We start from the raw sequence: 144,179 nt of genomic DNA on the forward strand, positions 1-144,179 counted from the left end.
CTGTAAGCACCGCAGACCATTTTGTTCTTGCTTCTAAAGCAGCTCCCTTAGCTTCAGGTGTTTCTCACCACAAAGCGGATACAACCGTTTTCTTTCTGAAAATTAGCGGCTCTGCCTGCAAACTGTGTTTTCTGGCTTCTGTTTTTGAGAAGCAGTCATACAAGGAAATGTACTGCGATGTGTTGATAGTTGATAAGCTGCAGTATCTCTTCTGTCTTTCAAGTCATTCAGATAAGTGGTAAGTGTGAGCCAGTGGCTTAAGCTCAGGCCTGGGTATTAGTAACTCCTATATTCTGAACTTGACTTCTATTCTCTCTCTGACTTCAGGCACGGGAGTCAAGATCAGAATGTAGGCATTATGAATGCCCAGTTAATGGGAGTTTTGCCACTGATGTCCAGGGGGTCAACGTTCCACCTGTTAAGTCTCTTGACATCTCTGCAAAGAAGTTACTTATCTCCATTTTAATCACTGTACCTCTATTTAAGGCTATGTCTACGCTACAGTTTGTGTTGGAATAACTTATGTCATTCTGGAGGGGTGAATAAATCTCACACACGCACACACCAAGTGACATAAAATACATTGACAAGCACCGGTGTGCACAGTGCTATATTGGCAGGAGAGCTTCTCTGCTGACAGAGCTGCTTCTGCTAGCGGGCTGGAGCAGTTAAGTCAACGGGAGAAGCTCTCTCCCACCAGCTTAGAGCAGCTACATTCGAGAGCTTACAATGGCGCAGCTGCATTGGTGTAAACTCTCTAGTGTAGCCAGGCCCTTAACGGGTAAAATCTTGACCCCTGTGACATCCATGGCAAAACTCCCATTAACTTCAATGGGGCCAGGGTTTCATCTTATGCTTGGAAAGTGCTTTAGCATCCTCTGCTGAAAGGTGCTATGTAAAAATGTATTATTAGAGCAGCAGAGGAGGGTAAGTATGGTTGAAGGGCAAATGGATCTCTGTTGTCTAGAAGGAGGAGGAGTGTGAACCAGCAGCTGAAGCTACTGTCAGAAACCAGTACTGAGGACTAGGATGAGATCATAAAAAGGAAGTGGCATGAGGAGTAATGTGGCAGCTGGAGAGCATGGAGATGCTAGGAAGAATAGACCAAGAACGAAGAGAAACCTGAATGCATTATGATTATTTAGGGATCTGAAGTCAAACGATGAGGAGGCCTAGCACCTTGTGATCACACCCAAAATCTGCATATATTGTTAGAAGTGGTGTGAACACCCATGCAAATAGGGAACTAATCCAATGAGAGCTAGAGTATCTGCCTAGACAAATGCAAGCTGGGCCACTTAAGGGAAGAAATATGCAGGCTAGCAAAGGGGGAGCAAATGGGTGAAAAGCAGAACTTGGAAAGCGGTGAAGGGCTGACGGTAGACCCCAAATGGGTTGGGTGTCACATTTTGGGGTTCAACTCAGACCAGTGAGAGACTGTACCACCACCTGCCCTGTAACCCTGGGTGCCTTAAATGCTCTGCTGCTGTGGCTCATTAGTCCGGGAACAGCGAGCAGGCAAGCAAGCAGTTCCCTGAGTGGCTGTGTGCTGCACAGCCCTGGTTCAGCACTTGGACCCCAGCAGCCTGCCCACAACACCACAGCCCCACTCTGGTCTCCCCCAGCCTTGGTTACTACTTGCAGGGTGACCCCAATGCTCCCTCAGTCCCTAATTTCCCCAAAACCAATTGCCCTGAAACATCTAGCCCTCTCCTGTAAGATTCGGAGGAGTAATAAGGTCCATTGTTCCTTAAAGAGACAAAAGCACAGCAGCTTGTTGCTTTAACTGGAGTTAACAATCCCTTCAATTCAAATACAGCACTGGGTTGGTTTGGATTAAAGGTAAAACAAGTTTATTAACAAAAAGAGAGAGGTTTTAAGTGAGTTTGAGCACAAGGGGAAAAGACAAAATGGTTACAAGCAAACAAAAGTAAATTCTGCTTTCTAGTGTCTAAGCCTTAATCAGCTGCAGCCTTGGTTCAAGGTAGATTTCTTACCAACCTTTCTTTGCCATGTCTGACTTTCTCTGAGTCAAGACCTTCCACATAAGTAGAAAGTGCTGGTTCTCTTTGTCATCTTAGGTGAGAGATCTTTGCAGGTTTGTCACCTATATTCATTTCCCAGAGACTTCAACCCCCCAGGCTGAAAGACCCATCTTTCTCAGTTTGCAAGAGCTGTTGTCCCTTGTGTCTGACCAGTGATCAGGACCGGCTCCAGGGTTTTTTGCCGCCCCAAGCAACAAAAAGAAAAAAAGCCGCGAGCGCGATCTGCGGCAGCTCTACCGCCCGCCACTTCAGTCTTCGGTGGCAGTTCGGCGGCTGGTCCTTCGCTCCGAGAGCAAGTGAAGGACCCGCCGCCGAATTACCACCGAAGAGCTGGACGTGCCGCCCCTCTCCGTTGGCCGCCCCAAGTAGCTGCTTGCTGGGCTGGTGCCTGGAGCCAGCCCTGCCAGTGATGGAGCCAAGATGGCTGCTTCTGTCTCTTTAATCTTCCCAAACTCAGTCTTTCGTCCCCAGACTCAGACTGACCTCATGCTGTTCTTCCCTTCCCAGAACATTTTGAAGAGTCGCGTGGCAGCTCCTGGCTCGCGGGGCTGGCTGGGCTCGCCTCCCTGCTGCAGGGCACTGCAACCTCGGGGGTCCCGGCGCCACTCAGGTTTGGCCCAGCCGTCATGATAACAAGAGTCAAGGTAGGCCAAATTTGAGTGAGTGACACTGCGACCCCATGAGGCAGGTCATAACTCCACTCGCACAAATCTGATCCAGTCGGGGGGCAGGGCCAAACCTGAGCAGCGCTGCAACCCCAGAGGTTGCAACGCCCAGAGCGGAGAACCAAGCCTAGCCAGCCCCAAAGGGAAGGAGTTGCCACTGTGGGGTGAGTGAGTGCCAAGCAGGACCCAACTCCCCTGAGGAGCAGGACCCACTGAAACCACCCCAGGACCCCACCCCAAGACTTATTTACTGGGTTTTGATAGGCCATAAATATTTACAAATGGGTCCTGAGCCCAAAAAGATTGAGAACCACTGCTATTGGTTGGACTGTCTCCTCAGGGAAATGGTGGAATCCCCATTGGTCCTGATCCTTTAACATGCATGTTAAGTAGTATTACTCATGCAAATAGTCCCACTGAATGCAATGGGGCCACTCCTGTGAGTAACGCTACTCATTTGTGTGTTTGAAAGATCTGGCTCATAGCTAGTCATTTAACAGCAGACTGGAAAAAGCAGGGGAGAACATCCTGTAGGAAGCTATCCTGTCCTGGTAGGAGTGGATGGACAAACTAATCTTTCATGGTGATTCTATCATTCAGTGCAATCTTCTGGCCAGATGTGATGAAGTGGGAATGTTCTTAATGTTTTGTCAGAACACTGTGTGTATGCCTCAGTTTCCCCTATGTGTTACTCAAGTATCTAGGTGGGGGGACAAGGGTGTGTGATCATTGCAGAGACCCCAAGAGGGCAGGTGTGATTGCTGTCTGGCTGCCTGGGCACAGACAATGGCCGACACTGTATCCTGGCAGCTGATGTCTCGGGCCCATCCCCTGCAAGAATCAGCTGGAGGTGTTGAAGGTGCAGGCCAGGTGACCTATTTGCCTGGGAAAGAGACAAAGGATGGAGGCGGGGCAGGGGGTCGTGACTGAGGCTGGGCTGCTGGAAGCTGGGCAGTCTCCTGGTTTGGGACTCAGGGGCAGAGCTCTGGGCTCTGGATTCTCCCCTTCCCCCCCAAGATGGACTTAGCACAGAAAGCAGGAAGTTACAGCAAACACGATCTGTTCTGCATTGTGTTCCTGATGACCAATAAACCAGCTGGCTGAGAGTCACTGCTGACTGTGAAGTGGGGTGCATTGCCCTTTGGGGGGCGTGTAATGCTTCCCCAGGTGTCCCATTCAGGTGGACTTCCTGCGGGAAGCTCATGTTGTGACCAGGGGTGCTGAACACTCCAAGGTCAGACCCAGGAGGCACTGAAGCTGAGGAGGCTTCTTGCCCTCATGAGAGTGTGCCCTGAGGGGAGACATACTACACTAGAGTCCTGTCTGACTTCATTCTGAGCGGTTCCAGAGCACCGAGACTGTGATTCCGTGACACCAGTAGATGGTTATTACGGTTTAATTAAATGATCAGCTCTCTGGACTAGTTAAATGATTCTCTTCTGTCGATAAAAGAGTGTTAGAAATTAGCACTGAATGAGGTAGAAAGCATTGTTGCCCATTTAACTCCCTTTTCATGAGCTCCTGGATTTGGCCTTATTCTTCCTGTAATTCCTGTCACCTTTTGCACAGAAACATAGGGCATTTCTGAATTCCCTTCAGCCTGAAATAATGTCTCTTCATTTATAGCTCTAGTTCGTCCCCTTGTGAGTGGGTGCGAAGCTCTTATTTCAGCATCCTTTAAATAACCAGAGTAAATGCGAACTCCAACACACACACACACACACACCCTTTCTAAACAAGCAAATATTTTCCCTAAGAATAATTCCTAGGTAACCTTTTGTCAGGAAAACATGAAGGTTGCATCGTGATTGAAAACACTTCTCTCATGTTGACAAAAAGCAAAAGGCTGCGCTTTAGAATGGCTTGGGAAATGTCAAGTGGGCGACTCCACAGCATGAATTAGAAAAGCCAGTGAAAGGCAGAGAAACAACGTGTGAACAATTATGACACTGAAAGAGCTGGTAATTCATTGTGTACATAACAAATCCTTCTGTCAAGCTGCGAAATGATCTTTAGCTTAATTTAATTGCGCAGGCAATAGTTTTCTATGCAATGGGTCGAAATCTGATGGGTTAACCCCATTTGGTCAGCGGGAGAGTCCAGCTGTGAACGTGGCTTGCAGCCATAGTTCCTCAGATTTTCAGCTCCTGTCAGTGATTTGCACTAGCTCTACCTTGAGTAGATTTTGCCATGTTCTGGGGAATTTAGGCTTCTCTTATGCAAAGAATTGGATTGTTAGGGAAACCAGTATTTGTGGTCCCATGACCTGGGGAACAGTTCCCAAGGTGAGGATCTCTATCTATTGGCTTCCTTTAACAGTGAAATCCAGTGCCGGTCTAAGGTTAGTAGCAAGGTGGTAGCATTTGTCTGAAACTCCCCACCCTGTGAGCAGGGATTAATCCTTCTTGGAAAGAGTTAAGTAGGATCTGCTCACTGAGCGAGGTAGGTGGTGTGGGTTGAACAATCCTGTGGTAGGAACCCTAGGAGCAGCCAACTTTGAGCAGAAGGCATGAGCTGAGCTTTATCCTACTGTTGTGGTCAAAGCCCAGACAGGCAGTGAGTTTGCACTTTACATGGGTGTGATACAGTGGACCCAGACACCTGCAGGCCAACTGCTACCCAAACAAATAGTGCCAGTACCAAGACAAAGAATTTTCTACAGGCTGAGAAACAGCTTTCCTTTGAGACTCCAGATTCAGAATCAAAGTGAGACAGCCCCTAGGTAAATGGGCAGCACAACCTGTGAACCAGGGCGTGGGGGATTCCGCACTAGAAGGTTGCATGGGGAACACGAACTATCTTTCCGCATGTGGTCCTCCCCTTCTCCCATTGGCATCCATTGGTGCAGGATTGGGCTCTTTGTGAGCCTTATCTGGGGAACCCTAGTCCTAATCTGCTCGAATTCCAGCCCTTCAGCACCATTGAGCTATGACCCAATACACATTTCCAAATGGTGTTGTGATAAGCCCCCTGTTCCGTAGGTGATGGTGCCTGACAACGGCACCAGGAAGGAAATTAGCTACCACTCCAGAATGAAAGAAGCTCCTTTTTGTGGGAATTGGAGCCAGCTGTTTGCTGACAAAGCAATTCCTCACCAATCAGCAACACACGCCAGCCTTCTCCTAGCCTCCGCTAGGAGACTCAGGGCCAGCAAGGACAAACCTGTCGAGAGCCTGGCTTTTGAGCATGAATTTCCAGATGGAGGAAGAGGGATTTATTCTCTAGCCAAAAGCTTGGTATTAAGGGAGCACCTGTAGTTGTGGGCCTTTTAGCCCCGGAGTTCTCCCTCCTTGGAAGGGAATAGGAGAGTCAGAGTCCTCACCTTCTTAAACCAGTTCAATATGCTGTTGCCATTCCATTGTGTGAATCAGAGCAGCGGCATTTGTACCATGCCATGTTGGAACTCGCCGTGACTTTTACATTATGTGCGATCCCCTCCTTTTCTTTTTCTATTTACCACCTCCCACCCACCCCCCAGCGGTGCGTGCAAGGGTGCTGTGATATGTGCACAATGCAACATTCATTGCCCAGGCTGTGGCACATAACATTAATGGGATGAAGTTTGTCCTGGGTTTTGCACCAGAGACTGACTGCTCCATTAGTGCCCACCATTATCCGAGAGGGAGTTTCATAGCTGAGTGATTGCTTGCTGCATGGGTAACACACCAGTGGTCCTGTGTGACCTCATCTTCCCAATTCCCCCCATTTGTCTGCCTGCCTTTATTTGCCTTTTATACACAACCCATTAAACTGCGTCCTTTGAATTCACAAAGCTGAATTGGATGCACCTGGGAAACATCACATACCCTCCCATTGTGCATCTTGTTTGCCTTTAACAACCAATGAGTGGCAAGGGGACATTTTTGAAGACACATATTTGGATGGAGTTAGTCCTTCTCTCCCATGGTAACAAATCTCCTTGGCTTACGCTTGTTAACTTTTACTGACACGGGATTGAAGAAGCAAAGAGGAAGGGAATGTAGTGGAGAGTCTGAGAAGAAGAGGGAGGGTCCAAATTCATCCTTGGTGTAACGCTCTTGAGTCAAGTGGAATATTTTTGTTCTAGATAAGCCTACATACACAGTCATCAGATGTGTGTTGAACCTTAATCAAACAGAAAATCTCTGGGTGAAGGGATTGAATCATGTGCATGGGTATAGAACATTGCTATAATGGGTGACAATGTAATAGACGCATAATTCCAGGAGCGTGAGAGATGTGTCATGGGCTGTTCGTAGTGTTACAGAGCAACTTGTGATGACCTTTGAGCATATAAAATAATATAGGGAGTCACTGTATAGTCATGCACCTGCCTCAATCTGATCCCCTGTGGAACTTGCTAGTCAAATGCAAATATTCTCAAGGCAATTGCAATACACAATAGGGAGCATCAGAACATGGGAAATCGGAACAGTACCTCTAATCCATGGGAGGCACCTTTTAAACATATTGCTCTCCATGCTTGGCCAAAGGCCTTGCAAATCCCACTTAGGGGATTTTGCCTCTTGCTATAGTATGAGTGTGATATCAGTGCCTTGCAGTGTGTCCAGTCAGTGGGGAGCAAGCTTGGAGCCCACACTCCAGGATTCCAGAGATCCCTATGTGACGAGGGCTTGCCCCAGAGTTACTGTGTGTGCGCCGTAATTCACTGTTAACGTTATTTCTAGCTGCTTTTCCCGCCATAATAAATGGGGAGTGTTTTTAAAGGAATTAATGAAAGACTTAAATAGTAAATCAAAATTTTCAATGCATTTCACCTTCTCTGCTTCAATATTTTCAAGACTATTAGGAAAGCAAATGCAGACACAGGAAATAAGGAACAGATGAACAAGTGCATCATGGGATATATAAATTAACATGCAAGTGAGTGGACGTGTGTGTAGCAATAAGGAGTAATAAGACCACACATGTGCCATTGACGCGGGGCTGTAATTTCACATGCTGCTAACACCCTAGAGTACCATAGCAAAGCAAACACTGTTCTGTCATTGGCCCTGGTAAGCCTGAAGCCAGGTGCATTGGCTAAAAGTACTTAGCCCTTTGCAGACATTAGCTAATCAGTTATCACACTGGCCTCCCACAACTGAGCAAACTTTACAGGGGGGCTCACAGACAGACAAGTTCAGTGTGATTTGCCCAAAGCAGCTCACGGAGTGGGTGTCAGAGCTGTAGGCATTCCAGGCTCCCAGCCCTGTTCTCGGGACACTAGACTGTTCCTCTCCTCAGGACCAAATCCTGTTTCTCCTTTGCAAACACTAAGTACATGAGACATCCCCAATGGCAGGGAATGGAACACCAGTGCAGTCATTCTGTTGCTGCTATTCCAGCCCATGGGCCATAGTGTGGCCTGCACTTCCTTCACCCCCATCCCCATGTACATAAAAAAGTGGTTTGGGCCACTGGATGCACATAGTTGCACCCCTGCTGCCTATCTCCCCAACACTCCAGCAACCCCTTCACCTGCAAAAACACATGGGTGCCACTCTGGGATGTGCTGCCAGAACACTGCTGTGCAGCACGCATGGATAAGGAGTGCCTCCTGCAGGGCTTTTCTCTGGCCTGACCTCCCTCACTGCAGAACCATGGCAGAGCCCATGCTTTGCAGGCATTGTGCGCCCATTTAAGAGGGCACAAGGTTTGGTCCTTGGTGAATAGCTAGAACCACCTCAGTGATGTCTGCTCAGCTTAATTTCTTCCCCCCCTCAAGAGGGCGGAGTGGCTTCTGCAGTCCACCGTGAGCTCCATACTATGCACAGGAGGAAGGGCAGTGGCTGACCTGCCAGCGAGGCATCTGAGGCACTGCCCCATTCAGAAAAAGCAGAGACTAAAGTGCCATCAAAATGAATGCACCTCCATCACAGTGCTATGCTCCATTCACAGCTGTTAACAGCCTAGCCTAGCCATCTAGGACATCTGTACATTCACCATTGCCCTGGGCCGTGTGGAATTAGACCAGCTCAAGTATTTGGGCCAGATCACTGCTTCCCCCAGGGAAAGTGTGTGGAAGGAGAGACAGGGGAGTGGAGAGGAGGAGAAGTCAAATTCCATGTGGTTCCCCTATCAGAGGATTGCCCCAGTTGTTCCATCAAGGGGTTAAGGTTTACCACTCCCCTGAGACAAGCAGCGCTTCACCCCTAAACTGTGCTGATCCCCCAAGATCCAGGAAGCTGTAGCCTGTTCTATAGCTAAGTATTCCACACTGGGGGGTTATGCTAAGTAACATTGTGAATCATGAGTGAGTAAAGTGAGGGGAGTGATAGAGACCAAGAGCTAGGGCCAGAAATAGGGGGCCTCTGAGTTACTGACAGGAATGGGTCACCCTCCCTTGCTCCATGTAGCAGATTTCCCCAGCATGTACTGTGATGAAGGTGACGCGTGACACACGTATGCATGTGGAGTGGGGTGGCGAGGAGCTGTGAGAGGCGGATATTCCACTGGGGCCTAAACATGCAGTAGAAATCCCAGAATGAAAAGGGGGGAGGATGGTGAGGCGGGTTCTTCTGGTGAAGGAGCCATAACAGTTTCTAATGATCTCCAGCTGAAGGAATGAAAATCCTGCTCTGGGATTCATTAATCTGAGTAAAGGCCTCCAGTCCTTTTGTAGGGAGTCTGGGTTATTGGAGGGATCAATTAAAAACCCAGAGAGGGGAGGGGGGGATTATTTTAACATCTGGTCTGTGAAATACTAGTACCTTGTTTGGAACAGTGGCTGGCCGGTCTGACTGTGCAGAGTGCCCCTCCAGGCACTGTATTCAGCAGGCATTTCTTGGTCTTCAGGGGGTGGCATGTGGGGGAATAACATTGGTGGCAACAACAGGATTATAGTGGGCATGAAGCAAACACCCAAAGCAGTCAGCGCTTCTATCAGGGAATGTGAAACTAAAGAAAAGCCTCCTATCCTAACTCACTGTTGGTGCAACTCCATGTGCTCTAGGGTAGGAACGTGACCCCTGCAGGGTAAATCTTGTCCAGTTTTCCTCCATATAGCCATACCCCTCCACGCACACCGTCCATCACTTTTAGAACTGAAACCTGACGCTTCGGGCCAGTCAGTCATTAGTCAGACAGATGCTGTCTGGCCTGTGAAGAGGAATGGGGGAGGCAGGAACTTAATGGGAAGTGAGCCTCAGTGATTTGCTCAGAGGCAGCCTTTGGGCGATACACAGAGCCCATTTCAGGAAGCCACTGAACTGCAGGTCTTTATTCTGTGGGAATAGATTGGAGAGTGAGGGCAGTGGGGTCAGTCCATTCTTTTGCCAGGCCTCACACTGGAGCTCCTCAAGGGAACTATGGGAGGCTTATGTTCAAAAGCCCCCATCCACTCTGCTGGTTTCAGGTCTGGGCCTCTCTCACCCAGTTCCAAGTGAATCCCTGGCTTCCAGGGAAGATTTATGGTTCCCTTTGAAACCATGCAGCAGCTAGCAGTTTCCAATGAGTATCATTTTAAGCCAAACCCCAGACTGAGGGTATGAACCCACACACCCTGAAAAACAAGGGCGGGGGTGGGCAGGGCCAGCGGTTTGCACGAAGCCCTGCAGACTGACACGTGTCACAGAATCATAGAATCATAGAATATCAGGGTTGGAAGGGACCTCAGGAGGTCATCTAGTCCAACCCCCTGCTCAAAGCAGGACCAATCCCCAACTAAATCATCCCAGCCAGGACTTTGTCAAGCCTGACCTTAAAAACCTCTAAGGAAGAAGATTCCACCACCTCCCTAGGTAACCCATTCCAGTGCTTCACCACCCTTCTAGTGAAAAAGTTTTTCTTAATATTCAACCTAAACCTTTGGGGTTTGGGGAAGGGGTTGGAATGGGGGCGGGGCAGGGGTGAGTCAGGGTGGGGCCGGGGACAGAAAGGGGTCGAGCACCCACTGGCGCCAGCAGAAGTTGGCGCCTATGCTCTCTACTCTTCTCCCCCGAGCCCTGGTTGGATAGTGTAAGGTGATGAGTCATTCCTGTGCTAGGCTCCAGCCAATCCACAAGCTAAGAACTGGTCTGGTGACTCTCGGGCAGGTATATAAGCCTCACAAGAGGCCTAGCAGCTCAGTCTGCTCAATGTCACTCCAGGGGTTGGAGCTCTTCCCTGCCTGACAGTGGCAACAGACTCCCCAAACATTAGCCTACTCCAGACCTGTGCCTAGTCCTGCTCCAGGCTTGCTCTCACTCTGGCCTTGCTCCAACCCTGCTCTGGACTCTTGATTCTGGCTCTGGCCCCACAGCTCTGACCATGACGCCTGACCATCCCCATCATGGCTTCTGGTAGGAAACATTAACCCTGTCCTGTTGCTAGCTGTACTCTCATTGGAAGGTGGGAAGGCCATTCTATAAAAGAACGGGGGAAAGGGGATGTGTGCCTGAGTATGTAGTCACTAGGTTTGCACTGCACTTCACTCAAGAATCAGCCTCTGCTCTGAGAGCTGGTGGGTTGAAGCTGGAGGAGCCATTGGACTGTATGGTCACTGATGGAATTAGAGCTCCGTTGTTAAGCACCTTGGCTTTATTCATTCTACTTGCATTAACTGTGCCAGTTAATGACAGTGTTGTTCTGGCCAAGCAGATGAAGTTGTTGGACTAGCTCTGTGACTCTGGGTAAGTTCCCAGCTCCCCAAAGGCTGTAGAGGGTTTTCCACCCCAAAGCAAGGAGTGAGAGTTTGGAACAACCTATCTTTGTGGGGGGAGCCCCCTCACACAATTCCAGTGACATTCAAACATAGGAGCCCATCTACAAGTGCACACACACAAACTCGCTCTCTTTCATGGATCCTCCTCCTTTCTGTCTCGCATCGAGCTCCTCTTCACCTTGCTGTCAGGTCCTGGATGTATTGGCTTTTCTTCTCCTCGGACCTCTTTCCCCACGCAGCTGCACATTCTTTGTATGTTTCACAACTCACTCTCTCCATGCCCTTGACATCAGTTGGGTTTGATAGATTCTCTGCCCCCAAAGGCATGCTGGGAAGTCAGTTGATGGCTGTCCCTCCCTGGCCAAGCGCTTTGCCAGGTAGAGTTAAAAAAGGGGGATGTTGCTACGAGGCCTTTCGCGTGCCAGCTGTCAACAAACACAAACCGTATGGAAAGTAAATAGCAACTTTTGCTCCCACCCTTCGTAAGCACAGACCAATACTTAGCCTGAAGAGAGGTCACTGTTTCCATTCTGAGAAGGCCATTTTGTGTCACGCCCTAAAGCATCTTGGAAGGAGAAAAAAAACTCCATTTACTCCCTTTTTCTGTCTCCCCTCTCCACCCTTCCCACACACTTTTTGTGGCCTCTAGAATATCGTGACCAACACCCACAAGGCTTAGGGTGGCCAGCTGTCCTGATTTTATAGGGACAGTCCTGATATTTGGGGCTTTTTCTTATATGGGCGCCTATTACCCCCACCCCCTGTACTGATTTTTCACACTTGCTATCTGATCACCCTTACAAGGCTAAAATATCTAACCCGGGGCTCTAGAACAATCTGTATAGCGGGGGTGCTGAGAGTCATTGAACTAATCTGTAAACCCTGTCTATGATGGAAACCACTTCAAAATGGGGTGCGGCAGCACCCATAGTTCCAGCAACTCTGATCTAACCTTTTCCTCTTTGGAAGCTGAGCCCCTGAGGTTAGTCTCATGTCAGATTCCATATTTTCCCTGAGCTAGTCATGGGACTATTTAGCGAAGGAGAGCAATCTTTATATTAAAGATAGGCCAGAACCATCTCTGGATCTGGATCCAGGTGAGCCAAGTCCAAACGCCAATTTCCATCATCCTGAAATCGGTGACAATTCAGATTTGCAATCCCAATGTTTAGGATTGCACAGGTCCAGGCAGGGTTTGGCTTGTTCCCTTTGCAAGATGAGAAGTTTGTATCTAGGATCTGCAGTTGGGGTCAAGGGTTCTTGTCTTCTACTACGTTATATAGACCCTTTCATCCAAATGGATCCCAAAGTTCTTTATAAACCTATGTAACGGTTTATAACTATCACTCTGTCCATTGCTGCAATGAAGCTACTAGTGGGGAGCATTGCAGATCCAGAAGAACACCCCCCAATGATGCTAAAGAGTTTCATTCATGAGATGAAGAAGGCAATTGCATCCAGTTGTAATTTTAGGGGGAATTTAAGGTAGGCAGAATGTAACTATCCCAACTGGAATTTTCCAAGAACAGAGTAGCACCCCCCTCTTGTCATGGGATTTTCATTGCCCTGGCATGGTCAGGACCTTGATCTCACCTGTCCTCCAAAAGACTGCACCCCCAGCAGCACAGTGCCTCCCACCAGCATGCTGGGACATGGTTCTAATAGGGAGTCAGAGAGAAGAGTGCCACCTACTGTGAAGCATCAACAAGCTTCTTGTCAGTCTCATGACATACAGAACCATGGTCTCAGTGCCTAGGGCACCAGCCTAGGGCTTGGATGAGCTGGGCTCATGTCCCTGTTCTGCCCCAAACCTCCTCTGTGACCGTGGGCAAGTCACATAGGCTCAGATCCACAAAGGTATTTAGATTCCTAATTTCAATGGAAGTTAGGAACCTAAATACCTTTGTGGATCTGGGCCTTTGCCTCTCTGTTCCTCAGTTCCCATCTGTAAAATGGAAATTATAGTACTGCCCTGCCTCCCAGGGGTGGCGGGAGGATAAATGAATTAAAGATTGTGAGGCACTCATAAATGTCACAGTTCAGGACAACAGCACCTGTATTCCCCCTCCATGGTCCAGCAAGAGCACCCAAACTCAGACTCCCAGCTCCCCTGTCATCATCTTTCTTGGGCGGAGACACACGTCTTGCTCCCTCCTGACTGGGGTATGTTCAGGCTAAATGGTTCCCTGACTACACTGTGAGTTCCCCAGCAAGTCAGACTGCCTCAGGAGGCCTGCTTTGCTTTCTCCTCAGAGGCTATAAACAGTGTAACTGCCCCTAGGTATAAGGCACCACGCAGCCCTTTCTGAGCAAGCACATTTATGCTTAAGGAAAAAGCATTACAGAGAAAACAGCTAAACAATAAAAGAACCTACACAAGTGCTAACAAGCTTACCAGAGATCACCCCCAACTCCAACAAGGATTCTGGCCAGTGAACAGTCCTTCAGACCCCACCCACGGGTTTTTTCCAAGCTCACAAGTTCATAACAACTGTTAGCTCAGAACAAGCACCCCTATAAAATCAGGACATCTGGTCACCCTAAGCCTTATGGGTGTTGGTCACGATATTCTAGAGGCCACAAAAAGTGTGGGGGAAGGGTGGAGAGGGGAGACAGAAAAAGGGAGTAAATGGCATTTGATATGTATGTTACTATGTAAACACATTGTGATGCAATCAGAGTTTGAAGAAACTATGAGTTTAGAACCTGAATGAGACCCATATTTCTTTGGATGTATTCACCCTATAAAATACCATTTCCCCCAATCCCTATCCTCCCTACTCAAATGGATCGAGCTAGAACCTCTTCGCTCTTCAGTGTCCAAGGCATCACTTAGCACAGATCTCTGAGATGCTTAGGGCCTGAAAGGTGCTAGAAAGATCCAAATCTTGTGTTTTTCACAGATATTTTTGCCCCAAAACCCATTGCCAGAGCTAGACAACACAGTTACAGCATTAAATAGCAGGAGAGGGAGGGAAGGGGGTGGGGAGTGTGTTAAGAAGCACTGGTATGGAAGTAAAGATACAGCATGCTTGCAAAAGAGAGTTAGAGAATAAGTGAAAAGATGGAGAATCAGAGAAGCCAAGCGATACAGGAAGGCTGCTCTAGACTTTAAGAGCTGCAAAGGAGAAGACTCTTGCACCAATAATGCCAAGACGGTGAGGAGGGAGTGAAGGGCTACCAAGGGCATATCTGAGTAGAGAGGGTGGGAGGGCTGTAAAAAGATGTCAGGACCCTAATTCTCCTTTCTCCGGGATATTACACCCCTGTAACGCCATTGACTTCTGTGGGGTTGCTCTGGATTTTCACTATGTCAGTGAGAGGGGAATCAGGCTCCGGGATCTTGAGAGAGGTGGAATTAGCTCTGTCATGAAAGATTTTTAAAAACAAGGAGGGCAGTTTTGATCTGGACCTTGACACGAGCAGGGAGGGGAGCCAGTGGAGTTGTTTGAGGCCAGGTTTGATGGCCAGAGATGGCGAGCACTGACACACAGCATGCCCCTCGCTGACCAACTTCGGAAAACTGGTTCGCAATAATCTGTTGTCCAGTGCAGCATTCGAAACCCGATCTTAGTAAACTCCAGTATCAGCTCTAGATTTCAGTAGTTGTTATTATCCGTATGCTAAACAATACCAGTGCCTTATTGAAAGCATATTTGCAGAGGTTTAACGGCAATTAAATGCACATGCATCTCTCACATGGGAGTTTAGTCTCCGGGAATATGGTTTTAATAATCGAGTGGTATTTAGTTTACATGCCGTGAGTGTGATATTAAATCTAAATGAAAACCTCATTGGAGATGCCTATTTTTAAAGTGTGGTGGCCTTTGCAGCTGGAAGCAGGATCCCTGGGTAAGATGTGGGAACTGCTTTGGAGGTGCTCAGACTGGTAAAAGTGTGAGGATCACCCAAGTGTAACTAACCTGCATAAATATAAGGGCACAATGGTCATGAGTGGGGATTGAACCCAGAATGTTCCTTACCCAAAGTACAGGACTTGAGTCTGAACTAAAGTAGTGTAGGCTAGTAAAAGGCTGTTGAAATCACTGTGACCTGCCACTAGAGGGAGACATGATCACATGCACTATGGTAGATGCTAGACCATGTCTCTCACTAGTCGCTGCTGGCCTCAGTGACTTAAACAGCCTGGTAAAAATTCCATCAATTTTGCCTCGCTCCCTCTTGTAATTTTTCATTTGGGGGATGTCTCTGCACATCCTGGCTCTGAGCTAGAGAGGAAGCAGAAGGCGCATTCTGGCTGGAAGCAGGCAATCCTGGAAAGCTCACCAGACAGCCCTTCTCAGGAGATGTCCAGCCCCATTTTTGCAGACCAAAGAAGTTCCAAACTGGTTCTGGGTTAGGGTGACCAGATGTCCCGATTTTATAGGGACAGTCCCGCTATTTGGGGCTTTTTCTTATATAGGCTCCTATTACCCCCCACCCCCTGTCCCGATTTTTCACGCTTGCTGTCTGGTCGCCCTATTCTGGGTGCAATCTCCATTCTAGTTCACAGGAGCTGCTGGTGCTCAGCACCTTTCAGGACCGGGCCCACAGTTGGGGTGCAGGCATCTGTTCTTTGGGTGCTCATCTAAAACAAGTCTCTGAAAGCCTTGAGCTTCGTCTGTTATGAAAACACACTTCCCTGATCCCTGGGGTTACAGAGTGTGGAATCATAAGTCCGAGCCCTTTAAAATTCCTCCAGTCCTGGAGGAAGGAGAATTCACCCTGCAGGTAGCAAATCCTCTGTAGGACAGGAGGAATTTTAAAGGGCTCCCAGAAGTAGTGTGAGCTAGTGATTAAGGCACTGAACTAGGAGTCAGGAGGCTTGGGTTCTCCTTCTGACTCTTCCAGTGAGAGCAACCTTCAGGAAATCACTTTGTCTCTCTGTGCCTCAGGTTCCCCGCCCACCCTGTATCTGTCTTGTGTATTTAGAGGGTAGGCTTTTGGGGGCAGAGACTGTCTCTTACTATGTGTTTGTAGAGTGCCTGGCACCATAGGCGCCAACTCCGTGGGTGCTCTGGGGCTGGAGCACACACGGAAAAAAATAGTGGGTGTTCAGTACCCACCAGAAGCCCCGCAGATCAGTGCCTCCCCATCTCCTCCCCCCCCCCCCAAGAGTCTCCTGCCCGCTGGTGATCAGCTGTTCAGCGGTGTTCAGGAGGCACGGGGGAGAGGGAAGAGCAGGGGCAGGAAGGGGGAGGGGCGGGAAGAAGTGGGGTGGGGGCTTGGAAGAATGGGTGGAGTGGGGGGTCAAGCATCCCCCAGGATCTGAGTAAGTCAGTGCCTATGCCTTGGCACAGTGGGGGTCTCAATCTCAGCTGGGGGCTTGTGAGTGCTAAAGTAATACAAATAATAAAAAACACCAGGACTTGTTGTCTCCATGTGTAGGCGAGTGAGATTTCGGAAGATAATGCCTATTAATGCTCCGTTCCTTGGAAGCCTTAAATCAAGGCTGGGTATCTTTCTAAAAACGATGCTTTAGGTCAGCCAGAAGTGATGAGCTTGATGCAGAAATTATTGGGTGAGCTTCTCTGGGCCTGTGCTATGAGATGACCATAATGGTTCCTTCTGGTCTTAAAATTCATGACCACTGCTTAGAGTTAATTTCTTCGCCGTATATTGCATTGAGGACTTTCCTGCAAGGAAAGTTGCTGTGGGAATAAAGGGGCTGAGATTAAATGGTACCTTCTCTTCTCAATAATAAAAACCGAGCCGATTGGCCTGTGCTGAGTTTTTCTGCCTAAGAGCCATGCCTGGCTAATGTCAATGTTTACTTAGGAGATAGCAGAGCAGTCAGGATACACGCCATGTGGCCACACATGGAAACGCAGACAGGATTCCTTGGCTCAGACGGGTGACTGAAGGAGGGGCGGGGGTTACAATCACAGCACACACACACACACAAAAACCCAACAAATCACAAAGTCACACAGCCAGCTAATGCAACCGCTCCTATTTTTACTTAGCAATTTACATCACTGGCTCCCTTCCTTAATTCATCCATTATTAATCTTCTACAAATATCTCCCAGTTCTGCTAAGATAGTAAATCAGAGGCTCTTTGAAGATGTTGGGCTGCAGAACAGCAACAGATACACTTTTTGAAATAAACATTTTAGGGATGAATTCTCCCTTTGATGTGTGGCATGCAACCCCCATCCTACACACCACTGAGATTAACACATTACTTTCTGCTAACACACTGACACTGTGTTAATGGACATAGTAGAGTTCCAAGCATGACATAAATGTATAACACACACACACACAAAATACTATGTTAAAAGAACATTATTAAGGTTGTAAAGTCAAGCACTCAAAAAAAATGGCAGTAGCGGTAGCACAGCACCTCCTAGTTCTATGCAGAGCTAATGGTCAGTCGTGACTCAGAGGGAAGAGTACCGCTTGCTGATCTGACATCACATCATGCAATATCCAGGCTTTCCCTTTAAGAATTCACATCCATGTACTGACCTGGACTGACCCTGATTAATTGATATGAACTGACAGGCTCTCGGTAGGAGAACTGTGAGCTTATTGTCTGAGCTGCAAGCTGATGCCCACTCTGTCTGCAGGGCGGCCTGAAGCTGGGAGCATGAAGTTAAGGGAGGCGAGGTTCCATAAAGCATGGTGTAAGGGAAAGTCACTGCTTCTCATTAATATTCTTAATGGTCAAGCCCCCGTGTATTCTGCAGTATGTTGGCCACAGAATTGGGCTTCTAGAATCCAAGATTTCAATTTAAAAAATGTTTCTAGCCCTTATGGTCATGAAAAAAACACCTTGAAGATATGACTTGAGTGTAATTGATACAATATTGTCTTCCTGAGTCTGCAGAGCACCTGAAACAATAGCTCTGAGAGTGATGAACTTTTTCCATCTCAAAAAGCTTGTTAACTCTGAAACCTAAAGATGATGACTCAGGTGTCAGTTTTGTTTAACTGTTTCACTGTTGGGCATTTTGTCAGAAACATGCAGCTGAGGTTTCAGTGCCACAATCCTAACCAGTCTCTCACACCTGCCCTGGTACCGAAAGCCCCACATGCCCCTTGCTCAACTGCCGAAACCTCCAGCTTCTCCCCTGACAGCATTTTCAATACAGATGCTTGTTGTCAACACAGAAATCTTTGGCATATCAAAAAATGAAAATGTGGCAACAGCTGGGGGTTGGGTGGGGAGCCCCTGGACACCATTCCAGACTGACTGGGGAGGCCCCCTGCACTGGGGACATTCCATAGGACCATCTCTGCCAGTTACCTACCCAAGGCATAAAGGGGTGGATCATAACAAGTATCAGGCCCAAGTCTTCCAGTTCCATAACCTCCCACTCCCATTTGCCCCAGGTTGTAAGAGGCCTGGCCATCCCCCAAAGTGGATAGGAGTTAGGGGGTTCACGTCGTGCTTTGAGGAAACCACCCTGGCTTTTAGCAGTCGATCTGGTGGAGATATGTTCCCAGAATCAGCATGCACTGCAGCGAGGACAGGGTAAGTTAGAATATCAGTGGCTTATTGAATCAATTTCTTCTTCATATTCCCTTCCTCTGCTCCCCCAAAAACAGCAAAGCAAAGGAAGGACCGAAGAAATCATCTGACACAAATTAATTTCCTGTAAATACTGCTGAGTGAGTTTAACAAACCCCTGACATCCGACACAGTTCAAGTCCTGGTGAGACAACTTGACAAGGCGGATCTGGTGAACTCTATAGGCCTCAGTGTGAGCTGGAAGCAAACCATGCCGAGCTGTTGTTGATTCATCTCAGGGAAGCAGAGGAAGGGGCTGGTGTTTAGACAGATGTAGGTTGTATATCACAGGCAGAAGGGCTGAGCAGAATGCAGAGTTCCCAATTGTCTGTTGTGCATTTTTTTTTCCATTACGATTTTAACTATCTCAAAAGAACTTTCACTCCAGCTGCTTCTCAGCCTAACACTCCAAGCCGTTGAAGGCTGCGTTGATTGAGGTTTGTGGATGAGATGCTCTCTGCTGAGAAGTGGACTATGCATTTTCTGTCAGGTAGAGATCAGTGAGGGATATTCAATTGTGAGTGATGGCTGTAGGAGAAATGGAGAGACAGAGACGTTGTGACTGGTCCCAAGTTGCAGAACTGTGAATAGAACTCACGAGTCCCAGGCTAATGCTCTAACCACTCTCTCCTTTCTCTTTTCAGATGCTTTATCATTTAGTTTTTTGCTTCTGTCTCAGGAATCTTGCCATTTCCTGCCTCAGGATTCACTGAAGCCTACAGCAAGGAGGGCTGACTTCAGTATGATTGACACTTGTTGTGGGAGAGAAGAGCCCATGCTGTCTTCTTCCATACAGCAGGTTAGGACACAGGAACTAACCTTCTGGTCCCATATCTGAAGAGAGACTGGAAGGAATTCATGGGCATTCTGTTAGAGGTAGACAAACATCACCAGGTCCTAGGGGTTCCATTCAGGTGAGTATCCAGAAGTCTGGGGGCCTGATTCTCCTCTGACTTATACTAGATTTACACTGGTCTGATGCCACTGACGTTGCTTGAGTTACTCCTGATTTACATCAGTGTCAGTGAGAGGAAAATCAAGCCCTGGATTCTCATCTGAACCTTAGCCAAGACTCTTAGCTCTGAAAACCCTGAAAAAACTGGGTTTCTCATGAGATTTCTCATAATACCTCTCTTAGGTCAAGTTAGAAATGCAATGATAACAGCCCTTCTCAGGACATTTGAATGAACACTAGCACTAGTGGTTACAGTGCAAGCCTGGGGATGGAGTTGGAGAGATAACATCAGGAGCGTTGGCACCAATGGGTATGTTTGTGTCTGGTAGCCCAGTTTAGAGACACGGGGCCAGATCCTCAAGTAGTGTGAATCAGTGTAGCTCAGCTGACGCCCAGGGAACTATGCCGATTTACACTAGCTGAGGATCTGGCCCTCAAAGTTACTGAATGTTTTAGAACTTCTGTAAAAGGTCCCAGTTTGGGTGGCTATTGGTGGTCGGTATTCTCCCCAAACTGATTCTTCCGTTCTCATGCTGTAGCCACTGAGATGAACAGAAATACTTCTGCATGGGAGTAAACACCAGCCTGGTGCCTATCTCCGCTGAGCAGCATGGACTCCAGAGAGAGGTAGCCACCCTCTGATCTTGACTTGCTTCAATGGACTATCCCAGGAGCTGTCAAAAGACATTTCCCTGCTTACATTTTGCTCCCCCAGTCTCAAGTGAATGCACAGAGACATTTGCACTTGGGTGGTTTGATGCCACATTGCAACATTACAATGCCAAAGATCACAAAGCAGATGTCAGATATTGTGTTGTCACTGAAGATGTTTCAGGAGCTTTTCAGTGCCTTGCCTGCAGTATGAAGAACTATCAAAAATAGTAGGGCTGGCCTGGGAATGCCTTAACAAATCTCAGGCAGATGTTGGACTGACAGATAAAGTCAGGACAAAGCCTTTACCTTTCACACAGGAGGGAGTGTGAAGACAGATTCCGGTCAAGAACAAAGACACAGAAAGATGGGGAAGCTGAGGGGAGAAAGGGGAGAGCTGTAGATGTTTTTCCTTGCTTCCTTCACATTTCCATGAGCTTCACATGGTTCCATCCTTCTCTCTTCACATTTGGAACCTCAAGAGTCTTCCAGATGGCCTACCAATGAAGGTCACAGCTCTGAGGTAATATCACCACTGGGAGTCTTAGGGAAGTAACACGTGCGAACGTGGCTATAAAACTCAAATCACCATCAGAAATCTGGGCTGATAACACTGAGTGTAAGGTCCTGATGGGAAAACAGGTCACTGACTGTGTGGCGTTGTTCCATCCTATGAAAACAGCCTAATCTTGCCTAGGTCCTCAGACAATGAGATGCTTTTATTTCTGTGAGGTTCATAAATGGGCCTGACTCTCCACTGCAGTGCTCTAGTTTTAACTTGGTGTAAATCCAGTGATTCCAATGGAGTTACATGTAAATCTGGAGTAAGGCAGTTGAATAAGGCATTCATTTTTAATGGGGAGAGTAATTAATAATTGGAATCATTTACCAAGGGTCGTGGTGGCTTCTCCATCACAAACCATTTTTAAATCAAGATGGGATGTTTGTCTAAAAGCTCTGCTCTAGGAATTACTTTGGGGAAGTTCTATGGCCTGTGTCATACAGGAGGTCAGACCAGATGAGCACAATGGTCCCTTCTGGCCTAAACATCTCGGAATATATTAATAAATTCTGACATTACAACTAATGTAGGTATTGGTTTATAATCTATCTTCCCAGACATAAACTTACTTCCTGGAGTCTCAAACTTTGTTTATAACTAAACCCTTTAGATTTAGATTGTAAAGTCCCAAGACAGGGACTTTGTCTTCTAGTCTTCTGTTAAGTATCTTGAATATTTATGATGCTTATATAAATACTATCATCCCAGATTACATTGTAACAAAGCTGTGATAACCTGGGATTTCACAACTGTTGCATTCCTGCACACCTGTTACTTGAAACTTCACTACAAACAACGGAGCTAAAACTCAGACCTATCTGCTCTAAAAAGCATTGGCTGCTCTCAGTCGAGCAGAAGGAGGATCCCACTTATCTGCTTGCAAACTAGGGCCTATGACACACAGTAGAGCCATTCTGATTTTCTCCTATAGAGGGCAGTAGTAGTGCACATTTGCAAGTTTATTCAAAATGTCATTAGCCAGGTTCTATTTTTCTTGCTGAATCCTGATTGAAGCTTGTAACCCCTGCCGATGGGTCTCCAGAGGTTCACGTATCTATTTGGATCTTGGTTAACAAGCTTATGAAGCTCAAGCAGGAATCTGAGGCCTTTTTATTTCCTCATAGAGCTCGTGACGGGGGCAAGGTTGTATTGATTACCTCAGGATGCTCTTTGACAGCTCAGCCAAAGCGCAGATGCTTTGTGTTCTGACCCCAACATTGAAGTCAATTCTTGCTACCAGCTTTATGGAGGAGAGGAGGAGCTCTGGAGCTCCGCTAGTTGCTTGCTGAGGGTCCCTTTTAATTTGGTTTAGTAAACTCTAGCAATGCTTTCAAACACAGCCTGCTTTAATTCACAGCAATCTTGAGTGCACCATGAAAGGAGAGCTCCATATGTGCTGGATTATAGGGTGGTGCAGTTGCTTTTATAGCTACAGATTCCTGCATGTGTTTCAGAGCTGGGCATACATATGCACAGAGTGCCTCCGGAGATAAGGGCCGACATCCCAGCTTGAGACACCTTAAAGGGCATGGAGTTTCACAAGGCAGGTGCTCTGCACTTTTGAAAATCAGGCCTAAGTTGTGTCAAATCAGGCCCCTTAAAAAAAAAGTTGAGGCACCCAAAATCACTCGAGTCACTTGAAAATATAGGCCAATGGGTGGGAGTCAGACACACCTGTGTGAAATGGGTGTGACAACACTATCATCCTGATTTGTGAGCATTTTACATCTACTCTACACTGACTTTACTTGAGTGTAAATGAGTGCCCCGGGTGAAAGGCAGTGGAGAATAAGACCCAGAGTAACACCATTGAAATCAATAGTTTTACACCCATTAGTAAGCCAAGGCTAAATTCTGCTTTCAGTTATACTATTAATTTCAACAGAGTTACTCTGGATTTACACCATTGTAACTGAGATCAGAATCCGGCCCCTAGCCTTTCACCAATACCTCTGTTTCTCACATGTCCAGAAAAAGCTTCTTGTACTTACTCTAGTATTTTAAGAAAGGAGACATTGATAATGTGTGGATAGGAAGGGGGGGGGAATTAAAAAGCAGTGAGGCTCCAAAGAATTTGCAGCTGTCCCTCCTCTCCACCCCCATCCATTGTCAGCTGTAAATATTTATCTGGCAGGCTTTAATGAAAGACATGGACCAAAATAATCATAATTTCAACATGGCTGCCCTCCAGGGCTCTGAATTCAGAGGACTGCATTTTTCACCGGGGTTGTGTTAGCCAGTGGTGCTGTGGGTTCGTATGTAGTCGAATGAATTCTTCTGAAAGAGTTGCATAACATCACAAACGTGTTTTGTTTAAAAAAACAATAAAAGCCCGAGTGTGGGCATGTAAGTGAGCCCTGCCACCTTGCAATTAACAAGCTGGCACTGGTTTGGAATAGAAATGGTGAAAGCCAGAGGAAATGTGAAGTCAGATGGGGTTAGTTAAGGGCTTTTGTAAATCATTCCCAGAAGCAGCAGACTCATTGTACTGATCTTACATCTCTATAGTTCATCCCAAAGTGCATTACAAACTCAGCAGAGAGAGGAATCACTTTGCTCACCATTGGCAGGCAGCCACTTCTGGGGTGGCACTTTGCTACCTGTTCTGTAGTGTACAGCAATGCTGTGCAGCAATTTAGGACAAGTGCAGAAGAATACCAGTGACCAGCAATTGTGTGCGCCTCAGTTTGGGGGTATCCCACTTGCAACTCTTGTTTTTCAGAAAGTTCTGCTTGCTTACCACCTGAAAAATCAGGCTGTGGTAATGTGTCTCCATTGGGCACCCAAAATCACTAGTCACTGGACAGTGTAAGTCACTGTCTCCAACTGAAAGTGCGAAGGGGATTTTAGGGAAATAGAATGTCGTAACTGACATTACAATTTGGCCAGGAGAAAGGTGTTAATAGCCTTGATCTTGTGTGGGAGTGTTAGCTCCAAAAGTGGGCAGGACCTCTTTTTTTCACATCTTATGTGTATAGTGAAGGCTGGTTCTGTGGTTAGGGCATTGGCCCGGAACATCAGAGACCTGGATTCACTTCCCTGTGCTTCAGTTCCCTGTCTGTCAAGTGGAGCTAAAAGCAAGGGGGTTGTGAGAGTGAGTGCATTGAAGATCATGAGGTGCTCAGATAGTATGATAATGACTAGGCAGGGGCTGTGTAAGTAGAGAAATAAATGAAAGTGAAGAATGACACAGAACCCCTGACTCAGGGATAAAAATACCTGATGGGGGTCAGTGGTGTATGTGAGAGGAGTGGGGTCCTTGGGGAGACCATTCTTAAAACTCTCCCACCATACTGAGAGGATGTCCTAGCTTTTGATGGAGTCACCTCCTCTGTGAATGAGGCAAAACCATCCCGAGGGCTCCAAAAATATTTCTGAAGTGCAATTATTTGTGCCTTTGGAATAGACCATCGCAGAGATTTTTTTGAAATGTCCCAAAGGAGGATCCCCACCCCCCACCCCATCACACACACACACACAAGTTCTTCACCCCCACCCACACCGCCAACAGCCCTCGCTGAGCACCGTGCTATATCTCAGCATGCTCAGGATCTTTTTCTGGAACAAAGTCTAAACATTTCCAGCAGCAAGTGCACTTAACAGAGCTTGGTTTGCCAAGTGGCTCTGCCTCCTTCTTTGGTTGTGGTTAGGAGAAAGCGTTTCTGTTTAAATGGGAAAACAAACAACGAGCTTCCCTTGTCCCTCACAGAACGCCTCTGCAAATTCAGCTCCACCCCCGACCACCCCCGTGGCGTGCAGGATTCATCACTGGTAATGGGGGTGCTATTTCTATGGGAGCCCCTTGTTAAAATTGTGGCAACACATCGCTGCACTGGGGTGTTTAGGCACCAGGGCATGGAGGGGCTGTTTTTATCTAGTGCTCTGCCCTGCACAGACTAGTCCCATTTTCTTCTGTCTTAACCACCCCTCCTTTTTACCTTTGCCTGTCCCTCTTGCCCCATTCACGTCCCCTCCCCCTTTGTCTCTCTTTTGCCATCATTAAAAGTGCTAATTAAAGCAGAGTGAGGGTGTCTCTATCCTGCTCTGGCCCCTCTATGTTGCTGTGGCAGCCTGCAGGGGGCATAGATAGCCAGCAAGGTGCAAATGAGGAATTTCCCCAGAGCAGAAACTATGTTGGACCACCATGGAGGATCCTGTGCAGGCCCCACCCTCAGCTTGGACACAGGGGCTGTGTTGGGGGCCGGAGGAGGCATGTCATACGGAGTGGGGGCAGGGTCACCGCATACCAGGTTTTGGCCATTGTGGCTTGTGCTGCAAGCCATAGGCCACCGTGGGAAGTTGGTGGTAAATTAGAGCAGCCCCCCCGTTCCCCTCCACGGTGGCATAAGTTACACCAAGGTTTGTTTCAGCCCCCACAGTAGCTTGATCCAAAGCCCATTCAATTCAATGGGAGCCTTTCCATGGGTTTGGATCTGGTCCTATATGTACAGAGATAACCAAGCCCTCGCTACTTGCCTGCTAGAGAGGCAGCAGGCTGCATTAACTTTGTTCCTTTACTTCCAGTGTCACAAACCAATCGGTTGTACAGCTTCCTTTCGTAAATGTATTGAGCGAGCCAGTAATTTGGTCTGTAATTAATCTGTCTGTAGTGTTGCCTACTCTTGCAATTTTATCACCAGTCTTGTGAAATTTGGTGTATTTCTTAAAGCCCCAGCCCCTGGAGCCAGGTAATTATATAAAAACATCAGCTTGCATTTTTCAAAAAGTAAGTTTCTAGCTCTTGAGATTGCAAGAAAAACCTTGAAAATAAGACCCAAATGCATCCTAAAGGTAAAAGAAGAACCCAACATTTTTTTTAAAAAATCTCATGACTTTTAAGCCAATTTCATGATTTTGGGGGCCCAACTCATGATTTTTGAAGACTTGAGGTTAACAATACTACATCTGTTACCTGTTCAAATGGACACAACTGTTCACTTTATTACCTGTGTCTGGAGCATGATGGTCAATGGTCAGTCGGTCCAATAAATTATATTACCTCATCTACCTTGTCTCTCTAATACCCTGGGATTAACACGGCTACAGCAGCACTGCATGCAATGGTCTCAACTGGTACTAGCATCTCGTAATGAGTGTGTCTTTCCAAACTGACATGCTGGCCTGGATCAATGGACTCTTGACATTTGTGGATGTACATTATGGGCTGTACTGCAGATTTCCAGCACCACTGGACCAACCACATGCAATGTGGAAGATTTCACTCTCTCTGATTTTTCTTCAGACCAACTTGCCCTCAGGAGCATTTGGAAGCATTGTAACTGTGACGTTGCACTCTGTATGATTTTATGAAAGTATGCTGATGAGTGTGAACATAATGCAAAAGGTCTCTTGTAAGGTATCATTACAAAGCTTATAATCTACTGAGCGTGGTCATCCTTTTTGTATAAATGTATCACTCTTGTATCTGAAACTAGAAATATGAAATATAACCCTGAGAGCCTATTGTAATATGCAAAGTGTCGGCCATTAATGGTGGTTTGGAATCTTGATGGCTCCCATCAACCAGGACAATTGACTGTAGATGGCTCTGTTTTACTTGTAAGTTTTCCTGTATATATGTGTGCTGGCAAGTGGGTAATGAAGTCTTACAGTGACATGTGATCATGTCACCTGAACTGGAATCCATCTTTAACCTGGTGTCTTTCCATTGAGAAGGAGGGGTGGGAACCCAGAGAAGGACAAAGGATTCCCGCCTTATGCAAAAGATATATAAGTGGGTGGAACAGAACAAAGGAGGCTGCAGTCATGAGAAATCCCCTAGCTCCCACCTGAGCTGGAACAAGGGCTGTACCAGGGGAAAGGATTGTGCCCAGACTAGGAAGGCGTCCAGTCTGTGATAGAAGCTTATTGAAACATCTGACGGTGAGGTTTTATCTGTATTCAGTTTTCTTACTGTATTAGGCATAGGCTTGCGTGTTTTATTTTATTTTGTTTAGTAATTTACTTTGTTCTGTCTGTTACTATTTGGAACCACGTAAATCCTACTTTCTGTATTTAATAACATCACTTTTTACTTATTCATTAACCCAGAGTATGTATTAATAGCTGGGGGAGGGGAGGCAAACAGCTGTGCATATCTCTCTTTCAGTGTTATAGAAGGCGAACAATTTATGAGTTTACCCCGTATAAGCTTTATACAGGATAAAATGGATTTATTTGGGGTTTGGATTCCATTGGGAGCTGGACATCTGAGTGTTAGAGACAGGAACACTTCTTAAACTGCTTTCAATTAAGCCTACAGCTGTTAGGGGATGTGGTTCAGACCTGGGTCTGGGTTTGCAACAGGCTAGCAGGTCTGGCTCAAACCAGGCAGGGCACTGAAGTCCCAAGCTGCCAGGGCAGGAAAGCAGGGGCAGAAGTAGTCTTGGCACATCAGTTGGCAGCCCCAAGGGGGTTTCTGTGATCCAACTCATCACAGTAACCATGTCCTCTGGATTAAGCTTACTCCTGCCACCCTAGAATAAAAGAGGATACACAAAGTAATGCTAGGATAAGACTGATGTTATTGCCTGCTGCCAGTCACATGACATGGGCCAGGGTTACAACAGGTTGTTCCGCTGTCACACGGTAAGGCTCAGCATGTACTGACTCCAGTAGCTACCATGACAGCAAACCTCCTTATCTGAGACAGGGGCAGGACTCTGACCAACTGGGTGTTCTGTCTGCCTACCAGGAATGGCTCCTGCTTGCACCCCCATCGGGCTAAAGCTGTGCCCAGCTCCTTCAGCTGTACTTCTAATCATCTGTTTTGTAACAGGCCCGGTGTCTTGCAGGCCAGAGCACGAGGTAGTTGGCTCCTCTATCATTCACACATCTTTCAGGGCTGACCGTTACCACAGTGATCGCCAAGCTGAGGCAGACTGCAGCAGGGCTGAGGGTTATTATTTCACTGCAATATTGAAAGTGCTGCCGCTCTGCGAGCCGCCAGCCTGAGTCTTGTTATCCCACGATCCCTTCACCTTTCTTTCAGCTCAGTGGGTGAGATGCCAGTTCAGACTATCGCTGCTGGCTGCCTGTCAGTTTGCGGGGAGGCTAAAGAGCTGCTTGGCCTCTGCTCTAACGTTTCTAGCCCAGACTCTGAGCAGGATGCCCTTTCGGTGATGCACTTTGTCCTCCTGCTTTACTGAGCCAACAGTTGTAACCTTAATAAAACCTCAGCATAGAAACAACTCCTTTTATCTCTACCTCTGTCGGGGGTTGGTATTAACTGAAGGAAACAAGTTCTCTCTAGGCAACATTTTTTAAACCGGTTCTTTGTTGTTCGGGGCCATCGCTATTTCAGATCAGGGGCACTTTTCATTTTGCATGACACTGTCAGTTGGTTTGTGAAACCAGAGCTAATTCAGTCCCAGATCTCACTCCTCCAAGTGTGCAGAGTCATCGAGAGAGGGCTGTTGGAGAAAACAATCCAGTTTTGCCCCATTGATTTTTTTTTCTGTTGCTGTCATGTATATCAAGCAGCTCAGCTAGGCCAAGTTCATAACATGAAAGGCTAATCTGAGCTACATCCTGTGTGTTTTCATCTCTGCTCTTTTGGCCCAATCCCAATCCAGATTGCTAACCAGACACTGAGGGAGGGGATGGGGAATGACTTTGTGATCAAGAAACCTTTGATTTTAAGGAGGAAGAAATATTGCCCACTCTGTTGCATTATATAGCTATCCAGCCTAGCCAGCAACAAAAGGAAATCTGTCACTCCCTTCTGCTAAATCTCATCAAGAAGCATCCAGGCCAAGGGGCTGGCTTTAAAAGCCACGGCACTTGGCCAGAGACTGTTCCACCTCAGGATAAAGTGGCCATGGCTGGAGAGAAAGGTTCGTTGTAACAATCTCTATAAAGCAAGATGCCACAGTGGAGCCATCCCTCATGGGCAGACTCAGTAGCGCCAAGCAACACACATGCAAATTAAAGCGTGAAATCCTGGGGCCGTCATCAATGGCAAAGCCATTGGCTTCAATAGGGCAAGGATCTCACCCAAAGGGCTGGTGTAAATCGGCATAACTCCATTGAAGTCCACATCAATTTGCACCAGCTAAGGATCTAACGCAAAGAGTCAAATCCGACAGGGCTTAGTGCAAGGGATCCATTCCTACCCTCCTTGACATAGGTGCAGCAGCCATGACCTCAGGCCAAGGACTGACTTCACCGGGAATTGCGCCCCCCGACAGTGAGGGCAGAATTGGGTACAATGGGCCAAATTTATCTCTTGTGTAACTCTGTTCAAGCCAGTGGGATTACACCAAGAATGAATTTCGCCCTGAATTTACTCTGAGTAAGGCCTGAAGCGCTACAGCGTTATTGCAAGGAAGGAGCTTAGTTTTGCCAGGCAAGTGCTAGAAATCTCCTCTAGTCTAACAGGCCCATGCAAGGAGACAGCGGTGACTAGGATAGCTGTGTGAGATGAGGTCCTATTTCCAACCCACCACTAGCTCACTGTGTGATCTTGGGCAATAGAGTCACCTTTTGCCACATGTTCTGAGCAGCCAGTATTCCCAGTGAGTAAGTGTGAAGTCTGACTATTATTATGTTAGTATTAATATACCTAGACAGGACTGCCCTGAGCCAAAATTTTATGGACAAAAGCCCAAGGAGGTAGGGTTCCCATGACCTGAGAACGGTAATACACATTTTTCGTTTAACATAACTCCAGCTGTGGATTCTGCCAGTTATCTGGAAGTAATTTGGATGGTTACTCATCTTGCAAGATCTATCGAAAGCTTCCTGGATAGAACAGACACTTTAACCACCCAATTCCATTTTTGCCACAGTCATAAATTCCAAGTCAGCCACTGGAGGAAATTCAGCATAACAAGACGCTTGGATCTTTCAGTTTTGGCCAGTCATGCCCAGCATGTGGCCAGTACTGAATTGCTTCCTGTACATTCCTTTTACATGTCAGGAAAAATTTGAGTTCTTCTTCAGCCGTCTGCGGGCTACTTGGGAGGCTCTGGGGGTTTGTCTAGCTGGAGAGGTTGTGTGCGACAAGTTGGGGGTGTCAAGCTGTAGAGCACGAGCTTGCAGCCCACAAACTGTCTGTGTGGACCCTACTGCCACACACTATCAGTTCCCTAGTGCACGCTGACCTAATCCCGTTTGAAATAGCAGTAGATCAAAGCTAAATAAACATTCTCCTGAAGTTTGATCAGCTGAAGGCCAGGTCTTGGTTCCAGATACCTTCCATAGCTGCTCCTCAAGAGGAAGAGTCATGAAAACAAGGAAGGCAGTGTGGTATAGCAGTTAGAACAGGGGTCTTGGCAGCAGACACTTGGGTTCTTTTTCTGACCCTGCCACTACCTTGTTGTGTGACCTTGAGCCAGTCATTTAAATGTTCTGATGCTCTTACTGGCCATATAGGCAAAATAATATTCCCCCACCTTTGCAAAGTACTTTGAGATCTTCAATGCAAGGTGCCAAGTTTTATTCTTAACATCATTAGTTAATGTCCCGTAGCTGGGGCTGTACATAAGGAAGCAGTGCTGCATATGGTGCGTGTACTGCTCTTGGAGTGTGCAGCCAGGTGCACAAACTGAGCACTCTTAGGCCCAGATCCTCAAAGGTATTTATTTAGGCTCCTAACTGCCACTGACATTCGATGCCTTTGAGGATCTGGGCTTTACTGGCTAAATTGTCACCCTCTGTCGTAGCTGGTATCCTACTGGCTCATTTTTCCAGTGTTAGTGGCGTTTTCAGTACAGATGGGCCTGAGCCAAAACCCTGGACTTTGGGAGGGGGATTGGCTGTATTTTGCAAATAGCCCCTTAACCCCCCTGGGCTGAGCTATAAACCCAGAGCACCCAAAATTCCAGCTCCAAACGTCCTGATTTGTGTCCCTCCCTGCTTTTAGAGGACGTGCCTGGCTTTGGGCTAGGTTATGATTATGAATCCAGGTTTGTGAACTTTTCATTGAGCCTTGGAAGGAGGAATGGTTGAGCCCTTATGGTATGGTTTTGCCTCAACATAAAGCTTTTTTTTTTTTTTTTTTTTTTGACTGAGCTTCGCTTTGAGTTTCTGGAGCATTTGAACTCAAGAGCTTCAAAGCCACGTGAACCAAAGGAAAAAAGGTTTACACAACTTTCTGCTGGCTAAACCACCAGGATTTGCACAGCTCCATAGGAGTATCTGTGGGGCAAAGGGATGGTGCAGGCTTTTGGGGGTGAAGGGGGAGGCTTTTTTTGGTCACATCACCATTAGGAGGAGCTAGAGAACCCATCACCGCTTTACCAGCCATCCACCACTGACTCAACCAGCAGGAAGCTGAAGGGGACAGTTCATCTTTTCCCAGTACAACTCAAGCTTTGGCATATTCACCCTCAGAGAGCAGCCCATGTGAAAATAGAAAACAGATCTTCGGCAGTACTATAGCACCTGGGGGTATGTGCATGCGGGGACTGGGGAGTTAAATTGCTAGTCTTGAATGGCCGCATGATCCAACCATTGCTCAGCTGTGTTAGGCACACTGCGCACTATAAAGGAAGGGTGGTGGTAAGGTTAATGTGTGTGTGAGGGGGTTAATATTTTGGGGGTTTAGTCTTGCCTCAGCTTCAGACTTTCTTTGTGATGACAGGCAGCTTTGGCTTCACATCTCTTTGGCTTCCCAGCCTGTGAAATGGAGCTCGAGCTATTTTGCTGCCTCCCTGAGTTGTTTGGAGGCTTTAAATAAATAAATGGAGATATCCCATCTCCTAGAACTGGAAGGGACCTTGAAAGGTCATTGAGTCCAGCCCCCTGCCTTTACTAGCAGGACCAAGTACTGATTTTGCCCCAGATCTGTAAGTGGCCCCCTCAAGGATTGAACTCACAACCCTAGGTTTAGCAGGCTAATGCTCAAATCACTGAGCTATCCCTCGCCCCTTTGTTTACTAATGCTTTGCAGTCCTTGGATGAAAAGCTCTGCAGCAGGGCAAAGTATGGTTATTAAAACACAGCGACTGGTGGATGGGATCTGTGAACATCCCACTTTGCAAATACTAAATAAGCCTCACAACATCCCTGTGGCAGCTGAATGCACTCAGCGCCTCGCAGGATCGGTCCTGTAAGGACCAATATCAACACCTTGAATTGCTCCCAGAAGTAGACAACCAGTGCAGCAGATGGCGCACCAGCATGATGTGCTCCCTGTGGCTATCCAATGTTAAGCAGAGATGTACGGATGGAGTATTAGGGCTGAACCACTGACTGAGCTGCCCCAGCGTACAGAAGCTTTTACTAACCAGGAAGGTCATCTTTCAGGGTGAGTGCTGAAGCCTTCTGATTTTTCTCCCTCCAAAGTGCTCTGTTCAATGCCATATCCTCTATGCCTTCCTCTATGACATGCCACCACTTCTTCTTGGGTTGGCCTCTGTCTGTTTCCTTCAATATTGATCTGTTGGACTCTCTTCCCCACATAGTTGTCTGGACTGAGCTTACCTAACCAAATAGTCTAAGCCTGCACTCCCTCATTCTTTCATTTATGGATGTTACTTTGAACGTGTCTCTAACATACGCATTTTTCACATGGGTCTTCTTGCCTACACACTCATCCATCTCAACCTTTGCATTTCTGTGGAACAGATTATTTGCTCATGTTTTTTCTTTGTTGCCCAGCACTCCGCACCATATATTAAAACCAGACAGACTACCGTTTTATAGCATGGTATTTTCCTGTCACATACTACACCACTTATGTCTCTCTCATTTGAGCCAGGCATTTATTATCCTAGCTCCAATTTCATCCTCCATTTCCCCCATTTTCCCAGCTTCTGGAACCCAGATCCTGAAAAAATTGTGTTATTGGTATTGTGTGCCCATCTAGTTTCAAGGATAATTCTTCAGCATTTAGATTATTGAAATTATATACCATACACGCTGTTTGTCCTTTGCTTATTTTAAGTCCATGTCTCTCCAACACATCAATTTATCAAGATCTTCTTCTAGACAGTCTTTCTCCTCACTACATAGAATGATATCATCTGCAAACTGCATGCACCAAGGCGCCTCCTTTTGTATGCTCCTTGTGAGGGTATCCAGGACAAGGATAAACAAGAAAGGACACAGATGCACTCCCATCTTTACTGACCATTCATCTGTTTCTCCACTAGAAGTTCTGACGATTGATGTTGCACTTAGCTACATGGCTGGACCAAATCGCACATAAAGTGCTGGTACCATTTTCTCACTTATTCCCCGCCAGATGACTTTTGGAACTCAGTCAAAGGCCTTTTCCAGATCAATGAGCACCATGTGGTTATCTATTGTCTACCTTCCTGGCACAAAGCCATATTGATTTGCGCTAATATCTACTTCCCTTCTTAGTCTCTTATCAATGACTCTCTCTCTCTCTCATTGTTTAATTGTATGACTCATCAGCTTTATACCTCTATAATTTGTGCAGTTGCCAGCAGCATTTTTTCTCATGTATATCAGCACCAAGATACTTTACCTCCATGTGTTAGGGATCTTTTACCATCTCATGATTGACTTGAACAGGAATGTCAGCAGATGGATGCCTTCTAGTCCAAGCTTTTCCCATGCTTCAGAATGAATTCTGTGTGGGTCTTCTAGGGTCTTATTATTTTTCATTTATTTTATCTGGTTTGATAGGCTGCACTACACCAAAGTTCATTATTTTGAAGTCACGTTGTGCTCTTGGGTTTTTTGCACCTAAAAGCTGTTCAAAATACCTTCTCCATCAATGCTTTATTTGACTATTATCAATCAGCACCATACCACCTTTGATGAACCTCACTTCCTTTAGAGCTTTGTTATTTTTGTCCCGTGTTTTCACTAGTCTGTGTGCTTCTTTTCCCACTTCCTTTGTTCCTAGTCCTACTTAAAGTTCCTCAAAGACCGATGCTTTCACTTTTGCAGCTACATTCCTGGCCAAGCTCTTTACATCTTTGTATTCCTCCAGATCTTGTTTGCTCCTACTCCCTTGCCAGAATTTAAACTTTTTTCTCTTATCTTTTATCACTGCTTGTACTTCTTCACTCCACCACCAAGTTTCTTTTTGAAGAAAGGTTTTTCCCTTTTGATTCACCCATAACTTCCTTAGCTCTCTCCAATATATTTGTCACCATCAAATCCCAAAATTTATCCACTCCTTCCATGTGGTACCAACCTCTTCTTCTCCATAACCAACTCCCTAAAGTCCTTCTCAGCCTTACCCTGCAGTTTTTGCCACCTTATCTTTGGTGTTACACTCTTTGATTTCTTCTGTATCTTCATTCTAAGAGACATATATAAGTTGAGTGGTCTATATTGACTGGTAAGACTCCCTTCTGCAATCTCCTTGTGGTCTTAGATCTTTTATTTTCCACCAGGAACCAAGGCAGTCATCACCAGAGCGCCGGGAGGAGGGCGGAGAGCCCGGCCGGGGCTCCGCTCTCCCCAGCGGCCGGAGCGCCGCAGGGAGGGCGGCAAGCCCAGTCACGGCCCCGCTCTCGGGCCGGAGCACCGCGCCGCGCTGCCCCCCTCCAGGTGCCGCCCCAAGCACATGCTTGGTGGGCTGGTGCCTGGAGCCGGCCCTGAGTCTGACTGTCATAATCACCTGTGGTTGAGCTCACTCGTGAAGAAAGGGACTCAGCAGTTCTGGGTTCTAGCCCTGTCTCTGCCACATATTTCCTATATGATCCGGGAGCAATCTTTAACCTTTCTGTGCCTCAGTGATCCCATCAGTAAAATGGGAATAACATTGCCTTGCCTTCCAAGATGCTGTAAGTCTCAATTCATTAAGATCTCTGAAGTCCTTCACTGTTCTTGGCTAGCAGGTGCTATATAGAAGTTCCAGGTATTATTAATACTGGAGCAATAAGCCAAAACTGGGTTTCTGACCTGGTTGGTTACAACTTGCCTCAAGCAAGTATCAGACCCAAAGACTGAGGGACTTTAACAACTCTCCAAGTGCAAGAACCCTGTACAGCCTGAGTATAGCTGTTCTGACATGCCATTGCCAAACAAAGTTAACAGGACTGGATATCTTGGGGGCTTATTCATCGGAATAGAGAGCTTTTCACCTGTATATCACTGGGGCCAAACCAGGTGTAGGTCAGGAGAGACTTAAAGCTATCACTGTCCGTTGTCCAACAGTCTGTTTGGTGACTGATGTTGAAATGACTTGGTGGTTCCTCGAAGCTGAACAGCACCAGCACTTGACACCCTCATCGGCAGGCGCAACCTCACAAAGCCAACAAGAAACAGGCCTGCTGTGTTCACCGTTACCATTCCTGGGTGCTGCATGGAGGAGCAGCACCCTTTGCAGTCAGTGCACCAAGGACCATTTCATAACTGAGGTAAAGTTGTCTCTGCTTTCTTCCCTGCCACAAGGACACTGCTCCTGCTCTGTATGCCCGGTGGATGTAGGGAGAGAACCATGTATAGCAGACAGATGGCCACACAGCCAGCTCAGTTATTACCTAAGTAAATTAGGTAAATCACAGGCCTAACAGGCACTCTCCCTGAGGTAGGAGTGGAGCTGAGGCCATGATTGAAAATTAACAGCCTCTCAGAGGAGGCAGAGGCGAACGCGGCTGGGAAGCTTGCAGTGCTGGGGAGTTACACTGAAAAGGGTGTTGCACGCAGACTGTGTTATTATTGCACTTTAAAGCACGAGAACAAAATGTTTGGGACATGCTAATGACACCAGGAGAACCAGCCGCACTTTGATTGGGTAGTAATTGTTCTAATTATTTTCCACCAGAGCTGACATGAATATAACATAATTGGCCTGATTATTTGTCAGCACTGAACACGAGGAAGAAAACAATGCCCGTAAATAGTGGTGGATTTATTTTTGGGATTAGTTTAAAGCTAGAAAAGGGCAAAGCATTTCTTCAGGAGAGGGACCAATAACCCGCTCGCAGGCTGGAGAATTTACAAAGGCACTTTGGATTCAAAGAGGATTTATACACTCAGGGTTCTGTTCTATTATAGGTGGATTGGTAGCACTGCCTAGTGCTAGGGTTGCCCAACACTTCTCATCATAAGAACCTGTTTTCATTTGCCAGACTTTAACCATTCACATTCAGGCTGAAATATTCCATGCCACGTGCCTGCCTGGGGTTGACTTGTTTTTGGAAAGTTTTAGCAAAATTGGCTCAGCCATTTCTAAGAATGGGGTTAAGGAAAACGACATTGTTTTGCCTATGTCAAAACTTTCTTACGGCTGAGACTGGGACAAGTGCCCAGGGAGGGAGACTGGAGTGAGAGTGTGTTGGAGAGACACTAAGATCAGATGAGGTGCTCTGTGTGAGAGACTGGGACTGGCTAGGCAAAGAGCCTGCGGAGGGAGACTGGGACTCGGACGAGGAGGTCTGAGGGGGACACTGGGACTGCCTGCGCAAGGAGACTGGGATAAGGAGCCAGGGGTGGGGGAAGACTGGAGCGAGGGGTAGAAGATATAGGGCTGCGACAGGTTGGAGGGCACAGAGCAGAAGAGGTTAGTCTGTGGGGAAGAGGGACAGAAGGGTGTATGACCATTAGAGAACATGCCCCCTCAGAGCCTGAAATGAAACCCAATATTCCTGAGTCTCACTATTCCTCTGCTGTTAGTAAATTCTCTGAAATCCATCCCCACATAGAGCACATAGGCGCGGGAACTAGGGGCGCGGGGGGTGCTGCAGCACCCCCAGGTTTTGCACAGGGTCTCGGCCGCCAGCCCCACACCCGGGTGCTCCGCTGCCGGCCCCAGCCTGGGGCTCCACATCTGCCCCCAGCCATGGCTCCAGCCTCGGCCGCCTTACCCCGTGCATGTCCCCCCCTCCCAGAGTCATGGCCCTGCTCCCGGCCCCAGCTCTAGGGGGCGGTGAGAGGTGCGGACAGGGGCAAGGGGGGGCACAGCTCAGCACCCCCACTCTGAAAACTGGTCCAGCACCACTGATAGAGGATGACAACCTAGTACTGCCATCAGTTACTCTGTTAGTTCAAGGTGGCTGTGGTGTGTAGCATAGTGATTACACTGAAATTCCCAGAGGGCCACTCTGTGGAAAGCAAATTTCCTTCTATTGAAGATGACGAATGTTTTGCCAGTAGAAGCGGTTACTCTTTGCATTTGACATAAGATGCTTTTTAAACACATCCCTCTATGCGTTTCTCAGCTCAGCACTCCGCCCCCACAGCAGTTTCAGTTCTTGCACTCGTTTGACCTCGGAGCTAGTAGGTTGTGAACATGTCGCATTGGGACAGGCAATCGATACCAAGCTGGCCAACCCGCTAACAGACAGAGCTATTATTATAGTGGGCCGTGATGTGCTGCAGCCACAAAAAGGAAAACAGATTGTTGGGCTCCTTGTATGTCCGGAGATATCCCCATATCCTGTCCCGGGCTAACTGAAAACATGTGGTCAAGCACTGTCAGCCTGGCTTACAGCTACACCATTTGCTAGCTCCTGAAAGCTCAACGTCTTTTCTTTCCTGACCTCATTGCTTGTCCCTTGAATAAATCAATTCAAATCTATTTGCCAAGATGCCTGTTGTTTAAATGCATTTGTTCTCTTCACAAATACTGACTCATTTTCCTTTTGAGGATGCCATTGGCCTTTGAAGATTTCCTCTCTCCCTTAGTGAGTCCACTTGCCCATTGCATCATGGGGCAGTGAGTTATCGAGGGAAGCCTGCCCTTGCTTGTCCCAAATCCCAGACAATAGATCCTTGCTCACCTCCACTATGCCCATGTGGAATTCACACATAAAGCACGGTGGCTTCTTGCCATTTCTCAGCAAACATTCAAAGGCAGAGTCAGTAGTGAGGTCTTGCTTTGCTAAGCCTTTTACAAAATAGAGGCCTGACTCTGCACCCATTTAAGTGAGCGGGAATTTGGCCCCTGGCATCCAGGAAAGTAGAATCAGAACATTTGGTAGCAGACTGTGACTTCTTATGAAACAGAATTAAAACTACTTTTGTCCAATGACGAAGTGCAGTTTGCGATGGAGCATCTTTGTTTTTAATTACAGTTGTCCAGTTAAGGCCCAGATCATGTGTCTGTTCATGTAAACAGCAAAAACACCCACTGACTTCAAAGGTGCAGAATGAGGCTCTCAAAATTCTTGACTTTTCAGTCAATACAATTTGAGGAGACTTTATCGGCGTGACAAGCTGTGCAAGGGGTGCCAAAAACTCTGCCAGGTCGTAGTGCAAATTACTGAAATTCTGCAGGATCCCATTCCAGAAATGTTGCTGTCTCCCCTGCTCCTACAAACGGACCCAATACATGTACACATATCCTACATGCATACACTTCCACCTACAACCCCCCGCCGCCAAACACACATGTCCTGCCCACCCCCCACACATACCCCCTCTGCACCTACAAACATACTGTGATGCAGCTGCAAAGCAGGGGAACCTCAAGGCCCATCAGCCCCCTCCCCACTGTATATCCCCTTCCTCCTGGCTAAGAAGGGATTATGATGGCGTGTTTGCTTTTCAATTAGTTATCTTGGGCCTGATTATGATTTCACTGACCCAGGTTCCACCCTGGAGTAAGTCCCCTTGCTTCAGTGGCATTACTTCTGTTTTACCCTCGAATTTGCCTAATGTTGGGTTATTAGCGAGAGCAATGTGCTGGAACACCAGCTAGTGTTTAGAGCAGGTTTTTAAATGCCTTACGTTTCCTAGTGTGTGGCTGATGAAAAAGACATGCCTACTGCGGGTGTGACTCAACCCAGTCATAGTAAAGCAGCGCATAGGATGGTCTGGGGATATGGCTCAGCGTATTTAGGGGGGACTTTGGATGATCAAGCGGATAGTAAGTAGCTTTCTATAGGGATGGATGAAACTCAAAAGAATTGGCAAGTTGGATAAGCAGCCAAAAGGTCAGATCTCATCTCAAGCTCTTTGCCCTGGAAATGGGGCCAGTTAAAGTTAATAGGCTTTCTGGTCATGTGATGCATACAGCAGCCCAGTTTGTAATGCCCTGGGCCTCATTCTCCTTTCATGTCACTGCAGTTCATGAGGAACGCCACCAAGATCGATGGAGAATCCGGCTCCCCTCTCCCCAGCCGCCTCCCCAGGGATGGTGAAGACAGCAGAATGGGAGCTTCTGGGCCACACCGAGGCACAACAACGTTGCTTCCCATACAGAGCCCAACAGTCTGTTTTCTGCTCTGAGGGGAAACACCTGCACGTCTCCAGCTAGAAACACTAGTAGCAGGGGTGAGGGCTGGGAAAAGAAGTTACAGGCGCTGCCCTGCTACTCAACCACAAGCAACCTCCCCCTTCCCCCGAGCTGTGTGCAATAGGGGAAGGGCTCACTCTGAAGCTGTGAGATCCCAGGAATCAGGAGGAGCCAAAAAGAAGCTATGCTGAGCTAGAACGTGCTTTGTTCACACATCAACCCCCATTTCTATAGTGGGTGACATGATCCCTGGGTATAGTTTGCACAAGGTACTTGGGAATCCACAGGGCTGAAAGGAGCTGTACACATGCAAGCTATTTATTCAATGCCTGTTATTGTAGGAGATTAAGAAATTCCCTTTTGCCAGCTCTTGTGACCTTAGCGCAAGAATTGTGATATTTGACGTTTAACTTAAAGCCCCAGCTCCTAGAGCCAAACGATTAGGGGAGACTCTCAGCATCCATTTTTTTTTAAAGTAACCTTGTAGCCCTCATGGCTGTGAGAAACGCTTGAAAACATGACCCAAATGCACCCTTAAGTCTCAGAAACCAAAAAGCAAATCCCCCCCCCCCCGACATATTTATTCAGGGTTTTTAAGCCAATAAACTCCTGATTTGGGGGGGGAGGGGGCGTGACTCATGATTTTTGAAGATTTGGAGATGGCCGTACTGCCTCAGTGTCTGTCTCATTCTCCGTTCCCTCTGTAAACACACCCAAGCCTTAAAAGCCAAAGAGACGAGCTCAACGGCAGGCGTGAATATAGCCGCTGTTAACGTTTAACTTTATTTTTTTTTCTGATTGAAAAAGAAAAGAGAGAGAAACGTTACAAAAGTACTAAAGAAAGGCAACGATATTGACAGGAACTCTCTGTTCTCCAGTTCCACCTCATGGAATATCGTAAGAGATGGCAGCACACGGCAGCTCCTCAGGCCAATAAAAACACCTCACCTTGCTGGGCGATCAGGGTCTGATTCCAGCAGCACCGACTGAAGCCTTAGAGTTGGGGGCACCCAAACCTTGCCCAACTGAGGGCCACACTTGCAGTTTGAGGCCCATACCTAATATGCAGAAAAGGGAGCCAGGATATGGCTGCCCTCGTCTTTAATATGGAGGGGTGCGGCCTCAGGAGATGACAGCTCTCACCATGCAATGCTCCAGCTTGATCCGGCAGCAGTTAAAGATCATGTGCTTCATCAAAAGAGGGTATAAACAGAAACCCCTCCTCCCCCCGCAGGGAGGAAGATCAACTAGGAGCGACATCTGTTTTGAAATGAGCACGCCCTGCCGGTAGCCACTAAAGCTTTCATTCCCAACAGACGCACCCAGAGAATAAATCAAGCCAATGCCCTTTATTTAATGCTGGTGAAAGGGGCTTTATCTGCAGCCCTGAAATCCTCTAGTCACAGCAAGGGCAGCATCAGGACACGAATGCCCCCCCCCCCGCCCTCTCCTGCCAATGTGCCCCAACTCGGACCTGCAAGGAAGGAAGGGGAGTTCAGTCTCCGTGGTCCAGCTGGCCTCTCTGCTGAGATTCCCAGCAAAGAGGCCAGTTAGTACTGGTTTGCCATGTGAGCTGTCCATGGAGAGTGGGACTGGGAGCCCGCCAGCTCATTTTATATGGGGCACCAAAGAAAGAGCGCGTGGAAATTTTTCAGAAACTCACAATTCCTCTACTGAGCCCCTCGTGCTCCAGAGAAGGAGAGGAAGTTCCTGCAGCCCTGCAAAGGATGCAGCTTACGCCCCCTTGCACCTGCCCAAGGCTCAGAACACTTGCTCAGAGCGGGGGAGCATCCAGGGAACAGGAGCTTCTGCACCAGACAGGGACACAGGATCTGAGTGCACCGAATACGGGGCCTCCCCAGCTCAGCCAAGTGAAACAAGGGCAGCCCAACGTTAACTGCATCTTTCATGGCACAAACCACCCAGCTGTCCAGCGAGATCTCAAAACTGGTTCAAGTCTCACTAGTGACAAGGCCTTGTGAGATGCCTGTGACATGCCTACCCTCTGGAAATTGCTGTGGTTTGACAACAAGAGCTCCCACCCGCCATACCTGTGTCAAAATCATTTACTCTGCTGGTGTGACCAGACTCAAGTGAGCTCAGCATCCACCACAGCACAGTTTACAAGGCACTGGCGGAATGAGGGCTCCGCAGGCTTCCCAGAGAGCATGTTGGACTTTGCTGAACGTGGTGTGGTGTCCCCAAACTCAACCCTGTCTTGGGCCAGTCACAGGGAGATACCCGATGCCAAACCGCACAACACCTCTAGGGTGCACACAGCCCCAGTGGAAAGGGGCCCCAAGGATGCCCCACCCCACTCAGTTTGTCACTCTAGCCCTGTAGCATGAGGACTGAAAGCGGAGGTCTGACTGTATCCATGGTCAGCTGAGTACAGACCTTCGATTTCCCACTGCAAAGCCCAGCAGAGGACACGGGCATTCCCTTAACGCCGGTGCTCTCTGCCTGCCCATTTTAACCATCTTTAGATTGGATCAATGCCCCAACAGCAGAATAATCAGGGTAGGCACCTGCAGGCTCTACATTCACACTCCCCACCCCCCAATTCCCAGGGTCCCTCAACTGTAGCAGGGCTTCAAATGAGCATCATTTCAACAACCTTGCAGAAGGGCCCCATTCTCTTTGCAGGGCGCCCTAGGCAACCTCTGTCTCCAGCCCTGAGAACTCTTCAGTTTGGGGGAAGCGGCTGGCCCTCCAGCAAAGCATCTGGGGAGAAATCTACTCAGTTCTGGTGGGCATGCGGTAGCAACCTGCCCGGTCTCCACCGCTGCCCTCTACGCAGTGACTGCCTGCTAGCCCTGGAGGGCTAAATACACCTGGCATGTCCATGTGGCTGACACCATCTTCATGGCTCCACAGTAGCTTATGAAGCAGACTTGCTCATTTCACTCCCAATGATGTAAAACTAGGCACTGGTGCAAATCCACCTGTTTCTCCACTGCCACGGAGATTGCTATTGCAAAGATGTCCCCGTCCCCCCGTCCCCCATCCCATCCCATCCCATCCCTGCCAGGGGGATGGGTGGTACGACAATTCCTGAGGTTTCGGAGAAACTCCTTCAGTAGGCACATGACGGTTCTTCAACTGGAGCTATTGGGCTCAGGGGCTTCAAGGTGCTGAGGGAACGGAAGGCAAAGGTTGATGGGTCGTACACCAAGTGGGATGGTGGGCGGCTCCCGTTCACACTCTGTATGGAAAAAAGAAAAGGCAAAAGGAATTTGTCAGTGCTCATGCACGCTGCAAGCAGCGAACTGGTTAGTAGATACGTACACTGCCCTCTCCTGGATGCAATCATATTTGCCCCAATGTGTGTCACAGGCCCTGCACCAACAGCTAATAGCAACAGCACAAATGGTAAAGTTATTTCCTCTTTTTTTTCTTCCCCAAACCATGTCACTAGACTGGAGGCACCTGGGTACCTGTGTGATTAGGACCCATGGCCTCCGCCAGTGATGCAGCAGTGAGAAATAGGGGAAAGGATGTACAGGGTGCAACCAGAGTCAGGGGGGCCAGAACAGTCAAGCAACCACAAAGCATCCCAGTTAGGGCCAAGTGAACTTGAATTTAGCTCAAGTGGGTGCTGGGTTAGGATGTGAACTTAAGAATCACTGCTCCCAGGCCTGTAAATTCCAAGCCACTCACAACACGCCAGATTATTATCACAAAATAAGCAGCTTCTGGTATTTCAGTCAATATCTGTTAGAGATGGCCCAGACCCAAAACCCTGGGCTCATATACCCTGAAACGCTGGGGATCTGGATCCAGGCTCTGCACCCTGGGCCCATCTCTATCATCTCCCTCTCAAGTCTGCCATCTCATCTCTCTCTATTCTGTCTTTAGCTTCTCTCTAGTACATCTCCTCTCTCTCTAATCTGTTTGATCTCTCTAATCTCTTTCTATTCTACCCCATTGATCTCCAATGTGTCTCTAAACTTTCCCTTCTCTAATCCACCCCACCTCTTGCTTTTGTTGTCTGCCTCTCCAATCTATCCCATCGCTTATCAAATCCATCTCTCTCTCTCTCTCTCTCACACACACACACACACACACACACGTTGCTTCTTACCTAGAACCATGTCACCCTTTCTCTGGGGAGATTTGACTCTAACTGGGATTACAGTTTGCCCGTGAACCTCTTGGATTTGCAGTCTCCTTCCCTCCCGAAGGAGTTACCCTATCTCAGTTCACTATAGGCAGGTTCCTCTGTATGCGTCTGATTTTCAGAAGCTCTGAGCATCAGCAGCTCCCAAGGAAAATCGGCTGGAGCAGCGTGTGCTCAGCATGTCTAAAAGTCATGCCCTCTCTGGATTTTACACCTGGCATGGAGACATCCAGCCTGCCATCCCTTCTGGGCCTAGGGTGACCAGATAGCAAGTGTAAAAAATCAGGACGGGGGGGGGGGGGGGGAAATAGGTGCCTATATAAGAAAAAGCCCCCAAAATCAGGACAGTCCCTATAAAATCAGGACATCTGGTCACCCTATCTGGGCCAAACTGAGCCCCCTGCCTCAGACCAGCGTCACTGTCCAGGCTTCCTCCGAGGGAACAATTCCACATGGATGAACCAGGTTTAATAAACAGGAAATAAAATAACAACCCACAAGGTTGCAAAGACAGCCCAGGATGGAAAGCGGGTGGGTGGTGACCAATGGAGCTGATCTTATCTGCAGAGCTAGGAGAGAGAGCCCGTTCCATGCAGCAGACAATGCAGTCCCAAAATAAACCACACTGCCTTCAAAGAATGTCCAGGAGTTGGCTGGAGCTCACTCAGGGCCCTACAGATCGCAGTCAGGGCCTCACAGCCTGGTTTGTACCATGGCCCCCACAGACTCCTCCCCCCAGCCCCCAGTATGGCAAGCGCAGACACAAAATAAAGGCCCTGCAGGTCCTGCTAGTGAAGGCAGGGGGCTGGACTCGATGACCTTTCAAGGTCCCTTCCAGTTCTAGGAGATGGGATATCTCCATTAATTAATTTATAAACCACAGGATGGAAACATTGCTCCCTGGGAGACTCTTTGGAATGCAGGGCTGGGACCTGTGGATCAACCAGCTCCACCGCTGGCCAGGGGTGGGACAAGGGATAGAGGCAGAGATTCACCCACCTTCGGGAGGCACAATCTCACTGTTGTTTTCTATTGGAGCTACATAAGCTATCCAGAAAGACCACGGATGCCACCCAACTCTGCTCCCCGTTCCACACTCCTGCAGCTCCGCTCCCACTTCCACACAGCTCCGGCTCTGCGCCCCAGCTCCCAGCTACACTCCCCAGCTCTGCTCTCCACTTCCATGCCTTCTTCAGCCTTCAACCGTCCCTCTGCCGCGCCGCTCTCTGCACTGCCCTCCACACTCCTCCTTCCTCCACTCTCCCAGCTAGCTAATCTGGCTGCCCCTCTCCACTCTTATAGAGCGCCCGGTACCAAATGTCCCATTCTCACTGCCCCACTCCCCTTTCAGCCAAGCATCTTCTGCAGTAATAAAAATGCCTAGAAATCCTGCCCTCACACTGCGGGCCCGCAAGTCACCCCCACCCCCAGAGGCACACCCACTGAGGACACTTTAATCCCCTTGAACCCAGGCTACAGCACAGCGCAGAGTGGTTTGCAAACCAGCCTTGCCTGTCTCCAGCCTATCTGGCATTCAGCCCTGTCCTTGCAAAGTGCAAAGGTCTTCTGCCCCTGAGGAGGTAACGACAAATCTACCCCTAGAGCATGACACCATCTCCCCCTTGGCCAGGAGTGGGTATCCATTAGCACCACCAGGGGGCAGCAGAGCATTCAGGTGAAAATCCTGTGTAGCCCCACAGAGAGTTTATGTACTGGAATTGGGACACTGTCAACTTATGGTTAGCATTCCCTGGTCCTCTCCCTTCAGTCCCATCCTGCTTCCACTGAAGTCATTGGGAGTTTGGCTATGGGCATCGAGAGCAGTGTGTGGCTGGGAGAGAGGGCAGCTGTGGGCTACACCTTAAGCCACCATGGGCTACATTTGTCCCTAAGACTGCCAGTTGGATGCACCAGGCTCCAGCCTCCCCGCAGTCTCTCCTCTGCGTCCCCTAACAAGGACTCGCTATTTTCCTGAATGCTAGTGTTACTCGCCCAGCCTGGGTGGACGGCCCTTTTGTGGAGGGAGCAGAGCTTTTAGAAACAATTAGCAGCTCTTTTGTCCCGTGGTACAGAGACATGACCTCTGACACCTCAAGGTCATGTCTAACATGTGGCTGTCACCAGACCCAGGGGCCTCAACCTTTGATCCCCTCTTCCCACTCCCTGATGGATTTTAATTTGTGATCAGCAGGGGGACACAGCCTGTCCCTGCAGGCTTTCCGGCCAGCTGAGGTAGTCAATAGGGTCGTTACACCTTAGAGATGGAAAAAAATCTGTTAGATCATCCAGCCCCTGCAGCATTTACTCCAGTCTAGCGATGAGAGCAGGGATTGGTGTGGGATGCAAGGGGTGCAGGGGGGAGTCAGTGTTTCTAGGTTCTAGTCCCAGCTTTGCCACTAATCCGCTGCGTCCCCAAGTGACGGTATTTATTTTAAAAGGAGACCCGCACAGAAGCATGTGTGCGCCCTGCCTTGCACGCACAGCTGCCCCCTCATCCCCAAATCGAGGTGGTCCGTCAGCATGGAAGATGCCAAGGTTGTGTCTGGCATCAGCTCAGCCCAAAGCTCCAGCCAACAAATCGTGCCCTGCTACCTCCCCTGACACCTTGGCCGGCCCAACGAGAAACAAGAGAGGCAGATTTAAGAGCCTCTACTCAATAGACACCTGCTGTGGGGTTATATATGGTGCGTGCTCTGGCAGGGCTTGGAGCTGGAGGGTAACGTAGCAACCCCTATTCAGAGCTAAGGGGGCAGAATAAATCAGCAGATTTGTCCCTCTCCTGAGCAAAGAAGCTGCCTGTCAATACTAAGAGGGGACGGGAACAAAGAGCTGGCAGTGCCCTCCATTTTGAAATGCCAGCTGCGACGAGGGGAGGGGTCTGAATGAGAGGATTTCTGGGAGGTAGCAAAGACCCAGGCAGCAAGAGAAAGATCTGGGGAGAGAGGGACCCAGAGGACCTAAGAAAAGCCACCCACAAAACTCATCACGTCTTGGGCAGAAAGGAGCTCTTTCGTCCTCCGGAGTCCACATGTGGACGAAGCGGCCTTCACACTGCCCCCGAGGAACCCAACATGAGGCGCATGGCACAGAACGAGAGCAGAGGTGGAGCCGAGAAAGCTACAAAAGACATGGTGGGAAAGGAGGAGTTCCCAGGAGGCTGGTCTGCTCCGAGTGCTGCTTCTAACGGATCCATTGCTGCCCTGCCTTCAACCCAGCCTGTTTGCTGTATCCAGCTGCTGTTTCCCATCCCACTCAGTTGTAAGGCATTTGGGGTGGGGGCTGTCTGTTTACTATATCTATGTACAGCACCTTCTACAATGGGACCCCATCCCTGATTCTGGCTTCTTGGTCTGGGTAATAATGACATACTAAAAAAATAATAAATAATGTTACGTTTGTGTCACTCCTTTAAGACAAAGGCACTGTAGAGACTATACTGTAAGAATCACTGGAATGCAGCCACCTCTGAGGTAGAAGTTGGTTCACAGTGCACAACAGCCCCACACAACAGCTGAGGACAGGAAGTGAATATTGTATCCAATTGAAACCACAGGGCTGACAGAATCATAGAATCGTAGGATTGGAAGGGACCTCGAGAAGTCATCTAGTCCAGTCTCCTGCACTCATAGCAGGACTAAGTATTATCTAGACCTAGGGTGACCAAATGAGGGGAAGAAAATATCGGGACACATGGTGCGGGGGTGGGGGTGCCCGCCGGCAGAGCAAAAAAGAAAAAAAAACGAGTCCTGCCGGCGGATATCGGGACAAAATGACCCAAAGATCAGTCGGGACGTCTGGTCACCCTATCTAGACCATCCCTGACAGGTGTTTGTCTCACCTGCTCTTAAAAATCCTGAACGATGGAGATTCCAGAACCTCTCTAGGCAATTTATTCCAGTGCTTAAACACCCTGACAGGGAGTTTTTCCTAATGCCCAACCTAAACCGCCCTTGCTGCAATTTAAACCCATTGCTTCGTGTCCTTTCCTCAGAGGTTAAGGAGAATAATTTTTCTCTCTCCTCCTTTTATGTATTTGAAAACTTATGTTTCCTCTCAGTTTTCTCTTCTACAGATTAAACAAACCCAGTTTTTTCAATCTTCCCTCATAGGTCATGTCTTCTAGACCTTTAATCATTTTTGCTGCTGTTCTCTGGACTTTCTCCAGTTTGTCCACATCTTTCCTGAAATGTGGCACCCAGAACCGGACACAATATTCCATCTGAGGTCTAATCAGCATGGAGTAGAGCAGAAGAATTACTTCTTGTGTCTTGCTTACAGCACTCCTGCTAGTACATCCCAGAATGTTTGCTTTTTTGCAACAGTGTTACACCGTTCACTCATATTTCGCTTGTGATCCACGATGACCCCCAGATCCCTTTCTGCAGCACTCCTTCCTTCCTAGGCAATCAGTTCTCATTTTGTATGGATGGATTTACTCTAACTGAAACTTACTTAGGACACCTTTAGACTTGCAGAAACTGCCACTGGATCTTTTAAAATCTCAAGTGGCCAGGATCTGTTTGATGTCTGATCCAAAAGATGGCCTCTCCCGCAGGACAGCACCCCTGAGCACCACGGAGTCAGTAGTGGTTCAGAGGGAAGAGCCCCCTTGACCGAATTGCTATTACCACTTCCTGCCGAGCTGGCATTTTCTTTGGAGTTCAGCCTCCCATCCTTCTACTGACCAGACCTGACCCTGTGAGACCATTTGGGGGTGCAGCGTGTGGTCATCTCGCTCTAATACTCAGGATGAGGTGAAGCCCTACTGATCTCCTCTCAGAAAGGAGGACTGCCAGGTGGGAGAATAGAGTCACCCTCTGGTTCTGCCTAGTGCCTTCACCTAGTCAGAGGAGCTTTCCTACCAGCCCTGTCCTTCCCTCCGGCATCTAACTGTGCACTATGACGAAGGTGAGGTGAGATGACTCTTGCCGATAAAGGAGATCCAAGTCACTCCCATGTTGGCAGGTCTTTGCAGAGCTTGCCATAAACCTGCTTGGCAGGTGCTAAGGTGCAGCCACAGCCCGATTCTTGGGGCGGTTCCTTAGAAGGCAGCCCTTCGGTGTTCGATGCTTCAAGGCAATGCCTCCACTGTAATGGCATTCTGGGCAGCTGGGAGACTCATACAGGCCACAGTCTAATATGGCTGCACGTTCTCTGCAATCATTAACCGGGGGCCTTAATGGATTAAGCAATTTATTTACACAGCTGGAGAGCAGGCTGACATGCAGCAACTCGGCTGCTGACAGAAGGGCGCGCATTTGTTTGGACCCACACCTGTTCAAACACACACATCCGTTTGCACCCATGCAAACAGATAGGCACACTTGCCTACACAGGCTCACTTGCACACTCACTTGCACTCTCATTCCCACATTCACGAGTACACGTACACACACACACAGACACGTACTGATCGCTCACCCTGCCCCCCCCACACTGTGACACGCATGCACTCACAGGGCTGGTCTTCCCTGCAGTGTGGCCCTAACGTGAGTCCCAGCCACACACAAAAGCCTTCAGGCGAGTGGGGTGGGGCTTTTAACTCAAGTTGCCTGGCCTGGCGGGGGGTATCGGCTACAGCTTGCGCGATCGCCAGCTGCTGACCCGATTGCCCTGTGCAGCAATCCAGTCACTCTGTGCAGCTGGAGTGCTACTTCACCACACAGCTAGGCGAACTCGAGTGTAGAGAACTCAGGTGATCGCTGCAGTTAAGACATATGGTACGTTTACACAGCAGCTGCAGCCTGGACTTCAGCGTGGGCGGTGCAAGTGCGTAGGTGACCGGGGGGATCAGGCGGGCTTATGCAGCTGGTACTGAAGCCCCTGCTGTGGCTGCATCGCAGCGGTTTTTAGCGAGCTAGTTAGAGTCCAACTAGCAGGAGCTGCCACTCATACCCCCATCTACAACATAGATGTACCCTGAGCCTCAATCACATACACTCCCTAATGCCAGGGTTCTCAACCTTTTTCTTTCTGAGCCCATTCCCCCCCCCCCCCCCAACATGCTATAAAAACTCCATGGCCCACCTGTGCCACAATAACTGGCTTTCTGCATATAAAAGTCAGGGCCAGCATTAGGGGGTAGCAAGCCGGGCAATTGCCTGAGGTCCCACGCCACAGGGGCCCCTTTGGGCTTCGCCTTAAGCTCCGAGTGGCAGGGCTCAGGGTCCTGGGCTTCAGCCCCAGGCAGTGGATCTTCTGTTTTCTGCCCTGGGCCCCAGTGAGTCTAATGCTGGCCCTGCTTGGAGGCCCCCCTGAAACCTGCTCACAGCCCCCCAGGGGGCCCCTGGTTGAGAACCACTGCCCTAATGCACCCACACACAAACTCACACACTTGCCTTGTTTGTATATACTCACTCAACACACTTGATCACGCGGACGTCCGTTCTCCCACATCCACGCTCTTGCAAATCTCTACCATAACAGACTGTTACCAGCATTGTATAAATGCAATAAATAAGAAACCCATCTTGAAACACATTAACTAAAGAGCTAGAGAAAGTCTGGATGATGACTGGACCCAGGGGCCCCAAAGGCAGGCAGGGACACCACGCTGATTGAAGATGACAGAAGAAATCCAGAATTCCAGAGCCCATCAGATTAGCTGCTCTGTGAAAGCAGAGGAGTTTGCAGCTGCTCCACAAATTGGCTTCCTGGCTGACCTATACCTTAGGCATGAATAAAGAACCATGGAAAAAGCTAAATGGGGAAGAGATGGTGTGTTTAGGGTTCAGGGCTGCAGAGCGTAGCCCCGTATAGAGATAAAATCTAAAGCTACCCAGGAAAAGCCAAGGACAGAAAAGGATGAAGCCAGTGCTGAACTAACACTGTAGCACACTACTTTAGGGTGCTGTGCTGGAGATGCCATCTTTTGGAGCTGATAGAAAACCAGGGTCCTGACAGCCTAACAAACTCCTGGTCCTTGTCATAAGACCGAGGGACTTAGCCCTGGTTTCCTGGCCAAATTCAAACTCAGGTTAATTCACACACTCTGCCAGCCTAAATTTCCTTTGCAGTTTCAACTGGACACAGGAGTCTTCTTTTCTCCTTGATCAACATGGTTGCGAAGTGCTGCTGTGCTCTATTAAATAGCTGCTGCATTGCACACCAGAGGTGGCTGCCTCTTGGTGGTGGGTGAAATTTGTAGGTCAATTTGTAAAGTCCTTTGAGATGAAAGGCACCGTGTAAAGGCTCATACGATCCCCCCCTCCATGTATGGAAAGGAAAGTCCACAGTGGGGCCCTGCAAAGGACTGTCTGTGGTGCTCTGCCTTCGTAAGAGGGCAGGACCAGAGGTGTGCAGGAGGATGTTTCCCAGCCACCGCTTGCAGAGGAGCCTGCAGGTAAGTCGGGGAGAGTTAATGCTGCCTGAGTCCACGTGGCAGCATTGGCGGGCACAACGTTTTTAATGCCAGTTCCTTCTCTCCTCCCTGTCACCTCTGCAACATTGTCACAAAACACTAGAGACCTTTCAACTTCGATGTGTAAACTCATAAACTGTGGGTAAGGAATCGGGGATCTAGTCCCAGCCCTGTCATGGACTTGGTGTGTGGCACTGAGCAAGTCACATCATCTCTCCTGTGCTTCAGTTTCCCATCTGTAAAATAGGGGGATAATCCCCACTCCACAGGTGTGTGCTGAGGATTAATCAAGTGATCTCAGCCCATAGACATGGGCTGAGATCCACAGAAAGGCAGTTTCCTATCATTTACTCTCTTGCTTCAGGCACTTTGCAAAATATAGATCCTTAGGCAGGGTTAACTGCTCTAGCTCCATTAACTTCAATGGGGGTCCAATGGTTTGCACCAGCTGAGGATTTGGAGCGGATCAAAGAATATTCCTCTTTACAAACACAAAAGCCCATCCTCCAACGTCTTTCCCCCAGACACGTTTAGCTTAGTCTGGGATAATATCCAAAATATATCTCCTGAAAGAACTTAACTTTGGGACCATGGTTATACGTAAACACAGTTCCCTCCATTGGAGTTAGGAATGAAATCCCAGATCCAAACACTCCCTCGCTCGAGGGAGTTCAGATCCATAGCCGAAGTCTGCAGCTGTGGCCTGTCCCTAATGTTTACAGACATCTTGCTGACTTTTCCCTCTCCCCACACCCTTCTGTACAATCCTGGAACTTTCCAGGTCTTTTCTTCCATCAGCGAAGAGCTGCCCAGCACCCACTTCACGCTGCACAGCAATGTTGCTAGGGCCAGTCCGGCTTGTGAAGGTCACATAAACACACCAGTGTCCTCGTAGAAGGGAGGGGGGGAAACAAAACTGCCAAGTGTTTGCAAATGTGTTTGCAGAGTTGTCAGGTGGCAACTGGCAGTGCTACAAAGGTGCAACCAGACAATAATATGTGAACTTCTTTGGAAAGACCTTCAAAGAGGCCTAACAGATGCTTTACGGTCAGTTACCCATAACCCAGGAGAGCAGGAAATGTGCCAGATCTGGGTTCTTGCTGACGCCGTCCTACAAGATAAGCCTTTTCCTCCCCTCTTTCTGGCACGGTACTGTGCCTTTGAGAAAGCTGATCACAGGCCCTGCTTTAGCCTGCCTAATAAGCTGAGGCCCAGAGGGCATGTGATGAAATGAAAACGGCAATACATTTAGCAAGGCAGGCTTCTGAACGCAATATGGCTGAAGCCACGTGGCTCACTTGCCACGGAGACTAAGTGAAGACCTGCATTCTGGACACTGTTCTCGCAATGCTCCCATGCGCCAGGCAGTGCGGAGCACGGCAGGGTCACAGCTCATCTGCCTTGTCCCTCTCTGCTTTGGAATAGCTAGTGCCCCAGGGTACTAACTAACAAGCTGCAGCCTGTATAGTGCAGAGACTGCAATTATGCCTGGCCCCTGTGAAGAGGGCACAAGGCGGGATCTCCTAGCACACCCATGTATGGACAAGAAACAACCTGGTCCTTATTCTCTCAATTACAACTCCACCGAGTCTTCCCTGATCACTTATCTGTACTCTGCTGAAGTTACAGTGCCCCCCTGTCCTCTGCCTATGACAAGGAGATCCACCCCCCCTACAAGGCAACATGGCCTGGATCTGACACTTACGCTCACTTTTAGTTCCATTCAGAGGCTGGCCCTGGAACCTGCAGAGCAATGAGACCAATTGTTTTGCACATGTTGCGTACTTATATGTGACCTCCATCCTCCACTCTGTGTTAGCCCAGGGCAGTGCAATTCCACGGAACTAGGTAGTTTGGCACGGAGGAGATTATCCTTTCAATTTAGAAAGAATCAAAATTAACAGTGCAAAGTGAGTATTAATCATCCTGGCATAACTAGGCCGCTGGCACAGTGCACTTGCCTCTGGACACACAGCCTCGGTCATGGAAGCTAAGTACAGTAACTGGGCGTAGGATGACACGAGGTGCAGGCGGAAAGAGGATTACTCTGCTGTGGATTGTGTGAGCATGAATGGGAGCCAGGTTCTCACAAGCCTCGCAAACAAAGGGGAGCCTGGAAACAACTGCAGCAGCACTAGATGCAGTGAACAAGGAAAGTGCCCCACCACCTCTGATTTTACTTCCTGATGGCAAACAGAAGAGTTCTGATGGAGCACCACTAGCCACGGTGCAACCCTCATCTCCTCCCCCCCTCCCCGCCCCAAACATTCGTGCTGTGCCACCTCATGGGCCACACATTCCCAGAACCCACCAGGTGACCTCACAGGCCCTATTCCTAGTTGTGTGACCCCATAGCTCCTTCTCAATTCCTCTGTGAAACCCTATAGGTCTCTCCCACCACCTCACTTGTGATCCCGCAGGCCCGTTTCATTCCCCCCCACAACCGTCACAGGCCTGGGCTTTTTACTTCTTTGCTGCAGCTCTCCATGTGGACGGCGCTTTCCAACTCATCTTCTTCACAAGTCCCTCCCATAGCAGCACAGCAGCAAACATCAAGGATGGCGCCTCCGTTGGTGCTGGGCCAGCCTCAGAAGGGGCAGGGTTTCAGTTTGGAGGAGCAGCCGAATATCTGTATACTTCTCTGGATTCAGATTCAACAATGTACTGAAAATCTCAAGGAGAGTTTGGGCAACCTTAATATCCACTTCCCACTCCTTTCTCCATGAGCCACTGGAGCTCCTTATAGTACACGATAGCGCTGTCAGACCCGAGGGGGTCACACTATACGGTAGGGGAAATCCCAGATCCAAACACCTTGGGAGGTAGATCAGTATCACTGTCTCAATCTCACAGAGGGGGAAACTGAGGCATGGAGCGGTGAAGTGATCGCAGGCCCCTGTACAAAGTGGGTCACACTATACGGTAGGGGATGAACAATGATTCTCCCTCACTAGAGCCATTCCTCCCACATCCACGTGATTAGGACGGAGGGTCTTGAGACTAAAGCACAGGATTGAGTTCATCTCATTAAAGACTTCTGGATTCTCTTCCTGTCTCGCCCAAGGTCACCCAGCGAGGCTTTGGCAAAGTCACTTCGCCTGTCTGTGCCTCAGTTTGCCTCTCTGTGAAATGAAGATCGTGACATTTACTGGTCTCTGAGGCTAAATTCATTAACGCTTGCAAAGCGCTCATAGATGTGCAAAATGCCATTGCCCTCTAGCTCCTTGGGAAGGCACATTCTTTGCGTCTCATTGCAGAGCGGAGATGTGCATCAGTGATGCTCTGCCACCTGGCATACTTCTCATTTGCAAACAGCGCAGGCCTTTGCCAAAGGGGCTAAGGCCGGCACATCTTCCTTTTGGCTCCAAGATGAAAGGTTCCCTTGTTTTACGGGAAGAGAACATGGTGCGGTTCTGCAGCAGCCATTTAGGATACAGATGCCAAAGATAAGAGGCGGGGAAGTCATTCCCGGGACCTGGCCCCTGTCCAAGCAGGGGACATTCTCAGGCACTGATAAGACTGAGGCAAGAACACAAGGGAGTTTATGTTCTGATTTTTATTCCCTATTTTATTTTCACATTGCAGAAAACATCTCCCTGATCGGGCAGATTATCAGATTGGCCCAAAATCCACACTCCCTCTCTGCCTGCCTCCGCAAGAGCTCTTGAGACACACGGGCACTTAGAGGTTGTGGTCTCTACATGCCTGTTGCTGCTGAGATAAACACAACTCTGTCAGGCTCCCATTCAGGGCTCCTGCACGCACGGTAAGTGAGTGAAGAACAAGGAAATAACGCAGGGTGATCCCCAAGAGGCAAGGGACAAAAGATTCTCCAATATTATCACGCAGCCACCTTCCTCGGCCAATTTGATGCCTCCTTTCACACACCCACACCCGACCCCACTCACGTACGTTATACCCACAGACACACGCGCGCGATTCCCTATGCGTACGTACACCGCACAAAAATGCACTACTCACATGCACTCACGCAAATCCCCAACACACGCATTACACACGCACATCTCCGCACTACACCACAGCTGCATAAAGACATTACAAACGTTGCACACAGAGAAACACAATGTGCACTTTACCACACCTTGAGCACATGCACCCCCATTACACATGAAGGTGTTGCCTGGACACATACTACACATATCCATTACGCACACATCAGTATTTCACACACAATTTGTTACCTCCTATTTATTCGTTCGCCCCTGCCTGTGGTGGCAATCCTCCTACTCCATTATGCCTTGAACCCCCTCTGGGGGTCTTTTCTTCCATCACAGCACCTGGTGCCTCAGGGTTGCTCCGCTGGTGCTCCTGCAAGTGTTTCCTACAAGGGCAAGCCACTGCAATGTTTGGGGTTTCAATAATCTGCCTAGGTTCTTACACATGTCACATCGATAACCCATCACCTTGCTTAAGAAAAAGAAGTGCTGAGCAGGATGGAAGGGCTGCGGCCTCACACGCCCCGAGCTGGCACAAGGACAGCAGCGTCTTAGTGCAACTGGCCAGGTGAGACAAAGTCCATGCAAAGGTAAAGCCCAGGCTAGGAGAGCAGCCCATGCCAGGGAGCACAAATGTTTCTAAATGTTAACGCAGCGGGCGTACTCCAGAGCAGAAGGGCCAAAACTACTGCTGCTCATCCTGACCTGTACTCAGCGGTGCTACTTTTCACAGGATGCTCTCACGTCCCGAATATTCCCGGGGGGGCGGGCAACATCCTCACAATGTCTCACTGAGACATGGCTACACTGGCAATGGAACCCCAAAGATGTCATGTCACAACAACCATTTACAAGAACAACAGGAGTACTTGTGGCACCTTAGAGACTAACAAATTTATTAGAGCATAAGCTTTCGTGGGCTACAACCCACTTCTTCGGATGCATATAGCTATATGCATCCGAAGAAGTGGGTTGTAGCCCACGAAAGCTTATGCTCTAATAAATTTGTTAGTCTCTAAGGTGCCACAAGTACTCCTGTTATTTTTGCGGATACAGACTAACACGGCTGCTACTCTGAAACCTGTCATTTACAAGAACAATATTTTTGAAATGGCAACTCTCTCACGGAGATGTACGCTGCCCTCCTGTAAAGCCTTACATCTGGGATCTCAAAGTGCTTCCCTGACATTACAGTGCTAAGCGTCAAAACACCTTGGGAGGTAGATCAGTATCACTGTCTCAATCTCACAGAGGGGGAAACTGAGGCATGGAGAGGTGAAGTGATCGCGGGCCCCTGTACAAATGATTAGACCACACTGCCTCTCCACCTGCCTACACTTCAGGCTGACTCTGTTGCAATCTCTCCTTATGCTGCTACAGAATTTGGGCAGTTGCTACCAATCTGAATTTAAAGAGGGATTGCAAGCTCTTTGCAGCAGGGACCATCTTCTTGTTCTGTGTTTGTTCAGCACCTAGCATGATGGGGTCCTGGTCCTTGACTGGGGCTTCTTATCGCTACTGCAATGCAAACTGATCTCACTTAGGGACTTATGCATCTAACCTGCTTAGGCACTTCTGAAAATCCCACCAGGTGCACACCGGCACCTAAGATCTTGAAAAGCTGGCCCCAAATGGCCATTTTTGCCTCAAAGATGCACATATATTTGGAATGTGAAATTTTTGCCTGCTTCTAATGTCAAACCATCCTTATTTGGAAATACTCCCATTTCCACTCAGGACCCAGCACTCTCAGTGGAAGGAGCAATCATCTCAGTTCACTGCGAAGATCACAGACTTCCAAGTTGGATTCATGGGCCACCAAGAACAGCAAGCCACACACAGGAGCGGAAATGCAACCGGCTTCCTTCCAGCAGCCCAGCCTCCTCCCGCAAGCGGTAATCATGGGAGCACTGATGGTAAATAGAGCCTTCACCTGTGATTCTGACCCTGCCCTTCCTGGATGGTAGAAGAGAGTAGAAAATGTTCGGAACCCCTACGTGCACAGATTGTCAACGCCTCCTTTGCTGAGGCAAGTCTACCGCTCATCTTCAACTATGCAAGACTCTGACCACTACAAAAGAAACCTTCACTCAGTGATAGAGACCTATGCAAATTACCATTCAGTGTCCCATCGGCTTTCTCCAGGCAAGCTGAGTCAAGCACCTAGCAAAAAAGTTTCCAGGGCCACTTGTCAGCTGCCATAATCCTGGATCCCTGTAAGTCAGGTTTCAGGTTGCACCGTGGTACAGACGGAACCCTTGCTGCTCGGACGGTTGAGCTCCGTAAGCATCCTGCTAGGTCTCTCTGTCCCTTTTATACTGTTCTTCACCAAGTACTCCTATCCCACCAGCTGAAGGGGGAACAGAAATGCCCTGAACTGACTCAGATTCTTCTTCTCATACCAAACCCAGAAGGTTGTTATGGGCATCTTTCAAAGCCCTCCCCTCTGAGTCACACACGCTTCAGTCCTCTCTCCCATATTCTTCAACATTTATATGATGCAGTTAGGGGGAACAGTGCGACCACAAGGGCAGAAGTGCTAGTCCAGTTCACGGTGTCTCCTGATATTCAAAGTTCTTAATGGCACTGGTCTAGCTAGCTGAGGGGTCACCTCTCCCTCTCAAATATGACTTCCCACAACAACTACATTCCACTGGAAAAATGAAACTATTGTGGGGGGGAAGAAATGAGCATGGGGTACAGAACTTTGACAGAATCTGGGCCTAGACTATGGAACTCACTCTCCTCAAGAGATAAGGATGACCAGGAACATCACCTATTCAGAAACAAATGCAAAACCTTTCACTGACATGGCTTCCCCTCAATACGTTCCTCTCACGTACACAAAACCCCAACAGTCTAATCACAAGACTTGCTTCTTCCCGCAGAGCAGCAAGAAAGAAAGGTCCTAATATTGCTTCTTATTTTACATCCCTGGATGGTGTCACTCCGATAGGGCCTCTCACCTAAGGATCTCAACATGTTTTAAATATTATCTCCCTTTTATAGATGAGGAAAACAAGGCCCAGAAAGGTTAAGAGATTTGCCTGAGGTCACACAGTGAGGCAGTGGTTTCTGACCCAGCTCTAACCACTAACCACAACACTATCTTTCTAACATTTGGTTCTTTTTCTCAATTAAACCTCCAAATGGCTTCCTTTTAGCCCATCACCAATTAGGACTGCACTGTTATTTATCAGCCATGCTGCTACAGGACTGACCCAGCCCGAGACGCTACTGAACCAACGTCACACAAAACCAAGGCAACCACCCAACTCATCGCTGAGCATATGGCACTAGAAGTCTTATGGGTAAGAAGCTGGTTATGTGGCTAGACAACAAGAATGGCCTGTGGCTGGGGTACCCCTAGGACTTCAGTGACCTGAGTTCAATTCCCTGTTCTGTCACAGACTACCTGGGTGACCTCAGGCGAGTCACTTAGTTGTGTGGTGCCTCAGTTTCCCAGATGTCAAATGGGGATAACAGCACTTCACAAGGGGAGGTGAGAATAAATCCATCAAAGACAGTGAGGTGCTCAAATCCTATGGTAATGGGGCCCATATAAGTACCTCAGATTGAGAGATGTCCTTATCCCTGTTTTCCTGGGGTGACTTCAGAAGCATGAATCTCACCCCACCTGTCAGAAAGGTTGTGCTCTACTTGTTTGTTTTAGTGAAGCCTGACACGGGCTCAATAGGGAGGGAAGGAATAATTTGGTCTCAGATGCTCCAGGGCATACGAAGTGAGCTGGAGTAATGAGCTCACAGCGCTCAGGAAAACCTCCCTTGAGTCTCTCACCTCCCTTAGTAGGTGCCACTGAAACCCGTGGGGACCTGTTACCCAAGTAGCACAGGAATAACCACCAGCCCAGGGACAGAAAAGACAAGTGGACTGAAAGTGTGTGTGCATAAGGTGTATGGAAAAGAAGGAAGCTGATAAACAGCTTGCACCAAAATACAGGGGCCCTGACTAGACTGGCAGCGTGTGTGTGCAGGACAGACGCAGCCCTGGAGAAGCCCAATACTGGAATAGCAAGAGATGGTGGCTGGGAAGGAGTGAGCTGCAGTGACAGAGCTCTCTAGAGGTTCAGGCTGGAATAAGAGGGGGTGCACTTAAAGTCAGGATTAAGAGACTTGATAAGAGTTGTGCTGGGTCACAGCTAGGGTTCCTGCAGGGCGGGACTGAAGTGCCTTGGCAGAGGGGATTAGGATGGGGGTGGGGGGAAATGATGGCATAGAAAGGTAGTGCAGCAGATGTGGGTACACAGAGGGCCTCGATGCTCCAGTTGCTTTTGGGGTGAGATGTCATGAGGATACAGTGTAAACCACGAAGACACTATCTTGCATGTTGGTTTGCATTTGCCATTCATCACTTAGGGCTGCCTAATTGTTGAATGCAATTACTGCAATGATAGTGGCTGTTTTTACACAAAGGACATTTGCTTTCTTCTCTCTGGTTAGCTGATGGTGTTGTTTTCACCTGTATATTACAGTTACACTGCAGATCATCTGAGGGTCATTTGGGACTCAGCTGTTAGCCGACTGAGGCATTTGGTTTAGTCTCAGGAATGCTAGAGTGTGAGATATCATACACAAATCTCCCACAATGCCCTATAGATATAATTGCTAGATACCGTTCACCAATACGGAGCTAAGATACCTCTGAATGAGATGGTGGTTAGTCAAAGTGTCAGCTAGAACAAAGTCAATGTATTAGGAGAGTATTGTGCAAACCCTCCCATGAAAAGCTCTGCCAATGGACCTCAATGCCAATGTCCCCTTGGAGAAGGGCAGCGTGGTCCAGTGGTTAGGGCACTGGCAACCTGGGTTCAATTCCCTGCTCCACTACAAACTTCCTGTGTGACTTTGTACAAGTCACTTAGCCTCTTTGTGCCTCAACTCTTCATCTGTAAAGTGGGGCTAATAGCGCTGCCCTGCCTTACTAGGGTGTTGTCAGGATACATTCATAAAGAATGTGAAGTGCTCAGATATTCTGGTAATGGGGGCCATAAAAATACTTAAGATAGTCCTGACCTGCAGCTCCCATCCCTGGTTATTCCAGTCCTGAGTCCCACACAATTCTCTTCAATTGTAACCTGCAGCCACGCTCCCTGCTACTCTGTATCTGGGACTCCCACACAGCCCTGCCGATGCATCTCACTCCCGCACTGCTATAGCCCTGTTATTGCAGACCTGGTCCATCTCTGATCGAGGAGGATCAGAAGTGCTCTATCGAAGAGTGGCTTTGTGTAATTACATGCATTTACAGGATGCCGTAGACTTTCACTTCAAGCAAGATTTGACCCCAAGGTCTCCAGAGCGGAAAGGCCAATATATGATCGCCTTTAGCACCACCCCTCAATTATGTTGATTACAGTCCAGGCTTGGAAAAATCCTCCGGACCGACAACTCAAAGGAAACCCACCCCAAAGGAAACCTCCACAGACCAGCTCTCATTTGTAGAGATTCAAAGGGTGCCACCTCATTCAGACACATCTGGAAACAGGCAACTTACACGAATTTTAATAACTCTTGTTTTTGCGCCACAGTTCTTCTTGAGCAGCATCTTCTGGAAGAGAAACAGAATGCAAGGATTAGTAGCAGTGGTATGGTGGGAAGAGACACAAAGCCTGCATGGAGTCACTTTACATCAAACAGGATGGATGGTTCAGAGGAGTAAGATAAGACAGGAGCAACAGATCAGACCAGTGGTCCATCTAGCATACTGTCTTTGATGGTGGCCAATACCAAGTACTTCAGAGAACGGTGAAAGAAACCTTCTAGAGGACAATTCTTGAAGAACTTGCCCCCCAGGGAAGGTTTTTTTTTCCTAATTTCCATCAATTAGTGATTGGTTTAGGCCCTGAAGCAGGAGAGTTAATATTCCTTTTGGAAGAAAAAAATATCCTATTTAATGTAAGTGTGGATGTTCCCATTATCCGTATTTATTTATATTATATTTATTTATGTAGAGTTACATAATAGATTTTAAAAGCACCTACTCATGGCTCTAGGTTCCTCTGGCAGGTATTCAAAAAGCCATCACACTTGTCATAAAATATGGAACCATACACCTTGAACAGGAGGAGTTTGTTACAGAAAACAGCTACAGAGACAACCAGGCTTCCCACTTGTTCCCTTAAGACAACTTGAGTCCCAGCTCTATCTCCTTTGTTCATCAGGAAGTTTTATACAGCACCCAGACAAGTAGGGGCTGAATAACATCAGAGTTAGTTCAAAAAAATGTGACACAAACTTTTGTAGTTGGAAAATAAGAGCTTTATTGAAAACTAAATATTTTATGGAAAAATATTTCAGTGAAATATTTCAATTTTTCAAAATGAAAAATTTGGAGGAAACACCAGTTATTGTATTTATTTTTGTATATAAATAGTGGATTTACCCCCCTTTCTGTTTTCCACTTTTTACTAGCTGGAAAACAGTAACAAAGTATAGAAAAGTGTTTTCTTCCTCGCTTTCCTACACTTCGCTATTGTTTTTCAACTTGAAAAACATTCCCCCACTTTCTGTCTGATTTCCAACTTTTGCCAATTGGAAAATAGTAACAAAGGGAGAAGACTGGGGTACTCCCCAGTTTTTCGCACTTTTTTTAAACCTCTCTCTTCCTTCGGGACAGGGGGTGGGGGGTAATAGATGCCTATATAAGAAAAAGCACCAACAATCGGGACTGTCCCTATAAAATCAGGACATCTGGTCACCCTATTCAAGACATACTGCAAGACCCATCTCTTTCCCCAGGTATCTGGGGAGGGATGTTTTTGTGGAGGGCTGGGTGCCCTGCCCTGGTATTTGTGCTGGTGGTGGGTGGCTTGAAAAAACAGGCAAAATACATAAAGGGGGAACAAAGCATCTGAAAACTAAAATAAAAAACAAAAAACCACAAATATTTGGTTAAAAAAAACTAAAACAAAAGTAAACATTTGAGGTTTAAAAAAAAAAAGTTTTTTGTCCTGAACAAAACAACAAATTCCCACGGAAACCAAAAAATTTTGATCCACTGGGAAAAAATTATCCCATTTTTTCACCAGCTCTAAGTAATCTACTGTAAGTAAACACACCTTTAAAATACTAGTACAAACAAAGAAAACAAAGCAACCTCCCAAAACTTGGAAAGGGAAGAAAAAGCCACCCACCACCAGCACAAATACCAGGGCAGGGTACCCAGCTCTCCACAAAAACATCCCTCCCCAGATACCTGGGGAAAGAGATGGGTCTTGCAGTATGTCTTGAATAGGGTGACCAGATGTCCCGATTTTATAGGGACAGTCCCGATTGTTGGTGCTTTTTCTTATATAGGCATCTATTACCCCCCACCCCCTGTCCCGATTTTTCACACTTGCTGTCTGGTCACCCTAGTCTTGAAAGCTAATAGATTTGGGTTTGTTTGGACCAAGTATATTTCAAAGTGTAGGTGCTCTGAGAACTGTTAATAGCTGACAAATATAATTAGTTACTTGCCTGAATCCACCATTTTCACTGGCCATCTAAGGGCTTTGTCACAGCTACACGTATTAGTTCCTGCCCCAGAATTCTGCCCTGTAACCACAGCCTGTGGTGTCAGTGCAGCCCCAAGGTCTCTAATCCTGAAGAGACTCCAGCAGCAATTAGCACAAACTAGGTGCAAGCAGACAAAGAGAACTGCTGAACTAACCCAGGCCTGTGCCATCCGGCTCAGCGAGTAATTCTTTGGGAATTCCTATAAAACAATGCAGGGCTCCATTCCCAGCACTGCTGCGAGGGAGTTATTGTAAACTTGGTATTTACTGAGAGGCGACTGCCTGTTTTTAAGACCCCCCTTGATTGCTGAGTGAGATGAGGGGAGGGCCGGGCGGGGAACCTAGTGGGGCTAAATGTCCTTTTACAAAGAGACCAACTGCATGGTACAGGGTATGCAGAAGCTAAGAGTCGTGGGGTCTTACAGGGTTTTGTCCTCACCACAAGTATCTCTTACAAAGCCACTGTGTGATGTCTCACTCTCACCATATCTACCCACTGTCTGGGAGGGTAAGGTGAGTCCTCCCAAGACAAAAAGTTTACATGCTGGTCGGCTCTGAGGGGAGGAACTGCATACAAGGGGGGGCAGCATGGTCTGAGATGAGAGCCTAGGTTTTAATCCCACCTCAGAGGGGAATGTTGCTAAAGCAGGGAACTGGGCAGCCAGGACTCCTGGGTTCCAATCCCAGCTCTGTTATAAACTGTGTGACCTTGGGCAAGTCACTTGACTTGTCCATGCCTCTGTAAAACTGAGCTTATACTACTCAGCAATCCCCGAGGGGGCGGGAGGGAGTTACAACACTTAATTCAATGACACTTGTAAAGCATTTTCCACAGCTGAGCTATAGAAGAGCAAAGCATTGTCAAGCAGCCTGTTTAGCCCAGCCCCTGCTTGCAGGAGGCAAGCATGGTACCTCCCAGCCTCCCCTGCACAGCTTCCACTGATTCAAGGGTTCCCACTCATAGATCCCTTTACTCCGGCAAGGTACCATGTATTCACACCATTCCAAATAGCCAGCTTCAAATTAGCATGGACATCAAGTCCCTGATGTTTACTCAACCCAGCCTCTGACTAAATGGGGGACAATTCATTGTGACTGCAGCTGCACTTATGTAAGTACCTAATGCTCTTAAAGAAGAAGCCAAAAATTACTTGACTAAATACTACATATTTTAATGAACTGGCTTAGGAGGGAGTGAACAGATAGATGGATGGACAGAGCTCAGTGAATGGAACTAGTATTGCTCAGCTGTATCATAAGCCCTATACTGCTAACAGATAAATGGAGATTCTCTTTTACCTAAAGTAGTAGGGCTAAGCTTTAAGAGTGAGAAGATCTTAGTTCTATCCCTGCTTCTGCCATGAAGTTCCAAATAGCTGTGGTAGACAGCATGTTGGTAGCTATGAAGTCTTGGGCAGCCATGGACTTGTTACTTGGTAATGACCTCTCTGGTATGCCCCCTGCTTTTCCCTGGGTATATAAGTAAAATCTAGGGATGAGGGAACTCTAAGAGGTTCTGAGGTTTGGATAAGAACTGGTGCACCTCAGTCCCTTCGATTCTCTGCCTGTCGTGCATAATGGTCTAGTCTCCTGTGGGGTGTAATACTTTGGTCTCATTTTAGTTGTCGGGTCTAGTGTGTGGCTGTTGAAGGGTGCGGGTGGCCTGTGATGTACAGAAGGTCAGACTAGATGGAGCTGGTGGTCCCTTCTGGCCTTAAACTCCAGGCCTCTATGTGTGCCCCACCCAGGCTCTTGGGTCTGCAAAGTTGGGCCATAAAGCTCTGGTGTCTGGCTTCTGCTTAGGCAGGAAATAAGGGGAGAGCAACTGTGTTGCAGAGTTTCAGCTTTGCCTTGAGGATCGAGGCGGTGCAGAGGGGCATGAAATGTTTTTGCCCCTCAAAATAAGAGTGAGTCAAGCTGCTTTATCCAGTGAAATTTCTTGCTGCTTTGCTCCTAATCATGCTGCCATCACCCCTCTCCATGGAGGGCTGCAGCACCCCAGCAATGGTACAATTACAAAATAAAGTCAAGCCTCTTTGTATGGTTTTACGTCCCTCTGGTTCCCTGTTCCAGAGCCAGTTCACTGCCAAGCCCAAGCGCTGCCTTTCAGATTAGGAAGCTAAAGCATGCTGCTGCCTAGCAACAACGTGGGGACTTTCCAAGGCAGCCCCTTCTCATCCTGGCTCTCTAGAGCTTTCAGTCCGGCTCTGAGAAGCAGAGACTCATTAATTCATAGACACATGGGTACAGACATGGCTGAAGTAACATTAACGTAGCTGCATGACTTGGAGCAGCTTAAAGCTGGGGGAAAGGCCCATAAGAGAGGTGGCACATCCCGTTACCACTGTGTTACCCTGCTAGTAGCCCTTAATTTCCCATTTTGCAGATGGGGAAACTGAGGCAGGGAGTGGTTACATGATTTGCCTGCAGTCACAAACTATCAAATGAGTGGCAGAGCTGGGAATAAAATTGGATGCTGATTCTGAGCCAAGACTATCCTTCTTCCCTTGGCAATAAAGGGAATGGGATGGAAGAGGCACCTTTCCTACTCCCAACCCCCTCATTTAAACTAAAATGTCCTTCCTGTCGACCTCAAATTGGCTGTAGGCTTTAGAAGCTGCACTACAGTTATCAGAGCAATAGAGAGCATATTGTAACAGGCCGGTGGCTCCCAAAGTGAAGGCAAAAACAAATTGACTGAAGAAAAGAAAAGTTTCTTCCAGGACTGCATGCTGAGCCGCTCTGAAGTGAAGGCTGAATGAGCTGACCGAGGGTTAAATTTTTGAGCACAGCATAATCAGTTCAGCCTAAGAAATCCTTCCACCCACTTCACCTCCTGCACACAAGAGCACGCACAGCGATCCCCTTTATCCCAGACTGGGATTTAAAAGAAAATTGCAGTGATTCAATACAATCACTTAGAGAGTTACATAGCCATTGAATAAAATATTGCAACTAACCCATGATCCCCTAGGACTTGGCTGTATATCACAGCCATTCAGAGTGGCATGTAAACAGCAGAGACAAAACACTGAGCCTGCTGCTCTTAAAGCACCACCCTCCTAAACACTTGTGCTACAGCAGAAATCTCCATGTAGGCATTAGCAGTATAGAGCCTATGACATGCTTTGGAGCAGTTCTGTTTCTGTCCAGTAGAAGTCACTGCACGTTTATGTTTATACAACCACACACAAGCTACCATGCTACCAAGTTCTTTGCAATCTATATTAACAGATAAAAACATAATTACCCTTTAAGTTAAGGTTGCTTCACTAATTAACATGAATGTTAAAAGATACGAATTCTAACTCATGTTACAATTTTTAGAAAATGAGCATTTAAAACTATGGAAATGAACAGTGAAAGGAAAGTGCCGTGGCTTAATAATCAAATTCACTTGCAGATGAATCTCTTCAATGTACAAGTGTAAAATATCACACTACACATTGAAAACCAGCCTTAACTCTCTACCCATATGCCTATTTAGCCTCAAATATTTCTACATGAAACAATTTTTACTTGGTTTCATATTTACTATCTCCACAACTTAAAACAAACCAAAAAAGATTGTTTTGTTCTTTTTTTAACCGCTGGGCTCCTTTCCACTCCAAAGTTGCACTCAGTAGAACAAAAATTGGTTTTTACATCCATTTAGTTAAATTGGTGCAAACTCCGGTGTGAAGAATCTTAATTCAGTTTAATATTGGTTTACATCAATTTAATTTAAATGAACAAGAGATCAGCTTAAGATAAATTGAAATAAACCAAGTTGAAAGTGAATGAAGAATGTCCATCCAGAGGTTTTGCACCAATTTAATGAAAATGATTTTAAAACACACCTTGTAGTTTAACTGCTGTAACTATATGTGCAGATCAGGCCTTCGTTATAATACGAGGAATGTCAGATCTGCCCTTCCTTGGTTTTGTGGAGGACTGGGAGCGGTCTCAGCCTTTATTGACGGTGTGTGGGGTTTTTTGTCAGGGGTTGGCGTTAAATAGGTGTTCACAAAGAAGCAAAAAAATTTAAACAGCCTGATTAAAAATCACTTGTCCTCAGCCAGGTTTACTTTCCATGCTAGAGAGGATATCATACCCTTACTAGTTCCCCAGTAGTCCATAGAGTCTTCTAGGAAAAACAGGGCAGGCGAGAGCTGGTTTTCTAAAGTAAAAATAACATGCAGGGAAACAATTGTTGGAAAAGGACTTTTCAGGGTTTTTTTTTAAATCCATCATAAAGAATTAAAAAAGGCAGAGACCATTTTCCCCCCTTTGCGGGTCACCTTTAAAGAAGCCTCCCGTGTCTTGCCCTGTGCATTCTGCCTTCTAAGACATCCACTTTAACTTGTGAAGCAAAAGGAACGTATGGCACTTGGAGACATCACTGTAACTGGCCATTACACTTTTTAAGCATAGCAGAAGCTTTCAAACTTTCAGAGAGTGGGGATCAGGATGATTTGGGGCTGAGAGAGAAGGGAGAATATTGGGTAAGCAAAGGGGAGGGGAAACATATACAAAGAACAGGATGGACGTGGAAGGGGTGAGGACGAGATTGCTCAGGGGACTGGCAATGGACAATCCTTTCACCTCTAGATCAATAGGCCAAAATAGACCCAGGGCACTAGCTGTGGAAAGCCGTGGCCCTCCAATGGCTCCTTGGTGGCTGATGCAAAAGGAGTGGGGGGCTCACTGTCCAGTTCCCACTGGGTGGGCATCCACATCACCAAAACCAGACGCACTGGCTCCCTTGTTGGCAGAGCCATCAGAGAAGCAATGGACTCAATGGGGCCACCAAAAGAGCTCCCCTCTTGCCCTTAGAGGTGGGATGAGACAGATGGCCAGGGTGGGAGAAGCTCTCCTTGTCCAGGGTTCAGCCTCCAGAGCTGTCACTTTTCAGGGGCACTAATCCACTTTACAGACAAGAACTGCCGCTGCCAAAAAGTAAAGTGCAGCATGTGACCAGGTGAGGTTCCTCTAGGGCAACCACACAGTGTCACTCCTCTGCAGGCGCTCCAGGAGACCAGGGGCTAGCCTGGTCTCCCCACACTGCCCCAGTGGACACCAGACCCACCACACCCCAGCCAACAGCACCAGCTAAGGAACAAAGCGACTCCCTCCCACCTCCCCAGCAATTATTGCGTCTGGCCCGGCGTGCCGAGGGTTAAGGCCCGTGCAGGGGAGGGAGCAGCTGCAGCGTGGCGGACAGATGAGGTCAGGCCCCAGTACAAAGTGGCTATTGTGAGGCATGCTGCTGCTGCTGCTGCAGGCTTCTGCTTGACCGAGTTCCACCTACGTCTCACCGCGTGGCAGGGCACAGGCGGGGTCGGGGTGGGGGGATGGGATGCCCGTGCCATCTAACACGCTGCAGCCTCACCCCATCAGCACAAAATGGGATTTCTGCTGGACTCTATATAAAACAAGGCCAGAAAGAATGGTTTGGGACATGGGGATAGGCCATCTCCAATAACTGGCCAAGGGCTGCCCTCCCATACATTGCCCTCCCTGCCAGGAGCCTGCCGGGCACAATCAGAGCTCAGCATCAGACCTGGCTCCTTCAGGTTCTCCTTCCCCTGCCACCCCACAGTTTCTCCATAAAACCATCTCAGAGCCTGACTCCCCGCACCTTGTGCAGTCATGTACACCGCAGCAGAGCGGTGCCAAGCTGCCAGATCACAATCAGGAGCGCTCGAACAATTTGTACAGCGGGGGTGCTGAGAGCTATTGAACTAAACTGTAAACCATGTATGTGATGGAAACTACTTCGAGCGTGGGGGTGCCCACAGTTCCAGCACCTCTGATCACAATAGTTGTGCTTTGCACTGGTGTGAATCACTGCGCGGGGTGCAGGGCAACAGAGAACCAAGCCTCACTTGTCTCTTCATTTCATTTACTTGGCAAGAGGTTTCCCCAAAGCATAAGGCAGGTTTCACCTTCTTGTGAGTCTGGAGAGAACAAAGAGCAATTTCCCTATTGTCAAGACTTGGGTTGGGTGTTTGGTTTTTGAATTCCTTAGCACTAAGCAATGTTGCTAGAGCTTGGGCACAAATGCTTCGGTCTGGTGAGGAGCCTACAATGCAAAAAAACATGGGGGAAAAGGTCAGATTCTGATCTCTATTTCACTGGTGTAAATCTGGAGTAACTGCACTGGCTCCAGATTTACACCAGGTAGTGGGATCAGAATCAGGCTCAGACTGGATGGTGGGGGGGAATCAGAGAGGCAAGTCAACAGATGCAGATTAGACAGATTATTAATTAGCTAGATTAGATTAGACAGATAGGAAGACAATAGATAGACCATTTTGCTCTGCTCAACACAGGAATCAAGGTGGGTTAAGGAAGGAAGGCTAAGGCAGCTTTTCACCACTTTTACACCTCCCCTATTCTCGGGGCTGTCTTAATTTATCCCAGGCTATCTGTGGCCTCAAGGGGCCATTGAGGCAGCTGGGAATAGCCAGAGGCCAGAGTCACTGTGGTCATGTACTCTTTCCCTCAGCTATGCCCCCTACAGCAGGAGAAGGTTACGGGGGCAGGGGGAGAGGGGAAATCAATCCCTTGCTCTAGGCCAATTCCAATGTATGAAGGGAATTCCCCAGCACAGGCACCAGGTTTGTATAATTTTTGGTGGTGCCCAAAATGGGTCCAAGCTGAACCATCCCGTCCATAGGATGGGCCGAGGCAACTGTGAATTGGGGGGCCCCCATGCTTCAGGGGGATGCGGGGTCCAGGGCAGCCTGGGTGGTTAGTGGGGGGCCTGGCACCGGCAACAGCGAGCAAGCCAGCCCCAGCCTGCTCCACCCTGCCCTGCCAGCTCCAAGCATCACTTGGGGGAGGAGTCAGAAGCCAGAAAGAGGCAGGGTGGGGGCTTGGTGGAAGGGGTGGAATGGGAGCGGGAGGGGGCAGAGCAGGGGCGGGAGGAGGCGGGGCAGGGGCTTGGGTAGGGTGACCAGACAGCAAGTGTGAAAAATCGGGACGGGGGTGGGGGGTAATAGGAACCTATATAAGAAAAAGACCCAAAAATCGGGACTGTCCCTATAAAATCGGGACATCTGGTCACCCTAGGCTTGGGGGAAGGGGTGGAGTGGGGGCAGGGCAGAACAGAGGCAGGAACAGGCAGGGCAGAGTGGAGCAGGGCGGGCTGAGTCCATGTCGCTCGCTGCTGCCGGCGCCAGGCCCCCCAGTCCGCCCTGGACCCCACGTCCCCCTGAAGCGTGAGGCTCTGCAAAGTACATGGCCCAGGGCAGTTGCCCCGATCCATCCTATGGATGGGACGGCTCTGAAAATATAAGCCCAGACATTGGTGGAGCCAGGCCCACGTTCCTGAATATTGGTGGAGCACAGGCACCACGGGCCCATATAGCTTGCCGCCTATGTTCCCCAGTGGCTGGATCCACTGGCTTTATGGCTAGCACAACAATGAATCAAGCTCTATGAGCTCATGTCCCACACTTGGACTTGGGTCCCTGTCCAGGGCTAACACTGCAGGGTGCTGTCTTTCACATAAAATGTTACACCAAAATCTCTTCGACCCAGCTCTGGGAGCTGCTCAACTAGACCTTACAGACGTCCTGGGACTTTTGGAAAAGGAGTATGGGATAATTCAGGTACCCTGGCCCATCCCCCCTCTTTCTGTCTTGCAATAAAATAGATTCTAACATCCCTGGCTGCATATGAGCTATTGCTGCATGTTAAATGGCTGCTGGATTCACCTACACAGTCACTGCACCGGTAGTCCTAATGAAAAATAATACACTATCAGTCCATAACCCTGGGGAGAAGTGGGGAGGGGGGTAATACTAGAGTAAGCTGCAGTGATTTTGACCTTTACCATGGAATACCGTTGAATTTCTTTAAGGGAGTATTAGAGAGACAAGGTGGGCGAGGTAATATCTTTTATTGGACCAACTTCTGTTGGTGAGAAAGACAAGCATTCAAGTTACACACAGCTCTTTTTCAGGTCCCAGAAGTTGGTCCAATTAAAAATATTACCTCACTCACTCTAATAGCTTGGGACCAACATGGCTACAGCACCGCATACATGTGAGAGAGTATCTCTTTCTTGTGTATGTATTATTAATTATAGGTTTCCCATTATGCTTATCTCCAAAGATAGTATCTGAGTTCCTCAAAACCATTGATGGACATAGCATCACAACGCCCACTGGAGGGAAGGAGGGAAGTATTACCACCCCATTTTACAGATGGGGCAGCTGCTGAGACACAGAGCTTAAGGAGTACATTTTCCAAAGGGTCCATTATTTGTGGGTGACTTCATTTTTGGGTGGCATATTGGGCCTGCATTTAGGAGATATGAGCAACTACAGTTCCCCTTGATTTCAGTTACAGTTGTGGATCTTCAGCACCTCTGAAGATCAGATCCTATGTGTCATCTGAGGTTAGAGAGTCAAAATCAGGGGGCACATGAAAATTTGAGCTTAAGTGTGGGGAAGCAACTACTTCACTACACACAAAATTCTCCCCCACCCCAGGGAGAGGATGAGAGACTAAACAAACCACAGGTGACAGATGTTAGTCACCTTATTTAATGCACTGCTGGAAGGCGCTCAGATCCTATAGTGAGGAGTATACTGTAAGAACCAATCTAGAATAGAACAAAATAGACTAGAACCCTAATTTCTGCATCACAGCTCGGTGAGGTCTGCAATCTGACAGTGCTTCTGGATCCCACCTGTTTTTAAAGTCCAAGATAGCGTCAGTGACACCAGACAACCCCACAGACTTTTTTTGGGACCACTCTTGAATATCACTTGGAAGCTACAGCTAGTACAAAGTGCAGTTACCCACTTGCATAGAGCTATGATCTCTCTAGGGAATGGATTGTCTGAATGTACGTAGGTGACTGACTCTCTATTGTTTCTGGGTTGTCTCTATGACGTATGGGCTCCAGGTATCTTTATAGACAGCTCATCTCCCTATGCACTGCTGAAACTGGCAAGATCAGCAAAGGCATCTTTGCTAACATCCCTGAGATTTGATTTCTGAGGCCAGGGAGCTGGACATCCTCAGGGGAGAGTCCTCAGCTCTGCATTCACTTCCCGATTTGACCTGACAATTTGGCCCGTGCCTATTGATCTGCAGAGCATGTCATCAGGTTCATCTATTCACTTACAGCCAAATATTAAAGTCCTTTCTCAGTTTTCTCGTGGGCCTTACGCAAGCAAAACTCCATTTGCACATGGAAATGCCCTGTTTGAAAACACAGACACCTGGAAGGTGAAAAATAAACACAGAGGCAGCATTCATTAAATCCCTTTCACTCCAGCTCATCTGTACAGTATGTGCCAAGATTAGCCACTGCTTAGACAACAAGTTAACTCTCCTGTTTGCAAGACCCTGATGAAATGTCTGGGGCTCAAGTTTCACAGCTGTCAAGCCTGGAAGGGGGCTCTTCAGAAACAGCTCACAGGCTTCTGATTCATTGTTGCCAATGTGACATTTCCTCCCCAGGTTCCTGGTGCCGGGTCCAGTGCAGTCCATAGGGAATGGCCAGGCTCGCCTAGCATATTATCTGATGTCTACATGGTTCATCTCACTTTTGCAGTCACCGCCAGAGTCCCTTGGAAATATTAACGAATAAGTCCTGGCTTAGATGTGAGCTGCAATCCTACCAGCAATGTTTCCATTGGTGTAACAGCGATGCCAATGGCAGACATCTCCTGCACCACTTTCTTGCTCCCTTTCAAGTGCTGCAGCACTGCAGAAGAGAAGAGAGAATTCAGGGGTACCTCTCAGCCACATGGCCCAACATGTGCCCATCCAAGGTTTTCTTGTTAGTTTGCATGATGGCCCTGAGTGCTGTAAAGGGGTTAAATTGTTAACACAAATCAGGCAATAGAGTAAATTAAAATGTATATGCAGGATTGTTCCTTCAACAGCAACACAGGGACTTCTCGGGCTAGGGCACCTCCACTGCAGTCCCGGGACGGGAAAGAAATCACTGCAACAACAGACTTCCTTGTCAACTGTTATCTTTTAGCTGGACATCAGGAGGGACAGAGTTCAGAAACTTCTGCTCCCAAAATAAAGATCACTTACAACTTAAGCTAAAGGAGGGGCTTATTTGGGCTTCATGGGCAACATAATTACATACAACTGAGCGGGTTCTCTCCAGGAGAAGGAAGCATAGACACACACACCAATCAACACAAATGCCTAGCAGTTGTACTGGGATTTCTAAAGTTAATCAGATATGAGTGCCAACCTGCAAATAGCACTGGGACTTGGAAGCAATACAGGCTGGGGCCACTGAGGGGTGACACTATCATCTATACTTGAGACTAAGCCCTTGCCAGAAAAGCAACCAGCTAACAGGATGCCCTTAGGCAACACAGGTTGGGTGACTGCATTATGTGGAGCACAAAAGGCTCAGGGATGTAATGATATGTCCTTGCAGTTATGCTGTTCAGGCACTAGATGTCCCTATACTGCATAGAAGTTTCTAAAAAGGGAGTGGTCTCGGGAAATCAACAAAAGGTGGAAACGAACTCGTTTTGTTGGTAGTTTGCTGCTCTTTTCCACAGTAAATGCCTGCTGATCAAGGAAGTCTGTAGCCCTGTATATTATGATGGGAAAGGTGATTCCCTTAGCCTCAACAGTGCCCAATGTTTGTTAACAGTGCCAAAATGTAATCTTTTGGTGCCAAAATAAAATCCCTTCAATTACTCCAAATCAAAACTTTCCCCTCCAGAACTTGAGGAGCCTTTGCAATGCACTTCTTCATGTATATATGCAACACTGCCCTCTGCTGAATGGAAAGTCTGTCCTGCTGATGCCTTTCTACATACATAGCCCTCTAGTGGCTGGAGGACCTAGTGATTATAAATCAGACTAGTACTGGGACTTAGGGGGCTAACCTAGGACTCCAGAAACCATGTGCAATGCCCTGCTCCACTACAGACTTCCTGTGTGACCTTGGGCAAGTCACTTACTCTCTCTGTGCCGCAATACTCCATCTGAAACTTGGGGATAATAGCACTTTCCTCCATCACAGGAGTGCTGGAAGGAGAAATACATTAAAAATTGTGAGGCACTCATGAAAAATCAAAATTGAAGGGACCCCCAGAGGAAAACAGAAGGTTTAAAGCCCCCAAATAAGCCGTTAAGCCATCTGATTCCATATTGTATTATATTATAAAATAGATCAAGTAAGGTCTCTTATGAAAGCTCATAATATTCTGAACTTGATGGTCACTACAAGACATGTATACAGACCATGGTTATGAATTTGTCTATATAGAAAACTGTGCTCACAAACTCCAACTCCACCTCCCTGCAGGGTGGTGAGCAGTTAAGCGAGGAGAGGCACTTCCCAAGTCAGATGTCTACACGGAACTGGCTTCAAATAACCATCCAATGTCCAGCCCAGGACAAAAAACGATGGACCATTAGAGTTAATGGGAAGACATTGAGACATCCTGGCAATCATGCCAAGAGGGAATTCCCCACTGTGAATAACCATGAGGCAACATGGTCTGAGAGAGGGGGGAGAAAGGAAAAAGCCTTTTAAAAAGAGGCTTGGAATGCAGGCTGGTCATCCAGCAACTGAGAACAGCATCTAGGTGGATCCATGAATGCTGGATCCCTCTTATAGCTAGTGGGTACTCTGGGAAACTGTTCGAAGGTGTTAGGTAGCTTGTATTAGAAAAGGGATTTTGTCTAATATTGAAGTGTAAAGCCTGAGGTTGCATCTTTATGTTTATTTTCTGTGTAACTTGTATATGTTTGCTCTCCCTCACTATTTGATCGTTGAATCTGTTGGTTTTCCATTAAATAAACTTTTGCTTTACTTTTATTCCAAACAGGTCTCTATTGTGCAAACTGTGTGGAGTATGTGTGCCAAAATGAACTGATACCTGGAAGGCAGGTTTCATGCCTTTGGGGGTTACAAACCAGAAGGGAATGGTCAACGTGTCTGGTACTTAAGAACATGGGGAGGACAGATTTGGGGAGACCCGGTACGGGATGGGCTGTTTGTATCATCCTGCAATGAGTAACTAGGCTGGTGAGCACCAGGCTGAGACATTATGCTTGTGGGCTGGCTGCTGGTGTCAGGGATCTGCACCATAGCCATATGGCACCGCGGCACCCTGAAATTACAGGCCAGGTGGTGACAGAACCTTTTACGGCTCTGCGTGGCATTGGGGAGCCATATAAGTAGATAGACTTGAGATTCTCCATTCGCTTATAGGTGGCCGAGGCTGGTGTTTTGGAACCGTGGGTTCAGAGTTCTCTTCTCCATACCATACATATGCAAACTACACAGTAACAATGGTGCCCAATGCTTAAGTCACAAATCCATGACATACTCTGAAGATATTTCTGTTATTATATCTGATTTATAAAACTTTTTAAAGAAAATAGGATCTAAATGTTAAGCTTTAAAATTATCTGAGAGCAAGTGCCCCTTAAAGGGCAGGTGTACTCTGAAAAGTGGCTCTGTAAGCACCACTGACAATGTTTATTGTCTTGCAGTGATACCAGACCAAGGTTAGAAAACGGCTTTTTTCCCCCCTAACTGCCAGCCCTGAAACCTTTCCACTCTGATCTGAGAGCCTGGTCTGATCTGGTCCTTTCTGACTCATTCATCACCTGCAATAAGGAACCTGTAATCTGAATGTTGTTAAATCCAGCATTTATAGTGGTGTTTCAAGTATTCACTGCTGTCAACTCTCACAATTTTATTCAGAGTCTTATAATATCAGGTGTTTTGTTTCTTAAAGCCCCAGCTGCTGGAATCAACAGATTGCATGAGAATCTCAGCTTTCACTTTTTTTAAAAGTAAATTTCTAGCCGCTATGATTGCAGAGAAAATCTTGAAAACAAGAAGCAAGGGCAGCCTAAAGGCTTAGAAGACACATAAAAGCAACCCAACGGTTAACTGTTTGTGAGATCTCATGATTTTTTGGACCCCGGCTTACAATTTTTGAATGCATGTGGTGGGCAATACTGTGTATTTGTGTTTAATGGGACAGATCCCTGGGCCCTGAGGCAGCTCAAAGCAGCCAGAAGGCTGTCCTAAAGGGGCAGCTAGCACAGGGGAATCTCTAGGTGGCATAAAACCAGCATTGCAAGCTCTGTGGCACCTGTTTCCATTCCCCTCCCCCACATATGAGGGGCATATGAAGAGATTGTCAAGTATGGGACTGGCATTTGGTTCAGCGGATCCTTGATCAACACAAAGATCCCTATAATGGGACCTCTCCCGCCAGTGTAAAGTGTAGCCTTCACATTGCTCTGAGTTACACCGGGGTCTTTCAGCAGCCTCAGGTGACTTAGGACCATCTTACTTGCCTCTCTTCAGCTCAGGATCTAGCCCACTGAGTTTATGTTGCCACAGGCTGCTTTGTTAACCCAGCAGGCAGCCATTTATGGGGGGGGTCAACAAAAAATCCCACAAGATCTGATCTTCACCTAAGATTTAAATGCCTGCATGGTGGAGCAGCTTTGAAGAGGCCAAAGCTCATTGTTTTGACTGCATCAAGGGCTCTGTGAAGCCAAAACAAGGCTGCATAAAACAGACACATGGGGCGCTGCTGAGACCCTGGGGTTTACTTGATCTCCTGAGCACATGGTTCTAAGCGCCATCCCTCCCTCCCAACATACACGCACCCACATAACGACACCCCGTCAATGTCTTAGCAAGCCTTTCACCTTCACATGACTGGGCTTGTTTATGAAGGATTAACTTCATTTGTGTATGCAAATGAGCACAATTTTGCATAAATAAAGTACTATATTAGAAATTACAGGCCAGGATGATTAACAGACTGAAGGGACTACTTCTCATAGCATTATGAGCTACCAGGGGATAAGAATAATAGAGGACGACGACTAGAATAATAAATAAAATAATAAATAATAGAGGGAAATGCTAGACTAACCCATTTGCTCTCCACCATTCACTTGCCCCATATTCCCTTCTGAACACCATGTACATAATAACGACACAGGGGAACACACTGGAGTTGCTGGCTGGCTAATGGGATAAAAGGATCTCACTCTCCAGTGAGCTAATCCATTTATACGACACGTAATTAACCGCTGTGTTTGCAGAACATTCTCCCCAGCAGTTGCTCGGCTGCCTGAGACTTGCATGAGACCTGAATGCAACGGAACCCTGTCTGCACCTGCTTCACATCACGATCGTTTCGCTAGCTGGCAGGGGGGTTAGGGCACCATCTGCGGCAATAGCACGTAGGGCTGTGATGGAGTTTGATCTCACGTGCTAAAAGGGCTAGACCATGCACCTGGTTGAGTAATCACTACAGAATACATAGGACTTGCTATTCCACTGCCTAGCCCTTTGTCTGTCTTTCAATGCATGTATGTATATGGCCCTCATCACTGTAGTCTCCAAGCACTATTTGGATCGGGTAGCATTTTACATCCACTTTGCTCCATTCTAAATCACTGCAGGTGGTGCACGGTGGTGGAGAAACAGGCCAATAGGAACTAGATACTGGAGGAAGCGGAGTGGGCAATTCAATAGGCAGCACTCTTCCCCGTACCCACATACACACTTCAACCCATACAAGACTGAGCTTCAGCAATTATCCTTGCCCATGGCTGTTGGCACACGTCAGCCGCCACACGTCACAGCATTTTAAACTTCTTATGGCAAGAGAGATCCATTTGGCCTTCATCGGACCTCTCTTGAACCTACTTCTGCCTCTCTTTGCCTAACTGCATCCTCTGCATTAGTGATCTTAGTGTATGCCAGTGCCTTATTTCAATCAAGTTCATTCCTAGCACTTTGCCTGAAACAAGCTGCTGCCTTAGTGATGCCTTTGGAGCCAAGATTTTGATTCAGTCCATAATAGCGATATTCAGAGTACAGATGCAAATTTGAACTTCACAAGTTGTGTTCTGGCCCGCCACGCATGCCTATGTATTTTAATACAAATTATTTGGATACAGAAGTTTGGAGGGCAAAAGAAACCAGTGGCTGAATTTAGTGGAGAGTTCTGTACTGCAGAACGAGCAATGTAGGCAAGTTTCAAAATTGCTAACTCCTGCTGCTTTCTATCTCACCCAACAGCCCCACCACACACCCAGCAGCCGCACTGGGAGGAAAATAACCTGGTGTTTTTCAACCTCTTGTGGTTTATGGTTTCACCCCTTTCTGAGATCTCCCTGTAGAATATTCAGAGCATCTGCCTGTAGTTGGAGAGCTTGCAAAATGTAGCGAGCAGAGGGGAAGGATTATGGCAACGTAAAATGCCTTTCAAACACCCCATTCAGGATGACTCAGATATTCCAGAAAGAACACTATGGCGATGATCAAAATTGGAGAAAAGACACAGGCATACTTAAGAGGATCCTGTACGATCGCTATCTTCATCAGTGCACGATGTATTTTCCAAAAGCCCTGAAAGCATTCTCCATGATGGCACCAATTCCATCCTTGACAATTAGACTGACTCCTCCAAAAAGCATTTCAAAAAGAGACAAGAGGGCTAAATGTGTGATTCAGGGAATGATGAGAACCCTGATTAAACTGAAAGAATGTTTTAAAAACACTTTGTGTTATAAATAAACTACAACCAAACTGCACCCATCATGATATCACAGCGACATGTCAGGCAGTGAGTACCTAACAAAGCACTCCAGCTTTGCTTTGGAGGTTTGCATTAAGATATGCTGAACGCACAGTCTTATCACCTAGCTGGGCAGAGTGTGTTCTTTCTCTCTGCATCGGTGTTCATGCGTCTCGTCTCTTTCTCCTGTACAGAGTGACACTAGACTCCTCAGCGGCAAAGGCTGAAACGAGCCTTCCGTTATAAACCTCATTATACTCCCTGATCTCCAACAGCTTCACCAAACCACCCTGCCTGCAATGTCACAGGTGTGAATTTACAGCAGCACAGAATTTATCCAGGAAAATTGGACCAGGTATTTGAATGAAACGGGCCGGGGGGGCTGGGGAGGCAAAATCAGAGGTGCTCTCACTTTGTGGACATTTCCGCATTTCCACAGTGCAGGCCCAGTTATATGAGCTTCGGAAATTATCTACCAACCTGCCAGATGCTTCCTGAGCACCACATTCGCCCCATGCACCGTCAAGCCAAAGCCTGCAAGAGCATCTGGCAAACGTACAAGGGGATTTCTACCCTACAGAGCTTGCAACCTCTGCAGGAATAGCCAAAGGTCATGTCCGCACTAAGAAAAGGGTGTGTTTTTACAACAAGATAGCTAATGTATTATAAAATCCTAATGTAGGCAGGGCAAGCTGTAGTTTTACCTTGATGTACCTGGGCAACTAGGGTTCACCTTAACCAGCTACACAGAGGTAAAACTACAGGTTGACCTGGCTACACTAGGATTTTACAATGTTAACTATCTTGTTGTAAAAAACACACCTTTTTTCCTGGTGTAGGCATGGCCATAGATTTTACAACACAGACTACAGGATTCCTACAACCCTTAGGAGAACTCCAAGCTTTGCAAGCTCATTCCTATATGAGACCACTTTGTATAAGAAATAGGCATGAAGGGTACGGGGGGGGGGGGCGCAAAGATCTCCCAACTCTCCAATTTTTATTCTTTTCACTTCCCTTTAGCCAGCAGAAATTCTATATTTTCTCGATGTGTGACTTTAAAACTACAGTTTGCTTTTCAGGGGTTTTCCTTTAAACCACTGACCTTTCTCCACATTAACTGAAGCTCAACAAAGAGCTATGTGTATGGGAATAGAGCCCGGGTGAGATTTTCAAAGGCTCTCAGCATTAGCCTAACTCTGCTCCCATTAACTCCAGGGGGAGCAGAGTTAGACCAACACTGAGGGGTTTAAAAATCTCAGCCTAGGGGTTCAGACACAAAGGTCCCAGTCCTGCATCCAAAACACCCACGGATTTCAATGGGTCCAGGAAAGGCAAGATGGGCCCACAAAGGTGCACTTTTGTAACTTTAAGAGTCTCCTTTGAACCAACAAGAGATGGGCTACTCAGAGTTAAGAAGGAAAAATCTAAGTTATGAACTCAGCCCATGCTAGGACAGCTGTGCTAGTAACAGCTGGGCTGCACAGACTCCCAAGCCAAAGCTTTTCCAAAAGATTATTTCCTAGAGTATTAACTCTAGTTACAGGCCCGATGGCACAGCCAGTCCTGCCCATCAAACTGGAACGACAGAGACTCTCAAACTTGGCACAGGCAAGCTCTGTAATAAGTCTCTCTAATTCTGTCATGGCACAAGGGGAGTGCAAAAGCCTGGCATTACCGCTAATCCCAAATCGTCGTGAGACCATCCTGTTTCTACCGCTTCCAAATCCAAGCCGCGGTCCTTTCCCTGCTGCTCTTCTTGCACCCAGGATCTCTCCATGGGGAGATGACGTGATCCAGACACATCTCATTACAGCAATGCTTGGTGCTGTCAGTTAAGTGCAGGAGGGTGCTATTGGAGGGAACGGGTCTAATGACTAGAGCAAAGATATGTCTTTTGGGGTTCTGCTCCCACATCTGCCACCAACTCTGTATAACTTTGGGCAAGTCACTTACAGCCAAGAGCGCTCAGCAGCCAGCTTCCACTGTTCCTCTGTCAAAAAGTCTGGCCACCGAGTTAGGTGCCTAAATAGGAGCAGGTCTCTTGAAAATCTGGCCCGTAACCTCTCTGTATCTCCATTATATAGATGGGGAAATTGAAGCACAGAAACGCACAGAGGTGTTGTGAGGTTTAATTAATGAGCGTAAAGTGCTTTGAGACCCTCGGATACAAGCCAAAGTGCAACATATCGCTGACACTAATCTTGGATTAGCCAAACTATGTGGAGAATAGCGAAGCATGTTCCAACAGCCACGCGCCTTGCATTGCCCAAACACCTCCTGATCCTCAGCCACCAATGCTGTCCCCTGGGGATTCCATTTGGGGCTCGGGCCTTTCAATGCTAGCAAAAGGTGTGGCTTCCCAGGCCTGGAAACTGAGATCGATTCACCCACAGAACAAATACAACACAGGCAGCAATAGCATATGGAGGAGCTGCCTGCCCGCTCCCCCTCTGACAGTGCAATGAGGAGTGTGCAGAAAACATGCGGTATTTGCATCACAATGAAGCACCCACACCAGGGTGGATTGGGCCCGGCAGACAAACAGTCCATTCAGAATCCAAGCTGTCTCCCTAGCCCTGATATGCCAAGGAGAATGTCGGTGGGACAACCCAACCCTCCCCTCTCTCTATCCAAGAGCTATAGTGCATAGGTCAGACCCCATCTGTACATTCCCAAGCAGCATCTACTAACTTGTCCTGCAGGAAAGTACAAACAGGTTCCAGCAAAACTTTTTAATCCACCAGAGCCCTCAGAGCCAGCTGGGGCGAGTCCAGAGCCAGGGAGAAAGCTGGCATTGTCCTCCTGGGCTGTGTCGAAAGAACGCCTTTGGGAAACCCTCTGCAGAAAGGAAGCACCCAGCTATCTGAAAGCGAAGCGGGGGGAAATACCAGTGGACCGCAGCTCCCAAGGATCCGCCCTCGCATCCATGCAGTGAAAGTTGCTCATTCCTCCTCAAGTCACCAATATAAACCAAGTCACTTTTGAGTTAGGACAGCCCTCAATTTACAAGCCCACCCCTGAGAACCTGTCTGGTCTGCACACGGCCTGCCAGTCAAACATGGACAATTCCAGATGCTGGCAGACAGGCACCCAGCGGAGAGAAGGAGTCAGGCTTTGCCAAGCACTGCCATATGTAACAATATGACTGAGTGACAAAGACACTAAGGTTCAGACCCCAACACCCTCCTCCCCCATGCAGATTCCCCAATAGCCTCTTGGTGAGTGGCTTGTCTTTTTGCTCGGGGGCAAAGTCACATTCCATTCACCAGCCAGGCCAGGCCACCTCTCACCAGTAACTTGGGCTAGACCACCCCATCTCACGGATTTGGTCCCTAGAGGCACATATACATCTCAGCTCCAGCCCAGACATAGCTACTGGAAACACTCCGGACGCTGCCCTGTGCTGTATCAGCTCTGAAGTATCCATGCCAATGTGCCCATCTGACCTCTTTTCCCTCTGGCCTGCAGCCAGAGCACCAGTCTTAGGCCAATGCCTTCTTACCAGCTGCTAGGGCTCAGAGCTAAAGGAAGACAGCAGGGCTGGAAAGGTTTCCTGCCAACCCCAATTAAAAGCCAGTAACTTCAACTTCAGGCTCACAGTTTAGTGTCCCCGATGCCAGGTGCTATTACTGTCTCTTTGAAGATCCCGATACACCCAAGATGGCTTCTTCTCTCGCTCCTCAGCGGGCTCCTCTGGGTCTCCGTTCCCTTCAACTCATTCTCCCCCAGCCTGTGCACATCCAATTTCCTTCCCTTCTCAAAGCCCTGCAATGCAGCCACAAGCATGGTGAGGACTGAACAAGACTCTCTTTGGGACTTGCTGATGCCGCCCATTAAGTAGCCAGAAGGGGTCGCTGTTGGGTCAATGCCTTTCTCCATGGGGGCTGAATGCATTACTGTTGCAGGGCTCCCATTCTCTGCTGTCCTGGGGAAGGAGAGACTGGGAATATTAATCCAAGTGTAACCTCTCGCTTGGTATGTGACCACTAGATCTCAGGAGACTGACTCATGCTCCCTCAGGAGACACCCTATCATGCCTTCAGTCAGGAACCAAAGCAGGAGGTCATCAAGGCAACAGGCTCCAGATGCTCCCAGAAGGAACAGATGTGAGTTTGCTGCTGCTAGCTGGTAATAGCAAGGGTGGTGTTAAGATATACCTGTTCTGACCATCATGCTATTCACCACGCAGCTCTCTCAGTTGCACAAGCTCACAGGGACGGAGACCACAGAGGAGGTGATGCTGTGTTGCCGGTCCCTTGGGGAGAACAAGATCGAAGCACAGCTGTCCTTTCCTGACAGAGGCACCCATGCGGAGACTCACCCATCCATTCTCTTTCAGCCTACTCCCATTGCGTGTATGACAAAGGCAACTCTTAACTTGCTCAAGATAGGCCAGGACCTAAACCGGAAGGAAGGCACTGAGGGACAGTAGCAGAGATGTGTGGGCCCAGGCATGGAATGGCAAATATATTCCACATCAGGACTGAAGTGCGCTGTTAGAGCTGTGGCTGGAATAACAGGGGATGCTAGAAGGTGGGAACTGGGGTTCATTAGCAGCGCAGCTATAAGGAGACCTAGAAATGGAGCAGCAGCAGCTGCTCCAAGTCAGCACTGAGGGGAAATAGCAGAGCTGACTGGGGGCAAGAACTGGAAGAGCAGAGGGGTGCTCACAAATCCGGATTACTGACATGCACCCAGAGAGCTGTGTGAAGGGAGCCCACACATCAACGGATTCGTGGTGACCCATGCTCAAAGACAGCTTTGCTGATCAAAGCGAGCTGCTGTTCCTGCAGAACAGTGGCTGATCCCTAGCTGAGGAGCAGGTCTTCTCCTGCTCCGATTCAACCAGCCATGCCAGCGCACAAGAGCTTCCATTGTCGTGTGTGTTTGCACAGAAAACATCTCCCAGGTATTCCATAATGATAACCATCCACAGCACACTTACAGGGCAAAATGAAGAGAGAGAGAGAGAGAGAGAGAGAGAGATCTGCTAGCTGGCAGAATTATAATCACCTCCTCAGAGGCAGGGTGGGGGTGCCCACACCCTCCCCATTGAGCCTCCCTCTACTTCCCAGCACCTGGGTGTTCTCACATGGCACCCCTCCCTCCCCTGCTATCTGCCTACACGGACTCCATAAATGTCTTAATCAGCAAACCAGACGTCAGCTCTGAGGGCACAGAGCCAAAGATTCTCTCCAGTAAACATTGGACCAAGAAAACAGAACAGCCACCATCTCCCGGCCTCCTCCAGGGAAACGGAGACAGGGGGCGAGAGAGAGAATGGGAATGGTCTGCCATTCCTCGTCAGCAGTGAGTGTGGTAATGTCTGACCCCTTCTCTGCTGCAGGGCTATAGATCTTTGTGGGTTTGACAGATTGGATGAGCTAATAAATCTTTTCAGTCCGAAACTGCTACAGTCCTAGGATTGCCTCACAGCAGTCAAGCCCCCCCCCCATCCCCCCACAATGCTCTGAACCCCTCGTTGTGCCTGGCATATCACCCCGGAGTGTTGGCTGGGGGGAGGAGCACAGAGTGGTAGGAGACTCCCCCATTGTGATAAGGCGGAATTGCAAGATGCGATTTGGGGGGGAATCCAGGATTTCGTAATTGCAGAAGCCAGAGGGATACGAAAAGCAGGAATCAGGACACGGATGATGCATCAGGGATCAGGCTGCTGCTGTCGTGGTTTCTCACAATACGGCTCCAACCAGGATGTGGAGTAGCATTTAGACACAAAAGCAGCTAAGGCCCACATTTTCAAACTCCAGTGCCTATCATTACGCCACTCACTCAACGGCTTGATTTTCAGAGCTGTTGAGTGACCACAACTTCCACTGAAACCAACAAGAGCGGTAGGAGCTAGATTCATAGATTTTTAAGGCCAGAAGGGACCACTGGGATCATCTGGTCTGAGCACCTGCAAAACTCAAGCCAGGGAATTTCGTGATGGACAGCCCTGGAGACTGAAGTCCACCACTTAACCACAAATAAAAAACAACATAGGTAGTGGCAAGTTAGCACCAACTGTGACAAGTTTTGCAGGGTCCATCAAGTAGCAGATGAAGGGCTCCAAAGAGCCAGCAGATAAGCAGACTAAGAAATTGTCTAGGCCGGATCCCGAGCAGCTCAAAGGGGCCCCTCTTCACTATTTAGTATGTGTTGGGGGGCACAAAAATACTCCTGCTTAGGGCCCCCAATGGGCTCGCACAGCCTCTGCAGCAGACGGTAATAATTTTCAGTCATTAACAACCTGGGCTTGATTCAGACTGGTGACCTGGAGGTGAAAAGGGCTCTAGAGTCTTCTCTGTCCAGAGGCTGCTTTTCCTGTCTCCATTTACCAGACAAGGGCAAGCCCCAGCCGCCATGGGGATTTGTAAATCACCACCATCCCGCAGGCCCCTTTTACTTAATGCAGTGAAATTAGCTGCATGTTTACAGCTCAGCAACCAGAGCTAAATCTGTGCCGAATTCCCATCACACTGGGGCAGACACACACACACACACACACACACACACACTTCCCACTGTTTTTCTGCTCCTTCATATGACCAGTATGAGGGCCAGGTGAGCTTTCACTGCTGCCCCACATGGCAGGTTCATTCCACCTGAAATGCCAGTATTCGTCAGCAGTAGAAAGGAATGAAAATGTGACCTGCAGCCATACAGAAGCTAGAGCAAAGGGTGGATTTCATGGATAAGTCCAGAGGAGAGGATTGCCTCGAGTAGTCAGTGGAGCAGATATTTCTCAGATCCTTCACATTTGGTATGAGATCACTAGGCCCTCCTCCCAGCTTGGTTTGCTCGCACACTGAAGGTTTGTCCGCCCGCCAGAGAGGATACAAAGTCAACAAGGGGAGCTCCATTTCTCCCCCAGGATACGTTCCGAATAAAAACACCGGATAATGTTTTCCTCTTCTATAGCCCCTTGCATCTGAGGATTGGAAAGCACTTGACAAATAGGAATGAATTACGCCCCAAATCACCCTCTGGGAGTTAGATATTATCCCCTTTTATATATGAAGAAACTGAGGCACCGTGGTGCAGTGACTTGCCCAGAGTTTGGGAGTTCCAAATAAACGCCGCACCCAGCCCCAGAGGCCAACAGCAGCCTCAGCCTTTCAGGGACATGTACAACCCTCACTGAAATGCATGCAGCTGGCATGGACGCTGCCCAAGGACAATGATCAAGCAGCAGCTGGGACAGGCTATTCACTGGAGCCGTGTGTGCCGGCGCATGCCAGGGCATTTCAGCCCAATTAAAAGAAAGAATGGAAAAAGATCTTCTGGGCTAATTTTTTTAATCCTCTGCAGTAGCAAAGAAAGAGTTTACTGACCGCATCATGCCCGCTCCAAAGGGCAGAGACTGTGTGGCAACCAGGCGTGGCAGGGAATGGGGCTGCCACTTGTCCAAGCTCACTGCTATGGCACAATGCCGCTGTGATGTAATGCTGGGAAGGGAGGCCCAGGCACCTGCCCCGAATGATTTTCTTTTAAAACTCCACCTGTGTAGGTTGGACTGAGAGGCCAGGACAGAATCCTCTGGCTATCCACAGGACCGGTAAGGTGTGGGGAGCAGCAGGGCAGGCTTCCCCCATACACTGTACCTCATAAATGTGCTTCAGTCCTGACCCAGGGGCACCATCCCTCCAGAGGGGAGAGGGGAATTCAGACTCAAAGTCCATTATTTGTATTATCATAGCATCTTGGAGCTCCCCCCCATCATGGCCCGGGACCCTGTTGTGCTAGACATTGTATAAACACAGAACAAACAGACAGGCCCTGCCCCAGAGAGCTTAGCCAGCCAGTCATTGGCCTCTCTTCAGAGACTGCCAGGGAGAGGCCAATTGTGTCAATTTCTTTGGACACTGGGAACGGGACTGAGACTCACCATCTCATTTCACAGAGACCCAAGCGACTGTCTGGATCCACGTTGTGTCACTATTCAACCTAGACTGGGTTTGACATAGAGGTGAAGGACTCAGCATCCCATCTCTGCCTCTAAGCCATGCAGTCCCCACTCAACCAAAACAAACAGGCACCTTCTTGCTCAGCCCCACATCTTTGCTCCCTGCCTGTCTGAGTCCTACCTGCCAACTTCCAGCACCCACTGCTGGCCGTGCAGACCCAATGCAGCTGGGGGAAAGCAAGACAGCTTATTTTCCTCCTTGCATCAAACAAAACCAGCAGCTACATTCTGCTGGCTGAATTTGTATTAGTAAAGATAATGAACAAGGAACAGCTTGATGTTCAAAGCTCAGGTGGCATCTGCAACTCCTGGCCATTTTTATTACTACTCATTTGAATGACACCAGTATCCAGAGACCAGGGCTTCATTGCACCAAGTGCTGTACAAGCCTTTCAAAAGAGACAGTCTCTGCCCTGAAGAGCATGCGATCTAAAGAGACAAAGAAAGGGTTATTAGGTTATTCCCATTTTATGGATGGGGAACTGAGGCACTGGAAATTAAGTGACTTGCCCAAGGTCAAACAGGAAGTCTGTGGCAGAGCAGGAATTGAAATCAGATCTCTAAAGTCCCAGCCAAGTGTCTTAATCACAAGATCATTGATTTAGCTGAAGCAAAGTGAATCTGAAATGACTGGGGGAGACTAAGGCCTGGTCTACACTTAAAAGTCAGGTTAACAGTTACAGCACTCAGGCACATGAAAAATAAATACCCTTGAGCACCATAGCTATGTCAACTAACCTCCAGTGTAGACACGGTTAGGCTTACAGAAGAATGCTTCCGTCAGCGTAGGTACTGCCACTCATGGAGGTGATGGAAAATCCCCTTCCATTGCTGTAGGAAGTGTATGGCGCCGTATCTGAGCCACTGTAGTAGCTGTAGTGTAGACATGGCCTCAACAGTCCACACAATCATGTTACTTCTATACTGATTTTTCTAGCAGTAACCACCCTTCAATGGTGCCTTTAGACTAGTCCTCGGAACACAGGGGAGTTCCCCTAGACTTGGGTCTGTCCTGCAGAACTGGGCACAAGCAGCAACCAATGAGGGCATAAATTAGAGGCCAGACAGCCCTTCTAGGCTGTGATCATGAAGCTCTACGTCTGCAAGTGTTTGGTTAACTTATGGTCAATATTTTTCAAAATAAAATTGTGAAAAAATTCAAAAATGTTTCCATTTTGCAGGAGTCAAGATGGACTGACCCATTTTTATTCCTCCCCAACCTTTTTTTTTTTTTTTTTTTTAATCAAAACCATTATTGAAGTTTTTCATTTACCAAAACCTGGGGTTTCTGAAAATGAAAAGCGTCAATAATGTTCTCAATCAACATTTCTTTGAAGAGAGCCACAAAAAAATTCTAAAACAGCAATTTGCAAAATGTTTCATTAAAAAAAAACAAAAACGTCTTGTTCAAAATAATTCCAGCCGACTCTTCTTTTCCAGTTCTCATGCTGTGATCCGAGCAGAGAGGAACTACTGTGAAAAAGGCCTGTCTGGTGGAGCTTCCATCCTCGCTGAAAGCAGGAAGTACCAGGAAGAAGCTTGTTTCTGCAAGATTCCCCTCCTCCACTTCATGGGTTCTGAAAAGCCTCAGCAGCTTGGGAAGCTGAATCAAAGGAGCCTCCAACCCTTCTGAAGTTCACCCTTGGCCAACGAACACTCGTAATCATGGTGCTGCGCAGCGACCGTGGGAAGAACCAAGTCATGCCTCTGACTCCGAGATTAAAGACGTGTGTCAGGTCTCAAGAAAGGGTCCCCGTCCCGCCAACCATACACACACCCCTCCCGAAACGGACGCATTTTGCTCAGCTGTGCATTGGCTCTTCTATTTTTTCTTCTCCAACTATGCAGGGCCCAGATCGGTGAGCCTTGCACAGCTAACACTTCTGTAGGCACCAGCGGATGTTTTGGGTGCACCAGGAGTACAGGATTGGGCCCTCTGAATGTTCTGTCATTAATTGCTTGTTGAGCAGGGCAGAGAGGCTGGCGGTTGGGGGTAATGTGCTGAAATCACGAGGCTGGGCATTATGCATTCATGGAGCACATGATGCCAGCCGTGGTGGAGAGGGACAGCTATTGTGATAGGGGCAATGATGTCTTGGAGACAATGGGAAAAAGGGCCCTTTGTTCCGTATTTTTTTTAAAGATACAGAACAGATTTGATCTTTCTTTTGGTGGGACCCTCAGACAAGTCGAAAACGGGCCTCGTTAACAAGGCTAAATTCAGTACACCAACGCAAAAAACAGAGCAGGAAAAGTCTGAGTTAGAGGCCTGAAGGCAGGATATTCACAATTAAAATAAGAGGCTCTGTCCTTACTCTACTGGGGTCACCAGATGTCCAGAGGCATCTGACACCCATTTTCCACCTGGTGGGATTTTAAAACTTGACACTACATCAGTGCAGGAAGAAAAGCAAATAAGGTGAGAGTTGAGATACTCAACACTGGAATAATATTCTAGTGAAAGGAGACAGATCAAACAGGCATAAAACAGATCAGCCAATCATACCAGAAGCAGGACATCTATTCAGCCCATAAATACCAAGTTTATTTATACTCAGTAAGAGTCAGTGCAAGATCCAGTGATTTATATGTCTTGATCCTGCTCAGATACAACATTGTGAAATCAGGAGGAATGCCATTTAAGTCAATAGTTACACCTGAGTAAAACCCATACGAGTCAGTGAAGAAGTAGACTCGAGAGTCCAAAAACTTTAGAAATGGATCCAACATTGTCTGACTTACAGAACTACATTTATTCATACAATGAGACTTAAAAAAAATACTGGGCTACCAACAATCCCTGCCCCTGAATAACTGAATGTTGTGGGTGAACCTAAGACCTGGAAATAGTAGATATAACTCCACTGAAGTCAGCCGATTTGAATCTGGCTCTCTATAGTGCAATGAACTGGCTAGTATGGCTGTGTCACCTCCGCCCTCTTAATGGATGGAAATCAGGACTGCTCAACTGTGTCGCACAGAGTCAATACAGCTAATGGAGCCTTTACCTCAAACAAGAAGTCCTAGCTGGCCACGGATCTAAAATTCTAGAGAGGAGAAGAGGGATGGACTGATGATGCAACTAGAGAGATCTTCACATGAAGTCAAGCAATGTACAGAGTTACTACCTCTACCTCAGCAGCAGCCAGGCCTCCATTTACCCTCTGCTTGCAATGGTTCCTTCTCAAGTCATAAGAACGGCCATACTGGGTCAGACCAATGGTCCATCTAGCCTAGTATCCTGTCTTCCAACAGTGGCCAATGCCAGGTGCTTCAAAGAGAATGAACAGAACAGGGCGATTTATTGAGTGATCCCATCCCGTCATCCAGTTCCAGTATCCGATAGTCAGAGTTAGGCACATCAAGAGCAAGGGGTTGCATCCCTTACCATCTTGGCTAATAGCCATTGATTGACCTATCCTCTATGAATTCTAATTCTTTTTTTAACCCAGTTATACTTTTGGCCTTCACAACATCCCCTGGCAACAAGTTCCACAGGTTGACTGGGTGTTGTGTGAAGTACTTCTTTTGTTTGTTTTAAAACTGCTGCCTATTAACTTCATTGGGTGACCCCTGGTTCCTGTGTTATGTGAAGGGGTAAATAAAACTTCCTTATTCACTTTCTCCACACCATTCATGATTTTATAGACCTCTATCACATCCCCCCTTAGTCATCTCTTTTCTAAACTGAATAGACTCAGACTTCTTAATAATTCCTCATATGGAAGCTGTTTCATACCCTTAATCTTTTTTGTTGCTCTTCTCTCTACCTTTTCTATTTCTAATATATCTTTTTTGAGATGGGGCGACCAGAATTGCATGCAGTATTCAAGATGTGGGCCAATCATGGATTTATATAGTGACATTATATTTACTGTCTTGTTATCTATCCCTTTCCTAATGGTTCCTAACATTCTATTAGCTTTTTTGACTGCCACTACACATTGAGTGGATATTTTCAAAGAACTATCCCCAGTGACTGCAAGATCTCTTTTTTGAGTGGTAACAGCTAATTTAGACCCCATCGTTTTGTATGTATAGTTATGTTTTCCAATATGAATTACTTTGCATTTATCAACATCAAATTTCATCTACCATTTTGTTGCATAGTCAGTTTTGCGAGACCCCTTTGTAACGCTTCAGTCTGCTTTTGACTTAACTATCTTGAGTAATTTTGTAGCATCTGCAAAGTTTGCCATCTCACTGTTTACCCCTTTTTCCAGATCATTTATGAATATGTTGAACAACACAGTACAGACCCCTGGGGGACACCACTATTTACCCCTCTCTCCATTCTGAAAACTGGCCATTTATTCCTACTCTTTGTTTCCTGTCTTTCAACCAGTTACCGATCCATCAGAAGACCTTCCTTTTTATCCCATAACTGCTTACTTTGCTTAAAAGCCTTAGGTGAGGGACCTTGTCAAAGGTTTTCTGAATGTCCAAGTGTGCTATATCCACTGGATCACCCTTGTCCACATGTTTGTGGACCCCTCAGAGAATTCTATTAGACTGATGAGGCATGTTTTCCCTTTACAAAAAACATGTTGACTCTTCCCCAACAAATCATGTTCATCTATGTCTCTGATAATTCTGTTCTTTACTGTAGTTTCAACCAATTTGCCTGGTACTGAAGTTAGGCTTATCAGTCTGTAATTGCCAGGATCGCTTCTGGGGCCATTTTTAAAAATTGGCATCATATTAGCTATCCTCCAGTCATCTGGTACAGAAGGTGATTTAAGTGATAGGTTACATACCACAGTTAGTATTTCTTCAATTTCATATTTGAGTTCCTTCAGAACTCTTGGGTGAACACCATCTTGTCCTGGTGACATTACTGTTTAATTTATCAATTTGTTCCAAAAATCTTCTCCACTGACACCTTAATCCGGGACCGTTCCTCAGATCTGTCACTTAAAAAGATGGCTCAGTTGTGGATATCTCCCTCACATCTTCTGCAGTGAAGACCAATGCAAAGAATTTATTTAGCTTCTCCGCAATGGTCGTGTCTTCCTTAAGTGCTCCTTTAGCATCCTAATCATCCAGTGGCCCCACTGGTTGTTTGGCAGGCTTCCTGCTTCTGATGTACTTAAAAAAAATTTTGCTTAGTTTTTGAGTCTTTTGCTAGTTGCTTTGCAAATTCTTTTTTGGCCTGCCTGATTATATGTTTACACTTGACTTGCCAAAGTTTATGCTCCTTTCTATTTTCCTCAGTAGGATTTGACTTCCAATTTTTAAAGGATGCCTTTTTGCGTCTAACCACTTCTTTTACTCTGTTGTTTAGCCATGGTGGCATTTTTGGTCCTCTTACTATTCTTTTTAATTTGGGGTATACAGTTAATTTGAGCCTCTATTATGGTGTTTTTTAAAAGTTTCCATGCAGCTAGCAGGCACTTCACTCTTGTGACTGTTCCTTTTAATTTCCATGTAACTAGCCTCCTCATTTTTGTGTAGTTCCCCTTTCTGAAGTTAGATGCTGCTGCGGTGGTGTTCTTTAGCATTTCCCTCCCGCCCTCACAAGGATGTTAAACGTAATTATATTATGGTCGCTATTACCAAGCGGGGTTCAGTTATAATCACCTGTTGGACCAGATCCCCATGCTCAATTGAGGACTAAATCAAGCATTGCCTCTTCCCTGTGAATTGCTGACTTTTCCTGTGTGAAGCTGACTTACCTGCTGCATTTTTTCCAGGTCAAGGCTGGGTCTGCTGACCTTGTCCCCGTAGCCTTGCCGGTGTCTCTTACAAGGCATGACTTGCTCAAAGCCGGCCCCAACACTTGTGAATATCAGAGGCCTGGAGGTTGGGTTCCGCACCAAGGGCTGGAGTCTCTTAGGAGGGGAGGCACTGAACAGCACTGGGCTGGGGCTAGCATGCAGACCATCGCCTTGTTCCACCACGGGCCGGAAGGACATGCCGCACAAGTTCTTCACTTCCTCGTCACTGGAGGACGTGTTGTTGCTGTCACCACAGCAAGAAAGCCTGCTGACCTGAGACCACTTCCGCTTCTCGGTGGCAAACTCTCGGTTGATGCGCTCCAATTCCTCTTCCGAGCTGTGGCGATCCAAGCTAGCATGGAAAAGGGCCCGGACCTTACAGCATTGATTCTCCTGGTTCTGGAGCTGATTGGTCGCAAGAGGGGTCAGTGTGCAATTCCGTCTTCTCTCTGAGGGAAGGAGGAGAAATGTGAGTGGTAGGAAAGGTGTGAATCACACCTGCTATACAATCAGGCCTATTAGCTTCTGATCACCCCTCCTTGATCCTCCAAATAACCACTTCAATTGCTCATTAGCATATGGCTGGAAGTCCACAGATCACAGCTCAGCTTTAAGCTGGCTCACTGGACCCCAGCCAGAGAACCACCAGTTGGACACAGACTGTACAGCAAGTATATTGACACACCAGTTATTTCAGCACCTGAATCTATTAAAAAGCTGGGTCCCTATGTAATGTGCTGGCTTTGTGTGTGAGAACAAGTGGATGACGTTGCCTTCTAGTGGCTGACTCTGTGAGACGATATGGGACTTACAAGTAGTGTTATTTAAAGGAATTCTCCTGAGACTCTGACGGCCGAAGCAGTGTTTTTGAGCTACGTGTGCGCTACCAACCCCCCTCCAATTATTAAAGTTGCTGAACACTCCATTATAAGATCTGTTTTCAGTTGCTTATAACTTTGCCAAACATTAACCATTTGTGCTAAAATTTTCCATGCCAGGCGTCTACCTCAGGCTGAATGTTTCCAGAAAACTTCAGCCAAAATGGTTAACTGGTTTCCAAGAACAAGGCTAGGAAAAAACACATTTGTTTTGCCAGTGTTAAAAAATTCTGCCGACCTTTTCTTTGAGCTCTAGTGCCCTCGCAGAGCAGGGAGTTAAAATTTGGCATGGGGAGCCCTTTATGTCAGGGATGTGCCTTTTGCCATCCCCATAAAAATCCACCCAAATTTGGCCCTCCAAAAAAATCAATTCACAGAAGCTCAGCAGAGGCTTGCTAGAGTTTTGCAGCTAAATTCTCCAGAGATTCCATTGCACTGGGCCTGCTCCAGTTTGGGGCTGAGCAAGACTTCCCTTGCACTTGTGGACCATGCCCTGGAGCTGAGAGCTCTCAGTGATCCCCTGCTGGGTCCAGACATGGTGGAGATGGAAGCTGCTTGTTCAAATGCAGAGGGGCCAAGAGCCAGACCTCAGAGATGGGGAGCAGAAAGGAGTAAGGACAAGGAGTCTGGGAGAAGTGGAAACTGGGACTATTTGGGCAAGAAGACTGGCAACTGCTGGGAGAAGAAACTGGGAATGGTTAGGCAAGAAGACTGATACAGGCAGCTGGTAGAAAGAAAAGAGTGGGGAAGGAGATGGGGTGTGGGACAGGAATCTGGAGGGATGAGACTAAGACTTGCTGGACAAGCAGACTTGGGCGGGAATGAGAAGCCTGAGAAATGGAGAGAGGGATTGGCTAGGTGAGGAGAAAGGGGTGGGGCAAGGAGCCAGAGCGGGGAAGAGGCAGGACTGGGACAGGTTGGAGTGTATGGGGTAGAAGGGGTCAAGTTTGGGAGGAAATGGGCAGAAGAGTCTGGAATCCCCTCTAGAGCCTGGAATGGAACCCAAGATGAACCCTCTTCTGTCAGCAAATATCTGTGAAACCCATTGGCCATATGTCTCATCCCCATCTAGTGCTGGTCCACAGAGAGGACAGCAACCTGCTACTACTACCCGTTACTTTGTTAGCTCATGTGGCAGTGGTCTCACTGGTGGATCTCAAGGTTCCACCCTGCTGCTGATCCACATGAGTGTCAATCTGATGCCACATGATGGAATTTCTATTTTCTCCGTTTCTTTTTAGAAAACCTATGAATTGGAACCCCCAGAACAAACTAAATTAAAAGAACCATATGAAGGGTTGCAAAGTCATACTCTCAAAAGTCAGGAAGCACCAGAAGTAAGGTTGCCTGTGTTTCTTTAAGTCAGCCCCCTTGGTGTATGCATTATGAGATGGTCTCAATTACATGAGCGTACACTATTTTTTCCACAGGACCCTGCATCATTCAGTGCACAGGATGGACCATGCTCTGGAGATGAATCATGGTTGTGTAGTGAAGGAGGAGACTGCGGCCTGTACAACTCCTGCCTCGTATGTGGAGTGCAAGAGTGGCTAAAAGTCACTCCAACAGAATTAGGTGGGTAGTGAGTGAGGCAGGGGAAGGAGAAGGAGTGAACTCATGATGTAGGCAATTGAACACTGCTGTAGAGAATTGGATTCTATCCCTGCTTTTGCCATAGAGTTCCTATGTGGTGCTGGGCAAATCACTTCAACCAAACTTTCCACAGGTGGCCATGAATTAAATGTTCCTCATTTTCTGGGTGCCTGACTTGAAAACCTGGGATGTGATCTGCAGAAGTGAGCGCTCATCCCAATGGGAGCTGTGCTTTGGATATAGAAAGTGCTATACAATGATAAGTTCTCTGAAAAATCAAGTATTATGTATCTCAAATGGGGCACAGGTGTGTCGGGAAAATAAATTCATTAATCTTTGTGAAGCACTCCGATACTGTAGTGATGAGCACCATAGAAAAACCCAGGAGGAAATGAATCATTGTGTCTTCACAGCAGGGTTTGAACAGTGTGCAGTAAATAAACAACTCAACAATGACGAGAAAACAAAATATTGAAGAGCTCTCATTCAGTGAGCATTGTACATTCTGGGCTCTCAGTGATCCACGGGTCCTGTGGAAAAAAAACAGTATGTGCTCATGTAATTAAAAACTGTCTCCTAATGCATACCCCCAAGAGGTCTGATTTTAGGTAGCACAGGAAACCTTACTTCTAACACTTCCTAACTTCTGAGAGCTAGACTTGGCAACATTAATCATGTTATTTTAATGTAGTTTTTTGTGGGTAACATGATTATATATAAAAACTAGGTCTGTTATCTGAAACTTATGAAGAGAAAGCATTGTCCAGTAGATAGGGCTCTGGATTGGAAGCCAGAAGACTGGGTTCTAAGCTCTGCCATTGACCTGCCCGGAGACCTTCTCCTCCCTGAGCTACTGTTTCCCTGCCCTTAACAGGAGGTTAATTATACTTAAGGCTTGTCTCCACAGGGCCACTCAATTGAATTAACTAAAGGTGTGAAGTTAAAGTGCATGAACCCCGCCATGTGGATGGCCTCATTCAGAAGTAAAGAGGAATTCGTTCACTTTATCTTCACTCCTTTTAAAGGAGAATTAAGGGCTTTGTCTACACTTGAAATCCTACCATGGCACAGCTGCACCACTGCAACTGTGCCGCTGTGCACTTCAGTGTAGACACTACCAGCGCCGACGGGAGAGGTTCTCCCATTGCTGTCATTATTCCCCCTCCCCGAGAGGCGGTAGCTAGGTCCCTGTGAAGACAAGCCCTAAGGGCTGGTCCACACTAACCCCCCACTTCGAACTAAGATACGCAACTTCAGCTACGTGAATAACATAGCTGAAGTCGAAGTACCTTAGTTCGAACTTACCGCGGGTCCAGACGCGGCAGGCAGGCTCCCCCGTCGACTGCGCGTACTCCTCTCGCAGAGCAGGAGTACCGGCGTCGACGGCGAGCACTTCCGGGATCGATCCCAGAAGATCGATTGCTTACCGCCGGACCCGGAGGTAAGTATAGACGTACCCTTAGTGAACAGCTTAGAGAACTGTGGCCTTGGTCCTGCAAACACTTGCACGATTTCATTGATGTGAGTAGTACCACTGACTTCAAGGCTGCTCTGACTTACTCTGGGGCTGAGCAGGTCTACGCATAGTCTCAGGCTAGGTCTACACTACAGCGGGGGTCCGACCTAAGATACGCAACTTCAGCTACGTGAATACCGTAGCTGAAGTTGCGTATTTTAGGTCGGCTTACCTGGCTGTGAGGACGGGGGAAAGTCGACCGCTGCCGCGCTGCCGCCGACTCCGCTGCCGCCTCTTGCCGTGGTGGATTTCCGGAGTCGACGGCAGAGCGATCAGGGATCGATTTTATCGCGTCTTCACTAGACGCGGTAAGTCGATCCCCGATAGACTGATTGCTACCCGCCGGATCGGCGGGTAGTGAAGACAAGCCCCCAGAATATGTGGGTGCAAGACTGGCTTAAAGCCACTCGAATAGAACAACTGAAATTAGTCCCATTGTGTACTTGTACACTGGCAGGGACCTGTTCATGTACACGGAGCTTAAGAAGGATCCTTTCTATTGATACCCTTGTGAGCTGCTGTTTACAACCCCTGCTGATTCCAGCAGCCCCATAGGGCTTCCTGAGCAAAGGTTGTCAAGCTAAGGAGGATGTACATGGAGATGGGAGCATCCACAAAGCGTCCACTAGGGAGATGCAGGCAGGACAGTAGAACTGGCTGTGGTGCAGGAGGGATAATATGAACTGGAAGGCAAGTCTCTTTCAGGGCAGAGGGGCAAGGCAAAATGCACTTCCACCATGGCAGCCTTGATTTATGCTCTTTATTCCCTTGTCCCTTTACCTCTGTCGATCTGAGCAAGCTCCTGGTTCTCTCCCTCAGAGTCATCGCTGTCCTCATCACTTGGGGGGTAGGAGATCTAGGCGACAAGTCAGAAAGGGAAGGTTTCATCGTTGGTATTAAACATCTGATGCCCCCTGTACCTCTGCTGCCCACACCCACTTCCCCAACCTCTCCCACTCAAATCCTGCAGCCACCCACCACCATGAACCACACTCACCCTGCCACCACGCAGACACCCTGCATAAACATCTTCCTCCCCAACCTCAAACTCCACCCCCACCCCCACGTACCCAGCTACCAAACCCAGTACAAACGCACACTGCCTGCTTCCACCTCACCTCCCCAACCTGTCCCCGTAACACAGTGGTTCTCAAACTTTTGTATTGGTGACCCCTTTCACACATCAAGCCTCTGAGTGCGATCCCCCTTATGAATTAAAACCTCTCTTTTTTATATTTAACACTATTATAAATGCTGGAGTGAAGCGTGGTTTGGGGTGGAGGCTGACAGCTCACGACCCCCCATGTAATAACCTTGTGACCCCCCTGAGGGGTCACAACCCCCAGTTTGAGAACCCCTGCCGTAACACAAACACATCTCCTCCTCCCAATCTCCCCAAACACACATACCCTGTAACCACACACAACCTGTCTCCACATCCACCCCACACGTACGCCCACTTCCCCAACTCCTCCCCACCATGCTGCCACCAAGTCCCCCCCGCCAACACACACACATCCTGTCAACAACCACGCCATCCTACAAACCACACACATAGCTCTACACCAGTCACCCAACATGTGCACCCACCCTCTCCTTCTAGGAACACACGAACCACCGAAGAACATACACGCCCTGCCACGCTTTCTGAAGAGTCCAGTGCAATTTACCAGAGATGACACAAATTAGATCCTATAGAAATGTAATAGGGCTGTCTAGAATTTACTTCCAAAAGCCTACAGAATATGATAGAAAGAGACTCCTTCTATAGGCCTTTTAGAACCACCCCCCAAAATTTCATAACGAATTAAATCCTATAGGACAGATGAAAAAGATCTTTAGATAGGTTCTCATTTGCTATTATGCTCTATAGGACTCTTCCATAAAGGACCTTACACATGGCCATGCAGCATATACACCTTCTTCTCCAAAGCCAAAACACCCACAATGCCCCTTTCCTACAGGCATACATGCTATGCCACCACACACCCACAAACACACATGGCCTGCCACCATTCAACCCATGCCAACACCCCACCAATAGGCTTTCCCCATTAGCAGTGACTTGATTTAGCAGCCACTTTGACTGGTACTAAATCTTCCAGGTATATTTGGAATAGACATTTCATGTTGCTGACAATTCCAGATATACCTGGATTTGGCCAACCAATGCACCTGAACCAAAACCCCATATCCAAGCACCCACTAACATGGGGGCTATGGGTTTGTTTGGAATTTTTTAATCTAAATTTGGTGGCTGGCCCCTATGCCTGAGATGGACTGAAGTAGAGCCCTGGATCAAATTGCTGCAGCTTGGGTCCAATTCTAGATAGAACACATCTGACGTTCTGCTGAACATTCCACATATAGCTGCAAAAAACACACCTACTGTGTTGCCAAATGTGCTGATACGCCTATGGAGACTGTGCCTTCAACGCTGCTGAATGTGGCACACAAAGGAATTACCATAGTCCTCAGACCTGATATCCAGCTAGCCCGTATCCCATCTCTGCTAGTGGCCAGCACCAGATGCTTCAGAAAAAGATGCAAGAATCCCAAGAAAGCCCACATAATGGGCAATTTTGGAATAAACTGCCTGTAGAGGAATTTACTTTGTATCCCCAGGCCATTAGTGGTTGCCCAAAGCATACAGTTTTCTATCCTCTATACATTTTTAATCCTACCTAAAATAACTGTGCGTGGTCCTATTATTCATCTAATTATCAAAAGCTTTTTCTGAATCCTGCTAGGCTCTTGGCCCACAACAGTATCCTCTGTGGCAATGAGTCTCACAGGTTAATTATGAGTTGTGTATGGGAGAGGGGGAAAATATATTTCCTTTCAAAGTTTTTAATAGGCTGCCTTTTAAATTGCATGGTGATCCAGGTAGAATGCACACATGATGTTGATACAAATCTATCTTCTCATACTCCACCGGTCCCCAGGAAATGTCACTGGAGTCACACAGCCCAACAGGTGCACACAGGGACTAGCAGTACCGGAGAAAATTCACTTCACTGGGGCCATATGTGGACAAAACAAATAAGAGGACTGGAGAAGGTCTACAGCTGGCACCAAACACAGGCAGAGCATCTGTATCAACCCAACCACCATCCTGCAGTCTGATGTAAGTGGGCATTGTCAAATCTTCCCTACATCCCTTCACATTTGCTTCTCACCCTCCTGTATTTGCAATGCCCTGCTAGAAACTGGAAAATATTTTCCTTCCTGGATGGTTTGAGAATTTCCCACTACTACTTGTCAAACCAGGACAGTGGGAGCTGGATTTTCCTGAGCTCGGCATGCTGCTGAAGTCAATGCAGTTGCTTGTTTCTCCACAGCAGCTAAGTTTACATTGTGCGTGTGTGAGCGCACACACACACACACACACACACACACACACGCAATTTAATAAGGACATTTAGCACTGAGGAGAGGTGCCAAGTTAACAGCCATGGAGTATGAAGTCCTCCATTTGTCCAGAGGGCTGGTACAATATGTAGCTATTATTTGTATTAGAGCAGTGCCCAGAGGCTCCAACTGAGACTGAAGCCCCATTGTGGGACATGCTATACAAACACACAGTGGGCTTCTCTTCAATCAGAGTTAACTCAACTTGTAACTTGATTGCTGCCCCTAACTTGAGTTCTGTCCACACACACTGAACTCAAGTGTGGTTGCTGTTAGCTCAAGCTGGCTGGCCTAGCAGGGGGGGATAGGCTAAAACTTGTCAGCTGCTAACATGACCACTCTGCAGTTTGAAAGCAGGTTAGCTCCTCGAGCATCGCTAGTCCTCCAATGCCTTCCCACAATGCCCCATGTGCCCAAAAAGGGCAGACAAGTTCTCCCACAATTCCCTGGGAAAGAATACACAGAGCGGCTCAGTTTACTAAGCAGTGCTAAGAAGCATGGCACATGTACGGTTGCCAACTTTGGTTGGATGAATTCCTGGAGGTTTCATCACATGACATTATCTTTAATTAAAAAATTAATCTTTAATTCCTGGAGACTCCAGGACAATCCTTGAGGGTTGGCAACCCTGGGGACATGCCCTCAGAAGTCTCAGCATGCCACACACCACAGCAGCTGGAGTGTCATTTCACGTTGTGACTTCTCTCGCTCAAGCTGAGTAACTCCAGTGGAGATAACTGGAGTTAACGCTTCAGTGAAGGCGTGCCCAGCAAGAGACAGTCCCTGCCCCAAAGAGTGTACTCTGTGCTTTTAACAATGATTAGAATGGAAAAACTGAGCCTGTGGCAGTAATACCACGGGAGTGCCCATAAGTGCTCCCATACTCTGGTATGGCGAGCAGTGTGATAGAAATGCCTACATGGATAGATGTGGCTTCTACCATCCGTATAACTATTTATCTTACTGAGACAAACAGGTTTTTAGCACTAGCCACAAGACAACAAGCTATGCTCCGTTCTGCCTCACGTGGCGTTCATAAAACCACCACGTGAGGTCTAATTCCAGAATCACAGCAATTAGAGATGGAAAATACCTACTAAGTCATCCTATCTCTCCCCAGCACTTCCCTGGGGAGGCCATTCCACAATCCAACAGCTCTTACCCGTAGAACATTTCACCTGATACTTATTTCAGTCTCAACTTTTCCTTTGTTCAATTACATCCCAATACTCTTACTATAGTTAGACCCCTAGAGGCCACACTCAAGAGTGACTTTTCCTCTTTTGGTCTTTCCACCTTACAAATATCTGCAGACAACTATCATGCATCTCCATAGTTGTTATTTAGCCTGTATTTTAATCTCTCATTTTATTAGTAAACCTCTCCACATCTTAAATCATAGTTAGGCTTTAAAAAAAACAAAAAAGAGTACAGTTGAAAGGTGCCAGACTGACAGCCCTGGAAACTGAAGTCCTCCGTTCATCTCCAGAAGTGATACTGTACAGGCAGAAGCAGCAGTGAAGCTTCCCCTGCACGATACCCAAGAAATGTGCCTCAACCCTGACAGATGGGCTGCTTTCATGGTAGACTGAATATTTTTCCACACATCATAAAATTAGCCGGTGGAACTCACTGCCACAAGATATCGCCAAGGCCAAGAGATTAGCAAAATTGAAAAAAAAAAATAAGGGCTGGACATTTATATGGATAAGAATTTCCAGTATTATAGTAAAATTTAAACAAACATTTTGGAAGGATATAAACATTCATGTTTCAGGGCATAAGCAACCTCTGAAGTGGAGAAGAGCTTCTCTTCCCTAGCTCCTCCTGACCTTTACCCATACTACCCTGCTCTCTTAGGTGTTCCCAACATCAGCTTCATGCCTCTACCCTCCACTGAATGACCCATGCTTTATATTAGCCTCAAATTTGCCTCTGTCCAAACAATCCTTCATGTTAAATGACAGCATCCGTCAATGAGTTGTCTGCATCACAAACATAGGATTGGTGATGGAAAAGCTCATACATGCCAAAAAGGCCAACTAGCTCCCTCCTTCGTTTACTGCATAAGAAATAGTGTTTGCATCTGTGTGCGAAACTAGTGGGAATGGGGGAGTCTCCAGTTCACACACACACACACACACACACACACGAGTGTTCCCAAGCTACAGGTCAGGGGTGAAGCGCGAGGGCCAAATGTGCATATAACGTCTGTGTGTGCATGAATGGCAGTTCGTCGGTGCACATGTGTGACAAGCAAGCCAGTATGTCTGGAAATGTGTCTGGGTGCAAGTATAGATGTGTGGCTGTTGTGAGTGCACGGGAGCATCAGGGAGTGAGAGCAACGGTATGTGCTTTGGTGTGTCCGTGCAAGTGTTTGAACGGGTGGTTGTGTTCGCCTCTCTGTGCTAGCAAGCATGCGTGTCAACATTGCTGTGCATGCGTGACTGCGTTCAGGACAGAGAGGCTGGGAACGTATGCGAGTGCACGACGCACACGTGTGTTGAATCAGAAATATGCTCCTGCTGTTTCCAGGACTCCCCGTGACGCACACATCGTCTCAGTGGGAAGCTGGGGCTGTGTAAATACTTTTATGAAACAAACCATCCTCGTGGCTGGAAGGGCAGGGGATTAACTGCAAATCATCCTCAATCTTGCTTGTTCACTCTCCCCCTTCAAGCTGGAAAACTCCTGCCTTTCCTCAAGCAGCAGCTTGTTCCATCCAAACTGGTGACAGTAGAATCATAGAATCATAGAATATCAGGGTTGGAAGGGACCTCAGGAGGTCATCTAGTCCAACCCCCTGCTCAAAGCAGGACCAATTCCCAACTAAATCATCCCAGCCAGGGCTTTGTCAAGTCTGACCTTAAAAACCTCTAAGGAAGGAGATTCCACCACCTCCCTAGGTAACCCATTCCAGTGCTTCACCACCCTCCTAGTGAAAAAGTTTTTCCTAATATGCAACCTAAACTTCCCCAACTGCAACTTGAGACCATTACTCCTTGTTCTGTCATCAGGTACCACTGAGAACAGTCTAGATCCATCCTCTTTGGAACCCCCTTTCAGGTAGTTGGAAGCAGCTATCAAATCCCCCCTCATTCTTCTCTTCTGCAGACTAAACAATCCCAGTTCCCTCAGCCTCTCCTCATAAGTCATGTGCTCCAGCCCCCTAATCATTTTCGTTGCCCTCCGCTGGACTCTTTCCAATTTTTCCACATCCTTCTTGTAGTGTGAGGCCCAAAACTGGACACAGTACTCCAGATGAAGCCTCACCAATGTCGAATAGAGGGGAACGATCACGTCCCTCGATCTGCTGGCAATGCCCCTACTTATACAGCCCAAAATGCCGTTAGCCTTCTTGGCAACAAGGGCACACTGTTGACTCATATCCAGCTTCTCGTCCACTGTAACCCCTAGATCCTTTTCTGCAGAACTGCTTCCTAGCCATTCGGTCCCTAGTCTGTAACAGTGCATGGAATTCTTCCGTCCTAAGTGCAGGACTCTGCACTTGTCCTTGTTGAACCTCATCAGGTTTCTTTTGGCCCAATCCTCTAATTTGTCTAGGTCCCTCTGTATCCTGTCCCTACCCTCTAGCGTATCTACCACTCCTCCCAGTTTATTGTCATCTGCAAACTTGCTGAGAGTGCAGTCCACGCCATCCTCCAGATCATTAATGAAGATATTGAACAAAACCGTCCCCAGGACCGACTCCTGGGGCACTCCACTTGAAACCAGTAAGTGTCTGAGGCAGCTGGGTTCACTACGGATGCTCCTTCTGGACCCCTGGCCTGCACTCCTGGATTGCACTATGAATGTGTGTAGGCCATGGGACCTCACCCCGGACACACCTAGGAAAGCAGGCCACTTCTGGAACGCTGGCTTCCTAGGATAGTTACCGCTGTGCTTCAGAATGCAGAGCTCCTTGCTTCACAGGCTTATCTCAGCCCTGGCTCTCCAGAGATCACCTCAGCCACTACTAAATGAAGGCCCAGATCATGTGTGCCCTATAGAGAGGCTTAACTGAGCTAGTCTCAATAGTTGCAGTGGGCAAAGACAAACCTGTCTGAGAGAGACAGCGGCCCCAGTACTGCTGCTGATTACATAGCTAGGGAGAACTCGTTCCACCCCCTCCCCCTTGGGATTTCAGGCTAGGGGCTCGGGTCAGTTCTCACGTCATTCAAAATGGTTTGTCCAATCGTACTGCGGCAGTGCCTCCAGCAGACACTACAGTAATGGGCATCCTACAAACCCCACAGACAGTCTGGGCCCCTGGTGCTGGCTCGCCTCCTTCCCCACTGCTAGGCTGAATTGAGAGACAGTTACAATTTGCTAAATACTTTCCCAGTATTATTTTTCCAGCTAAGCAGTGTCTGTAGTTGCCACTGGAACGTTACAGGCTCGTGAATGGGAGGAGGCAGTCAGCGTGATTGTGAATGGGAGGGGAAGTGTCCACAAGCGTGGGGTGACCAGCTGCATTCCGCCTTGAGAGATGGGCAGGCGCTGGGCCGGGCACGTAGAAGGGTGCCCACGGCGAGACGGAGCGAGGGGTGAAAGGTACAGCCACCCTGGAGCCAAAAAGCCTTCAAATTCCTCCTGTCCTGCTGGGCATTTCCTGCTGTGCAGGGTGAATGCCGCTGAATACCACCAAGGTCCTGCAGGCAAAGACAAGGCCTGCCCTTTCTGCCAGGCAGCAGAACGGTAGGGGTCCAGTATTGTAGGGTTCCTATGCCTTGGAATGCACCAACCTTAGAGGTGACTAGTGAATTTGCAGGTGGTGAGAGGCAGGGGCGTTGTCTCCTCAAACCAACCATATGTTGTTAGCCTCAAGGGCTGGTAGAGGCTAGCAATTTATTGTGGGGAGGAGGAAAATTGTGTGATTCCCTGATTCTAGTTTTGCCTTTTTCAGTCAAACTTCCCATCCCACATCTCACCCTCCAAGACAAGTATCTGGCCTCCAACAAGCTTCTTCCATAATACCCCCGCCCCCATCGGATCCAGCCCGGAGCAAACACCCCTGCCACAGCCTCGCCTTGGCCAGCAATTAACCACACAACACTGCCACGCAATAAGTCTCTCTCCACCTTTGTGTCTCAAGGCTCATGGCTTTGCTGATGTGGTCAAAAGATTTCTGGGAGCAGCACAGGAGGGAACAAGTCCGGGGGTTAGTGGAGGAAGGAACTTGCAGAAAGTTGCCACACACACTTAGCAGGGGGAATGAGTTAGGGAGAGGGGAAAGGAGATGAGTGATGCCTGTAGAAGTCCTAAGTCCAGACTCAGTCAGGTTATTAATTGCAGGACTGATGCCCAAGTGAAGATTGGGAGGGAGTGATACCTATTCGCAGTAGTGACCTCAACTCATGCACCTATGGCAGAGGTGGGCAAGGAGCAGGGGGGGTTGGATGGGTGAGGGTTCTGAGGGGGGCAGTCAGAGGGTGGGAAGTGGGAGGGGGCGGGGGCCAGGCTGCTTGGGGAGGCACAGCCTTCCCTACCCGGCCCTCCATACAGTTTCTCAACCGCAATGTGACCCTCGGGCCAAAAGGTTTGCCCACCCCTGAGCTATGGGGTGGGGAGATGGCTGCTGCCTACAGCGGTGCCTCCGCAGATCCATCCAAGGTCAGAGAGGAAGTTGAGGAAGCCGTAGGACTTTAAATACACACTCCTCCCTCTCCTGAGACAGGCAGCCACCCTCCCAGCCTAACCTGCTTATTAAGTACAGTCACTCCTCACTTAACGGTGTAGTTCTGTTCCTGAAAAATGCGACTTTCAGTGAAACGATGTTAAGCGAATCCAATTTCCCCATAAGAATGAATGTAAATGGGGGGGTTAGGTTCCAGGGGGATTTTTTTTTTTTTTTTGCCATACAGTACAGTACAATAGTTGGGAGGTGCCCCCTCCTTACCCCACACAGGCACAGCCCACTGGCACTGGAGACAATGAGGCAGGCAAGGAGGCTGAAGGTGCTGTAGGCTAGGAGAAGCACGTTGCGCAGCAGCAGCTTCCCCTACCCTGCAAGCACCAGGGGCGGGGGGCTCAACCCTCGGCCCACCCCCTCCACCCCTTCCCCCAAGCCCCCACCCTTAACCCGCTTCTTCTCCCTCCCCTCCCCCTTTACTCCACAAGCCGCGTCCTCGCTCCTCCCCCCCCCCTCCCCTGCCTCCTGCCCACGGCAATCAGCTGGTTTGCGGCGTTCGGGAGCCAGGGGAGGGAGGGGGAGCCTGCGCGCCAAGTCCTCGCTCCTCCCCCCTGAACGCCGCAAGCCAGCTAATTGCCGCAGGCAGGAGGCAGGGGGAGGAGGGGGAAGGCGCTGATCCACAGGGTCTGCCGGCGGGTGGGAGATGCTGTGGCGGGGGGGCGTAGGGGAGCTGATCGGGGGCTGCCAGCTGTGGACAAAGCAGGCAGCCAAAGGACGTTATAGCAAAGCATTGCACAACTTTAAACGGAGCATGTTCTGTAATTAAGCAGGGACGTAAGATCATAACAACGTTAAGCGAGAGGATGTTAAGTGAGGAGTTACTGTATTTGTGCTGAGCAGAGATCATTTGGCAACAGGCCAGTTCAGTTGACGGTTTTCAATGACTCCCCAGAATCTCCTGGGCCCCTCGGTCAGACAATCACAGCCAAACAGTATTTGGCTCAAACAGTGTAATTGATAACAGTGCTTCTGACCCGCCCAGCCCCCTCCCCATAGATCCAGCCAAGGCGCCTGCTGTCCCCGAGAGAGGTGTCGTTAGCTGACGAGAAGCTCCCTGCGTTGGGAGATCTCGCTTGACAATCATCTCTACTCAACCAGGTGGAATCGCATTAGCCAGACACACACACACACACACACACACACACACACGAGTGACAGTATTACAGTCAAGCTGGAAAATGCATTGTAAGGGGCAGCGCAGATGTTTCAGGCAACCCAGATAAATCCCTGTTTAACCCTTTCAGGGCCAGTGGATCTAAGTGCCCCTTCCCCGAGGGATTTACATCAGGTCTCTTGCGTTTCACCGTCAAGAAAGCCAAGAATGTAGGACTTGCTGTTCAGGATCAGACCTTGAGTCCACCTGCTCAAATGTCTCCAAAGTAAAACTCAGAGCTTGTTAGCCACACAGTTGTCCAGTTCTGGTGCCCACAAGCTCAGATCACATGAGACGCTGCTGGCAGAAATCAGGACCATCCAGAAATTTGGGGTGACCCCCTATGTGCTTTGGATCCTTTCCAACCACGCAGCAGATTTTCCCCAGGGTCTCCCATTTGGAAGAATTTGACCTTGCAGCACAAGAACCAGCCAGCAGGGTTTCCTCCCCATCACACACATGATCTGGTCCAGTGGTAACAGGCGATCATAACCTAGCCTCTGCATGGTTACATCCCAATGTTGCATTGCAATCCAGTGATGCCCCAAACAGAAACTGGGGGATTGCTTTTATCCTTGCGGGTTAGACTCATGCAATTCAAGATGAGTAGCAACCCTGCCAGCCAACCTGGTGGCCGATGCAATACAATGTGCATTGAGCTGGAGCCCTGGGGTCATCTTCTCGTTCACTCAGGCTAGCAGAAGGCAGGGAAAGCTGTGGCAGAGGGAAAAAAATTGCCTAGTCTCTGGAAGAGAGGAGGCAAAAAGAGTGGGAGGGAGCTGCATTGCTCTACAGCAACCCCTGCAGGCTGATTGAGGAATGCCATCGACAGGTTTCCCAAGAGAGAACTGTCCAATCTGAACCAGCTGAAGTGCCCTCTGTTACCCAAAAATATATACATAGAAGCTGTTGATCTCTCAGTCTGTCAGCTGGGCTCCCTCTCTCCCTAGCGTACACACATCTGGCAGCAGCACAGCCCCCTAAAAGCCACTGGCCACGGTGCCAACAGCAATATTAATTCTTAGTTGCCACACTGTCTTGTTTATCTCCTCCAAATAATGAAGCTGACTTTAGATGGTCGCCTGGGACAAACACGTTGTTTCGTATGTAATAGGTGAAAGGGCAAAGGAGGATTTATTTTCCCCCCAGCTCAACTGCAGACCCTTTCCCACCAAATTGCGGTACCTGGCTGGCACTCCTATATTGAGAGAGGAAATTCCCCATTCAAAGGTTTCCTCTTCCACCTCACGCCCATGTATGCAACTGCAAGCTATGACCTCCAACACAGATAAGAGAAATCATCACTCAGACGAACCCACTCCAGCCTGAAAAGGACAGAGATGCCAAATTTGCTCTGGGACTTTTAAGGATGGGGGGAAAAAATAAGGAGGAACCAGGAAGGTTGCTTGGACCAGCGGCGAGGGCCAAACGTGCAAAGCCAAACACAGATAGAGGGCTTCGGGTAGCACCTTGAACGCTTGTGGTGCATTTTAGACACACTTCTATGCGTGTTCGCTGCTGCCTGACATCCGGGAAGGGAACCCAGCTCAAAATGAACCACAAACCAGAGCAAATGGACCAATCTATTTTCATTGAAATTCAAAAAGTAAATGAATAGTGTTACAATGAGGCTTTTTTTAATTTTTAGATTCAATAAACTCAGGGATTATTAAATATAGGGACAAACCCTGAGGTCCCTTCTTGACCCACAGCTAAGGACATTTCTTTTTTAAAACTACAGGTTAGATCTTTATCAGCTATAAATCAGTGTTGCTTCACTGGCTTCTCACGTTTCACAAGCCTCGCACTGTGTGATATTTTTCTTAAATCCTCAGCTTCGGAAGTCAAGAGATTATATGAAAATCTCAGCTTTCAGTTTTTTGTTTTTGTTTATTTAAGTTTCTAGCCCTCGTGATGGAGGAGAAAAGCTGGCAAATGTGAGTCCTAAAAGTTCAAAACCCAGAAGCACCCCCAAATTTGTTCAAGGTCTCATGACTTTTAAGCCAATCTCATGACTTTTGGCAACCTCCTGAGTCATGATTTTGAATGGTTGTGGGTTGGCAATACTGCTACATAGATCAACTAAGGATCTCATTTTAACCTGCTGGTGTTATTTTAGGCCCCAATTCCACCAGGTACTTAGGCATATGCTTAACTTTAAGCACATTAACAGTTCATTTGAAATCAGTAGGTGTACTTACACACTTAAAATTAGGCACATTGCTTAAAAGTACCTTGTTAAATTGGGTCCTTAGTTACTGCTTGACTCCACAAAAGTGCTTCATAAGATTGAAACTAACCACAATAGCATAAAGCTACAAACAGTGATGAGGAAAGGAAAACGTCTTCAGTTCAGATTTTAAAACGGAGCCTGACGATCTTAAGGGAATGAATTCTTTGTGATGGGAAGAGCTAAACGGGCATGAGCAGCAAGCAGAAAGGGATGGGGGAATAGCCTCCTAAGGAGACAGGGATGAAAATAAATTCCATTGAGTAAGACTTTCATCAGCTGAATGAGCAATCTGGTAGGAGGCCAGCGGATAGATGGAGCACACAACTGCAGCAGCAGCAGAAAAATCAGAAAGCCAATACTCTGCCCTGACGAATAATAATCATGAGCACTTATGCAGTGCTTTGTAAGGGAACCTATTCAGCATTAGTAATGAGCTAGATGGTAAATACTATTTTCCTCATCTTACAGATGGGGAAACAGAGAGAAGGAGGGGCCAAATTCAGCCCCGGTAAATGGCCAGAGCGGTTAAGTGGCATGCCCATGGCAATACAGAGTAGTGAGTCAGAGCAGGGCCAAAAGTCCCTGTCTGCCAGTCCCATGTTTAGCCCACTCGACCAGTGGTTCTCCACCTTTTTCACCTAGGACTCAAAATCCATCCATGGCTTCTTGCCGGGACCCATCAAAACCCCAAGGTCACAGCAGAATCCTATAGCTGATTCTGGAGGCAGAGGCCAGGGGGAAATAATTGAAGGAGTGAGGGGGCTGATAAGGTGACTTCTCTACTGACTAGACCATATTGCTGTATGCACTGAGCAGCCATGAGAGGTTGTTCTCTGTTACGAGACTCAGATGAGAACAGCATTTGCCTTCCTTTCATGGGCTAAAAAGTAAGCACCCTTCTCGTTCCCCTAACCAGAAAATAGCGCTTCAAGCCAGTACAGAATTAGTATTCCAGATACAGAATCATTTCAATAATATTTCTGGATTAAAATAATAAGAAGTGTGTTGATGTTACAGTAATTCAACAATTACTGTGTTGTCAATAAAGTTATTCACTGCTGTCACGGTGTCAATAAAAAGTAATTGGCTAGAACTTGTGATAGATGCATCAAGGCTATTAATTTTGTGCACCTTGGGCTAGGTATTTCAATCTATCATTGATTATTTGCACTGCAGTAGCACGGAGGCGCACCACTCAAGGCCCTAGTTTGACAGGCATTCTATAGACATGCAATGAACACACAGTCCCTGCCCCGAAGAGCTTGAAATCTAGGCTTAAAAACTAGACTCGTAAATTGCACCAACTACATATGCATGCAGTGGTGCAAACAGTTAATCGTGGATGGAAAAAAATGCATGTGTGATTTGTGAGAGTAAAAAGAGTGCTACAGTTGCACATGCAAACTCGTTTGGACACACACAATTAGCCATTTTGTTCCTATCGTTGTATATTTTTGCACACTCAGTTACCTGTATCTTATTTATCCCATGTACCTAGGTACAACTTCATGGCATATTTTTGAAAACTGGCCTTCTATGGTTAGGCCTAGTTCTTCCAGAAGTGGTCTCCAATGCAGCCAGCCCAAAACTGGAGTGTGATGGTTCTCTGTATACCCAGGACTGTGAGTCACCTTATCTTCTGCTTCTAGTGAGTGGTAGGCTTACCCTGACCGTGGTAACTGGGTATTAGCTCCCTAATACCACCAGCTTATTAACCATTTAAACACTCTCCTCTGGGCTAAGACAGCCCCCCCTTTGCCCTGCAGATTAACAAGAAGTGCACCCCAGTCACCGAGTCCCTTTGAAACATTTCCCTGTGACTCCCAGCCCCCGACACTGGCTACTCACAGAAATCCCAGATCCTCTGTGCCCCAGTTTATTAAGTTTCCCTTAAACCACCACTCCTAATAATATACAGCACTTTTAATGAAACAAAGGAAGGTTTTATTTAAGAAAACATAGCGATTCCCCTAGAAACAAGAGAGAGTGATGGAAACAAATGGTTACAATACAAAACAAAATCAGAAAACACCAACTAGCGCCTATACGTATTAATAGTTACCTTTCCTATCTAATACACTAGACTTTCCCCCCAAAGTTCAGTCTGTTGCAGAGCTGGCTGGTTCCACAGGAACCAGGATTCAAACGTACATGAAAACACCCCAGCTCAACAAGATGTCTCCTCAGTGAATGGATCCAGAGTGCCTCTCCTCCCTCTGTGTTATATTGAAACACTCATTTGTCTCTATTCATAGGCAGGGCAATCCCCTTGTCTGTTGTAATGGTCCTTTTTTACCTCCAAGTGGCTTTGACTGTTTGCAGTTGCCTTTGATGTTTTTCCATTGACTGTTCTGGGATGGGGCAATGGTAGACCACTGAGCCTGGCATTACCTTACCAGCTAACTAGGGAGGAGTGGCAACTCCTTCCTGCATGAACAGGCTGTCACCGAGTAATATCATTCCCTGGTGACGCCTTTTAACCTTAAGACCACAAGGGCATAAACTTCAATATAATTACATTATTCCTTACATACCACACGTACACACATAAAACTATGATTATGAATGTCGTTAAGTTGCAAGCTTTCAACAGAGACCTTACATGTTACTCTTTATGGATAAATACCCTGTAAGCAATGTACTTGATGTAGTGAGTTTGTCAGGTCTGAGATGAGAGTTGTTAGCAAAGAACAGGGAATCATTTGCCAGTGTGTCACGTGGGGGTACAAATAACGGCACTCATTTGGATGTCTAACTACCTGCTTCAGGGGTTCAATTTTCGAGGTCTGGTTGAGGCCCAGCTAAAAAGCAGGACTCTTGGAGGGGTATGGTTCTCTCTTACTCCCTCACTTGGAAAATTTCAACAGAATGCTGCTCACAAATTTAAACTCCCTTTCTCATTCCCTCAGACACCCTCCCCGCCCTACAGAGTCTGCTCTACAGCTGCCAGTTGTTACAGAAGATGGGTCCCAAACTGTAAAATTCAGATCTGGCTTTGCCTCTAGATTTTTAACACTCCACCAAGGTTTGGAGGGTTTTGTATTTCAGGTTTCAAGTTGGGCCTCCTCTCTAGCAAATATGATCAGATGACAGAGGCAACAGGTGAAGCTGTATGGGACGGCTCAGTCTAAGGAACGTATGGCCACATGCGTAAAGACACCATCCTTAGTAGAAATAGAACCCAGGGCCTCAGCACTGACAGCACAAGCAGCGCCTGCATGAGCTAGAGTAGTAATTCCATCAGCTACTCTGGTAGCAAGTTCTTATTCTCAATGAGGCCAGCCACTAAAGGAACATGACCAAACACACTAAGCCCATTTATTACATGCAGTACCATTAGTTAGATCCACAAAATGTTCAGGGGCTCTACTCTGAGAAACATCCAAAAGTTTGAGTGCCAATCTAAAAATCTTTCCAAACTTCTTGAGTCTGCAAAATTGGGCTGGAAATCCACTGAAGAACAGTCTCAGTTGCAAGATTTCAATACTGCCTGCTTCCCGTAGCGCTAGAAATGTAAGAACAGTCTGTTCCATGGTATTAGGAACTTCCAGCAAGCGTGTGAAGTGCAGAAACGCATGACAATGTGGGTGGAATCAGCTAACCAGATTTAAAAAAAAACAAAAAAAACAAAAAAAAAATTGCTCGGTTTGGGTTTTGGCTGGAGGTCAGATCTTATTTTATCCAAAGTGATTCACTCATCCTTAGTCTGACAACCATAGACCTGATCTTACTCCCATTCATGGCAAAACTCCCACTGACTTCACAGCCTGCAGGACTGGCCCCTTAGACTTTCAAAACAGCCTTGGGCGAGTAATTGTAACCCAAGAATACATGCATCATGCACGCAGCAAAATGTGCAAATTGGGAAGCTGAGGAGATGCTGACGTGTGCTCCAAGAATGTGGCGCTCAGAGGGCCCGTTTGTGACCAGCTGCTCCCGGAGTGTGTAAGGGAGCGGGTGGGGGATTCGGGCAGGCCCCAGACACCAGGCACAACTCTCCAAAGCACAGGGACTCCACGTGTCCCCGGTGGTACCTTCCCCAAGTCAACAGCCGCTAGAAGATCTGGCCAGACACACAAGGGATAGTATTGTGTACTCCATGAAGTAGTGAGGAAGGGATGCTGGCCTGAGGTAAAATCCCACCCAGAGCTCCCCACAGTGGTTCAGCTCCACATTGTCCCCAGTGGCCATTAAGGCATGTTTGAGTCCAGAGTGTGGAAACTCTGGCTTCGTGCCCACGCATGTTTGTGCCAGTCATTGTACGAGCAACTCCGGCAGGTTGCAATGACACTTGCACAGGCCTAAGTGTCAGGCTTTGGAGACACGGAGATCTAAAGGCTGTATCCATAGGCCTTCAAAAATGCAACTTGCTTGTTTGTGCCGCAGAACCTTGGCACTTGTGTGAATAAAATGGCTGATGCCTTATAGCTAGGTTGTGCATCCTGAAAGCCTATGGGGCCCTATTGGTTCTCAATGTCTCATCTGCAGCCTCAGAAACCTTGCAGGTTTCGGAATTCAAGATTCAGAAAGAAAATTAAAACAAAAGGTGGCTAGAGCCACACAAGGCCCAAAGAAATAGTCCTGCGCACTGCCCATGCACAAAGCCTGTCCTGCACGGGATCAATCTGCCACAATCTAAAGTAATGTCCCTATTGCCTCCAAACAACTCCCTCTCCTCACCCCCCTCAAAACCAACAGAATCCACAAGCCAAACTGGAAGAAGTGAACGGGACACAGAACGTGGAGGAAATATCAGCCCCATTTCTCAAAAAGTTGCCACCAATCTAGCCAGAGGAACTATGCAGGAGCACAGATGCATACTACAATCTGTCCCTGTGTAATGCATACAAAAGACTCCACTGGAGACCGCTGCATAGCACCCCCACCCCCCAAACCAGGCAATAAAGGCTGCTACTTTTCCCTGGTCCCTTCTTTGATTTGGGGCCAGATTCTGCTCTCAATGACACCAATGCAAATCCAGTGAAACTTCCCTGATTTCAGTGGGATTACTCCAGATTCACCGCCCAGTGTCCCAAACCAGAACCTGGCACTTTTTGTATTCCTCTCACCCTGGCTCCATTTTTATTTCCCAACATATGGTTGATAAATTCCTCCTTGCCTTTTGCAGAGGAGGCTCAGATATATATTGTCCTGAGTTTGCAGTCCCTAGCTTTCCTGTACAAACTAAATAGGGATATAAGCAAGGTACAGAAAGCCTTAGGTCAGTGAAGTGAGCCAGGCTGCAAACTCCAGGTCTGATTCTGGCCTTCAGATCCAGGAGAAAGAGAACTGCAAAAATATTGAAGAGAATGGAGCTCAGACTAGTTATGTTTACACAGTGCCTACCACAATGGAGCTCCAACCTGGCTGAGATCTCTAGGTGCTACTGCAACATCAAAGAGGTGTGATTTTAGATACATAGATAGATATAGATACACACACACACCCCTCTGCTAGGCAACTCTCTCGGCACTCAAACATGCACCTTATTAAAAATATTACTAGGCTAAAAGACCAATATATATGTTTTTCCACCACACACCCCTTCTATATTATATCCTGCCTTGGCAAAAAGGCAGGCCTGCATTCAAAGGAATAGGTCTTAATAACATTAATGCAGTACAGGCCAATTCCAACCCTGACTGGCACTCTGAGCAGGGTGAAAGGCAACTGACCCAGGACACAGAATGCTGAAAGTTAATAGCTTTATTATCCCTCTTATTAATTAGCTGCACCATGCCAAAAAATAAAATAAAATAAAGACATGCTGGGAGCTTTTCTTACCTTTAGCTGGAAAGGCTGGATCTCATTCAAACTCTGGTCCCTGAGCTTTTTGGTTAGGATCTTCAGCATGGTATAAATCCAGGGAGCGAAGAAAGGGTTAAGCATGCACACCCGCACACATCTACATCTGCTGAGCTGTTGCTGCTGCAGCTTTGCTTGGAGGCGTTCAGAATAGCTTGCATTCAAGCAGCCCCCCCAGGTACACAGACCTCCTAAAGGCGGCCAAGCTTCAGCTACCCTGATTTCAGCACTGCCCCTCCCCTTCCTCCTCCACCACCACTCTCTGTCTTTTGGCCCTCACTTAAAAAAAAATCCCTTTTCAACACTTAAAAAAAATTAAACTTCTCTTCTTTCTACAGGCTGCAGAAGGAGTGAAGGTACCAGCTGGCAGGGCTCTGCAAGGGACAGGAGACATTTGGTGGAATATGTTTTTATTAAGAAATGGAAAAGCTGTTTAGCAGAGGCCCTGGGCTCTGCTCATGGTAATGGTCTAATATGCCATCTCTCTCTCTCCTTGATGCCTGCTGCTCCAAACAGGCATCCTCCCTCTCTCTCTTTCTCTGTCGCGCCCCTCTTCGCTCTCTTCCCCCCCTCATCCACGCTCCCTCACACACACACTGACTCTCTGTTTCTCTCTCTCAGTCTCTGTGTCTTCCAGCAATGTGAAACTTGTAACAAACAGAACACCCAGCCAAGGCTCTCATTGGCCAGCCAAGGAGGACTGTGTCAATTTCAGTGGGCAGGGCTTCCATTTAAAGGGAAATCGAAGGGGGCAGAGAGCCACCCCCTCCCCCAAACCACTTTGTGGGTCCTGGAGTGGCAGGATAACAGGTCTCCCTCTCCCCCCACACACACACGCTATAAACCTTGGAAGGGGAATTTCTACAGGGGGGTTTTAAGAGAGATCACTCGCTATGTAGCAGAAGGAAGTGTTTCTTATTAAAACAAAAAAAAATCAAGGTGGGTTTCTCCTAGCCTTGCCCTCCTCTCTCATACACAATCTGATCCTGCTATACAGGATCATATTGCTGCCTGTGTTGTCCTGTGGCGAAAACTGACAAAGAGGGGGGGAGCTGAAATCCAGGAAGCCCATCAGCTCCCTGAACCCCCTCAGTGCACACAGAATGCCTGGCTTTCCTTTTCTAGCAGGCCCTATGGGAGTAGGGAGATTGGAACTACAAGGCAGTGAGGGTGGGCAGGGGTGAGCCCGCCTACCAGAATACTGGGAGGCAAGGGTGTCATCTGCTCATGGACAGGATGGCTTTAGGAATCAGTAACGGGAGCCTTTCACCACTGGTTTGAATCCACCCACATAGTGGCAGTGACAGAAAGTCCTTATTAACTAATGGGCACTGAGTGGTCTCTGTCCAGTGGGCAGGTGTATCCATCACTATAGGGCACCCTTGTTAGCACTCTGCTCACACAGGAGAAGGAGGGAGTGGGCCACATGAACTGACCTCCTGGAATCTGTCCATCCAAGTCAGATTCAAACCCATGACCTAACACTGAAAGGTTCCCTATCTCACCCCTCAGTCATCCAGGCCCTTTTGGGAAAGGTACTACAATTTCAGCATTGGAGACAACTCTTCTCTCTGCAGCGCAGGTGCAGTACGGGTAGTGACAGCAAAAACTTCCCCCACACCATGGTGCCAATGTGTCTGCAGCGACCCCCTCTGTGAGTAAGGGGGTTATGCAGGCTCCAGGAGCCATACGCTTCTCAGCTTTGCTGGCGACCCTGCCAACAATGGTACCAGTGGTCCTTGGCCATTCTGAACTAATGGGTGGCCACCAGCTCGTTTCACATCGGATACCATGTGGCCATCAGGATCAGTAATGCCAAAGTTATTTCAGTCACTACCAGTTTACCCTGAATTTGAACCATCAGTTTATAGGTGAAAGGCCCCATTGCCCGTCCTTCGAGCCAACCAAGCCTTTCAGCCCCACCTGCCCCAAGGAAAAGGAGGTCTCAGCTAGTGTAGGAATCCCCAGGAAGGCCGGCGTGGTTAACATGTCAATTCTCTGTTCTCAGCCAAAGCGCCTGTAACAAGATAAGGCAAGAACTGATAATCTGCTGGCTGTGGAGAAGTGAAAGAATGTTTTAGCTTCACAAGAAAAGGACTGAGTTCAGCTCCAGTCAGCAAAGCTATTTTTCTTAAAGGGCCCCCACACTCCCTGAGCCTGCATCACGAAGACACCCCCTTCGTCTTCCAAGGGTGCTTCCTTACAAGGTGCTGGGAGTGGAGGACTTCAACCCTTGTATCTGGTATAGTGTACTCAGAGCGTACTCCACCTACCTCAGACTACAGGCCTGATTGTTTCATTTTCAATGGATTTTCCCTATGTCTCTCCAAGAGGTACTCCCAAATTACACCAAAGTGAAATCAAACTCAGCCCCTATAACTATGCCTCAGCAAATATCAGGAAGCTGTCTAGATATCTCTATCTAGGTGTTTCATGTACACAGGAACATGGGTATTGGTATATCAGATCAGACCATTAGTCCAGCTAATCCAGCATCTTGCCTCCAACAGAGGTTAATACCAAATGCCAGCAGAAAACATAAAACCTCCACAAAGCTGTGAGATATTATGTCCTGTTGGCAAGGAATTACTCCTGACCCCCATATGGAAATAAGCACATGCCCTGGCGCATGAGGATTCAGAGCCCTTCTAATGTTGTTGTCGTTGTTCTAGTGAGTGTCACTGTAGAAGTTTACACAGGGCCAGTTCCTGAGGCCTTTATTAACTCCATATTCAGGCACTGGAGACATGGGAGCTTTGCCTAAATAAGGAGCATGAGCTGTAAAATATGACCCATAAACCTCAGTCAGCTAAAACTACAGGGTTTGACTCCTTTCCTGCATTTGAGCAACCCCTGGGACCATGCCAGGCTTGCTCACACTTCCTACCAGGAACCAGGACAGGCACGTTCCAGAGACCACTTGTTTGCTTCAGGGCAGAAGAGGGGATAAAATAACTACCTAGAACACAGCGCCCTTCCAAAAGGCCTGCAGGTTGTGATAGATAGAACCTGCCATCTGACAGGCCTGCAGCTGGCAGCCTCTGTGTAAACCCGTATAGACCCCATGGAGTGCAGAGTAGCCACCGCAAAAGCGAAGCGACAGGTCCAGCACCAGTGGAATCTAACACGGTTCCTGGGTTGGTGCTGCCAGCAGAGCATGCAAGAGCAAACGACCGTGAAGGGTTGTGATTGTGCCTGAAACATGAGACAGACCAATAATAATTATACTTTGGATTGACACAGGACCTGATTCTGCAGCCCCTACTAATGCTGACTAGCACAAACTCAAACAAGCAAGCCCGCTTGGTACTTACATTGAGCAGTACATCTCACTCGCAGTGCTTATATAACACCGGGAGACCCCGGTCGTTGGCGGGCAGGATCAAACCTGGGGCCTCTAGAGCTTAGTGCATGAGCCTCTATTGCAGGAGCTAAAAGCCATGGGGCTGTTTGCAAAGGCCTTAGAGCAAACTCATTAATCTCTCTCTCTAAGTGGTCTCGGTGCCACTACATGGGACAGAACACCACACCCGGTAGGTGTGGGAGTTACACTTACTCACACTGAGTGGCTCGTACTTGCATGAGTGGTCCCACCACTTTCTCATGTTGGCAAGCACATGCTCCCACAGGCAGTCCCAATGGCTTGTGGGATGTTGCACCTCAATGCGCGTACGGGTTGCAAAATCTGAACATAGTAACTTTCACACAAGGATTGCAAAATATTTTCCAGTGGTGGGTAAGTAGTATTATCCTCCCCAAAGGAGAAAACTGAGGGACAGAGAGGTTAAGTGACTTATTGAAGATCACAGAGGAAATCACTGGCAGATCCAGGAACAGAAGCTACGTCTCCTGGCTCCAAGTTGCATGCTCTAAGCACTATACCAGATTGCAACCTAACCTGTTGTTTGATGAAGGATCATAGTGCTGGAGCTATGCAGAATTCAGTAGTTTCACTTCCCAGGGTTTCATATGAGCATTTGCTTTGGTTTTGATTCTTGTGGGTTTCTCACCCCTGGAGTTTTGCTTTGAATATTGGGTTCACACCAAAGCTAAATCTCAAAGTGAAACTCAGTCAAAGGAGTTTAGTTCCATCTGGCTGCACAATGAAAACACAACAAAATGGTGAACGATGCACAATGATGACGTAAAACAGAATCCATGGATCGGCCTCAGCACCACTCAGAAGATTAGTGAAAATAGCACATTCCCTGTGTCCATGCCAAGAGAAAGAGGTGAAGTTAAGGCAATAGCAGGGACCCCAGAACACTACCACCTTTACCACTGTACCCCATATTAACTGCGTTGTGACATTTTCACCCCCAGATCCCAATGCTGTGGTGCAGCATCATAAACAGTCACAGACCTGGAGACAATTTCAGTGTCCAGTGAGCTTCAGCTCCTAGGACATGAGACAACCCATCAAAACCAGACCCCATCCCCTGGGATGGGATCTGGATGGAATGGAGACTAAGGAATGGAGAGCAGCTGTACAATACGACATACAACATTGCAATTGCACAGCCAGGCCAAGATGATGCTGCGAGCCGAGCCAGCTATCTTCAGTGAGACCCACCTGTTGCATTTCTTACTGTCTTGGGGAAGGCAGCTCCTGGAGAACATGCCTTAACTCACCTTCCTCATCAGAGATGCGGCTTTGTGGAAGCCATACCAGAGCAGTGCAACTGAGGGGGGGCGCCGTGTGTGGTTAACCAAGGATTAGTTTAGGGCATGGATTCCCTCTACATTCCCCTGTCCATTACACGCCAGGGGACAACATGATACCTGATGCAGCTCATCCAATCCATCTGTCCCCCTGACTCTCTTGTTCCAGCCACAAGCGCAGGAAGCTAACGAATGGGGGCACCACATCCATGCAGCAAGCCCAGCAGGCAGGCCCAGACAAAGGATTCTTGTATGAGAAGAGCCGCTGTGGACATCAGCAGGGGATTTTTTTGGCCCACAGCACTCTGTAAACTGGTCCCCTACCTTCCCTCCCTCACCCACCAAGCCAAACTGCATCACACTCTTCAACCTAGGCTGTGGATTGAACAGGCCAGGCTGTATGGGAAATGAACTGCAGGCCAGATGGTTCAAGCGCCATCTAGTGGGTATCTCCCTTCATTACACCAAAAGAAGCTGCAGAATTAAAAGCTGCAAGGTTAAATTCCACCCCTAGGAGGAGTGTAAGGGGAATGACCCCAGGGCTGCATTTGGCCCCAAGCATGGAACCATGTACCCAAATGGTTTGCAAAAGTTGATAAGCAGGGGCAGCAAAGCAAAAGCAGGCTGAAAGCTGAAGCTGGAGCAAGGCTGCATAGGGATACTGGGCCAAAATGAGGTAGATCCAGGGGAACATGACTGTCAGATTTCAGTGTCTGTAAAAAGAAATGGGGGAGGAGAATTGTTTACATAGCCCTGATGTGTATAGAAATGTTCTCAAGAAATTGTAAGTGGTAAAGGAGAAGTAGTGTGGACCATTGGCCACACCACCGTACAGAGGCACTGGGCTCTATTCCTGGCTTTGCCCCTAATCTACCATGAGCAACTCTTTAACCGCTCTGCGCTTCTATTTTCCCTCCCATCCTCAAGCCCTTTTAGATTATAAGATCTTTGAGGTGGGGATTGTCTCTTACTATGTGTTTGTACAGAGTCTAGCACAGGGGGGTCCCAGTCTTGGTTGAGGCCTCTATCCACTGCTGTAATATAAAAAATAATGACATAATGACTCCATTGCAAGGCATTGCTGTGAGTGTTGTGGTTAGGGTGGCCACCCCTGCATCCCCAGAATATCGGGCATTCTGGTACTTCCGGGAACACCGTGGGCCCGCCCCTGCATGCGTGGCCTCACCCCTGCTGCCATGACCTCACATGCACAGTACCTGCGAGGTTACGCCAGCGAGGATGGAGCGGCACGCTCTTCAAAATGGCATCTTCCATGTGTGATGCTAGACAAAGCCATATCTAGTTTTATACAGTACCAGACAGTGGACAGACCACACAAAAACAGGACTGTCCGTCTTAAAACGGGACAAGTGGCCTGCCTGAGTGCAATCCACATCAATCCCCTCTGATGTCTGGTAGCATGAATTCAGAGGCAAGCACTGTGCTCTTCATGCTGCAGCCCCCAGTGGCTTCCCCTAAAAACTTGCACACTACGAGTCACTGAGGATTTCTTCACTAGGGCTGCTAGAAATAAGAGATGCAAACAGCCTAGGCAAAGATCCAATCCACTGAGTAGGTCACTGTCAAAAAAATCCTGTTTGGAGAACAAGGAATGGGTGTGTGATTAGAAAGCCACTTAGGACTAGACACTGAGAATGTCTAGTTATTGTCAGATGCTCACACCATCCTAGAGGTCTCTATAGAGTGTGGTTGAGTAGTGTCTGTTTATCTGGTTTGGGCTGATATTATAGTTTATTTGCATTGAAAAGAAAAGATGATGTAACATTGGGTTCAGTGGCTACTGACCCCTTCAATGTGAGTGCACCCATTGTAACCCTGACCCATGCCATGTGACTGGGACCAGTCTCTTAACAGCACTGTTGTGTCCCCTCCGCTTTATTGAAATATTCAGGCTACAGCTGGCTGTTCATCCCTTTCTCTGCTACTGCCAGTGGGACAGCCACTATCTCACCAGCTCACCAGGTATCGTCAAAATTTTTTGCTTTTTTGGGGGGGGGGGGTTTGGCTGCTTGGAGCGGCCAAAACCCTGGAGCCGGCCCTGCTTTTAACCTTTGGAGGAGGGGGTGGCGTCCCTCCCCCCCACGCACACATACACACTTTATCTCCTTCCCTAGCAGCCTTCTCACCATAGATACACACAGAGCTGCAGAAAAGGACCCTGGAAGGCTGCCATCCACTTTGTCCCTATGCATTGTGCCATGACCTCTCACTATCCCTGCCTCTCTTGCCATAGATATCGGAAAGAGCCTGGCTGGGGATGCCCCCCCCCCATGCACCTCCTGTCAACTGTCTGGGTTGCTCCCCTGCTTCCTACCCTTGGAGGAATGGCAGGGAGGCAGATTAAGGCTTGCTGGGTCCCAATCCAAGTTGGGGAGGCAAGTGTTTTGTAGAGGGTGGATGTGGAGCAGCCTGATTTCAATGGGATTAGGCACCTAGGTAGCTTTGAGAATCTGGGCCAGAGATGATGTTTGTATTCTGGGATCCAAATATCCTCCATGGAATAAGGCCCATATACAAAGCATCAGACTGCAAATGTCAGCCTGTTCACCTGCCATCAGCAGGAGCAAGTAGGAGAGATGTGGTTCTGCCTCTTGGAGGCCTTTGAAGTGAAACAAATGGTCTTTAAAGTGGAAGAGAAAGGATGAACCCAAGAGATTGAGGGGATCCTTTTCCATAAGCCTGCAACTCCCCAACCCCCGTCTCCTTCTTCCTAATAAACTAAGAGGGACATCAGCAGAGCCCACTACGTTTGCTGCCAAGGCACTGGCATTTCCTAATAAATAATCTTTCAACTTAATTCTGCTGTGCTCTGTCGATGTCGTTATACCACACCGATCACTGTGGTATCAGAGCACCTTCTATCACTAATTCTCTCCTCCACCAAGTGGCCACTGAGATGGGAAGACTCCAGTTACACACTCCAATGTACTCTAGATCTGTCCAAACCCAGCAAAAAGTCGCCCTGGATCAAAGCAGTGCTCTTTCCTCTGAATCAGTGCTGAACACAATGCCCCAGCACAGATGCTTAGATACTACGGGTGACGAGCACATCATGTCTCATTATGTTAAAATAACGCCTGAGTTAAGATAAGAAGGAGATAGTGATAAACAGTTATGATGAGAGAGACAGGGACTGAAACCCTGCTGCATGTGCAACTAAGGAATCCTTCCTGCTCCTCCATAAAGCCATAGTATGTTGCTGCAGCTGCCATCTGTCAGATGATACATAAAACTAAAATCTTGACCATTCCAGCTTATTGAAGCCCCCATAGCACTTGTGTTTTGTAGAGGGTGGGTTGGGAGGACCAATATGATGGGCTGGGAGGTCCAATATGAGTTAATAATAGGAAGACAATAGTCTCTCTCTCGAGCTAAGGTTGCAACCACGTTCCTTTACAAGCTTTAGTTAGTCCCTCTATAATTTTGGCTACTAAAACTGGTTGGGCCAGGTTTACTCTGAAGGCAAAGGAAGTTTCTTCTGAAAATTTTGAAGAAGATTGGTCAGACTTTTTTGAGCTACAAGTCATTGTAATTACCCTGATCAGAACGTTTTACTTGGGTCTGTCATTTTTGGTATGATCTAGCTAAAAAAATATGCATAAACCATATAAAATATTTTAATTAAGCAGAGTTAATGAATGAGGCATGTCGTTGTGGTCATTACAATGCATAGAAGTATGCACTATAGTTGTAGCCGTGTTGGTCCCAGGATATAGAGAGACAAGGTGGGTGAGGTAATACCTTTTATTGGACCAACTTCTGTTGGTGAGAGAGAGACGAGCTTTCCAGCCACACAGAGCTCTCCCTCAGGTCTGGGAAAGGTACTGGGAGCGTTACAGCTTTCCCAGACCTGAAGAAGAGCTCTGTGTGGCTCGAAAGCTCGTCTCTCTCACCAACAGAAGTTGGTCCAATAAAAGGTATTACCTCGCCCACCTTGACTCCCTAATGAATGGCAGAGCAGTTTGCCCTGTGGTGGCTATTTGCTGTTTAGCAAGAACTATAAATGTTCTTTACCACTGTAAGAGACAGTTTTCTTTAACTCAGAGAATAGAGGCCCAAGCTTTAGGACAGGGCTCGGCAACCTTTCAGAAGTGGTGTGCTGAGTCTTCATTTATTAACTCTAATTTAAGGTTTCGCGTGCCAGTAATACATTTCAACTTTTTTAGAAGGTCTCTTTCTATAAGTCTATAATATATAACTAAACTATTGTTGTATGTAAAGTAAATAAGGTTTTTAAAATGTTTAAGAAGCTTCATTTAAAATTAAATTAAAATGCAGAGCCCCCAGGGCAGTGTGAGTGTCACTGAAAATCAGCTCATGTGCCGCCTTCGGCACGCGTGCCGTAGGTTGCCTACCCCTGCTTTAGGAGTTAAAGAACCAGGATTCGAGTATCAGATTTGCCACTTGGTGAGATTTATGTAATAAAAGTGACGTTCCCTATTTAAAGCAAAGGATTAGTTGCAGTGATACCCAACTGGGGTTTTGTTGTTTGGTTTTTTTTTCCAGGTGAAGTTGGAAGAAAATTGGCCAAGCTGCTTCTGAGTTACAGGCCATCGAAAAATATCTTGGATACGGAGGCATTTGGTAGAAACTCCACAGTTAAGGTTGCAATAATGGTTTCATTAAAATGCAGCATCCTTGTTAATGCACAATCAGGTTCCCCTAAACCATCCTGTCCTGATTATTGCTATTTACCCTGCACTGAGTTGAGTAGCTCTCTGTACCTGTGCCATGCACAAAGCAACCAGAGTGGCAATTCAAACCTGTACAGCTAAGCAGAGATGAACAAATGTCTGGATTAAAAATAGAAGGTAGCACTTCAATACTATATTTGGGCCCTGGACTTGCAAAGTCTTTATGGCTCCATAGGTGTTTCATTCCCTCTGAACTCATGCATGGCACCTGAATCTTCAAGGGATTCCCAGATATAAATGTTTGTAAATCCACAGCAGTGACTCACACAAACCATCTGGAGCACTGGAGTTACACACACAAGAGAGACTTGAAAGGCAGGAAATTCAAAGTTTAAAATAAAACACCAAAAGTTGGGAAGTCAGGAAATTCATAGGTGAGACACCATAAACAGCCTTCACTTTGAGCTCAAGTTCCTGGCCACTGCGGAATTGTTATTAATTTGCCATACCTATGATTTATCGAAGGATTTGAGTAGGATTACAATCTACAGTGCCAGACTTGCATCGTTTCAATAGGACCTTTCAGATACATTTCTTATGCTATCTTCTGCCTAGGTATTCTTATGTCCCTCTTCAACATAGCATCTGAGCACCTCACAATCATTTCTGGATTCTTATCCTCACACCACCCCTGTGAGTTAGGGAAGTGGCAGATTTGACAGATGGAACTGAGACACCGGCTAAATTAAATGACTTGTCCACACTCATTCAAGGAATCTGTGGCTGAGCCAGAAATATAACCAAGGTCTCCTGGATCCCAGCCCAGAGCTCTGGCTGAACCATAGGAGTGGGTAATTGAGGGCGCTATCATGGGATGCGAGATGCTTACAAGGGTGCTGCAGTAGACTGGGGTGTTGGATCTGAGACTGTGGCATACTCACCATGCCTAACACTCCTCCCAATCTTTAAGATTCACCCTTTCTTCCCGAATCACACTCAGTACTTTCAAAGCAACTCATAGGGGAAAGAAGCCCCCAGGTCCCTTCCTATGATCCAGTGTTGTGGACTGTGATCTCTCTCCTGTCACCAGACGAGGTTCGTTACCCAGCTCAGCAGTTACCAATGTCAGACTGTCTTCATTAGAAGAGGAAAAAATTAGAGAGACAATCGGTGAAAGAGGGGCCTACAGCACCAGAAGTGTCTCTCAGCAGCCTGCAGCCTGTGTTACAAGTGGGGAATGTTATCTAGGGGATCACTCAGAAGTCTTAGCCACAGTTTAAAAAGCAGTCTGTGTACTGAGGGGACCACCAACTAGACTCTGGTCCATTCATAGCCAAGCTGTCAGCACAGGTCATGTGGCTAATGTCTCTGGGTCCAAGAAGTGACTGAGCATTAGAGAGAGGCCTCGTTTTGTTCTTGTCAAAGGCCTTCAAGTTCAGCCTCCCACAAGTTCTGTCATGTCCCCCACACAGGGTTCTCTAATAGGCAGTCTCCCATCTAGTTGCCTCCTTCCAAGTGTGCATATTTCTCTTCCTCCAAGCATGGCCAAGTGAAGGCAATCAAGAGGCCAACATACACTTCCCTTGGCCCTGCCCCTCAGACTGTAGTCCCACCCCTATGATTGGCCACACCCCTCCTTGGGATGGCAGCAGGTTTCAGAGTTAAGATGAGTGAGGCAGTTCAAATCTCTTGGAGCTAGTGTTTCAGGCTGCCTACATACTCAGGTGGACATCCAGCATGCTCAGTTCACATTGTCAAGCTTTTCTTTGCATCTATAAAGGCTAGAAGCAGGGATTTTAAATGAAAACTGAGACGCTGATCTCACCACCCCACTCCAGGAGCGGGGGCCCTAAGCACAGGCTTACAGTGCCTGTGTCTGACAGCTGCTCGGCCCTCACTGGAGGGCCGGCTTTCTTTACTGTCTGTTCTTAAGGAATGGTACACCCTGTTACAAGTCTCACCACCCAACAGCACCTCCTAACAGCATGGCTCAGTACTGCAGCTCTCCCACCACAGATTCCCCAAACACCCTACAGACTATGCCCACTGAGGAGGTGACTTGGCCCTCCAGCCAAGCCACTTTAAAGTACCCTGTACTAGGGTAAGAGTCCCATAGTCCAAGCCCAGAAAAACATCAAAACAAGAGTCTTCTGTCCCCTTCCTTACAGGCAGGCTCCAAGCAGCAATGGTTTGTTCCACTGTCTAACCACCAGTTCTAACAAGGAGTCATCTGGGTCAGGACTACCTCCTACAGAGCAACCTGCCCACTTTCCTAGCCAGCCCACCCTGTTCCTGTTCCTCTTCCTCTTCCTCTTTTTCAGTCCCACGCCCTGCACTGGTGTAGCAGGGTGGGGCTAATTTAACAGGGCTGCCTGGCCCAGGCCTCCTGGCCTTAAAGTGGCAGGCCATCCTGTAACACACCTCCAGGATGATGTCTTTAAAATAGGGGTGTTCTCATCCCATTTGTCCCCACCTTCTCCAAGACCAGGGTGTTCAGAACCTGAGCAGTCCCCAGAAAGTTTATGCATCTTGAGATCGCTTGAATTTCATACAGTTATAAACTTAAAGCAACATCATACTCCACTGGCCAGATTCTGCTCTCTGTGACACTGATGTAAATCTGGAGTAACACCATCAATGTCAGTGGTGTAACACTGGACTACATCGATGTAACTCAGAGCAGAATCTGACCCCAACATTTCAAATATCTTTGTCACATCCAGATTTCTAAGAACATTCTGTCTTCAAATCTGCAAACCATAATACACCAAGTACAGTCCTTGGCCTTAGGAATGTGTATGGTGCATAAGTAAGGAGGTCTTAGTGAAAGCAGAGCAGTGTTTGGAACAGGAGCTTGTGGGTGATGATGAGAAAGGGAGGGGTAGATCAGGATTACCAGGGTGGGCAGTGAGGATTAGCAGTGCAAGAAGTAGAACGTGGAAAAATTACCATGGTTTGGTCAATTGGAAAGGGATTGTTGGTGAAAACATGGAGGATGGGTCAGAGTTAAGGTTGTCTGTGGTATATTAAATATCATTCATGCCTGCCCCTACTTCTAACGTCAGGAGGGGAATGAGAGTTTTACCACTGACTTTAATAGGTGCATGCCCTGGCCCAAATCCCTTAAGAGTGAAGGATCCAGTGTTCTGAAAGGGGCAAGAGAAACACAGGCAATTTATTTATTCTTTTTAAATGTATACGAAGCATTCATTGCTTCCTCTAGGAGCATGTGCATAGCCATTAACGGCAGATCAATTAATGCAGAGCCAGACTGATGCCAAGGGGCCCAAAGAGAATGCCCAGTAAAAACACAAACTCAATACAAATTCACATACATGCCAGGGTCCCACTGTAAGAGTTGCCATATAAATACTAGGCAGCATCACACACACCCATCAAATCTCCCCTTAGGTGAAAACCTTAGCAAATATATAGGCATTGCCTGAAGTTCAGCAGAGCCAGGCACTGCCAGCCTAAGGGGGAAGAATATTACAGCCTCAAGGGGTCGGCACTGACCCCCCAACTCTCATGATTGTCAGTGAGAGTCCTAGCTGCCCATTGGGTTCAGGATGAGAAAGGTGACCCCTGGGTAAGCAGGCTGCAGAACAGTGCATTGAAATGAATGAGAAGCCAGCATGTTCTACCATGGTCTGTTTGGGGAACGCCACGGAGCAGCCACATTTTCCGCTAGCAGAAGTTTCTGAGTGCTCTTTAGGAGGGAGCAAAGGCATGGGCAAGTAGGGCCAGGCCTGTATCCAAGAGGAAATGTCACACTCTCCTGGCCAAGCAAAGAGCACTCCTTGAGGAAAGCCCTGTGACCTAGGAATCATCAGTCTAGCAGGGTGATATTTTCTAAATAACAGGAAGTTACTCCTGGGAGCTGCTGGCTCCTTTTTAACTACAATTAATGGGCAATGTTAAATAATCCCACTCTTACTGTGTGTATTTTATTCAGTGGGACTCATCGAAACAGCATCCGAAGAAGTGGGTTGTAGCCCACGAAAGCTTATGCTCTAATAAATTTGTTAGTCTCTAAGGTGCCACAAGTACTCCTGTTCTTTTTGCGGATACAGACTAACACGGCTGCTACTCTGAAACCAGGAATTAAAGGACACTCCAGTAGTCCGGTCCCTGTCGCTCCAGGCAGGGAAAGCAAAGCAGATGCTTGAAAAGCTTCTGGAAGGCAAAGATTAGTGACTAGTACTGAACAGCAGGGGGCTGCCAAGCCCTTCAGAACTCACCCAGGCAGACAGCAAAGTGACTATTAGCCACCAGGGGTCAGCAAAGGAACGCTATCGCATGAGCCAGTCACATTTGTACATAAGACACAGTCCAAAGTTATCAGTAATTATATCTTTAACTGGAGTCACTAAAAAGGGAAACTTTTGAGCAGTTTTAAAGGCAATGGGCCAAATTCAGCCCTAATTAATTCAGCGCCAGCTCTTGTTGAAGTTGATGAAGTTTTACCTTGTCTAAATTTGATTAATTATACTTTGTTTTATTAGCAGTTAGAGCAGTAAATGTGTTCCCAAGAAGAAACTGCCCCTTCCTAGGAACCTATTAATCCTGGGTAATTATATACTCTCTTACATTTGAAGATCTCGGAGCACTTTGAATTAAGCCTCAGCAAAATGCAAGGTGGGGAATATTATATTACAGGTGGAGAAACTGAGGCATGGAGTGGCAAAGTGACTTGCCCACAGTCACACAGCATGGCTGTGGCAGAGCAGGGGTCTCCTAACATCAAGGCCTCCCTTGACCACTAGAAAATGCCACCTCCAAAAAGACACATTGAAGATGTCCAGTAAACCAGACTGAACTAGGGCCCTGTTTAAAGTTTGCTTTCATTAAAAAAAAAATCAGTCTCGATTCCTTAGCCCTGATGGAGCATCTCAGGACATCCCATCACTACAGTCACTCGGTGGGATTAGCTATGTGTAATTGGGGGCTGCTACAGGCAGCCCACAGTCAGGTCTGCTCTCCTGGGTATCCCACCATCTGAGAGCTCAGTAAGTCACTCAGTTCCAGGCATGGGGATGGCATAGTGTGGTTGGGTTTATTATTTCCTGCACACACCCTCCTCTGTGCTTCCCTCCTCAGCTAGTTGATGAGGTTTTGTGAAAGCAGGATGCTGTAGAGCAATAAAAGGCATTGTGTCACCTCCCGCTCTAGGATTCCCGTCTTGGGTGAGTTGGGACATTAGATGATGTCGCAACTCCTTGCCAAGTTTTTCCCATTGTGATGGCTTGCAGAGTTCCTTCCCCTTCCCCCACCCACCAGATCCTGCTAAGTTACTGGAATTACTGCAGTCATAATATTAGCATCTCCAGATCACCCATGAGTTCCCCTTGGAAAGTAACTTACACTCACAACTCACTACAGCAATAGGACCTTGTCTAGCCCCTACCTTGTCATTTGCCACCACCCATTTTTCTCCCTGAACACAGCGACGGCTTTATTCATAGTTTTGACACCACTAACTACTAAAGCAGGCCCCCAAAGCAGAGCTGAATCCCACTGCCCAAACTCTGGAGGTACTGCTACAATAGGAGCCGCAGCTGTAGCGCCTCCAACTTTGAAAAACAAATTAATCAAGGAGGGGAGAGGAGTTGCAAACCCAAACCCAGTTGTGTGCCTCTGCCACGCAACTAGATTGTCAGCACAGTCCACCCAGAGGCAGGCAAGGAGGTGTGCAGCCTGCATAGAGATGATTGCAAAATGCACTGGAGAGAGAGAATAAAAATTAAATCTGAGAAGGTAGGGTTGTGTAGCTGGTGTGGTCTAGGGGTAGTGTAACCCACACACCTCCTGGGTGTGGTGTTCTGTCCCATCTAGTGACACCGAGACCACTTAGAGAGCGAGTTAAATGAGTCTGTTCTATAGCTTTAGCTAATAGGCAGTTGGCTTTTAGCTTATGCAGTAGAGGCTCATGCACTAAGCTCCAGAGGTTCCTGGTTCGATCCCGCCCGCCGACGACCAGGGTCTGTTGGCGTTACAGTAGCGCAGCAGAACAGGATTCCTGGGTCTTATACCTAGATTTTTCTACTGACTGTCTTCGGACAAATCTCTGAACCTGCCTAGCTGTTTTCAATGTGACAAATGTGGATAATACCCACCTCTCAAGTATTTCATCCCTCTGATGAAAAGCTCTCTGTAAGTGCACAACTTAATTATATGATGTTTAAGACCACAACTGCATCTGTCTTTTAACCTGAAGGAAAATCGGAACACTGAGTAACTAGAGTAAGAGTGTGATCTCTTAGGGCATGTCTACATTACGCGCTGGATCGACGGGCAGCAATCGATCCAGCAGGGGTCAATTTATCACGTCTAGTCTAGATGCAATAAATCGACCGCCGAGTGCTCTCCCGTCGACTCCGGTACTCCACCAGGGCGAGAGGCATAGGCGGAGTCAACGGGAGAGCGTCAGCCATCGACTTGCCACAGTGAAGACACCGCGGTAAGTAGATCTAAGAATGTCGACTTCAGCTACGTTATTCACGTAGCTGAAGTTGCGTAACTTAGATCGATCCCTCCCAGTGTAGACCAGGCCTTAGTGAAGATAACAAAGAAGGAGGCAGGGTTCTTGTGCTATCTCTACCACTGATGTCTTGTATGGTCTTGAGAAAATCAATTCACTTCTCAGAGCCTCAGCTTCCCCATCTGAAACAATGTGACAATAATTAATTAATGGTGGTAAAGTACTTGGAAATTGTCAAATAAAATGTGCCACCTAAGTACAGGGCAGAAACGAAATCTACTACTGTGATGGTGAGAAATATGCCAAATAAATAGCCTCTGTTTATGTCACTTATCAGGTGACAGTTCTACTTCTCTGGATCCGTTGTTTCCATGCTTCACCTCCTACGTGGGACAGAAAGACACAGCCCACGCCAGTTCACATTGCCCACTGCCTCTGGTCTCTTCCTACAGCCTCAGGCTATGTTTCAGTGGCCTTTCTGCGCCACCAGATACTGAAATCCTTATTTGCAGCCAGGGCCACTGCTGGACTCTGAGAATGTAGCTCCTTTGCACAGTGTTACAAAAAGCAATCCAACAGCAGCAACCTGAGAGCAACTCCTTTGCCTCCAAACCAGGGCAGCTTGTCTGTGCTCTCCAGTTTCACTGCCATGGCAGAGGCAGTGTGGTCCAGCAGTTAGAATAGGATTAATGGGGTCTAGTCCTACCTGAGTGTGATCACACCGCCCTGTGCCTCAGTTTCTCCTTTGGTAAAATGGAGCTAATACCAATCAAACAATGGGAGGGGGGGAGGCCAGGGGAGTTAGGTAATTAACATTTGGAAAGTGATTTTAGTTTGAATAGTTTAGGAATAGCCAGTATCTACCTAGTCCAGAGTCCTGTCTCTGACAGTGGGTGCTTGAAAGGAAGGTGCAAGGAACCCTGCACTACAGGCAGTTATGGAATGACCAGCCTCCAGAGCAAGTTTTACACAGCAACTACTGTCCATCACTGTTGACCTAAACTGGAATGAACCAGATTACCTAGAGGTAACTCTTTGGGTTCTGTGCATGTACACTCCCTAGCACCATGGAGTCCTGGTCTGTGGCTGTGGCTGCTAGGGGCTACTGCAATACAAATAATACAAAGCAATAACCCAGGGGTCGGCAACCTTTCAGAAGTGGTTGTCGAGTCTTCATTTATAACTATACTAAATATACTAATATATAACTAAACTATTGTTGTATGTAAAGTAAATAAAGTTTTTAAAACGTTTAAGAAGCTTCATTTAAAATTAAATTACAATGCAGAGCCCCCCCGGACGGTTGCCAGGACCTGGGCAGTGTGAGTGCCATAGAAAATCAGCTCACGTGCCACCTTTGGTACACATGCCATAGGTCGCCTACCCCTGCAATAACCCCTTAATCACCTCACTTCCTCTTTGCTAGCTTCCAAGTGCAGAATTGTGATCGTCTTATTAGCCAGCAGAGCTGGCCTACGTGCCATTGGGTATTTCAGACTTGATGATTCACCCAACATTTCTAAAGAGGTGACAGAGGATGGAGAAGCCACCTATTTAATTAAAGCTGCACATTATCTTGCTGGTGTTTCTCAAAGAAGAGGTTTAAGGAATGTAAATCCCCTGGGTGTTTTACAAAATCTCCAGAGGGGTGTTGATTTTGCATTCACCCTCTCCCTTAGTGGTATATTTTTATTATCTTCCACAATCAGTTGTGCTGTAGCTCACAACTATAAATATTTTGGCATTGCCTGACAGCTGCAATGTTCCATATTGTTCCACTTCAAACTTCACATCATCCATTATCAAGGCCCCTTTGTAGCAGAGTTTCGGCACGGACTTCCTCCTGCTAAGCCCAACAGAGTGCAGACCTCCAGCTGCAACACTGATCAATGCCAGGTACATTAAGAGGCAACTTCAAAGGAAGGAATGATATGCAAACAGCAGGACAGAACCACTAGAAACATTAGAGGTGTCCACTCATGACCAAGGAGATGGGGTGGTTGGAGAGAAAGGAGGAAGACACAGAGGTGGAGTAGTTTGGGAGAGGGGTTGGAAGGAGAAAGGGGTTGAGGAGGGAATGGAACGTGTCCTGGAGAGAAGGTGACATGGGGTAGAGGGAGGGAATAGTGCGCTTTGGTTGAGAGAATGTGATAATTTTGGAAGGAGGAAATGGGATGTCTGGGGGAGAAGGTGGGTGATTTGGGGTCATAGAATGGGGCTGTCTGTGGAGAGAAAGCCCATGGCTTGTAGGAAGGAAATGGAGGTCTCAGGGGAGATGGTGGAGTGCTTTAGAGGAAGACAATAGTGGACGTAGGTTGGGAGGTATAGGGGCAGACTGGTGGGAATCTGGGTGGAGAATGTACAGAGCTGTGAGGGAAAGAATGGAAGTGTCTGTGTGGAGACTATGGATCCCACGGTTCCCAGCCTCCTTTCAAGGTAACAGCTCCCTCCAGTCATGTGCAAACGCCCTAGAAGAAGCCAGTTTTGCTGCAGGCCTTGCAGCTGATGCCTAGGTCATTTCTGACATGTCGCTAGCAGGGAGAGATTTAACATGTACTTATTCAACGTCGCTAAAAATACTTCAGCAATTGTGGGGAAGGATGTGGGAGGCTGATTAATGGGGGAGGAGGAAAGGTACTGGTGACTTGCAAGTGCTGAACCGCAGTGTCCAGGTACTGAATTTGGAGGGCTCCCTGATGAGAAACCGCTGAGTATCCAGGAAGTCTCTGTCCATAGGATCTGCTGTCAAGTGTCACTTCCTATCAGGGATAATGGGTGCCAGGGACCAGAGACACCTTCCTAGTAAATAAAGATTGATCAAAGGGAGGAAATTACAACATTAGGGTCCACTCTAAACCAGTCAGGTTCCGGCTCAGAAGGTGCTAGTTTCCCTGGCCAATGCAGAGAAGGTCTTATCTGATTTCATTCCAGACAGGTGTGTAGGTTTCTTTGTTACAGTGAGTCCCTTTGCTGCTGTGTCTGGACTGACTCACAGCCCTGCAGGCCTTTGTCTACTTCCCAGCTTCCCCATGCGGTCGAGGGAGCAGACGGGGCAGAAGGCCACCATTCACACTGACACCCTGGGGCACAGCTGGATGGACCATTCTCTTTTCCTTCCCTCATTTGGTAGATCCCGACCACCAGGTATATCCAAACCCATATTCTGTTGGGTTGTGACGCTTGCTTCTTCCCCCAGCTCCACAAGGTTTTTCTCTTCAGCCCATCCAGGCCCAAGGTGGGGAGAGATTGTTCTCTCTCCTGCCCCCATGTGGTGGAGAGAGAAGATCTATGGGGCATTTGAGATGGGGGAGCACCCCAGGTAGAGGAGTCAGCAGAGCACAGAGAATCACTGTAGTCAGGTGATACCAAATGCCCAGGAGACAATCGGCGATGATAGGAGGGTTATTCTTCCACACCATACAGCTCCATTCCCATCCCTGTTAATGAGAGATGGGCCTAAATGAAGAGCTAGGATTCAAACATCCTTGAACACCGAAGGAGCTTGGACCCAGATCAGAAAGTGCTTGGATGGTGCACCATGGTGACTGGCACCTTAGAAATTTGATAGATCGAGGGAGCACATTAGAAGTAGATAGCACTTTGCAGCCTTGGCCCTGCTCTGCTAGTTATTATTATTAAAGATGATGTTCCACATCAGCTTCAAAGTCCTGTGCAGGGAGAGAACAAGCAATCTCAGCCACCTAGAAGAAGACTGTCTGGATATGACAATGTTCAACCCCAATGGGCTCTGCCATGCTGCATTATTTAAGCCCGGTAACCAAATTTAGTAACCACCCCCTGAGGCGCTCTGAGAAAAACACAGCTCCCAGAGATTCATTCCCCAGCAGCGGTAAATCCAGCAGTAGCTGTTGGCTTCTTCCCTTAAAGGAACCACACACTTTTCCTCTCCTTCTCCCCCTTCTGTAGGCAGGCTAGGGTCTGATTCTCCATTGCCATGTACCTTATGTTGTCATTTACATACATGCAAAGTGAGCACTGAGTGAGTGTGAAATGCTACTACGTCCAAATGACTCTTTTACACCCCTGTGCACAAAGGTGAATGGTGACCTAACATGCAAGGCAGTGGAGAATCAGGCCCACACAGTTTTTCTAGCAGCTACACTTGGTGGTACTAGACGTCATTAAAGCTTTCAACCCTTATGCTTCAGGGCATAATGGGATCACCTGCTAGGGGGTCAGGAAGGCCACTCCTCCCCACCCCCACATGCCAGGGTACAGCACTGTACAATGAGATGCACAATGGAGGCTATTCTGTTGTAAATGAGCAGTGGGCCTCGCCCCCAAACCCAGTTCCAAATATCCCTCAAAGCTGGGGCCTTTTTCCTATTATAAAGAACAGCAAAAGGACAAGGCAGGTGATTATACAATGCATTGCAGTGAGGGGGGATGGGGGCATCTTGGAGGGCTTCCCTGTTCACATGCAGTCTAGGCACATGCCCGCCCCACCACCATTTTCCTGCCTGCTTGTTTTTAAGAACCAGGTGCCTTTCCTAACAGCATTCCATTTCCCTGTCTGGGCTGCAGTCTGGGTCTCGTGGGGTATTGCTAGGAGACAACAGAGCCCAAGGCAGGATTTAAGACCATGCTGCCCTAGGGGATCTGGGGGAAGGAGGGGTGGGATAAAGTAAATATTTAACCAGGCCTGAAGTGAACACTCCTCCATTGTTTAATTTATCATTACACAGTGGTGACCTCATGTTTACACTGAAGGCAGCAGAAGGGAACTCTCCCTGGATCCCAGCAGAGCTGGCTTCAGAGTTCTGGGATTTACCTTGGCATGCGAGCAGGCTGTTTCATTAAAAGCTAAGCTCACCCCCCCCACCCCCACCCCCTCCTGGGAGCCAGGGAAGGATGCTTAAACCTGCCAGGACCAGAAGTGACTCCCACTGTAATGGTTATTAACTGCAAGGCGTGTCTGCTCCAAGGCGGCGAGCAGACACTGCAGCCTCTTAAACCTATCTGCTGTCTCTCGCATCCCTCCTTGGCCTCTGCCCGGGGCCCGGCGCGCAGCGAGACGCAGACTGGTGTTTACAAACACAGGCTTTTATAACCCTGTGTGGAATGGGGAAAAGGCACGAGCCCAGCTGAATGGCCCCAGGAAGAGTTTGTATAATCGGAGTGTGCATGAATTGTAATCCTGATCCACCTCTTGCGTCCCAGCTGAACCACTTCCAAGCTGCCAGGGGAAATAACAATGGTTTCAGAAGGCTGGTCATTGCCTTTTCCCCAGTGGAACGCCACACAGAATCAACCCTCCTGCCCAAGCTCCCTTTGGTCTCTGGCCATTGTGACAGATTGGCCAAGCTAAGAACAATTGGTGTATGGTTGGAAGGGAGACTCTCCAGGCAAGGGATAGCCTGGGGGCTGCATGAAGCAGTGTTGATAACTCAGCAGGCAATGCCGTCTGCTTTCCACCACGCATACTGCTAGGGGTCAGCTGTGCTGCTGGAACTGCCATTTTCAGCACAGATGTATCCTCGCCTGACCAGCTGTGGTTATTAAAGATTCCTTGGCATTTTTTTCAAGAGCAGCTATATTAGTCCCACTGTCCTGGCCCAATGCCAATGTAGGTCATATATGACCTTCCTAGGACACTGTTTCAAATATGGCCCAGCACAACAGTAACCCAAACTCATCACTGTCTGTCAGTCATTTGATTCATATGGTGTTGGGTGGGTCTCAGTCTTCTTCCCAGTGGACAAGTGCCCACATCACAAAGGTGACCACCATGGTTGGTATCAGCATTGGCCCCTTTGTTGACACTCCCAGCACAAAGGCCAAAGTCTAGAATAGCCCATGGAGAGTGAGCTACTCTCTACTTCTTAGACGTGGTCCTGTGGCCCATTCTGTTCTTGCCTTCTTGGCTGAGACTGCCAACAAGGTGCTGAGTTGGGACAGCAAGCAGGGGCGGCTCCAGGCACCAGTACAGCAAGCGCATGCCTGGGGCGGCAAGCCGCGGGGGGCGGCCTGCTGGTTGCCGTGAGGGCGGCAGTGAGGCAGCCTTCGGCGGCATGCCTGCGGGAGGTCCACCGGTCCCGCGGTTTTGGCGGCAATTCGGCGATGGGTACGCCGAAGGCGCGGGACCGGCAGACCTCCTGCAGGCATGCCGCTGAATCCGTGTTACCAGCGGACCTCCCGCAGGCATGCCGCCGAAGGCTGCCTCACTGCCGTGCTTGGGACAGCAAAATACTTAGAGCCGCGCCTGACAGCAAGGGCTTTGGTGATGGGGAGACTGGCCCATTGGGAAGGGAACCCATCAAGCTCATTCCAGGCAGAATAGAGATGACTTGCAGCCACTGCTGAACTATTCTGGATTAGAAACCACAAGATGGGGGAAGTTCTGGAGATGGGGGAAGTTCTGGGATTAAGATCTACTAGCAGGATTAAGATCTACTAGCAGCCACCCATTTTTAATCTTTTCTGAGGCCTTGTCTACATAGAGAAATTGATCAACACAGCTACTGTGGACTAAGCTATTCTGCAATCGCTATTCCGGCATAGCTCCGCATATGGACACTTTATTCTGGATTAAAAGTCACTTTTATTCTGAGATAATTACTCTGCTTGGCGAGTCTGACTGATTCCCCCTCCTTCGTTACATGAGGATGATGAGTCCTTTGGAATTAGATTGCAAGCTCTTTGGGCAGGGGCCATGTTTGGGGTGTGTTAATGCAGCACATACCACCATGGGGCTAGACTCTCAAGCTGCTACCGCGACACCAATAATAAACTGAGCACCCATACAAGGTTAGCCTGTAGCTGCCATGGAGTCTCTGCCCTCCCACGTGGAAGCCAGGCTGGGAAAATAAGAATAAAGATCTTAGCGTGAATACAGCAAAGACTTCCAGCAGCTGTAACTAACATAAGTCTGTTTGGCAAAGGGTTAGGGCTCCACCTCGCTCTCTCTCCAGGGAACCTCAGCAAGGGCACATCTGGGATCTTTATCTGATGAAAGGGAGGGTGGGAAACATGTATCCGCCCAGCCTGGGATTTCCCTGAGACTATCACAGAGCTAGTGCTCGTCCCAGACAGACCCAGGCCAAGTGAAGCAGCTCCAAAAGCAACCCGCAGGAAGGGGAAGGTGTAAGCCTGTGTGTGTGAAAAAATAGATGAACTCAGGCCAATCCAAAGCCATTCTATATGCTCTGAATGCAAGGCCCAGCATTCAGCCAGCAGCCGCAGACTGCTCTGCCCTGCTAGCTGGGGTGGGCAGGTTTCTATCTGCTAGGGGGGAAGTCCAGGCAGATGGTGTTTCTGGGGTGGGTGGACTGGCAGGCAGGGAGGGGAATAGTGGCTGTTGAATGGGCCAAGGGACAAACCTGCGATGTGTCTCAGGTGTGATGTGCGAGGAGGCCTCCCATTTCCTGCTGGGGCTCAAACTGACTTGTACAGTGCTCTCGTCAGCACCCAGCAGCGTGGGCACTGGAGAATGTGTGGAGGGATGGGCCCTCCCTGGGACAGCAGGCTTCACAGCCTGACCCTGGGACAGGCTTCCGCGGGGTTGAATTGGCCAGGGTACAGCCTAGCTAGGGTGTGGTGCTTCAGGGCGGGAGCCTGAATGAGAGGCACAAGCTGCTGCCCTGCACCAGCCCAGGGAGGAGCGTGCGGTGATACAAGGCAGCACAGGCTGTGCTAGTTGGCTTGGGAGCTAGAGAACCGCAGGGCAAATGTGCAATCCAGCAGGCTCAGCAGAGACTCCCCTTTTAGATTCATTGCAAGTGCGTCGCGTCTCTTCTCTACCGTGAGACGCCCAAACGCTGGTGTAACATCCCTGGCTTCAGATGAGTTATACCAGGGGTGAGCTTGGCCCACCTTTGATTGTTTTTACATCTCCCGGAGGAAGCTGTTTCCAAACTGCAGCCTTCGCATTCCTTGTCAGGTTCGCTCTCTGCGGCGCTGACATCCACCTCTGGGGGGAAAAGCCTGTCAGAGCATTCAGCCCTGCAAACGGCAGGCCCAATGCTGCTCCCACTGGAGTCAAAAAGGGAGCTTTGCCATCGACTTCAACAGGAAGAGGATCGGTCCCTTGGCTAACTAACCTCGGAGCCCCAGTTGCAAGAGGGCTGGGGAGAGAATTTCTAAGAGGCAATGACAGAGAGGAAGTGGGTGCAGGAGAGCGGGGGGGGGGGAGCAGGGAGGTGGAGAGGAGGAATACGTATGTCATGGCTTACCTCAGAGCCAGAATTAGAAGCTGGGTAAAAAAATCAAATCACAGCAGGAAATAATGTGTTGCTTAAAATAGCAACATCAAATGGGAGAGAGAATGGGGAGTGGGTGGCGTTTGAGGTTGCTGCTCAGTTCCGCCCTCAATGGCAGGCTGATTAATATGTCTGTGCTACTTGTGTTTATGTAACAAAGGCCACTAAAGGCCAAAGCTGTATTTTTGCTCACACTGCAGGGGAGTCTGTGAGCCTTTTCTCCCCCCCCCATAGCATTAAGTGGGAGGATACGCACTTGTACTTCCTGCCCCAGAAAAATCCGTGCTTCTGCAGCATGCACGCAGTTAGGTTGCCATGGCTTGGCCGGCTGGAGCAGAGTTCCTCAGTCCTTGGATGGCGTTTTCTTTCTTCCCCACAGAAAGCTCCTGCTCTCCAGCATACCTGCAAGTGCAGTGGAGCTGCCAGCAGCACTGTAATAGCACGTGAGGTGCTGGTGCATGTTACTACACATTTCAAGCCCACTCTGTGTATTTTGTAATGAATCATTGATATGTGAGACAGGTCAGGGAGTCCATTTCCCTGCCAGTGCAGGGCTGTTCCCTACAGTATATTTAGTCCCTGGCACTTCCCTAGGGAGATTATTCCACGCTGAGTTTTTTCCTGGTAAATACATTATATCCTGATAAGTACGTTAAAGATTGTTAACTCTGGTCTCCTGGCTACATTCCAGCTGAGGGGATTACATTTCGCTTCATTACAAATTCTCCTGGCAGTTTCAGTAGATACATTTTTTAACACCACATCCCTGGGTGGGTGCTTGGCAGAGGAGATTGGCCTCTGGTGCTAAGGACATGAGCCACTACTGGGTGAGCTAAAAAAAAACTGGCTCTTTTACCCCAAGCTGTAGCAGGCTCATCAGCCACCACTAAAGGGAGCTAGAGCACCACTCTGAGTGGGTGTGGGTCGCACATGCCCCCTGGCTGAGGAAGCTCATCCCGAACTTTAGCAGCCCACCACTTTTAACACTGCCCTGAGACAGAACGCCATGCGGAGTAGGTGTGGGTTACCCAGTATTCGTCTCACTTCTTGCCCTAAGCTGTTGGCTGGCATTGCTGTAAGATGTCAAACAGCTGCTGAGTTCCATCTCTTCAATGGCTGCATTTCAGTGGCAGGTGAAGCAATCTCTTCTCTATAGTTTGTAAGGCCCCAATCTGCAGTGAGCTCTGGTGGTTGAGACCCCTGTGCCATGCACCGCTGGCATGTCTTTAAAGCCAATGTCAGTTTTGGAGTGTGCCAATAGGGCAAGATCGGGTCAAAAGTTGTGGGACAAAAAGTGTTATATAAATATAATGGGCCTGATTCCCCTCTCATGTACAGTGTGAGAATCGTCGAAGCCAATGGAGCTAATGCTGGTGTCAGTGAGAGAATTGGACTCGGAGCTGATACACACTTTCCCACAGAAAGAGACAGGTTGAGCAGAGTGATTTGTTTAGCCACGGCATGCAGGAAGTTGCGAACAGCAAAAGTTCCCAGAAACCTCAGTCAACATGGAGAAACATGTAACTTTCTGGTAATTAAATCCAATCATAGTAAATAGCTCCATCCTCTATGTTATCCTGCCAGTCAAAAATAGTGCCTTCATGGAAGAAATTCCTCAGTATGTTTCCTGTCCGGGGCTTACACTTGCCAGGGATTGAATTTCCTGTAAATCTAGAGAAAGGAATGGAAAGCAAACAAGCTAAAAAGGAAATCAGGAGCTACATATTTTAACCTGTTCTACAAAGATCAGTTTGAACAGATGCACTTCCCCACCCCCCATCTAAAAATAAGCATGAATTACTTGGGTTTACAAGTATTAATGGGGATAATTTTCACCGCGAAGTCTTATTTTTACTTTGCTCCCTCTATTTTTTTTATTTTTTTTAATTTCCAGCTGCGATTCTGTGACTTACACAGCCTGCAAACGAAAGAGGTTGTTTTTGCCAATAGCAAAGCGCTGTGCATCCTCTCAACCATCTGGAAATGGGCTATTTTTTTATTCCCCTCCCCTAAAAAAATCTTTGCCTTCCAGAAGCTTTTCAAGCATCAGAGTGGATGGTTATGTAAAGAATTCATGAAAGAAAGAGGTTTCATGGTAACAATTAAAGGGCCGAAATATAACAAATCTCATGGCTTTTTGCGTAGCTGGTTCTGACCAAAACTGCCAACTTCAAGAAAAATAGGTGGAATGGAGAGTGTTGTCTAGCAGCTAGAGCATAAGACAGGACTCCTGGGTTCTAGTCCTGGCTGTACTGTGGACCTCATTTGTGAACCTGGGCAAGACATGTAGCCGTTCTGTGCCTCAGTTTCCCCATCTATAGAACAGAGATAATAATACTTTCCTGCCACCTGGGAGGATAAACCCATTAATGTTTGTAAAGTGAGATGAGATCTTGGGGTGAGAGAGGCTATTAAAATGGAAATTGCTATTATAGCTATATGCAGAGACTAACAGGGCTGTCTGGGAGCCAGACACTAGACTTGAACTTGATCATCACTCACCCCAAGGCAAGTGTTACGTGACCACACTAGCCAGGAAATTGCAGGTCTGCAAGAGGAGACAGAAAAGGAACTGGAGCCATATTGACTGGTACAAACATGCTTACGGAGTCCAGCTGAGAATGAGTAACAGCTGCTTTTTCATCATCCTGAATTCTCTGTCACTACCGAAGTGCTGCTGTATGCTGAAGTGTCCCATTGCTGTGACTCAAGTCTATGAGTCATGGGCTGCATCTCTAGCACATAGAATCACTCACTCACTCGCTGGGATGAGACCACAGAAATCACAAATCATCTCAGGTCTCTTATGGCGACTAGTCATAGGAATATGGATGGCTATTTACAAACAGGTCCGGAACAAATTTCATTCTGGGTGCGACTCCATTGACTTTACATCAGGGATCCATATTAGGGCAGGGCAAGAAATTCGACCAGGGGGGTAAAAGAGTCAGCAATAAATAGAAGCTTTTTTTTTTTTTTGCAAACATTTAATTCCCATTCCCTAAGCAGCTCTAGTGCATTTGAACGAGATGAGATGCAATACATGTCATTTAAACCTTCCACCATTCTCACTTTTACTGGTCACAGCTCAGAGCTGTGCTGGCACTTGCAAAGTAGCACGTCAATTGTCACCTCTCAGTATTAATCAGAAACCAAAGGGGGAAAAACCTAAGTGAAAGAAGTGGTTGGAGTGAATGTATTATAAAGAGTCATTAGGCTTACCCCAGGCATGTGCATAATGAAAAGCTCAGCTCCTTGCTTGCTGTTTGTTAACCCTTTTGTGGCTATCCCTCGACTCCTTGCGCTACTAGTGTCACTGCTCGGTTGCATCTTCCTAGGCAGACCTGTAATATTTAACAAGCCATCTGGTGCTGCCTGGATATTGTTTGCAGCACTGCCTGACACGACAGCGTACACTGGAGCATGTAACTCTCTCAACCCAGAACTGCAGTAGTAACTTGCCAGGAGCCCTGAGCCTCACATCTAATTTATATAATCTTCAGGTCACCCTGCTTTTTGACGGGGGCAGCCAACTCATTCAATGCTTTGTCTTGAGCTGAGCACAGGCCACTCAGATCAAACTGGAGCAATGCCTGCTGGGACCTGTAGTATCTTTGAGACTCACGTCTGCATTGAAGAAAGACTGGAGCAGATCTACATCTGGTGTAAATTGTTGTAGCTGAATTGACTTCAGTGGAGCTATCTATGGTGACAATTTACCCTAGCTGAGGATCTGCACCACTGTTGGCCTGTGCATCATCTGTTCTGTGGATACTTAGGCCCAATCTATACTAGAAATACTTTGGCAGTATTAGCTGAGTTTCCACAAGCAGGGTTAACCAATATAACTATACAGGCAACCTCTCTTGTATAGGGTTCTTTTGCTGGCAAAGCTTATACCAGGGATCAGCAATCTTTGGCATGCAGCCCATCAGGGAAATCTGCTGGCAGGCCGGGACAGTTTGTTGCTTGCAGCGTCCACAGGTTCGGCTGATTGCAACTGCCATTGGCCCGCGGTTCGCAGTTCCAGACCAATGGGGGCTGCGGGAAGGGGCGCAGGCCAGTGGGAGCTGCGATCGGACGAACCTGCGGAAGCTGCAGGTAAACAAACCGTCCCAGCCCACCAGCGGATTTCCCTGACTGGCTGCATGCCAAAGGTTGCCGATCCCTGGCTTATACCAATTCCCTAAACAAAATAAGCTATACTGATAAAAGGAATTTCCTGCCTATATAACTGTGTCTATACTATGGCTTTTTGCCAGTATAAAAATGTTGTAAAGAATCACCCACCTAGCCAACATTATTATACCGGCAAATGTTTCTTGTGTAGACCTGGCCTTAGATGACTTCAGCATTCAGTGCTATCAGTCCTTTCCTTGTGTCTGCGGGCTCCGGTTTCTGAGAGATTATTCCATATGCTAAGAGAGGCCTAGTGTTTCAGTTTCCCGTCTTCAGTACACTTGACTTGCCCAGGCATCACTCCATTTAATTTGTGAATCTGGACCAGTCTAAACAAGCTCCCAGACACATAGTGGAATAGCAAATCCAATGCGAGGAGGAGCGGGTACTCCCAAGAGTCAGGAAGTGATTTCAGCAGTACCAAGGCCTTTGTTCCCGTAACTCTCTGTGGGTTTGCCAGCAGCCTTATCATCCCTGCAAATAGGGTGACCAGATGTCCCGATTTTATAGGGACAGTCCTGATTTTGGGGTCTTTTTCTTACATAGGCATCTATTACCCCCCACCTCCTGTCCCGATTTTTCACATTTGCTGTCTGGTCACCCTACCTGCAAATAAAGGGGTTTCAGCTAACTGACTACATCTTTTGCTTTCCTTTGCGGTCACCCTGTTGCTAGTTATTCTTGACAATCAGTGCCATTGATAGGTTAAAAAAGATGCTTTTGCATGTTTCTCTATTTGCTAACTGTATTGACCCCACAGTCCTTGCTGAGCTGGAATAGGAGCTGGACTGCACTAGGAACTATTCAATCCTTATAACATTCAAATGTGCAGGTCACACGCAGAGGGAAAGGGTGAAAATTGATCAGTGGGTTCAGTCAGGTGGAGGTGCCAGAATACGGAACCAGAACTGGACTAGCAGGAGTTGATTGGTGCAGATCCGGGTGGAACTTTGTTAGGAGAGCCAGGGGATGGGAGAGGGAGACAGCCAGACCAGCAGGTTGTACAGGTTAGGATGGAGGAGCACTGGCAAACATGTGGGGGTGCCCAGAGCTGGGATAATGGGGAGTGTGGTCGATCGGGTGGAGCACAATGGCAAGGGCTGTGGAAGAGTCCAGCTACAGATCAGCAGGAGGAGCGGCAGCTTAGGACTCAGATGCATTAGTAGAGCTGGGGGTTGGGGGGAGGGGAGGCATTTGTCCAGCATCTACTTAAACTAGCAGTAGCAATTGTTCATTGTGATAATTCATGCACCAGATCCACTCACCAATTGAAAATAAGCAAACCAATGTATTTTGGAGCTATTGGCAGGGACAGTTTAAACACAGATATTAAAGAAAGCCAACCTTACTGCATACGAGAAAAACAGTGAAGGGTAAATGTGCAGTGTTACATACATGATTTTTATTAATAATAATAATACTAGTGTGCCAGGGAATATCAGACAGAAATCATACTATTAGATCAGCAGTTTTCAACCTTTTCCATATGGCAGCTCCATGTTTCAACGGCAAAAAATTTGGGGATCCTCCCCCCATTTACCCATAAAAAAGGGAAGGGTGATCTCAAACCAGAGAAGACTTGTGCCCAACCCCAGAGTGAGAATTAATATGCATGGACAATTATTTTTTTTTCATTAAGAGCACACACACATATAAACATGCAGGGAGGCTTACTTTAAAAATAAACATGGGTGCATTTGTTCTTGAATGTTACGCTACAGTATTTGATCAAAAGGTTTGTGCATCTTGATCTCAACACTTCCCAAAGAGCCTGACACCTTTAATTAAAATCTCTGGAATGAAATAATAGGGTTAAATTAAATGATAGAACTGCTCAATCGTTAACTTTCACTTAAGAAAAATAACAGCATAAAACATGGGCCAAATTCCTTCTTGATGTGAGTCACTGGAGTGACGCCACAGATGGCTTTAACCCAGTTTGCTAAATGACTAGAAGATGATCAACTTGAATGTGTTTTTTTCCTCTCTAAAATAGTTCCTGGAATCCTGCTTGCAGATGCATCACTGTGATTTTAGTTGATGTAACAGAGTGGGTGGTGCATCTGAATAGCATTTTGTTTGACCTTTTGCTTTCAGAGGGTTGCTTTTTTTGTTGTTGTTGATTTCTTCTAAGAAACTCTCACACAAGCCTCTTTCCCCCACCCCCTTGAACAGCATCTGCAGCATCCAACCACGATCCTTCCAGAGAGCGGTGTGGCTTGAACAATGACGACACCACACTCTTAATTTGTTCCAGCCGTTTTCACGCTGACATTTCAGAACTGACGTCATCAGCTGCTGAGATTTCATTGCTGCTGCTAAAAATAACAGACCTGCTCATCCCCCACCTTACCCCGAATAACAATTCATTAATACAGTCTAGCC

At 47.7% G+C, this 144,179-nt stretch overlaps 1 protein-coding gene across 1 annotated transcript; it reads right to left on the bottom strand.

Annotated features, from left to right (window-relative positions):
• Positions 1–42,204: 42,204 nt before the first annotated feature.
• On the bottom strand, positions 42,205–113,646 carry LOC135875505 (uncharacterized). The gene is made up of 5 exons (XM_065400362.1): positions 113,578–113,646; positions 96,085–96,160; positions 91,276–91,766; positions 60,079–60,132; positions 42,205–42,333 (listed from the first exon to the last, which is right to left on the bottom strand). Exons 1-5 carry the CDS (start codon positions 113,644–113,646, stop codon positions 42,205–42,207), a joined length of 819 nt encoding a protein of 272 aa, XP_065256434.1.
• Positions 113,647–144,179: the final 30,533 nt, after the last annotated feature.

The sequence above is a fragment of the Emys orbicularis genome, chromosome 3 (assembly GCF_028017835.1).
Source record: "Emys orbicularis isolate rEmyOrb1 chromosome 3, rEmyOrb1.hap1, whole genome shotgun sequence".
NCBI classification, from domain to species: Eukaryota; Metazoa; Chordata; order Testudines; family Emydidae; genus Emys; species Emys orbicularis.

Bases quoted from the DNA above. Each gene is read 5' to 3' on its own strand.
- LOC135875505 (XM_065400362.1), bottom strand. From the start codon at position 113,646: ATGCTGAAGATCCTAACCAAAAAGCTCAGGGACCAGAGTTTGAATGAG. The intron at 96,161-113,577 runs GTAAGAAAAGCT...CTTGTCGCCTAG, and splicing joins TCCAGCCTTTCCAGCTAAAG to ATCTCCTACCCCCCAAGTGA. The intron at 60,133-91,275 runs GTAAGTCAGCTT...TTTCTCTTCCAG, and splicing joins ACCTGGAAAAAATGCAGCAG to AAGATGCTGCTCAAGAAGAA.